This window comes from Nannospalax galili, unplaced genomic scaffold (assembly GCF_000622305.1).
Source record: "Nannospalax galili isolate Female #2095 unplaced genomic scaffold, S.galili_v1.0 scaffold108, whole genome shotgun sequence".
Lineage (NCBI taxonomy): Eukaryota > Metazoa > Chordata > Mammalia > Rodentia > Spalacidae > Nannospalax > Nannospalax galili.
Genome location: NW_008358988.1, coordinates 261859 through 406037, shown reverse-complemented (window position 1 = coordinate 406037; position 144179 = coordinate 261859).

The window sequence follows — 144179 nt, the reverse complement described above, 5'->3', positions numbered from 1 at the left end:
AAAAAAATCAAAACAGTTTCCCAGAGGTCATCTGGAGGGAGTCCAACTCTTTGGTCTAGTCTGAGCTGGGAATTTCCATCTAGAAACCCTTGGAAATGTTATGGGAAAATCAGAGACCAGCAGCCAAAGTCAGGTGAGGAGAGGGATTTAATTTTATGCTAGCGGACTGACCCATGAATCCTTCTGTAAAGGAGCCAGTCCCCCCTCCAGTTTTAGAGGTTTCTATATTCATGTGAGGGAGTACAAGTAAATGAACAGCACATAGGTGGCAATGAAGTAAAACACAGAAGTGATAATTCCCCTCCTCTTCATTTACATAATCCCTTATATTATTCTAGAGGAATCCTGAGATATTCTTGATGAATCATCTGGAGTCTGATGGCCTCTACTCTATTTTTGATGAATTTACTGATTGTATTGATTATACACGGCCCTACCAGGATGATTAATAAAATTTCAACTGTGGGTCTTGTAAATGAGGCCAGTCAGGGACCCCAAGTTTTCCAGGTATTCTTCCAAAAAGACTCACTTTCCACTTCTCCAGACTTTATCTTTTCTAATAGCTGCTTAGCATTAGAGAGACAAAGTGATAGATAAAAAGTAGCCCAATGACAAATAGGTTGATCAGGAGAAAGCAGAGTTTATTAGCAAAGGAACACATGGGACAGATCCCTTCCGGGCAGGGAAAATGTCTGCCTGGGTCATGAGCTGGGGCCTTTTAAAAAGGGAGGCTTCTGCTTCCTGCAGGAGGTGGAAAGATGTGTTTTTTTTTTAAGTTGGGTGGGGGGAAGTGGGAGAGCAGGACTGTTAAAACATGTTCTCTTTAGAGATCAAAGGGGAAGCCTGCTGTGTTGGCCAAACAGTGGAGAAAAGTCTGCTTCTCTTGATTTCAAAGACCAGGGTGCTTATCAGCTTGGTTCCCTTTTCTCAGGAGCTTGAGAAGTCATTGAGACCCTGTTGGTGAGGGAGCAGAGCTATCTGAACCTTAACACAAAGCATGCCCCCTGAGGAGGTCAATTAGTCATATTAGTAGGTATCCAGGACTGGGGGTCCCCTTGGGACAAGGTGGCCTTCCAAACCAGTTCAGTTGTCAGGGCTATGGAGTCTGAGTGGGAGCCAGTCTGGCTGGGCATCCATAGGATCAGCAGGAACATCAGGATATAGGGCAGGCACAGAGCCGTTACTCCCATCTTGAGGTCGCTTGGTTATTGTCAACCTCAGAGGCTGGTCTGGGGCAGCTCTGGCAGTTCACTCCCGTTTCAGATTCACAGCCGCCTTGATGTGGGAGTGATGGATCCAGGGCTTGATGCCTGTGATTTTGAAAGCTGAAGGGGTAGTCAGTATTATTTGATATGGCCCCTCCCATCTTGTGGCTAGGTTTCTCCTGACTGGGACCCTAACCCAAAACCAATCTCCAGGGTTCCAGGAATGCAAGGGGCCTGGAACAGTAGGGGGAGGGGGTAGGTTCCAAGTGCTCAGAGATCTCTTTTATTGTGTTAACTAAGTTTTTCAAAACCTTCAGGAGGTGAACCTGCCCAAACTCTCTGAGATCACCAGCTTCCCTAGCAAGGAGTGGTGGTGGGCGCCCAAATAGAATCTCAAAAGGAGAAAAACCACATTTTCTTGGTGCACAGTACAAGTGGCAAGATCTTTGGCCAGGAGAGACTTGTTTCCTGGCAGTGTTTGGCTGTCACAGTTTTCAGGGTTCTAGCCATCCTCTCAACCCAACTTGAAGACTGTGGGTGATACTGAGTGTGTAGAGTCCAAGTCAGCTCCACTGCCTTAGATACTTGCTGAATAATATTGCTGATGAAGGATGGGCTGTTATCTGACCTGATGCCGGTTGGGACCCCAAAGTGTGAGATGATCTCTCTGACCAAGGCCTGGGACACTTCCATGCAGGCGGGGAAGGCTTCCACCCATCCTGAGAAGGTACAAACTATGACTAGTAGGTACTGGTATCCTTTACTGGGCTGGGTGTCAGTGAAATCTACTTCCAAATGTTCAAATGGGTAGGCTCCCCACTTCTGTGACAACAATGGGGGCTGGGGGCCCTACTTTGGGTTGTTTTGTGCACACCATAGGCAAGCTTTGCAAGCTTGTTTGGCTAGTGTCGTCAGCCTTAGGGTTATCAGATACCTCTGCAACAAGTCTCCTGTCTTTCCTAGGTGGGTCATCTCATGAGCCTGCTGGATCAGACCCGATGCTATGATTTTTCAGAGGTGATCAGCCAGCCCCTCCAATCTTCAGTTGCGCCTTAATCTATGGCCAATTTTCTCTCCTCTGGACAGTACCTGGGCCACTCAGGGAGCATTGGAAGTGCAAACTACACCTTCCAGGAGTGGGTGAGAGGGGGACCTATGTCTACCCTCTCACAGAGGGCTGCCCATTTGGCTGTCTGGTCTGCCAGCTCATTTCCTTGTCTCACTGGGTCCTTGTTCTTCCTGTGAGCCCAGCAATGCACCACAGCTATGGCCTGGGGGACCCAGACTGCTTCTAGGAGTTGGAGGATTTGGTCACTTTTTTATCTCCTTACCCCTGAGGTAAGCAATCCCCTCTCTCGGTATATAGCTCCGTGAATGTGCAGGGTGGCAAAGGCATACTGGGAATCAGTATAGATGGTGGCCCATTTTCCTTCAGAGAGAGCAAGAGCTCTCATGAGGGCATGTAACTCAGCCTTCTGGGAAGACCAGTGATGGGGAGATGGCCCTCCTCCATGACTTTGTCTGTGGTGGTTACCACATATCCACTGCAATACTCTTCATGCTGCAGACTTCAATTCCCATCAGTAAATAGTTCCAATTCTGAATTAGAGAGTGGTTCATCTTTTAAATCTGGGAGGGGGGAGAACACTTCCTCCATAATCTCCTTGTACTTATGGAGTAGCTCACCCTCCTCTTCTGGTAGGTAAATGGCTGGGTTTAAGGTATGAGCAGCCTCTATCTGGATTCTGGGATTCTCCCCCCGAATGGCCTGGTATCGAGCCACTTGCTCTACAGTCATCCAGTGGCTGGCAGTTCCATTTAACAAAGAGGTGACTTGATGTGGTACTCTGTGATGTTTTGTCCTAAAGTCAGCTTCTCCACCTCTTGTACCAGTGCTACAGTGGCAGCGAGTGCCCGGAGATGGGGCACCCTGAAGCCACAGGGTCTGGTCTTTTGGATAAGTATGCCACTTGGTCTAGTCCAATGTCTCAGTTGTTGGGTCAGCACTCCCAGACCGACTCCCCCTTTCTCATGCACATAGAGGGAAAATGGGTGTGACATCTGGGATAGCCAGTTTCTTGGGTAGCCATAGGGCAGCCAGTAAGTCTAGGATTTCTTGTTTATTTTTAATAGTCTTTCCCTCAGCTGTGAACAGCCCCCTCTCCTGGTAGATGGCCCCATGTACATGGGCTGCGGCAAAGGCATACCGGCTGTCTGTATACACATTCAATTGTATGTCCTTGCCTAATTTAAGAGCCTCAGTCAAGGCTATCAGCTTAGCCCTCTGGGCTGAAGTCCCCGCAGGTAGGGCCACTGCCCAGACAGTTTTGGTCTCTGTTACTACTGCTGTCCCCACGTACCTCTGTCCATTCTGCACAAAATTTCTTCCATCAGTAAACCAAGTGGCTTCTGCATCAGGAAGTGGCTGATTGGTCAGGTCTTTTCTGAGTCTGTGTACTTGGCTCAAGATCCCTGCACAATCATGCAAGAGCGTGTCCAGGTCCGAATCAGGTACCATCGAGGGTGGCCGGATTGAGGGCTGTGCTTGGGAGGAAATGAATCCTCTGGGGATTAAGAAGCAAGCTTTGATAGTGAGTCATTCGGGCATTGTTCAACCAGCAGTTGGGTGGCTGCTAAAGAACTCCCTCAATGGCATGAGGGGTTGTGATACATAATTCTTGTCCTAAAGTTAACTTGTCCACATCTTTGGCTAGAAGAGCCATGGCTGCTATAATTCGCAAACATGGCAGCCACCCAGCGGCAACCGGGTCCAGTTGTTTTTGACAGATATGCCACCGGCTTATTCCAGGGCCCCAGAGTCTGAGTTAGGACTCCTTTCACCACCCCCTTCTTTTCATCTATGAACAGATGAAAAGGCTTAGTAACATCCGGAAGTCCCAGGGCTGGGGCAGCTAGGAGGGCCTGTTTGATCTTACTGAAGGCCTCTTCCTGGACCTCCATCCAAAAGAAGGACTTGCTTTCCCATGTGACTTCATAAAGGGGCCTCGCCAATTCAGTGAATCCTGGGATCCACAAGTGGCAGAATCCTGCTGACCCCAGGAACTCCCTCACCACCCTCTGGGAGTGAGGGGTGGGTATTTTCAGCACTGTTTCTTTCCTGGAATCTGTAAGCCACCTTTGTCCTTCTTTTAATATGTATCCCAAATAGGTGACCTCTCTCTGGCATATTTGAGCTTTCTTGGCAGATGCCCGATATCCCAGTCTACCTAGGACTTCCAGATCTCTAGTTCCCTGCTGACACTGCAAGGCATCAGCAGCAGCTATCAAGATGTCATCCACATATTGTAGTAGGGTGAGCTGGGGGTGTTCCAGCCAGTACTCACCCAGGTCTTCAAGGAGAGCCTCATCAAACAGGGTGGGAAAATTTTTGAATCCCTGTGGCAGGCGGGTCCAAGTAAGCTGCCTGTTGAAGCCGATCTCCTGGTCTTGCCATTTGAAAGCAAAGAAGGGCTGGCTCTCTTTAGCCAGAGGCAGGCTAAAGAAGGCATCTTTCAAGTCTAACACCGTGTACCAGCTTCTGGAAGGTGGCAAGGAACTCAGGAGTGTGTAAGGATTAGGTACTGTTGGATGAACATCCATAACTCACTTGTTTACCTCTCTCAAGTCCTGGACTGGCCGATAGTAGAGGGCAGTTTTTGACTTAACCTAAACTCATCTTCTAGTTGTAGGGTGAGTACTTGGATCGGGTGGCCTTCTTGATCAGTCATTTGGGCCCCACTAGGGGTGAAATGAATGTGGGTGCTCATTTCTCTGAGCTCAAAGATTTGTACCCCTCCTCAGGCCTTGCCTCACCCAGCAGGTTTTTCTGGGAAATCTTTTATTTGGTGGCCCATCTTTTTGCAATAGGCACATTGGTTCTTCTGTAACCTTGGTAGCCCTTCCTGGGGTTTCCTACCTGGTTCCTCAGAGAGGTAGTGCAGTTGATGTTCCTGCTCATCAGGTGACCTTGCAGTTGTAGCCAAAAGGATCTTAGCAAAGTCTCAGGTCTGCTTGGCTCTAGTTGTGGCTACGGCTCGAGCTTGTTTGTCCTCCAGACTTTCTCTGTGGTTATAGACCCTCGCTGCCACTGCCAACAGCTCTGGCAGAGTCTTATCTGCCAATCTATCTAGTTTCTGTAATTTGCGCCTAATGTCGGGTGCTGACTGGTTGAAAAAGGCCAATACAACTGCATTCTTGTTTTCTGGTGCCTTTGGATTCATGGATGTATAAGTGCGGAACGCCTCAAGGATCCTTTCTAAAAAGGCTGCTGGGGATTCTGTTTTTTTCTTGCTGCACATCATTAATCTTAGCCAAATTAGTTGGGCACTTTGCAGGGGTCCAGAGACCCCCATTAGGGTCTGGCAGTATACCCGGAGCCTCTCTTTACCTTCTGTCACATTGATATCCCAGTTTGGTTGGGATAACAGGAAGGGTTCATTGATCAGCGCCTGGTTGGTGGTGGGATTCCCATACACCCCAAGGACCAGCTTCTGGGCCTCAGTTTGGATCCAGTCCCTCTCCTCGCTGGTAAATAGAACCTGTAATAGCTGCTGGATGTCGTCCCAAGTGGGCTGATGGGTGAAAAGAACAGATTCTAACAGATCAATAAGGCCCTGTAGTTTCTCAGAGAATTTTTCCATTTGCAATTTCCAACTGTCGAGGTCACTGGTGGAAAATGGCCAATATTGCATCTGTTGGTCTCCTGCCTCATTAAGGGGTCCCACTGCCCTTAAGGGAAGGACGGTGGAGTCTGCCGCTGTTTGTGGCTGTCCTCTCTGGACCTTCCTCCAAGTTTGGGGAGGGCTCTCAGCCCCAGGGGCCTGGGCTGCCTCAGCCTCTCCTGGGGGCTCTGAACACGCCAGTTGTGCTGGTGGTGTGGGCAAGTATGGGGGAGGCTCAAGCAGAAGTTCTTTCTCCGTACTTCCCTGGAGAACAGGATAAAGTGGGGTGGATGGTTTCGTTTCACTTTTCTGCTGCTCGCCATCACGCAGGGTGAGGATGGTTTTATTTGAACCCTGTGGCACCAAAAATGGTTTGAGCCATTCAGTGGGCTCTTCAACCAGGATCTGCCAGGTTGCAATGGCAGGAACCTGGGCGGGGTGTCTTAGCTGCCCCAAAATGATGGTTTTAGCCCTGTAAATAGTGGGGAGGTCAAACGTTCCCTCCTCTGGCAATCCAATGTTGAAGGTTGGCCATTCATTCCTGCAAAAGATAGAGTTTTCCTTTCTTGGCTTCCAATCCTTGTCCTCTAGCCTTCTTTTTGAAGTCAGAAAAATGGTCCTGGAAAAGACTTAAGGGTGTTACTTGACTTTGTCCCATGTTTATAACTAAGTAAGTCACAAATAACATGGACAATACAAAGACATACAATGACAAGACAATACTTCCTGGTGCCTTAAACAAGAACTGAAAGTGGGATGTCAGCCTCTCACCATTCCATGAGCACAACCCGCCTTGCCCCTTCAAAATTACAAGTGGGATCCAATCCCTATCAGGTGGGTCTGGGACATGTCCCAAGTCCCATGGCCTGGGGTCTTCCAGCGTGTCCGCCTAGACTGCCAACAGGCTAACAAGATAACGGGGCCCAAATTCAAGAGTGCACAGCACAAACAAGGAGACAAAGACACTTACCAGCCAGACCAGGTTCAATGCTCCAGAGGTCCTGTGGGGTCTTGGGGATCCCGGACAAGCCCCCAAATGTTACGTCCAGATCTCACAATCCCCAATGACCACCAAGGAGTGAGTGTATGCAACAGCAAAGAGCCTTTACTTGGGCTTAAGCTTGGGCCCTCAGATTTCACCAATGCAGTGGATCCATACTGAGAGCCCTGAACCAGGGTGGGGAAAGCTCTTTATAGGGAGTTTTGCTGAAGCCCGCATGCACCAGATGCACTTTAAAATGATTGGATGGTCTTATGTTCTGAGTAAGGGGAGGATTCTTATTGGTAGGGGCTGTCCTTAGGGCATGGAATGTGCTGTTATCTGTAGGGTCAGAAGTTTCTGTTTCAACCTTATAAGCCATGCCTGGGCTTGCTTAATCTGTGGCTTTCCGGGGTGGGGGGAGGTAGCAGCTGGATATTTACAACATGCCTGGGCTTGTCCGGGCTTGCCTGAAACAGCTAGCCAAAATGGAGTCAGTGTATTCTGATTCTTGCATTTTGACTCTTCAGATACAGCTGCACCAGTGTCCAATATGAAGTCTATGGTTTGGCCCTCTAAATGGACTCTGGCCACAGGCTCACGGAGGGATTTTAGCAGAAGCCTGCACACGACAGATGCACTTTAAAATGATTAGATGGTCCTATGTTCTGAGTAAGGGGAGGATTCTTATTGGTAGGGGCTGTCTTTAGGGCATTGGAATGTGCTGACTGTTATCTGTAGGGCCAGAAGTTTGTTTCTACCTTATAAGGCTTTTACATGCCCGGGCTTGCTTAATCTATGGCTTTCGGGTTGGGGGGGGAGTAGCAACTGGAGATTTACAACATGCCTGGGCTTGTCCGGGCTTGCCTGAAACAGCTAGCCAAAATGGAGTCAGTGTATTCTGATTCTTGCATTTTGACTCTTCAGATACAGCTGCACCAGTGTCCAATATGAAGTCTATGGTTTGGCCCTCTAAATGGACTCTGGCCACAGGCTCACGGAGGCCAATTTTAATTGAGTCTGGTCACCTTCAATCTGATTCAGGGTCCTAAGTAGAGTTCTCAGTGTCAATAGTCTGCTGCTGCTGCTGCTGGAGACAGCTACCACTGCAGGTCTGAATGCCTTTTGCCTATGGTGTTCTCTTTCAGGATCTCTTGTTTCATCTTCCTTCTCAGGACATTCATTTTTCCAGTGTCTTTTCTTTTTGCAATATGCACATTGGTCTTTCTCTAGGAGGTTTGGGTGTTTCCCTGCCTCATGTTTGGACTGGATCCTCCCTGGGTTTCCCACTTCCTGGAGGGCCACAGCCATGATTCTGGCCTTTTTCTTTTGCCATTTTTCCTTTTCTCTTTTAGCAGCTATTTCTTGATTAGCCACTACCTTAGATGCGATGTCAAGAAGCTGACTTATGTTCATTCCACAAATCCCTCCAGTTGCTGCAGCTTCTGGCATGCGTCATAAGATGACTGCTGGACAAAAGCAGTGTGGACCATTGAACAGTTCTCTGGGGTGTCTGGATCAAAGGGAGTAAAGTGGTTATAAGCATCACAGAGTCTCTCATAAAACTGACCAGGAGTTTCCTCTCCTTGGATGACTTCATTCACTTGAGTTAGATTGGTAGCTCCTCCAGCCCCTGCTCAAGCCCCTTCGAGGATAGTGTGGTACATATGATCAAGAGCCTGAGCCCCCTACTGGGTGTTGGGGTTCCAACTGGGTCACTCATCTGGAAAAGTAGTGTCAGCAAAACATTCTGGATTTAATGACCCGTCAGGGGCCTGGCTAACAAGCCTTGTCCTGGCTGCCTGGAGAATGAGCCTCTGTTCTTCTGAGGCAAACAAGGTATTAAGGAGTTGATGGAAACCATCCCAGATGGGTTGGTGTGTTTGCATGATGGAATTCAGCAGATCAATCATGGTTTGGGACTTATAAGTTGGTGTGTGTTGGCACCAGTTGTTGTGAATGGTTGGTATATCAGGCTCAGGGGACCAGCAAGTATGAGCCCATCTTCTGGAAGGATGGATGGCCCTGGAGCCTGTTGGAGAGAGCAAAGAGGTACTGGGCCTGTAGTGAGGTGGACTGAATTAGGAGAACGCCCCTATTTTTCAGGTAGCAGAGGCAGTGCGCCTAATGGTGGTGGTGCTTGTTCCTCATGAAGCAGCTGGGTCTCTGGTGATTAGAGTGCGGAACTGCATCGGTTCTGGCTAACCTGCCTGGTGTTTGTTCATTGAGAGTTGTTTGCATCTCTGGTGGGGCCGCTTTAGCTCCATGGATTCCAGGATGTACAAGGTCGGTGGCTGGAGCATGGCTTTCTGAGTTGGGGTTCACAGGCAGCAAATACAGAAGGAGTTCAGAGTCCTGCTCATGTCCTTGGTGGATGGGAGGGCTGGGGGACCTCTCAATTGACCCAGACTTTTGGGTGGCCAGGACAGCAGGTGCTGGGGACCTCTGGAGGGCATGGTATCTGAGCCAGTCAGGCTGGTGAAGTGCCAGAGTCTATGTAGGGAAACTGATCAGGATGTCCTGGGCTGTTGAGGCAGACTTCTCTCACTCTCTTAATGGTGGACAGGTCTCACGTGCCTCCCACTGGCCAGTCCATGTCAAAAGAAGGCCATTCAACTTCACAGAAGTTTCTTAATCTGGAGGGTTTCATCTTGGTGCCATAATTTCCTACATAGCCTAAAGTTGTCCAGCATCACCTGGAGGACAGTCTGAGTCTGACACTTAGACTGGGAAGAACCCATTTGAAATTTTGTATGTGCCTGGGATGTGTGTAATGTATGCGCAGGAGGGGGTGGAGAGCGCTGGTCTCTCCCTCGTTCAGATGCTTTCCTGGCTAGCCACCTCTCAGTGACGTAAGAGGTCTTACCTTAAGATCACATGTATAATCCCCATGCTCAGTCAGCTGAAGGTGAGTGCTGGTTAGATTACACAACCTCAGCGGAACTGTGGGGTGAGGCCCACTCAGATTCCATAGCTGTGCAGGGCCATGCAACTGTTATTTTCACACTCACATTCATGCACGAGCATTCAGAGTTTAAGACAGTCGTTCCCTAGTTATTCCCACTAAATTCCTGTTCATGTCAAGGTTCAGTCACATCGAGGTTCAGTTGTGGCCCAGTTTCCTGCCTTGTGGGAAGTCAGTGCCACCCTGGTATCACGTCAGGGCTTTGTATGCAACCTCCTACAGGTGATAAGCCTGCACTGGCTCCTGTCTGTCTACCCCGGGTCTTGACATCCACTCTGGTCTCTGTCTGGCTTCACCTGATGAGAGGCTCCAGTTCAGGGCTCCACAGCTCTTTCTGGCCTCCTGAAAGGAGACCCTGGAGAGGGAATTCTTTTGGGGTGTGCACTTCTCTGTTCCAGGGGCCATCTGGGGCTGCAGGGACCTCTGGAAATGTTTACGGGAAAATCAGAGACCAGCAGCCAAAGTCAGGTGAGGAGAGGGATTTAATTTAATGCTAGCAGACTGACTCACAGATACTTCTGTAAAGGAGCCAGTCCCCCCTCCAGTTTTAGGGGTTTTTATATTCATGTGAAGAAATACAAGTAAAAGACGGAACAGCACATAGGTGGCAATGAAGTAAAAGGTACATGTGATAATTAAGGTAACTTATGGCCGCAGAGGTTACAAAGACTTCCTTTCAGGTCGAACATAGGGGGCAGGACGGAGGAAGACTCCTGCTCACCTCCTCCATCTCTCTTATCTCAGAGTTTTCTAAACTTTGGAGAACAAAAGACTTCTATCCTGGGTAACCACAGGAGGTGTTCCTGCTCTGTGTATGACGCATGCGGAACCTCTTTCCTTCTAGCCGTCCTGGTAAAGTGCCTGCTTCCCCCACAGAACCATTCCCAAAGGGCTCCAGAGACAGACACAGATCTGGAAGGGGCAGAGACACAGGTTCCAATCTGCTTACTTCACAGCTCGCTTCACAGTTAACACTAATTTATGAGTTTTAATCGTTATGTCACATAGGGGAAATATGACTGGCAGTCAGTCATTTCAGTGAAGAAATCCATCTGTTTTTATACCCTGGCCTCATGTCTGCAACATCCTTTCTAAATTATCCACTTGTAAAGCTCATGAAGTGTATAAACAGGAGACACCCACTGGCTTCTTCCCTAGCTAGTCCATCTAGGCATCTCCGGAGCTGTGCTCCAGATCACCCACAAGAGCTTTCTGTGCTCAAGTGGGCTAGAGAAGGTCCTATCCGTGCATTAGATGGAGCTAACCCAAGTGTTTGTAAACTCAGTTCACTCACTCACTCCTCACTCACTCTCAGCTAATCTTTGCTTGGTCACCTATGGAGTCACTCATCTGTGCACATCCAAGAAACAAACAGCCTTCACTCTAAGCCTAGCTCTGAAAGAGTGGAGCTGTGTAACCCTTGACTCCTTTACTCACTTACTCCATAAATATACATTGAGCACCGACTGTGTATGAAGTGATAGAATGTGCACATTGCAGGAGAGCCATGAGCTTCTTTAAAGGAAGCCATATGGGCATAGATTCAAGGTGGCCAAAGGCCCAAATTGTTGGCTTGGCCTTTGATCGAGCCTTGTCAGCTGGTCACTTCCCTTGCTGACAGAGACTGTTTACAGAGTCAACTTAACTCCTCCGGTGCCACCTGCTCATCCTGAGGAAATCAGCTCAAGAAGACCCTCGGTTACCCCAAGGACACTGGTACCTAGCAAATTCCCGCAGCTGTGTTCAGCAGAGTTCTTATATAAGTCCAGATTGCTCTGCCTTTCTTTTGCTGATGCCTGGTTTCCTCGGACATCAGGCGCCCTCGCTATGTTCTCCGGAATAAAAGGAACATATTCCTTGCCTGGCACAGGTCTGGCTCTGGTTCCTATTTTTTAACTTTAAACTCCTTCCTTTTTCTGCTCTCCTAAATCTAACATGAAGACCCTATTTGGCATCAGTGACTCAGGAATGAAAAAGATAGAAGATCATTATGGAACGCTTCATCTTCTAATCTAGGGGAAAATGCAAATAGATCATGATAAAGTAAATAAGATCATTGGAGAAATAAGAAGAGAAATAGGACAACAGAGCAGAGAATAGTCAGGGCAATTGGAGAAGGCATCTCTGTGAAGGTGACGGTCAAGAGCCAAGACCCAAACACTAATAACAACAATAAAAGAAAAAGAAAAAGGAAGAGGTGGGAGAAGGAACTGTGTGACGAAGCAAAGGCAGAATGTTCTAGGCAGAGGGAGTAGCAGAGGTGAAGTCCCCAAGGAATACAGGCTGTGGAAGGATGGCAGAGGTTAGAGAATTAGGCCTGTGCAGGAGGGGAAACTTCTGGATATTTTACTGCATGGTAGATTTGTCTGCTTTCCCCAATTTATTTACTTAGCTGTATGTTTATACCAGCACGGGCTTCTGAATTATTTTATGCTTTAAGTTATGTATGGGTTACTTAATTTTTTTCCCCTTAAATCATTCTAGATATGACACTGAGCATTTTTTCCTGACATCACTGTGAGCTGTGTGTATATGGTGTGTCTATATGTGTGTGCATTATTAAGTGTGTGTGGTATCTGTACATGGTGTGGGGGATGTGTGTGTGTGTGTGTGTGTTACAATGTGTGTTTGGGTGTATGTATATGTGTGTGGTGTATTTATGTGATATTCAGTGTGTAGAGTGGGGTGGGGAGTTGTGGGGGTGGGATATATATGCGTATAATGTATACATGTGTGGTATGTGGGTGGTGCATGTGTGTGGTATGTATATTTGTATGATGTATAGGATGGAGGTCTGACCTCATCTGTCTCTGTCTGATGGCCCTACCTGCAAGCCCTGGGGGACTTTGTTCTTACACAACCTTACAGCGTCTATGCAGACATCTCCCTCTGCACTCAGACCGCCCAATCCCACCTCAGCCCTTATGCATCTTCATATGGCAGGCTGTCCTCTCATCTTTCTCTTGAGTAGAATAAAGCATTGTCCAACAAGACTGAAAGTTTCTCCCTCCCCACCCCCTTTTTAAAGAAATCTAAAATGGGTCAATTGGAGCACAGGATAATTGCTCAATAGGTCACCATACTACATTAAATTATTAATATGTCATTTAATACCTTGAGGCCTTGAAATCTAACTGGACTCACTGACTAATTTGTTAGGCACAGACTGAGTTATTTAATCTCTCAGGGAAGGAGTTGACTTACCTTTCATGGATCGTGATGACACATTTTCTGTTTCTTGGTCCTTCAAGGCCCCCAGAGCAGTGAGATTAAAAGTGGTCTGCTGTGCTGTTTGTTGGCCCACAGCCAGCCCTTCCACACCTCTGAAGATTGTATATTGGTTGGTGCATGCCCAGTCCTTCCACACCATTGGGATCCTGTATTGGTTGGTGCACAACCAATCCTTCGCACCTCCAAGTGTGTGCTGATTGAACAAGCTGTTAGAGCCCTGATGAACTAGGTCTCCAATGACAGCGAGGAGGAGAAGAAACAGCAGAGTTTTGCGCTTCTCCCGCAGCACAGGCCCAGCAGAGTTAACAGGAAACAAGTCCATCTCAGCCAGTACCTTCATACTGCCAAGAGACCACCCCAGGCTCAGCAAGTACTTAAAATTTTTTTTGATTATTATTAATAACAATGATAATTGTGTGTGAGAGAGAAAGAGAGATGTATGTTTGTGAGTGCAGACACACATATGCTGGCTGGTTTTTGTCAACTTGATACAAACCTATACATACCTGGGAAAAGGGAATCTCAATTGAACAATGCCTCCATCAGATTGGCCTGTGGATATGTCTGTGGGGCATTTTTCCAGACCATTGTGAGCAGTATCACCCCTAGGCAGGTGAACCTGGGCTATGTAAGAAAGGTAGCCGAGCAAGCCAGAGGAAGCAAGCCAGTAAGCAGTGTTCCTCCATGGTCTCTGCTTCAGTTCCTGCCTCCAGGTCCCTGCCTTGAGCTCCTACCCTGGCTTCCCTCAGTGATGGGACTGCAACCTGTAAGCCAAATAAGCCTTTTCCTCCCCAAATTGCTTTTGGTCAGCATTTTATCACAGCAACAGAGAAACAAACTAAGACAATGCCATGTCGTACATATGGAGGTCAGAGGACAGGATGCAGGGGTCAGTGCTGTTCTTCCACCACGTGGGTTCCAGGGAGTGAACTTAGGTCACCAGGACTTGGCAGCAAGTGCATTTACCTGCTGAGCATCTCAGCCCTCCACCCCAGGCTCTACAGGTCATAAACCTCTCATGAGTATTGCTGGATCTTATTTTACAGTCCTGTGAGATAATTGTGAATAGTCCATTTTACAGAGAGGAAAACTGGGGCCCAGAAAGGCCTTAAACTACATTCTCATAGAATAACCAGGTTTGGAAATAGGCATACCAATTTTATTTCAGGAACATCTGTGAAGACCCAGTAGAGAGAGCTGAGCTGTAAGGATGAGGAGTCTTCACTTAGAATGTGATGGGCACTCTTACTCTGCTTGTCAGCTGACCCTCACAAGATCCCCTGGTGCTCCTGGGCCCTGATGCCCCTGTTTCTGGCCGTGCTAACTATCCAATAAGAAAGTCTACTGGATGTGCATGGTATGGCCAGCACAGTATTCAGTGCTACACAATGTAGTGTGTTGTTCAATCTGCCACCAGGAAGAAGGAAGGGCCTGTTAGCATCGCAGATGCACAGCTGAGGTAACTAAGCCTCAGTACCTTCTGATGGCCACAGGGCTGATCAGTGGCCTGTCTCTATAGCCTGCCTTCTCCCTGGCCACTCTGGCCACCCCAACTCCCCAAGGCAATCTTGCTTCAAGTACAGGGACATGAGGGAACTCTTCATTTGTTCACTTACCTTCTTGCCATTGCATATGGAGCTGTGGCTAAAGTTGGAACTTGTCCCAGGCCTGTATCTCATTGTTCCACAGTGCCAGGAGTCTTGTTTATCTGGGAGAAGGACGCAAGACTAGCTCTGGGAGCCTCTTCCTGAGACTGAAAATTGCCCAGGTGATTAGATCACTCATCTCTGTTGGACCAGCCTTTGCAAATCGCCAAGATCCCCATGCTTTCTTTCTTCTTCTGATATTTCCACTTATATCCTTCATCCACTTTTACCCATGAATAGTCAGGCAGAACTGAGGAAGGAGGTAGCTCCACCTATCTTCCCTGTATTCTTTAAGTCATGATGTACACTTAATCAACATAAATACTTATTTCTTAGGTAGGCTTCACAGTGTTATGTGAGGAGGAGGGGATGACACACATCCCAGCCTCTACTGAACATGAGATGTGCACCGGTATAGGCAAGGTTTATGAGCTAAGGTAGGGGTGCATGGTGAGCCTAGCAGGGACGGGTGGCCTTTGGGAAGAGGGCATCTGGTGTCAGAAGGGCAGTGTATACAATAGCCATGTGACAGAACACAGGTGGTAGAAGCAAGCCTGGAAGGAGGAAGTGATGAGGCAAGCAGCCCCATGAAGTGCCTAGAGGTGGAGCAAAGGAGAATTAAGAGATCTAGTGGTCACGCATGAAGTTCTTAAAGAAACATCCTAGCAGCATCTGCATTGCCAGCCTGTCTTGTGGGTCTTCCTCTGCTACAGAAAAAGAAACCACAGAAGAAGCTGTGTAGAGGAGGGTACACACACACACATGCACACACACACACACACACACACACACACACACACACACGCACATCATTTTGCCTCTAGCAGCCAGGAAACTTCTGAAAGCTATGATGACATCATGCCAGTGACTCACTATGTCTGTTATTAGAAGAAATCCCAACAATACAATTGGAATTAGTTGAGACTGGCCTGGCTGATTGGTCTCTATGAACTCCCAACAGAGCAGTCCAATGATGTGAGTAGAGGAGGATGGCCTGGCGTGCAGTACATGTTTGTAAATTTAAAGTCATACCCTCCATCTTCTGACCTGAATTAGTTCTTCATACCATAGGGTATGAAGGGTACCTATAAGGACACAGGATTCTGCAAATGAGAGAAAAATAAAGCCATATTTTAGCTTAAATGGGGACAAAACTCAATTGAAAGACTTTTTTCCTGACCTGGATTAAGGTAAGGGTTAAATTATCCCCTAAATCAGCAATATATTTCCAGGTTCTCCTTTGGGAAAAGAAACAACTGACCACATGTGGCCACTTCTCTGGATTAGCACCTAAATACTTCCAGTCATTTGGATTGCAATGAAAATAAATCCACAAATTATTTTAATTATTTCCAAATAGTCAGATGTTCAAATTTATACCAATCCTAGAGTTAGCTGCAGAATTTAGATTTTTATTTGTTTATATGACTCTAATTATTAGTAAATAATAAATGGCAAGTATTAAACATTTAGTGGAAAACTAGATACCATGCTAAATGTTATAGCACATTATTTCACTGGGTCTACAAAGAACGCCCTGAGTAGTGGGTAGCACTCCCCTCCATAGCTGTGGAAACTGACATTTGACAAGATTTGGAATGATCTGCACAAGGTCACCCCACTTGTAAAGGGCAGAGTCAGAATTTACCCCCAGATAATCTAAGTCCAGCACTCACCCTCCTAATCACCATATGGCTTTACCCAGGACTCCCTGGACTTCCCTATATAGTCTGAAACATGCACAGGATACATGGAAGGGAATGTGATCTTCATGAAACATTGGAGCTTCCAGGAAATCATTTCCATCCCCACCATGGATAGTCTCCTCATCTTCCCGGTTGCCAGCTCATTTGAGTGATTTCCTCGTGGTCCATCCAAGAAGATTCTCCCTTGATGTTAGTACATCAGGACCACAGTCTTGATGTGAGGCACTTACCATATCAGGCATGATTCTACACACTTTACTTGTATCTAATTATTTAAGCTTTGCAGCAACCATAAAAAGTATAGATTAGGTAGAAGGTGGGGAGATGGTTCAATGGCTAAAGTGCTTACTCATGAGGACTCGAGATCCTCCAACATTCACATAAAAGCCAGATATGATGGCACATGCCTGTAACCCCAGCGTTGGGGGGCAGAGACAGGTATATCTCAGGAGCTCATTGGTCAGCCTGTCTGGCTGAAGTGGAGAGCTCCAAGTTCAGTGAGAGACCCTGTCTTAAAGAATAAGATGAATTAATTGAAGAAAGCACCCTGTCAACAACACATGGCCTCCACACATGGCCCACAAGGACAAACACCTCCCCCCATAAACATAAATTAAAAATTTAAAAATAAATTTTTAGTACAGATTAATATCCTCATTTTACAGATGAGGAATCCAAGGCATGAGACAAATTACATTATTGTCCTATCTTGGTTGAACTGGTTAAGGTAGTTGCTATACTTAATATTCTTCAGTGGCTTCTGAGCTCCTTAGCCCTTTGATCAGGTCCCATATTCCATTCCTTGCCATTCCATACACTTTTTCATCCTTTCCTTCCCCTGACACCATAGTCTAAGAAGCTGCTTGTTCTAATTGCAGTGCTATAGGACAGGAGTGATCTATATCCCTACTACATCATCACATGCGAATAACTACATTTGAGAGCTACCCAGTCTGCACAGGACTGTGTATGTATGAGAAACAAACATTTACTGGAATAAACCACTGAAATCTGAGAGATTACTATTGCAGGATCCAGCATTAACTACTTTGGTTGGTAGATGTAAGATTTCATACCTGTTCACTAAATGAATTCACACATGCATGCAGGTGCATGTGTGCACGCGTGCGCACACACACACACACAAAGGGACATATCAGGTATGCATTTAGCTAAGTAGTTATACTAATACTAGTATTACTTTTGATATCACATTTTACCTCTTCCCACACATGTCCATGAATTGTCATATCAAGGGCAAGGTGCTTTTCTCTAATTACAACTTAGAGTCATTCTTTGCAAACATGTATCTTTCTTCTTTTTAGGAAAATGCACTTTGATTGTAATTAAGGAAGCCAAAATCAAGGCAACAGTAAGAAACTATTAAGTCCACTGAATTGACAAAAGTATATTATGCCGACCGTAATGAAAGCATGCTCTCTCCCCTTACTTTTTAAATACAGAAGATTTCAGGAGTAGGTAACTACCCAGTGGCTTCGTTCTACCTAGGACATGTCTTGGACACATCATCTATAATTGCTTCATTCTTCTGTGTTTTATTGCTTTGCATCTTGCATTTGTTGATAGAGCGAATCCAGATTTGGGGCCTACAAACCAATGTGGGGCAATACAAGCTTGAAAATTCTGTGTTAGGCATTTTCTCTTTGGTTCAGGGGAATGATATTTAATTTAATTTCTTTCCAGGCTACACTAATTTCCAAGAGGAAATCTCTGGGTGATTTTAAATGAGCCTTTCTCCCTGGAACTCCTCCAAGTCTATCTTCAGAGTGGTCATGGCTCATCTTGCCATGACCCATTACACATTCTCCTTATAAGGAAGCAGGTCTTTTTTCAATGTCATATTCATGTGGAAGAGAGATTCCTGGGAATGACTTTATTCTGAACATCTCTTGCCTGATAAGTTCTTAGTACATAAGTAATTGGAGGACAGGGTTCACCCATTAATAAAAAGAGGTAGAAGTGTTTTGCATCTGAACTTCTTGAATAAACCTTCCTCATGTAGACCGACAAGGGAAGGGTAAATGAACAAATGATTAAAATGACGGATGTTCGTTACAATTCTTGTTGTTGTGACCAAATCACCACACACGAACAATGTGTGTGGTGGGGGTTGTTTTCGGTTGTGGTTTCAGATGGTTCATCCCGGGATCACTTCGCCCCCTGTGTTGAGCAGAACATCACAGTGGCAAGGACACGTCATGGAAGATGTTCTTCATCACATGTGGACAGGAAGCAGAGAAAAGGTCATATAGGAAGGGAGTAATGCAAGATATACTATAGACCCAAATGGCATGACCCTAAGTGAACATGAACCTTCCTCTAGCCAGGCACCACCTCCTACTTTTATCACCTCCCAATAACACTTTCATATTATGAATCCACCAAGGATCAGGACATTGACTAAGTCAGAGCCCCAATGCTCTAATAATCTATGGAAAGGCTCTTACAGACACACCGAAGTTGTGCTTAACTAACTTCCTAGGTGTTTCTTAGTTCTTGAAAGCTGTCAATCAAAATCAACAGCTTAATACTTTGTGGTTCACAAACAACTATAGACCCACTATTTAATTCTTAAAGCCACCACAGTAATATTAGAATAAAATCAAAGCTTTTCACCACAGTCCTTGAAATCTCAACAGACCTGCCCTCTTACTGATTTCCCACATTGTTTCCCCCACCCCAGCCCTTTGCAGGCATACCTTCTGGTGTATGTCAAACACACCAGGCAAGTTCTGATCCCAGGCCTCTGCACATGCTCTGTCCTCAGCCTGGGATGTCCCCTCTGAAGTCTTCTACAGAGTTCACACCCCACTTCTGGTACATATCTTGGCCAAAATATAGTTTCTTTAGTAAGGCGTTTTCTGTCTACCCTTCTTAAAGAGCATGCTCTAGTCTTTTATAACCATATCCACTGCAGCCTGTATTTATTCAGCTATACATTAGGGATCTTAATAGTGTTTAATGGTTGTAAGAATTAAATGAAGTAATTGATATAAAATAGTTAACGCAAGGCCAATCTATAATGAGTATTTACTAAATATTTAATAGTGTTGATGTTATTCTATGCTGTGTTCCTCCAGCCACCTCCTTTTGTAGTTTCTGCTCTGACCAAATCCAATTCCAAGATCTTTATGGCATACTTAAGCTGGGGAGTCCCTCCACTCTGGCAGTGTTAGAAAATAAGAATGAGAAGCTAGGGATGCAGCTCAGTTGAAGAGTACCTGCTCAGGATGTATGAGCCTGGGTTTAATTCCAACATTTCAAAAACAAAAGGAAAGGAAAATGTAGGAGGAGGGGTGCTAGACAGAAAGACCATTTTGCAAGAGTCAAGGTCATTAGGATTTCCAAGGCCATTAAAATCTTGTTATTAAGTCTGTACAGCTTTCTTTAGAAAGTGTTTCAAATATTCCCTTCACAGATGATACAAATGAAACTCAGAGAGGCAAACTGCTTGACATAAGACTTCATAGCCCAAGGAAAGGCAGGCAGGGAGCTCAAACACCCAGCAGAAAGAGAGATGATCTCTTAAAGAACATTTTTTCCAAGGAAAAGCCAAGTCTCCCTGGCATGATCTCACCTTGTTTTCCAAGAGCCTGTGCCAGGGCAGAGCCACACTGGAGCATGGGCAGGTACTCTACTCTGGGGCTCTTTCACTGAGGGCCACAGGCATGGATGCATGGACTCACCTTCCCTGGACCAACCTGACTTCCTGTCAATATAAACATATTTAATATTGGCATTTTCTCTTCTTCGAAAAATTGTGTTATTTACTAACCATATTGATTGCATGTTTATTTTGGTGGAAAAGTGATTTATCTCATTGGAGTCATCTGTTTGGAAGTAGCAAGGGCCTAGTGCTTTGCCAGCAGGCCCATCTTTATTTACCACTGATGTTGCTCATCAAAAATTATTTCTGAACAATATTAACTATAAGGTGAATTTTGACTCCCTGTGGCTTGTAGACTGAGGAGAAAAAGTCAGAAAGCTAAGAAGAGAACATAGTCTCAATGTTACCCAGAAGGCACTTGCCCAAGGAGCTCAAGGAGAGAGTGGAGCAGAACCTGATAGGTGAATCAAGTCACAAACAAGAACTCCAGCAGGATAGAGTTTATTAGCAAAGGAAAAAACACATGGGACAATTCCCTTCAGGATAGAGCAGCTGTCCCTCCCCAGGTTGTTGGCTGGGGGTCTTTTATAGGGGACTTCAGGGGATGCAGAAGGCGGGAAAATATTTTTTTAAAAAGTTAGGCAAGCCAGGCATGGTGATGCACACCTTTAATCCCAGCACTTTGGAGACAGAGGCATGCAGATCTTTGTGAGTTCAAGGTCAGCCTGGTCTACATAGTGAGTTCCAGGACAGCTGGGGCTACAGGGAGACCCTGTCTCAAAAAGACAAAAAAAAAAAAAAAAAAAAAAAAAAAAAAAAAAAAAAAGTTAGGCAGGAGAAAGAGAGAGAGCCCAGGGTGTCTCAGGAGAGAGTAGCCTCTGACAAACAACCCCTTTCTGTCCTCTTCCATCAGTCAGGATCTGGGTCAAAGGTATAAAGAGTCTGTTTATCCTTTAAGATCATCAAAGAGGAAGGATAGCACTCCTTGCAGTAATCAGGTCTCTGGCGACAAGGTAGAGTCTGTTCACCTTGTCTTCCCAGATCAGGTGCTCATTAGCTCAGTTCCTGCATTCTCAGGGGCCTGCAGAGCAGTGGAGCCCTGCTGCATTGGGGAGGGAGTTGCTGTAGGTCCAAGCCCTAACAGAACCCACACTTTAGACAAGGTTGTGGATGGGGCCTCATAAGGGCCTGTCCCAGAATGCCACCACTAGAGCTATGCTCAGAAAGAGGAAGGCACAAAGCTGGGTCTCCATTCCATCCCATGAAGTTAAGAATCCATGCTTATGATTTTGTGTTTTACAAATACAGCAAAAGTCCATACAATAGCTCCTTGTGAAAATGTTATAGGTACTAATATAGAAAATCTTATAGAAACCATCTTCAGAATTCCCAGCTGGATCCTAGCCATTCCTTCTTCACTGTTTTGACCTTTTCTTCAAAGTTTATGTGTTGACTACTTAATCCTCAATGTAGCAGTGTTGGAAGATGGAGATCAATGAGAGCTATTTAGGTCATGAAGACTGCACCCTTATGTGTAGATTAGTGGTTAGTAGTGATTATGAAAGTGCTGGAGGGTATGAGTAAAGTTTCCTCTCCTCTCCTCTTCTCACTTCTCTCTTCTTCCCTTCCTCCCCTCTACTTCCATCCCTATTCCCCTTCAGGTCTTTTTCTCTCCTGATATGGGCTGATACAGCAAGGTCTTTGCCATGTAAACCCCTTCATCTTACAATTCCCAGCCTCTGGAATGGCAAGAAATAAATCTCTATAAATTATCCACTGGGGCTGGAGAAACAGCTCAGTGGTTAAGAGCACTACTTACTGCTCTTGCAGAGAATCTGGGTTCTGTTTCCAGAACCCACATGGCAGTTCACAACTGCCTGTAGCTTTAGTTCCAGGGGATCTGATGCCCTCTTCTGGCCTCTGTAGGCTCCTGTATATACATGGTGCATATAAACTCATGGAGGCACACGCACACACACACACACACACACACACACACACACAAATTTCAAACTTTTGTTTAAAGTTACCCACTCTCAGGTATTCTATTGCAGCAGCAGAAAACAGACTGATGGAAAACTGGCACCAAGAAGTGAAGCTGTTGTTATAACAAATACCTGAAAATGCAGAGGGAGCTGTGGACTCGGCAGTGAGTCAAAACTGAGAGTTTGATGGGGCAGGTTAGGAAAAATGTCAAGATTTCCAAGAGTGGAGATTAAGGGAAGTTCCAGAAAGGGGTCACAAGAAAGAAGAAACCCCAGAGAGAATGTAATTCTTCTTGGAGATTACCTCAGTGATTATGATGGGAACAGTGGCAGACTGGGGGACAATGAGGGCCATTGTGATGGACAGTGAGGGCCGTAGTGATGCCAATATGGTCTTTAGTACAAATAAAGAAACCTGCTGCTGGAGCCTAGAGCTCAGCCCGACCTTCCTACAGTTGCAGATGGCTTTGTGAGGTGGTATCTAGAACCCCATGGATTCAGAGCTAAGCAGGATGAACAAGGGAGTCCAGCAGAAGCTGGCATACAGCAAAGAGTCCTCAATGCTGTGGGGGTTCTTTTGTCTGTGAATAACAGCTTAAACGAATAGAGGGATGATTTAGAGATGGATTTACAATGAAAGAGAAGCAGAACACAGAGATTTGGGAAAGTTTTCACCTTGCCATATACAGAATAAGAAAGCATGTTTGAGGATGAACACTAAAGGGCAAGTGATGCTTGCTAAAGAGATTAATACAGACAGAAGAAAATCAGGTTCTACTCATCAAGACAATGGGAGAAACACCCCAAAGCATTTCAGGTATCTTGGAGGCTAGGGTATTGAGGGTGTGGTTTCCAGACAGGCATCAGAGAAACATCAGCATTTGCTGTCCAGAGCTGCCTGGGGACTCTGCCTTCTGAGTGCCAGCACAGCACCCTTTGACCACCATATGACTCAAGTGAGTCCATGTGCTACTCAGCTCCAGAAGGCACAAGCTATAAACTTTGAAGTATCTACATGGTGCCGTATCTGCACCATGGGCCATACAAGCACCATTGGGCAATGATGATGCCCATCTGGGTTTCAAAGGATGCTGTGAACAGCTTTGGGGCCCAGGAAGAGACTTGTCACAGCAGTGGAAACAATGCAGAGCCCCCAGTGGAGCAATGCTCATTGAAGCTGTGGGAACAAAGCCACCACAGAGGTCTTCCTAGGGCAATGCCTAATGGCTACAGAAAGGAGGGAGCAGAGCCAAGTCTATAGAACTATGCAACCACAGGCATTCAGTTCCAGCCTGGGGAAGCTACAGTCCTGAGGCTCCAATGTGTGAGAGCCGATGGTGGATTGAGCCAAGCAAAGACGTGGTGGTAGGGCTGCCTGAAGTGTGGGTCCCAGCGCCTGCCCAGGGCACTAAGGATGTGAATCATGGGGTCAAATGAGATTATTCTTCACCTTTACAACTTATGTTGCTTTCCCTGTTGAGTCTTGAAGTCCCTTGGGACCAGTTACATTCTTCTTGCCCATTTTTTCCTTTGGGATGGGAATATTTATCCTAAGTCTGTTCAACCTCAGGTTGAACTTGAGTCTCTTTCTTGTTTGATTCAGATGAGACTGAGATGATGCTGGAACAATTTTTGGGAAGTATTTGGATGAAATGAATGTATTCTGCATGCAAAAAGCATGTGCATTTGGGGAAGGGAGGGGGTCAAAGGATGAGTGCTATGGTTTCAATATGTTGCCAAAAGTTCATATATTGGAAATGTAATCTCTGTGTTAGTGAGATTTCATTGTTGTGACAAAATACCTTGGAAAAGGAAGAAATGTTTATGGAGACTCACAGTTTCAGAGGTTTTAGTCGAAGGTCACTTGGCCCTATTGTTTTCAGGCCTATGGCAAGACAGAACACCATGGTAGGGAGCACATGGTAGAAAAAAAATCTGCTCATTTCATGGAGGTCAGGAAGGGGAGAGAGAGAGAGAGAGAGAGAGTCAGCAAGCTGAGGACACCCTAATAATCATGGACTCACTTTTTCCCATCCATACATCCAGACACCCATCACCACCAGAGGAAAAGAAACACTCAGCCCCCATCATGGGGGACGGAAACAACATGGGATCATGCTACAGGGATAGGGAAAGCCACAGCCACACAAATACATCGTACACAGGTAGCAGATTATGAAAGAATGAGTAAGAAGAGAGAGAGAGAGAGAGAGAGAGAGAGAGAGAGAGAGAGAGAAGCAGAGTCCCAATATCACTTCAAGAAGTTTCCCAGTGACATAACTTCTTTCCACTGGACTCCACCTCTTAAAGTTTCTACCTCTCAACAGCAGCATTAACCAAAAACCAAGCTCTTCACACACAGATCCAAACCATAACACTCTCCAGTACAGGGGTGGTGTGAGGCAGAGCGTAATGGGGCTATTGAGGGCACAAAGCTTTGACCTCTTGGGTACATTAATATTGATTATGCAAGGGCTTCATAGTCAAAATTCCAGCAAGAATGAGGTAGGCCAAGGAGCTTTTAGCAGTTGATGGCTGCTGAAGGAGGGAGAGTCACTCTCCTTTGGGGACAAAGCCCCTGTTAGGTTGCCCACGCCCCAGTGGCTGGTCTCACACCAATGAACACATGGGCAGCACTAGTTGAGCTCAGGGTTATTAATAACAAAAAGAAGGACATGAAGTCAGAAGAGTGATGGGGTGGGAGGCCACTAAGGGGAGTTACAGGGAAGTAATAGTCTATGCATATGATCAAAGTACATTGTATACATGTATGAAATTTTCAGAGAGTAAATCAAAAGATTAAAAGTAAAAACAGGAAAAGGCTTGAAGCTGTGAGTTTGGACTCTTGTTTCTTACCCTCTTGCCTTTAGCCAGGAGGAGTGGGCACAGCACGAAGACCCTAACCAGGAGGCAGAAGCTCGATACCGCACTGCCCAGCCTCCAGGGAATTACTGGGCAATGAAAGCAGCACAAAATAGACTGAGACTTTTCTTGTGCTGAGTCAATGCCTCCCTCATTGCTTCTGCACCATTATATTGACCTATTCAGTAGGGAAGCAGAAATAGGATAGCCACCTCCTACCAAGACGACCACTCTTAGGATAATGGTGGTAGCTCCCACGCCCATAAGTCCTGAAAGTCCTGCTTCTTTCTGTTGGGACCTAAAAGTTAAAACACTATTGGCTTGTCTACCCTGGTCCTACTCTGTTGTCATCATTTTTGCGTGGTGAGAGATGAATATGAATTTACATAAATGCTAAAATACACAGAGATAAAATACTTACATCACATGTATTGACCCTCATAAAGATTGATCAAGTCTCCAATGTGTGTCAGACACGATGCTAGAGGCTAGGGATCTACTACCAAGCAAATCAGAATCTCTGCTATCATGGGGCTGCCAACACAACCAGGCAAGTGGAAACTAAGAAAATGATCAAAATAAATACATTATTACAAGTTGTGCTAAATGATCTAAAGGAAAGCTCAGGGGTATCTAGTGTGTAATAAGGGGTGCCTGCCTTAGTTGGGCTCAATGTCTGAGCTAAGATATAGAATATGAACAAAAATTATCCAAGCAAAATAAGAGTGCAAGAAAACATTCCCGGTAAAGGTCACTTCAAGAGACAAGACCAGAAGAGTCAGCAAAGGAAACCTGTGGCCAGTGTGGTGGGAGCAAACACAGGGTCTGCTCTGTGCAGCTCAGAGGGGGACTAACAGTGCATTAATGCAGCCTATTTTGGCTGCAAGGAACAGGACCTGATTGAAACTAGCTCACAAAGAAGAGACGGCACTGGCTTAGACAACTGAAAGTCAAGCTGAGGATCTAATTTGAGGCTCAGCTCTATCTGGGTAGTTTAAACTAGGGCAGCAGAGTGTCTGTCTCCCATCTGCCCTTGCTCTTCTCTTTCTGGCTTTATTCTCAGGGAAGCTTTGCCCAGGTGCTACCAATATGGCCACTAATAAGCTCATGGCATCCTTTCTCCAGATGAAGCTCCCCCCACCCCAAAAGAGAGGCACTGCTTTCCCAGAGACTCCATTTCCAATCCCAGGGCCAATCCTCATTGCTTGACTTGGCTGTGTGCCCACTCCAAAGAAGTTAAGATACCCCAGTTCGGTGAGTCAGTTCTGGGAGAGGGGATGGGGTCAACCCCACTCAAGCCACCGCCTTGAGAGTGGTGACTCAAGAGGAAGAGGTGGCTTCTGAGGCCACCCAGAAGATGTAAAACAGGCAAAGCCATCAACTTCACCCACCTCATTACTGTCTGGGCGCTAAATATGCTGCTATTCTGAGAATGGGAATTGTTTGGGCGATGAGACATGGATACCACCCCTGGGAAGGAGGTTGGATAGGAAAGCAGTCTGAGCACAGGCAAGAGGAGGAAGCCAGTAAGCAGCATTCCTCCATAGTCTATGCATCATTCAGTTCCTGCCTCCAGGTTCCTGCCCTAACTTCCCTCGATAATGGATTGGGACCTGAGAGTTGCACACTGAAATAAACCCTTTCCTCCACAGTATTTTTGGTCAGAGCGTATTGTCACAGCAACAGAGAAGCAAACAAAACTGTGCCCAGCACATTCTTCTGTCCACCTCTGCCGGTGGCAGCATGCCTTCTACCCACTGAAAGTGCTCCCTCCTGGAGCACCCATCAGACATTTCGCTAGTAGCACACAACTCATCCACTTTGAGGCAGTCTCAGATCTTGGGGCGTACTCTACTATAGGCAGCCCTGGGCCCAGAAGTTCTGGCTGAGCCTAATAAGATGTCTCTCCCAAGAGAACTTCAGTAAGAGAAAGGGTCAAAGGCAACAGGGATGGCAATAGAGCAAGTTACATCTGGAACCAGTGCAAGTACCAACCCAGGCCACGGCAAAATGAAAGCACGCGCAGCCTTCCTTCCTATATTAAAAGGGAGTTGGGAATAAATTAATGAATGAAGGAGAGGCTGGTATCAGATAAAAACATTCTTTTTGATTTTTTATCTTTTTGAGACAGGATCTCCCTGTAGCCCCAGCTGGCCTGGAACTTACTATGTAGACCAGACTGGCCTTGAACTCAGAAAGATCAGCCTGCCCCTGCCTCCCAAGTGCTGGGATTAAAGGCGTGCCCTACCACACCTGGCTTAATAAAATAATAAAAACTTATTCTTAATAGAAATTGACACACATCAGAAAATGGAGGCCGCATAGCCGGAGAAACATTGAGGACTTCTGAAGTGTTTGTCCTTCTATTCCTTCTAGAATGTCTTCTTCCAGTCCTTCCTTGGGCAGAAGCCAGCAGAGACGCTTTAAGATCATATAAATCAGAAGTCAAGCCCAGAAAATGACACCTGCTAGCTGTGCTGCGCCCAAACTGCTGGAATCTTGAGAGTTCCCATCTTCCTGTCTGTAAAGTTAAGGAGTGTGAATCCTGCTCTTCGTAGCAACAACAGGAGGGACTAAATGAAATCACAGACATCCAAGGTATATCATTTCTTTGCTCATGGAAAGAAGGGGAACGACCTCTGACTGTTCAGTGCTAATCCTGGACAGAATCTCCACTTACTCTTTAAAATACAATGTAGTAATAGAAAATTTGAAGCACGACAAAACCAACACACCAGGAAATGAATACCTTAGAATGACAATTTGTTAGAGTTTCTAAGAGAAGGGGGCCATACCGTGACAGGGGACTACATGGGAGGGGACCCACGTGGATGGGGAAGGAGAAGGAGAAAGGGACCTTGACAAGAGCCTTGAGTGAGGTTTCCACAGCTGGAAGAGGCAAGGCAAGAGAAATAGTTTAGAATGAACTACCTGTGCCAGCAGGCTCTGGGCCGTGGGTCCTTAGTTATCTGGTAGCTAGTCCACAGGTCAGATGTGATCAAAATGGTAAGAGATAGATTTTTAAAAAGCAGATGATTGATCAGAGAGATGGCTCAGTAGGTAAAGGTGCTTGTTGCCATCCCTGAGGACCTGAGTTCAATTCCCAGAAGCCACATGGTTGAAGGAGAGAACCAACTCCCACAAATTGTCCTCTCACCTCCATACATGTTCTGTGGCACATCTTCATGTGCGTATGCACATAGGGAATAAATAAATAAAAATGAAAAAAGTAAAAGAAAGTGATAAGGGTATAGACTCCGAATTAAGAGTATACCCTCTCTCAGCGGTTAAGAGCACTGACTGCTCTTGCAGAGGACCTGGGTTCAATTCCCAGCACCCACATGGAGGCTACGAACCGTCTTTAACTCCAGTTCCAGGGGAATCCGAAGCCCCCTTCTGACCTCCACAGCACTGCATGACACGGGTGCACTCACATACACGCAGGCAATACACTCATAGACATAAAATAAAAATAATAAATAAAATATTTTTTAAAAATTACACTCTCTCCTAGGGTGAGATGCTTATGTTCTCTAGGAATTACTTAATCTATGACCCTAAATATTAAAGTACTACAAAACAGAAAATAAAAGACGTGGTTGATACCCATATATCAATCCACTGAGGGTTTTTTTTTTTTTTTTTGGTCTTTTTGAGACAGTAGACCCAGATGGCCTGAAACTCATTATGTAGACCAGGCTGGCCTTGAACTCACAGAGATCCACCTGCCTCTGCCTCCCAAGTGCTGGGATTAAAGGCCTGTGCCACCATGCCTAGCTAATCCACTAAGTTTTAATCAAAAGGCTGTGAGAGGTTCATTCCTCTTCATGACTTATATTTTATCATCAGTTCTTTTGAGATGGGATCTCACTTTGTAGCCCAGTGTGGTCTCAAAGTCATGATCCTCTAGTTGAGTGTAGTGGTGGCCGCCTTTAACCCAGCAACAGGAGGTAGAGGCAGGTAGATCTCTGTGAGTTTCAGGCAAGTATGGTCTACATAGTTCCAGTCCAGCCAGTGTTATATAGTGAGACCCTATCTCAAAAACTAACAGGGACTGGAGAGATGGCTCAGTGGTTAAGAGCCCTGACTGACAGAGGACCCCAGTTCAGTTCCCAGCACCTAACAGCAGCTCAGAACCATCTGTAACTCCAGTTACAGGGATGTGACACTCTCTTCTGGCCTCTGTAGGCATTGTTCACATGGGTGCACTTAAATACATGCAGCCAAAATACACACAAAAATAAAGAGTTCAAAAATAATCAAAACAAAACAAAATTCATGATCCTCCTGCCTCAGCCTCCTTAATTATTATTAATAATAATCATTTATTATTGCTCTCCCCTGGTAATTACCAAAAAGAGTATTTCTGGATCCAGATGCCTCAGGCTCCCACTAAGTCACTTTATGCCTAATCTGCCTGGGCCTTGGAGTCCCCACTAAGGATAATGGCACAGACCTCCCAGGGTGGCAGTGAAAGGGACTCGCACTCTACAGTGATAGAGGAGTGCTGGGTGGAAGGCTGGCCAGTTATATGCATTTTACAGATGGAAAGGCAGAGTTTGCAAATCCTACTCGCTGTGTGCAGCTCAGTACCCCACTCCAGAACTTTTGTCTCCAGGGTCCACTGTGCAGATGTGAAACCTTCTCATCCCCGGAATGGCCCAGTCTGCCTGTTCAGGAAACCATGGCATAATCAGATGTCCTACATGGCAAGCGGCTGAGCCTCCAGCCCTTAACCCCCTTCTTCCCTGCTTCTGAGAGCCGAGAAGAAAAACAACTTGAGTAACTGAAGCTGTGTCTCTAACCTAAAAGGAAGCTTGTGCTCTTCTCTGAGTCTCAGTTTCCCTGATAGGACTAGCAGCTCTCAAAGGGTCATTTGGTTCTTCACCCTGGGGTGCTGCAAGCCAGCTCTGGACACCATCCCCATTGGTCTGTAGGCTGTGTCTGAGGTCCAAAGCCAGTGGCTGTCTTTCTTGGTCCCAGTCTCTCGCAGGGCTGAGAGCTGCGCCTGCAGTCCATTTTCCTCACAGCCAAAGCCCATTCCTGAGCCTCCAGGCTCTCCAACTTCAGCCAGGGGAAGCTGCACAGACATGCCCCTCAGAGGCCCTGAAAACTTGCGTTGTGTGCTTAACATGGGTTTTCTAGGTGTCAGGGAACAGGGAAGCTTCCACGTTTCCGGTCCCCTCTCTCTTGACCCATTAGGAAACCAAACTGGTGTTTTGGGCACTGATCACACTTGATTTTGTTAGATTTTATTGGTGGTCTTTGTTGTTTCCCCCAAATGGGTCATAAGATCAGTTTTCCAGGAGTTTGCATGTCAGGCAAAAATGGATCTGTGTCAAGTGCAAGAGAGACACCTAATAAATGCTAAGTTCATAAAGGACCTTTCTGTAAACCTTCAGGAAAGGTATCTCGGAGAGTGACTGAGAGGGAACCATCCCAACAGGAAAGCCAGGGCTCCTGGGCTGCCACTCAAACAGCCACTGACAAGACACTAAGGCACTGACAAAGGTGACATTTTGTTGTATTTTATGCTTTTTGCTGCATAAGAGACAAGGGAGGTTAGAACAAAGCCAGGGGAGGATGAGGAGATGGGGAGAGAGATTGAAAATCTTGTCATATGAAGAAGAGCTTGAAAAAAGGAAGTTGCTGTGTCCAGAGAAAAGACAGAAACACGAGGATCATAAATGCTATCTGTCCTCTACTGCCTGTGGGAAAAGCTCGATTTACTCTTTCCATGGGGAGGGAGAGGGGGAATGGATTCACACAAATACATATTTTGGCTCAGTGGATTGCATGAGGTCTGGCTATGACAAACACTTGTTAGATCTGGCTCCAACATACAACCATCCCTACCCTACAAGCCAAAGTAACCCCTTTCTGTCAGTACCCCTCCTTAACTGCCTCTAAACTCCCCACTGTTGTATTTTGGTCTCTGAAGGTGGGCTCATCTGATTTGCTCTGCTTCCCTCATGGGCTATGGTGGAATTGACTGTTCCTCACTCCTGAAGTTCCAAGTGTGTGCCCCTACTGCACACATTTCAGTAATCAGATCTCAGCTCAAATCCTATTCTCCCCATCTCAGGAGACAGTGTCCCTGAGGAGCCATCACCCCCTCCCCCATCAAGAATTCTCTATCCCCTTTCCTGTTATACACAGTATCAAATACTCATTTCATAATGTTTTTGCATTGACTTCATTCTTAATATATAGGTTATTTTTCCTACAAGCGCTGAAGCTCCTGGAAAAGAGGAATCTAGATTTTCTTGTTCACTGCCATGTCCCCAGCACTGAAGGGAATCTCTAAACTCAGATACTTTGTCTTACGAGCATGCCAGTGGATGAGTTCTGCTTCTGTAGTGGTAGACTTCTGAGATGAGTGTGTCACAATGCAGATAGCATGCGCACTCATCAGAGATGGGTTCTGTGCTGAATGGGAGGGGGCGTGGACCCCTCAGCAAATAAACAACAGTCACCTTGGATGCAGCGCCTCGCTCCTACCAGATACTAGATGGAAATTTCTTCCCAGCCTGTGCTGCTGGTACTCAGTATTTTTTAATTAAAGGCACCCTTTGAGGAATTGTGTTAATCCTGCCAGTACCTGACTTTCTCTCCATGAAGGAAAGGGAAGGTTTATGGGCCACTCTGGCCCCAACTGAGTTGTTTTCCAGGAGAAGAGCTTTCAATCCTTCCATGCACAATAATGAAATATGATACAAAACAGGCTCATGTCAATAAATCTACAGGAGAAAGGTCAGGTTTACATGGCTGGACGGGATTGGCAAATACATTTGTTCCTGCAACGTCTGTGTTTTAAATGCCACCCTCCGCTGAACCTGGTGCTGAAACACACTTTGGAGTTTGATGAGATGTCAGTTTTGCTCAGCCCTGATCAAATAAGATGAATGAAAGTGAAACAAGAACAAAAATATCACTTCTGTCATTTTTTATGCATTACAGGAATTGGGTCAGTCGGGGAGATTTTTCTAGACAAATACCAATGCCAACACAATGTCGCCCATTGATCTGCCAACCAGCAGACAAGGAGTACTTTCAAGCAGGAAAGGGCATGCTGCCAGAGAGCAAAGACCAGGGCAGCACCCATGTAATGCCAGCCTCCCTCTGTCTTCAGATCCATTACCTGCCTTCCCGCTCCACTGCAGACATGGGTTCTCTACATTGGGCAAGCATGTTTAAAGAACAGGGTAGGATTTCTCTGCAAGGAGGAAAGTCTTTCACAATGTCCTTTATCCAACTTAAAATATGGAAACTCAGTTCAACAGAGACCCAGGGCCATCCTGACCCAATCCAAGAGCTACTGGGGTTAAATCATTTGTCCAGAGATTCTGAGCACTAGGATGGGAAAGAACAAGATGGTAGCTCTTCAAAGGGAGCCAGGAACAAGGCATTGTATGGAGCAACAGAAGGGAGAAAAGAATTCAAGGCACCGTGGACCATGCCAGTGAGCGTTCCTAGGCCCACCCTTGCCTCCATGTGAGTGAGGTTTGCCTGGGGATGGAGACGGCACAGGGCAAGCCATGCTGAGACAGCGGGGGGAGAGGGAGAGGAGAGGGACAGAAGGGAAAGAGTCCTGACATCACTTGAGTCCCTCGATCTGCCCTCACTCAGCCTGTTTCCAAACTTCCCAATCACTTGGGCATGTTTTCCTTTTCATACTAAAATTTTAAATTAAAACATAAAGGGAAGACATGGTCACTTGCCTATCTGATTATAATAAAACTATCCCAAGGCTCCACACAGGGCCTGTCGACATCTTGCTGGGATGGGAGTCTGATTCTTCATCACTAGTGTCCGTGACTGTGTGGGGCAAAGACAGACACAGGAGCATTGGGCCTCTGCTTCCATAGGTTTTCTGCTTTCCCGGGTTAGACCAAAGTGAGCCCTAGGGGCAGTACTGATACTGTGTCCTCAGGGGACTCTGGTGTCCAAAGGTTAGTGAGTTTATTCAGCATTTCCTAACTTCAGATTCACCAAGAGTCACTGTGGAAAGTACTCTCTGTGTACTGGGAACAGAAATTCCTCAGACCTCAGGACTCAAAGACAGGCAATTCCTTTGTTCAAGCTGACGCTGTGGGCAGCAACATTTCCAACACAAGGCCATTGCTCAAGTCGGTCTCTTTATTTACTACCAGTAGTCCAGTACCTTAGGTCTCCCAGTCTGGCAAAGTAGGGAGCAGGGGATAGGACAATAAATGATAGATGATATATTCATGATAGATTATAGATAGATGATAGATAGATAGATAGATAGATAGACGATAGATAGATAGATATAGATGCTAGATAGCTAGATAGATGATAGATAGATAGATAGATAGATAGACGATAGATAGATAGATATAGATGCTAGATAGCTAGATAGATGATAGATAGATAGATAGATAGATAGACGATAGATAGATAGATATAGATGCTAGATTATAGATAGATGATAGATAGATAGATAGATAGATAGACGATAGATAGATAGATATAGATGCTAGATAGCTAGATAGATGATAGATAGATAGATAGATAGATAGACGATAGATAGATAGATATAGATGCTAGATAGCTAGATAGATGATAGATAGATAGATAGATAGATAGACGATAGATAGATAGATATAGATGCTAGATAGCTAGATAGATGATAGATAGATAGATAGATAGATAGATAGATAGATAGATAGACAGATAGATAGATAGATAGATAGATAGATAGATAGATAGATACAGATGCTAGAGGCTAGATAGATAGATAGTAGATAGATAGATGATGGATTAGATAGATAGATAGATAGATAGATAGATAGATAGATAGATAGACTCTTCTAAGTGATCTTATCTATGCCAAAATTCCCTTCTTACATGGAGAAAAAATGTTTGCCTTAAAATAATTACCTGAGCCATGGAGTTCAAATCAGAACATTTGAAAATAATGTTCTATCAGAATTGGGATGAGGAGTCCAGATTGGGTGGTGAATCAAATCTGGTGTCTAATCTCTTCTTTATTATTTCTGTGGACTCCAGAATTTATTTAATTTTTTTTGCCAGAGTCTGTAAATAATAATATGGTGTTTTTTTCACTTTGAAAATTTGTCTTTCTCTTTTCTCCAGTTGATATATTGGATTTAGGGATTTTCTATTGTTCTTTTAGTTAATGCTAGATCAAGGAAAAAGAGACAAGAGATGCCTTTCATGGCCAGATTTTCAGGAGTGCCTATATCTCTGGGTGAGCTGGTGAAGCCCCACAAGATGCTGCCTTCCCAGAAAGAACACCAGAAGGGCTTGGCACACTGAGAGGAGTGTCCTGGGCAGAGAAGAGTTCATCACACATGGAGGGGAGTGTCATTGGTAGGTGTTCCCTGTGTTGTTACTCAGCCCACCCCTGACAGTGGGTTTCACAGAGTGAATGACACTGGTCAGCAGACTGTGAGACAGAGATGTGCATGCAACAAGTTGACTGGGGTTTCCCTCAGGACCAGCAAGAGGGTAAAGGCTGCAGGTCCATGCTGGGTGAAGTACTGAATTCCTCTACAGAGCTTTGGCACAGGTTAGTTCTTTAGAGTCAACCTGCCCCAGCGTAAGACTGGCCAACCTGCTGAGGACAAATCCTTCTCTTCCCCTGGTTATTTGGTAGTAGTTACTCACCAATAAGCTTTATTTAAGATGAGAGACGATAAACTTCACACTCCATGTTTAAATATTTTCTTTCTTTCTTTCTTTCTTTCTTTCTTTTTTTTTTTTTAAATCTTTTTGAGACAGGGAATTCCTGAAGCCCCAGCTAGCCTGGAACTTACTATGTAGACCAGGCTGGCCTCGATCTCACAGAGATCTACTTGCCTCTGCCTCCCGAGTGCTGGGACTAAAGGCACATGACACCACGCCCGATTCAATATTTGCATTTTTCACCCATATTGCCCTTTCTTGAAATTTTCTTGACCCATTTTTTCTGCTTCCAGATCCACAACCCAGTCATTTGCCAGTCTATGAGTCCCTATAAAATACTGAGGGACATCTCCATTCTTAATTCAAGCCACTTCTCTTTCCACTCAAAGAGAATAATCTGGTGCAATGCACAACATTTTACCTATGGGGAGAATTCCTCTCTCATTTCTGTCTCACGTGAGTACCCCTAAGTGGGCCTAGAGTTCAGTAGAAATCATTTGAACTCATACTGACACACTAAGTAATAATACCCATGAACCAAGCTCACCCTGTCCTCTGCCATCAGCTGGCTGACTATAAGGATCCTTCCATTGACTGAAGGAGAACTATGCCAGTATGAAGTTTGGTGATGTGGGGGTCTGGATGGCACTATGCAGCTTACTGGTGCCTCTGTCCCTGACCATGGCTGGATATACCTCAGCGGTGCTGCAAGAGATTGTGTCTGGGTCTGTTCCACCTCAGTTGGAGGTTGTGACAACCCAGTTCATGGTTATTCATCCTGGCCATATGCTCACTTTATATTGCACAGCCAGGGCAGCTAGGCGCTCCATCCCCACTTGATGCTGGTAGCATGCCCAAAGGACTTTTTTGGATGATGTTTACTTCTCTGCTACAGATATCACAGTTTTGCTCTAAGAACTCTGGAAGTCTAAGAACGTGACATAACCTCCACCTGGAACCCTGGGAGCCACTACCAGTAGCTCAGTACCTTAGGGTTTGGTAGGCCATATGGTCCAAGCAGCAGGACTGCTTCCATGTCAGCCTGGAGCTGCCGAAGAGCCATTTCCTGGTCTTGGCTCCCTTACAAAGTCAGCAGTCCTGGTAGTCACCTGACAGATGAACCATAGCAGCATGCCCAGTAGGGAACAGGCTCTGCTCAGGACCCAAAGGGGCCACCCAGGGTTTGTGCCTTCCTCACAGCTAGAAGTGGAGGATGCAATGTTTTGTTCATTATAGTTGGATGGGTCTCTTAGTCTGCTTCCATCCTCTGGACCCCTCACATTTTCACCATTATTGTAGTTCCTATGTCTTGATGGGATTTATTTCCCACCTTTTTAGTGCATACACCAACACATTTGCCACTTTCTGTTTACCTGTTCATTAATACAGTATCACAGTAGATTGTTCCCTGAAGGTCTGGTTGATCCATAACTATCTGGTGGATATTGTAGCCTTGGGAAAGTTGGTACTGGAAGCTGGTTTTGGTCTGGGAGAATATGAGCTTGGCAATTCTTTTCCTTACTGACCTGGAGAAGAGCGTGCTCACTCACTGACTACACAACCCCATGCCATGGACCTGAGGGAGACCTGGAGTTACCACCTGACTGAGATTCACCCTCCAAGATCTATGTGGCTTTTATAGGAGCCAGACCTGTGGATCAGAATATAAAGGGACCAACATATCTGTATCCTCAGATGCCGAAGATGGAAATAATCCCATCTATTCACCTCATATGTCGTAGTGTTTGAAGTCTTGTGTGTCAGATGGAGACAGTTCCAGAGGCTTCCACTGGCCTTTTCTATTTATTTATTTATTTTATTATTTCTTTATTATTATTTTTTATTTTTTATGTGTATTGCCTGTATGTACAGTGCAATGCTCACAGAGGTCAGAAGAAGGTGTCAGAACCCCCAGAACAGGAGTTATGGACAGTTGTTAGCCACCATGTGGGTGCTGGGAATTGAACCTGGGTCTTCTGCAAGGGCAGTCAATGCTCTTAGCTGTTGACCCATTTCTCTAGCCCCTCCACTGGCCTTTTCACTATTACAAACTCTCACCCACAAGCCTTGGAATAAATGTGGTAGTTTTTCTGATTAGCAAACATCTTGGTTCCTAGGATATATTGGGGACTAAAAAAATGACCCTTGTGTGAGACTGTGGACCCAGTGCACCTAATGTGATCCAACTGTTCTCAGACTTCATTTAATATCTGGTTACCTAGCACTCCCACTTTAATCAGGAGATCATGATGGTGCCTTGAATTACAGCCCCAATATTTGGATTCCTTTTTCCTCAGCATCCTGTTAAGTGGCTATGAGTCCCTTTATAGAAGAATTGGGTGAATTATTTCATATAACTGCCATATGTTACAGGATTCTTTTTTTCTGAGAACCTAGCATCTCTTTACACATCAAGTATAGGTGTAAAAATTGGTCAGATGCAAACCTGTTCTACAGATTGTAGTTTTGTTGGGACAACGGCTCCCAGTCTCCTGACTGCCCATTGTTGATTTCCTTTAGTTTTTCAGGTTAACTATCTTAGTTCTCCTCAGCCATGCTGGAGTCTATTAAGCTTCTCCAGAATTCCCTGAGAGGCAGGCCTCCTTGACTAGCCCTCTGACCTCACCACCTTTTACAGTGATTCTTGCTTCTGTCTGGCTGAGCACTACCATCTTCCTTGATACCAAGGGGTCCACTTTTGAAATAGCTTTTCCTGTCATCATCCTAGATCACAGAAGTTAGCCACAATTCTCAACAATGTCTGTGCCCCTTCACCAGCCGTCCCTCACTTCTTTAATAAATAGTGTCTTCTGGTCCCAACTGCAGAACGTAGTTGACTGAAGGGTTCTGAGCTCTATGTACCATAGCTTCTAAGCTTCGTTCACGGTTGCACTAGAAATTCTGCCATTTTTACTTAACTTGGATCATAATTTTATTCACAGTTTCAAGAGCCACTCTATGGGTATCTTACTGTCTTTTGTGTGCCCATATTGATTTCTCCCTCATCTGATCTGACTGTGCCTTTGATCCAGGACCCTCCCCATATAGCCTCATGCATATTTTCCAGTCTCCTACTGGGACATATCTGTTAGATCCTGCCGGTCCATCAGGATAATATGTGCCTGTCCTCCCTTGGAGGCTTAGGGTTCCCTTCCTCTGTCACGAAACCGTAGTCATTTGTTTGGTGGTGGGGAGATGATAGGGTCGGTGTGTTTCCATGGGGCCTATATATACCCATCAAGCACGGGGGTGCTACGGACTAAATTGTGCCACTCAATTCCCAAGCTGAAGTGCTAACCCTGATTATGACTATATTTGGTGATATAGAATTTAGACGGTTATCAAGATGAAATAAGGCCATAAGTCTGGGACCCTAATCTGATAGTACTGATATCAGTTTAAGGAGAAGAAACTTAATCTTGTGTGTGTGTGGTATGTGTGTGTGTGGTATGTGTGTGTGTGTGTGTGTGTGTGTGTGTGTGTGTGCCCTGCCCTTCTCTCCTTCCCCTCCTCCTCCCTGTTCTCTTTCTTTGCCAAGTGAGGACAGGCCAGCCATCTGCAAGCCAGGAAGAGAGCCCTCACCAGAACCCAATGGTGCTGGCATTGTGACCTTGGAATTCCAGCCTCCACAGCTGAGAAATTTCTGTTATTTCATATATCCAATCTATAGTACTTTGCAGCAAAATTCCAACTGAGACAGATTTTGGTACCAAGAAGCCTGACTAGCCTTTAATGGGAGGGTAGAGTACTCCTTTTAGCCTAGAGTATCCTGAAGGATTGGTGGATTCAAGACTCAAACATAAACCCAGATGTTGCTACATTCCATATCTCAGTGTCCTGTTCCTTCCCAACTCTGACCCTTGTAGAGATTTTCCAAAAGAGAGGATTCTATCACCTCTGGACTTTGGTACATTCATAATTCAATATGAGGCCTGCTCCTTAGTGTTTTTTCTGCCTTTTGGCTGCAAAGAATAAGACACTCATACACAGACAAAGATGCCATATGCCATCCAATTGAATTTTAATGTGTAACTAAACACCCTCAGTCACTCACTTGTCCTTTCCTGGTACGTGGATTATCATTGAGTCTTCTGATTTCACACTCTATCCAATTACCACGTCCCCATACTTCTGAAAGGCCTGGGATAACCCCATCCCCATTCCCTTCCACTGTTACCTGACTCCTGGTCACCACTGGTAAAGGTTAATGATTATACTGCTACCCATCCTGAGGTTCATTCCTTCTCCATGACAACCAGGATGGTATTTGCATTGTCAGCCACTTAGCAGGTGGTCTGGCCTGAAAACCCCACCTTGGAGTCTGCTTCTTTAAACCACTCTTGGCACCAATTACCTTAGGTTGGTTTCCAAGGAAACAGGCTGAGATGGAGTTTGTCCACGGGAAGTTGATTGAGGAGTGTCTTCAGGACCATATCTGTTGAAGAGGAAAGAAATAAGATTGTGCAAAAGGATGGTTTGAACTATGACACAGTCACAAGAAGGCCTCAACAAATCCCACAGATTGTACAAAAGGATGGTGTGAACTATGACACAGTCACAAGAAGGCCTCAACAAATCCCACAGAAGTTCTGTGGCTGGAATCAGCCTCGAGTCAAGGGAGTTGGGACTTTATCCTTGCACATCAAGTCATTGTCTGGTAGCTGTCCCTGTGAAGAGGTTATGACCTTGAGTGAGAGGGCTGTCTTCACAGTTCTGGGAGAACAACTCAGCTGAGAGCTGTCAGCTAATGACACACTAACAGGGGAAGGGATAGGGATGCTTTGGGCCTAAGGATAATCTTATTATGTGATTATCAGGTGTTTAATGGATGAAGAGATGAAGTTACTTCCCCTCTTTCTCATACATCATGCCTTATTCAAAGAATCCATCTGGAGACCTTTATTGCCTTGATTTTCTGGGCTGAAGACAGAATGAATTCAGTTAAACCACCTATTAGTTTCTAGTCAGGAAAGTCTAGTTATTTTCTCTGGACAGTGACTTCTGTGTGTTCAGCAAGGCCATGTTCTTTGAGCACATGGCTGGATCACATTCCGTCCTCATTTGCAGGGATGTGTGGTGTAGCTGAGTTCTGGTCAAGGAACTGTGCCTGAAGTGAGACTGTTTACTACTCTAATTTGTTTTTCTGTTTCTGTGATAAACACCATGAGCAAAAGCAACTTGGGGAGAAAAGGGTTTGTTTGGCGTACCGGTTACAGCCCATGTTTGAGGGAAGCCAGGGCAGGAACTCAAGGCAGAAACCTGGGGGCAGGATCTAAAGCAGAGACCACAGACAAATGCTGCTTGCTGACTTGCTCCCTCTGGCTTCCTCAGCTACCTTTTTCATACAGCACAAGCCCATCTGCCTAGGAATGGCATCACCCACAGTGGGCTGGGCCCTCCTTTATCAGTTTAGCAATCAAAAAAGTGCTCCACAAACAAGCCCACAGGCCAATCTGATGGAGACAATTCTTGAACTGAGATCCCTCTTCCTAGGTGATTAGTTTGTGTCAAGTTGAGCTGAAACTAACTCATTTCTTGTCCTGAACCATAGAAACCTTTCCATGTACAATCCTCTCTCTCTGTGTCTTCCAGTTGAATGTAAAGGAGGCAGCAGGGCACTCCTGGGCCACAGAGGATGGTAACATCACAAGCTAGAACAATCCTAGGTCCCTGGATCACCACAGGAAGGCCACCAAACACCCACAGAATGGGCAATACAATTCTAGTATGTTGAGCGACTGAGATTTCAACGTTGTTTATTAAAAGATCTACCTGCCTTACGTAAGACAGTAAATTATCCCAGGATGCCAAAAGTTCTGAAAAGAGTTTTGAACACCTAGCAAAAAATAGAGCAAGTGAACCCAAAGAGCCCAGCTGCTCTGCATCTCTGGCTCTTGCTCCCTGAATGTTCAAGGCAGTGTTAGAAAACAATATACACAGCCCCAGGTCACTCATTAAGTCCCAATTCTTGGTCTGCCACTCACATGCTATGTGACCTCAAGAAAAATCACTTAACTTCTTTGGGCCATGTTATCTCTTCAACACAAGATACATAATACCACCTAGCTCTCAGGGCCTCTGGGAAACTTTCACAAGGAAAGGTAGGCAGGTGAACATGGGAACATGGATCCTAACACATTAATAAGCAGACTGTCATTTTGTTACTTACTAATCACCTTTGAGTTCTGGAAAGCCCCAAGAAGTAGGAAGGCATAGTTATTCCTATTTCATAGACTGGGGACTTGGATGTATGGAATTTTACAAGGTCCCCATAAGAAAATCATAGTCCAAACTATATCTTACCACTTTTGAATTCTTACAATTGCCTGCATCCCAGCGATATTCCTTCTGTATCTCACTTCCAACACCAACAGCTGTGAAGAGGATGGTAACATTACAAGCTAGAACTTCACAGTGGCTTCACTATGAAGATGCTTTCTCTGATGGTTGCTATGACAGACCTGACACCTGAACTACGGGTTCTCAGTGCTAAGGTCCCATGTCACAAAGGGGCATACAAAGAGGGCTGTTCATTGCCGCCATAGGCACACTCCACCACCAACCCCATCTCCCTTCCTCTTCCCAGAAGCCCAGTTGGCATAGGGCCAGGACACATCAGCAGCATCACCTCCAGACACCATGCTGATTAACATAGAGGATGTTGTTCACTGAGAAGCACTCAGGAACACAGTGATCCATATCCCAGCTTGTTTCCACATGTGACAGCAGCGAAGAGGCAGAGGGATATTGAAGAAAGAACAAACTTTATATTACTTAGGACTCTTTCAGTTGTGACATAAACTCATCTCCAAGCAGCATAAGCTAGCCACCTACTCACCTCTGTGTTAGCGATCTTCATATCTGTATGTCTATCATATACCAATCCTCCTTCTGTATTATCTATTGATTCCTACCTATATCTGCTTCTCCTCATACTTATCATCATACCAGTATCTAAGTGTCTGTCTCTGTTAGTCTGACTACTGTCTGTCTGTCATTCTTCTTTACCATCTATTGTCATCTATCTACTCTTCTCTATATGATCCATTTATCATCTACCTTTCTATCTCTATCATCTTTTTCTTTAGTAGGATAACTGATTTCAAGCTCTGCCAGATGCAGGAATCTCAAATGACAGAATTAGAACCTGTTCTTACACTGACCCAGTTTTCCTTAGGTCTTGACCTAAGCAAGACTCTAAGCAGGATCTCTTCTCCTGGGAGCCTCCAGACAACCCTTAGAAAGAGATGATTTGTGTTCAGCAATTTCAGGAAACATCCCATAACTGAATCTTACTGATTCCACTTGGGTCATGTGCTCACCTGGGCCTTCCAGCAGTCAGTATTGATGAGCAAGCCTGGGTCTCACGCTTCTCCTCTTGGCCTGGGCACCATCAGTTGCATTTGAAACACAGCCTAAAAATGGGGAACACCTGGCTCTAAAAGGAAAATTGGGGAGAATGTTGGGGAGAATGGAAAGAAAGCTGGTTGGACAGAAAAAGAGACGCCACCACAGGTGAGACTAGGAAAGCCTGGCTCTGGTCTCTTGTCCCAGCTTTTCTGGGGACTCAAGCAGGTCGTGTTCTTCCTTCTTGCTATTTCTCTGCTGTGGAAATTTGTCTCTGGCATCTCTAGCCTCAAAAGGTCCACCCAGGTGTTTCCCAGGGTACTCTGTATTGATCATGGCAAAGCTCACCAGTAGTTTGCGCTGTGCTATGACACAGTAGGCATAACGTTTATTGAACAGGAGGAGCAGAAACAAACCCACTTTCAAGTTCTCTCAAATCAGGTGGTCTCCTTGACGTCAGGAAACATCTGCAGCCTTTAGTTTGCTGTGTTGCTGTCCCATCTGTGGAGACTTGGTTCCGGTCTTTTTTTAACAGATAATATTGCTTTAGCAAGTATGATCTTTAGGATAAGCTTCCTGAGTGCTTCTAAAATTCAAGTAAGGGAGCTGGAGAGATAGTTCAGCAGTTAAGAGCACTGGCTACTCTTCCAGAGGATTTGGATTCTGTTCCCAGCACCCACATAACCATCTCTCCAGTTGCAGGGGGATCTGCCATCCTTTTTTGACCTCTGAGGGTACTGCATGTACATGGTGCACTTAAATACATGTAGGTAAAACACTCATACAAATAAAAATGAATACATTTTCAAAATTTAAAATTCAGATAAGCTGTTTAGACAGTGAAAAAGTTACTAAAATATATGCATCATTATTAATATTTCTCATAATATAATGGTATCAATAGCCATCTTTTCATTGATTAAGAGTATTCCCAGCTGGGTGTGGTGGCACACGCCTTTAATCCCAACACTTGGGAGGCAGAGACAGGCAGATCCTCTGTGAGTTCGAGGCCAGCCTGGTCTACAGAGTGAGTTCCAGGACAGCTGGGGCTACAGGGAGACCCTGTCTCAAAAAGACCAAAAAAAAAAAGAGTATTCCCTAAGTATCAGGCACCATGTTAAGTATCTTGCATGCATAGTCTTATTTTACCTTCTCGAAACTTCCCATGTGCTGAGTCTGAGGAGGGCAAGCTCCTGTCTCTCTCCCTCTAGCTCTACCCGTCCAACTGCTCAGTTTGTTTGTTTTTTCCACTGGAGCCCTTGTCTTTTCCAATAGCCACCTGTTTTCTCTGGTTTCTTTGTTCATTTTCCCTTGCAGATGCCTCCACTTCTCCTTCAGTATCACAAATGGCTCTCTCTGCTGATGCCCTCTCCTTCCTTCTGTTTCTCAGGCATCTCACACTGAAAGCTCTGTCCCCAGGCAGAGGCCAGACACAGCAACAGAGACCATGTAACACTGCCAGACTGAGGTGGTAGTGCTTTGCCAGTGCAGGGAGGCTGTGGCGACCTTGTTAAGAAAGCTTCTCTAAGCTTCTCTCTGTCCACAGAACCAGTCAGGGCCAGCCAAGAGCTGAAGACGGTCTGTCTCATGGGAAGGCACACTCTACAGAATGCACAGGGGACCACAGAGCCAAGAACAAACAAAATCACTTTCAGGCAAATTAGTCTTGTGTCCTCAGCGTGTGACATTATCTGTACATCAGCAAGTCCTTAATAAATACATTCTCTCTTGTCTCATGAAAATACCCTGTAAATAGGTAACAGGACACCCACTTCTGCTGACTAATCATTTCTCTCTATCAGAGTTCCAGTTGTACTTTATAAATGACTTTAATTTGCAGTGCATTATGTCTCTCTGTGTTTCTTGCCTCTAACTCCCTATGCAATATTTTGTGTCCATTCCCATGATAGTTTAACTGTCTAACCTTTTCAGGGGAGTGTGTGTGTGTGTAAACATGTAATAGATGTCCTGTGTATGTTTGGTGACACTAGCTACCTATCCCCTTTCCTTATTTCCAAATCAATCAACTGGTCTCTGTCATTTTTTCCCATGAGTTTTGTAAGCATGGTGCTTCATAATATCAGTTACATTTGCTTTGCATAAATCTGGCTCCTGGGTGATGCAGTACAGGAAGCCTGCTCTCTCTGGGTAGGTGAAACAGAAGCAGAGGTGGGTTGGGAAAGTTTGCAGTATGAGCAAGCTAAGGCTACCGGTCAGATTTGTATCCAACACAAGGAAAATTCTCTTTAAACACTCATTCAGATCTTTCCTCCAGAAAGCACCAAGATACTATACTCAACGTCAAGAAAAATGACAATCATTTATTGTTATGTATATGAAGGCCTCTACTTGCACAGCCTCTGTGATATTCACTAGGAATTCTCAGGAGGTAGAGGCTGTAATCATTCCCATTCAACAGATGAGGAAACTGAGATCCAGAGTAGTACCATCTTTTTCCCTAGGACACATTGCCGATGAAGCCTTAGCCGCCTTTTGATGTAACACCGAACTCTGCCTCATGGTCTCTGGCCAGTGTAGTCAGTCTGACTTCTGCATAGTGGGGGATAAGCACTTGTACACAGAGCCAGGCTCCTCTGCACAGGCAGCTCCATCCCAAGTGCCCCAGGAATCTACTCACGATGTCCTGTTATAACTCTCTGTGGCTCCAGATTGTCTCATAGTCCTTTGACTCTCCAGACCAACCAGCAAATGCCACACCCCACTGCAAGGTGGGAGCTCATGTGTTCATTCTTCCATTCACACAGCAGACCCTTCTTACCACACTGGTCAGGGCACTTTACACACGAGAGTGACAGGTGGACAACAGCTCTGCATTCACACTAAGCAGACAAATACAATCTCTACTAGTTAAGGGCCTCTATTTATAGTTCTGCCATAACATGGCCACAACTTTAGACACTTAAAACACCTGACATTCCACAGTCTTGAAGGCAAGAGGTCTAGGTGGCCTCCCCTGGTTCCCTGTTCAGAGCTACATGGACCAAAATCAAGGTATCGGCCGAATGGCTCTTGTAGAGGTTTCAGCTCACTAGGGCCACTGCAGAGCCCAGGTCTTGGCTGGGGGTGGAGGCTCTGTTTCTCTCTAGCTGCCATCTGGGGATTGCTCTCTTCCTTTTGGGGGCTACCTTCACCCTTCCTTATGTGGCCCCCACTCCTCACCAGCTCCTTTTCAAGCTCTGAATTTTCTGCTGCTGCTGTTTCAAGGGCTCCTGTGAGTACACTGTACTTGCTCGGATAATCCCCCAAAATATGACTTAAGCAAGGTCATAACAAACTGAGAAGTCTACTTATTTTTGCTATAACATGATATCCCGCAAGTATACCAGGACATGAAAACCATGGATGCAAAATACTGCCTAGCACAGGCTCTGACAGAGGAAACAGCCTATCGTCATATATTCAGGCATCCTCACTGCGCAGCTGCTTAGTGCTACCAGGCTCTGGTCTAAATTCCGCCTGTACAGCAGCCAACAAAACAGACAGAAGTCCCTGGCCTTGGGAGCTTATATGTTAGTAAGAAACGATACCAATGAACAGGACAAATGAATGGATGAAGGGAGTGTGGCAGACCTACACAGCAGACCTTCAGCCACAAAGAAAAACAATTATATCATTTGTCGGAGAATGGACTGAACTGGAAATCATGACGTTAAATGAAATAAGCCAGTTCCACAAAACGAATGCTGCATATTTTCTCTCCCACGTGAAAGCTAAGGGGGAGAAATGGAAGATATAAAACCGAAAGAGGAAGGACCTGGGAACGTGGTGAGGGGGGAGTCGGGGAGAGTGGGGGAGGCCTGGGAATGTGGGGGGAGTCGGGGGACAAGAGAATGCTTGAGTGTATGAATACAATCAAAGTAACTGTATACACGTGTCTTAGTGAACCCTTTATACAATTAATATCTAATAAAAATAATTTTAAAATGTACTGCATCATGCATTGATAAGTGCTATGCAAATAAAGAAATACATAATACATATATACATACATACATACATACATACATACACACATACACCAGGAATGGGGCTAGGATGCAGCTTGAAAATAAAGTTATAGGGTGATCAGGAAAGGGTTCGTGAGAAACTGACTTGGGACAAGAGATCCGAAGGAAGAGGGAAAGAAAGCCATGCCAATGACTGGAAGAGAGGGTTTTGGGAAGAAAGGACAGTAGGGACAAAGGCACGGAGATAGAGGCATGCCCACATGTCCAAGAAGCAACGGGGAAGCCTATGTGACCAGAGCAGTGAGGAACAGCGTGGGACAAGGGGAGATTGCAGAGGTGACAAGAGTCAGCCTGTGTGGGACTTCGCAGGCCAGGGCTGGGGTGGGGGCATCAGTGGCAGAAAGTGCAGTGTGGAGCAGGCATGCTCCTATAAGTTTTGTGGTCAGGGAGGTGGGTTGTTATCTACTTTACCATAACAAGTTACTGCTTTTCAACCACAGGCATTTGTTTCTTGATTCCCACGGGTCAGAATCTGGAAGACCTGGCTCAGGGACTTCACAGGCTGCAGTCCAGCTGACCGCTGGGACCATCCAAAGCTCCTGAGGCTCTGCTTCACGCTTGTGCATGAGCAATTACCCTGACGCTCCTCCTTTCCAGGAAGGATTCTTCACAAGACATAGCCTTACAACACTTCACTGGGATAGCCTTACAACAGGGCCTCTGTCTTCCCACACAGGGACCAGGCATGTCACAATGCCCTTTCCCATATAGGGGGCAAGCATGTCGCACTGCCCTTTAAAACTGCGACACACATGCACTCGCACCATATTCCATTCTTTAGATCCAAGTTTGTGTGAACTTTTTCTGGGGAGATGAATGAATATTTCTTCACCACAGATAGGGTACCAGAAATAGACCAAAAAACTAAAACTGAATCCACCCATCTAGTTTGTCAAATGAGCTAAACTGAGGTTGCCCATAGGAGCGTATCACCAAAGAAAATCAATAGCTCATCACCAAAGAAAAGTCTTTCTTCTCCAGCAACTGTGAATTATACACCCTCCGTGAGGGCAAGGCCTCATGAACTCGACCCTGCGATGGAACCTTGATAGGCTCAGTCTTGTGAAAGTCTCACAGGGCTAATCACAGTTACCGAGAGTGGTGATGGCATTCTTATGTCCAGAGGACAGCATTCCACAACATCCAGTCACTCTGTTCTCTTCCCCCAGTGGGAAAGAGCTATTCAGGAGTGTGGATGCTAAGAAAGTGGGTGTCACAGGGACCACTGCGGGGAGGGGACTAGCTAGCACTGAAGGCTTTTCCAAAGATGGGATATTTGATGCTTAGGTCATTCATCGCCACTAGCTCTTTGGGGCAGTGGCCCTAAAAGAAGAGGTGATTACATCCTGGACAGACAAGGGGCCTCTGAGCAGACCATGGCTCTATTCACTTTGATCAAGTGCCAGGCTAGCCAGGCTTCCTCCCCCCTTCCAGAGTTCCCTTCTCCCTCCTCCTCTTTACTTTCTTATTGGGTTCAGGGCTGATGTTCCAGGCCCCAGGTGCTGTGAACCTTGGTCCCTGCTTAAGCCTAAATCCTTCTACCTAGCATGCTGCCCCCTCCTCTCTGTTTCTCAAACACTGGCCATACTGAGGCCCAACTCAAACCACTCCCTTTTCTCAGGAGCCTCTTGCTGTGGTTTGGATGTAAAATGTCTAAAATGTCCTCCACCGGCTCATGTGTTTGAACACTTGGTCCCCAGATGGTGTTGCTGTTTTAGGAGGTTGCAGAACATTTGAGACATGGGCATGGCTAGCAGAAAAGAGTTGCTGGCAGCAAGCCTTGAAATTGATGTGTGTTTCTGATTCCCCAGGGGCATTCTGTGTTCCTGGATCCTCTAAGATGTGAGCAAGCTATGCTGCAACCTCCCACTACCACAGGCTGAGCTGCCCCAGCTGCCACAAAGGACTGCGCCTTCTAAACTGAGAGCCAAAACCCACCTCTCCTGTCCTAAAATTGTCTCTGTCAGATACTTGGTTAGAGTGATGAGAACGTAACTGAAAGTCCTCCCTCATGCTCCAGCCCATTTTGTTCCTTTCTCTGGATAAAAGAAACACCTCAGTATGCCTTACAGCACACTTAGCTTAATAGGACAGTCTGTTCCTTTTCTGTTTGTACTTTATAGTCCTACTTCCACTGTCAGCTCCCAGAAGACAGGAGCTCTGTCTTACTCATCTTGACATCTGAAGGACTCTTGCCTCAGTCAGGGTCTGGTAGCTAAGAAATGGTTCCCTCAGGCTGGGCAATTTGGGAAGTATTCACAAAGAGTCTAGTTTATAAGGTTAAAAAAAGCTGTTGAGTTGAACATCCTTGTGTATGACTGTAATCCCAGGACTCTGGAAGCTGAGGCAGGAGGATCATGAATTTCAGGTCAACCTGGAATACAAAGTGAGACCCTGTCTCAAAAAGAAATAAAGGAAAAAAGGAAATGAAAAGAAGTTATTAAAGGATTGAGCAGTGCCCAGGGTCAGCTGTAGCAGGGAGCCAATGCCTCTTCCCTCACAGGAAGAACTAAAGAAACAAAGAGGTACCCCAGGCTGGAGGCAGGAACACAGGAGAGGAACACCTGGAGCTGTGGCCTGCAGGGTCAACCCACAGGGACCTTGTGGGAAAGACAACTGGGAAATAAAAACCCGACTTTGTCTCCTCCTCTCTCACTGGCAGTACCCAGGGGCCAGGTTCAATCAGAGACCAGAGTCGAGGGAGTCTAGGGCACGGGGCAGTGTGGAGTGCTGGAGAATCAGTCTGGAGAGGTCAACGCAAACTCCCACGGAGGTCCAATGAAGGACAGTGGAACCCACAGTGGAAGACCCAGAGCTGGGCCCAGTGCCTGCTGCCTGACTCCAGGGCTTGCCAGCTAATGCCCTGGAAGCCTGCCTAGTTCCCTGGTGTGCCTACTTAAACTTGTGCCCTCCTTCACCCATATCAGGGCATGACCCCACCTAATCCCCTCCTTGCCACAGTTGACATGGCTTTGTGCCTAATAACGCTGTCTGACCCACTGGCTCAGACATAAATCTTTGTGCTGGGGTTGGCCTTTCCCATGTTCATGTTCATGGTGAGCTGATAAGAGAGACATCACACTCAGTCCCCGGGAACAACAGGTACCTCCACAATTAAGGCGCACAGTAGAAAGAGTGGGAACATTGGGCCCCATGTTAATTGCCCCATTGTTCCTTCTCTCTCATCTGGTCCCTTTACAAGGCTTGGAATTTATAAAGCCACTGTTGGAGTTTATGCAAAAGCTTCACTTTTAATTAAGTGGCCTAGTTTCAGTAAATAGTGTGAGAAGAACGAATCTATCAGTGGGGACTGATGCTCTGAGCAAACGTGCTGCCAGACCTGGTGGAAATGCAGCCCCCACAGGGCAGGACTTGGAGGGAGCTGCTCTGACAGGATGCTACCAGTTCCATGACCGACCGCAGACAGACAAGGGCCTCCAGACACCACCCGAGGATGGCCTGGAGCCAGGCCTCACTGGCTTCCAAGAGAATAGCTCCAGACCCTAGCCTGCCAAGTGGATGCTCACACAGAGAACTTGCACAGTTGAAAGGGGCCTGGGGACCTTCTTCCCAGCTGCTGGGCCTGGTTCCAAAGACAAGCCCTAGTGTGTTTTTTCAGTCCACAGTGAGATGAAGGACGTGACAGCAAAGTGAGATTTTCCTTTTTAATGGCTAAAATAATTCAAAGAGTTGTTTTGAATTTTGTGTTATAAATTGTATTCTTCTTTCCTGATGTGAAAAAAAATGTTTTTCTTTAATAAAAGATGGTTACAATACATAGTGTAGCTTTTGAAAGACATGCATTTAGTGTCCGTTGTGATTTAAATATGGTTTGAATGTGTCCCCCAGAGGCTGATGTGCTGGAGGTGTAGTGGCTGGCATGGCAGTGTTAAGGTGGCCGAGACTTTAAGAGGTGGGACCTAGTGGGAGGTAAGGAGATCATGGGTGCAGCACCCTCTGAAGTGATTAGTGCCTTCTGGAATGAGTTAGTTCTCACGAGAATGGGTGGTTATAAAGTGAGTGCATCTCACATAGTCAGCCCCTTCCACAGATGGCCAGTTTCCCTTCAGTTTCTCTACAGGTTAGGATATGACCAGGAGACCCTCATCAGAGCTATGTGGCTTATAGAGCTGCCAGAATCATGACCTATAAATAAACTTCTTTTCTGTATACATTGCCCAGAATGAGGTATTACATTATAACAACACAATATGCACTGAAACATGTATCTTTAGGATACAGTATCCTAACTTGAACTCCACACTTATATACATTAAAAAATATTATTGATTCTTGGACTCTCAAAGAGTGGCAACTCCTGATCTAATTAATGACTTGTTAAAAGGATCATATTCAAATAGGGAAGCTAAGATTCTCTGATTTAAAACAAGTCCAGTAAAGTTGGTTAGAAAGGGGACAATTTGCCTGGGCTGCCTCCTCCAAGCAGGCCTGGTACTCTAGATATAGGGGAGCAGGTCTTCACCCACAAAAGAATCAGACCAGGATATTATTTTCCTTCCAGTTCTCTTTGTCTCTGACTTCCCCAGAATTCAGATATGTTCTCCTCTCTCTCTCTCTCTCTCTCTCTCTCTCTCCTCTCTCTCATTCCTCCCTCCCTCCTTCCCTCCCTCCCTCCCTCCTTTCCTCCCTCCCTCTCTTGTACTAGCTAGGGTTTGAACATGCAGTTTTGCACATGCTAGGCAAGTATTCTACCACTGAGCAACACTTTCAATTTTTTCAGGAGTGTATTTTACTGCCCAAAAAGATGGACCAGAGATTTGAAGTCAGGCAGGCCTGGCCAGGCCACTTAACCAACAGTAACGTCCTTGGAAAGATTCCTAACTTCTCTAATATCTCAGTCTTTGAATATTTACTTGCTTCTCCCTCTACTCAAGCACCATATGGATAGGGACTGTGCCACTCAGGTTGACATTTGTACCTGTAGAACCTTGGCTGGGGTCAGGCATACAGCTTACCCACAGAAAGTATATAGTAAATGAATATCATTCTGTGATGATTTCAAGACCAAGCCCCAGTTTCTTCTTTCTGAAATGAAGGGGACAATGACGTTTCGTTCATCGAATTCCAGAAGGCTTTGAAACACTGTGGGCAGACACATGCTTGCCAACTGTCAGTCCTTCACAGATACCAAGGATGGTGGCAGGGACATTTTCAAACTGGCCAGGGAACAATATTTTACATGATCCAGTCTAGGAGACAGCTGTGTTAAGGGCTTTGAAAATCCAGAAAGACCCAGGGCCTTGCACAGCAGCTCTTCCAGAAAATAAATGAAAGGGCACGCACCGACAACGTCCTTGGCCCCTCCCAGACCCAGGCTGCCTGACTCAGGCATCCATCCTCCCTGAAGACACTTCCACCAAGTTGGTATTTGTGTCACACGGGAAGATTTCAAAATGCTGTATTTGGAAACATGAATGTGTAATGTCTCCCTGGAAATCTACACCTTCTCAGTGAAAGATACAAGTGAGTCCAAGAAAGACACGTTTAATTAGTGAGCAAACTTGACATTTCCAGTGTTTGGACTAGACAGAGGCAAAGCCAAGAGCAAACGCAGATCCTTCTTCACCCCTCCCCCAGCCTGCTGACAGAGAATAATTTACTGGGTTTGAAGAGAATTGAATGTCTTTACAATAACAGGAAGAAAAGGCCAGAGAATGCGAGGGTGGTTATTAAATAATTGTCACCACTAAATATCCATCTAGCCTAGCTCCAAGTCCCCACCCTTCTGCTTTTGGGGTCCCTTCTTGATGGGACTATGTATGCTCACGGGGGCTTTCTTTCCCCCTTTTCTGTTTTTGTTTGCTTCCTTGTCTTTTCGTTTTTGTTTTGAGACAAGGTCTTGTTACATAACCTAGGCTGACCTCAAACTCACAATTTTCCTGCCTTGGCTGTCAGAGCACTAGGATCACAGGTGGGTACCATCACACCCAACTTCATGGCAGTATTTCTCTCCACCCTATTTCCTGGGTGCTGGACCTCATAGGCCTTTCTACGGCACCTTTTCCCTGAAATTCCACTATTCAGATGGCTTACAACTATAAGTCTTCAACTCTCTCAAACCCGCAATGGATTGCAATAGCCTTCTAATTGGTCATTCCTCTGCCCATTCTAAGCCAGTCAGCACAGTTCCACCAGAGCAATGGTACAGCATGGGTTTAGGGTAAACTTTCCCCCTTTACTGCAATTTTCAGGAGTTCACAACATTGAATGAACAGCTTTGCTGTCGTAGGCATGAGGAGTCAGTGGTGAGTAAGGTGGTCTTAAGCCCACATCTTCCGTCTGGCATTCAGTCAATCTCCACTGTACCCTTTTGTTTATTTCTTCTGACTCCTTCCAGTCATGCCGAGTTATGTCCTGTCCTCCAGTCTCCACTATCCCCCACACAGCCTCACCTCTCCGCGTACCTTAACTAAGAAACAGTGTTGAACACATTTCTTCTGATTTTTTTTCATTCATGGCCCATGTGTTACTCACAGACCAGGATTCTTTGTGATCGTGCTTTCTGTACTCAGACCCTCCTATCCTTCCTTCTCCCCCGGAGTTCCCTCGCCCAGTTTCTCCTCTTTTTAAAAAAATGTATTTTTAATTAACATACAGTAATTGTGCATATTTATAGGGCACAGAGCGACATCTCAGTACATGCGAACAATGTTTGATGATCAAATCAGGGCAACTGGGACATCTATAATGCCAGACAGCTATTGATTCATTGTTTCTTTGCATTGAGAACGTTCAAAATCCTATTTACTAGCCATTTTGAGACATTCAATTACTTGTTTTCCATGCTGTGGAACTTGAGAAGTTGCTCCTCTTATCCAGTTGCACCCTGTACATACTGGAGTTCCCTCAGTTTTCGATGACCACGTTGAGGTCATACCTGATGCCTCCAGCTGGGATTGACATCACTCACCTTTATGCTGTCATGGCAACTTCCCAGATGTTTCCTGGTGCTACAGCTCTTCCTCAGGATGCTTCAGAAATTTATAACCAAGGGGACAGAGCTGGCAGAATCCAATCAGGAAAACAATCAGTCTGAGACCAAGCACAGCAATGGAAGAGCAGAGGAAGCCAGCAAAGAATGGCAAGTTAGCCAAAGGTCAGCAACAGCAAGACACTGCTATCACCACCACCAGGTAGGGAGACAACAGAAGTGACATCTCCAGAGTGGGGGAGGGCGCAGGGCACCCAGGTCACCAGGCAGAAGCTGGAAGGGGAACGGAGTGCTGTGAGAGCCTGGGGGATCAGCAGCTGACCATCTGCAGAGACGCTGCTCGCTGCTAAGAGGAGTGTGTGCTGGTTCTCTCTTCCTCCCACCAGCTGATTCCCACTGACTGCTGCCTTTAGCTGAACCTCGTTGGGGTCAGCTGGTGTTAGAACTGGAGCTCCTGCCTAGGGATTCAGAGCAGAGAAGGAGGAAGAAAAGAACTACCCCAATCTAGTGCCACACTTCCAAAACCAGAGCATGCCATGATGGCATGAGTCATCCATGCATCTCTAATATGAAGTTTTACATAACACTTTTAAGGAAATGCAAACACCTAGGTATAGCTTACTTCTCTCATTCCTCCTCTGTTACTAAAGATTCTTCACTGAGCTCCAGGGTCCTGGAATCTGCATGAAGGAAAACAACTTTGAAGTTTCTTTAGGATGGAGCTTGGGACTCTTTTTTTTTTTTTTTTTTTTAAATATGTCTATGTGTGCTCTGCCTGCCTGCATGAATGTAAGGGCACCACATGCATGAAGTGTCTGCAGAGGCCAGAAGAGGGCAACGCATCCCCTGTAACTGGAGTTAAGGATAGTTAGTTGATAGCTTCTATGAGAATGCTGGGAACCAAACCCTGGTCCTCTGCAAGAGCAGCCAGTGCTCTTAATTGCTGAACATCTCTTCAGCCCTGTGACTTATTTTAAACTGAGTAAAGGTCTTGGCTTTTTGAGGGGCTCCATCACCTACGTGGCTCACACTACCATTCTTTACTAATGCTCACTGACTTGAATGCTTCCTTTACCTCCTGGTTTGCTTCAAGGAGGCAGCGCTCTGGGTACGTCAAGGCAGAGGGATGTGTTCCACTAGGGGAGCAGAAAGGAAGATGCAGGCTGCCCCCTAACTCTGGGCTTTGGCTTCCCGTACACACCCTGCTCTCTGGTTACTGACTTTGGCCCTGACTTGACCTCTCTGTAGTCCCAGCTTCCGCATAGGAAAAGTGTAGAAGATGGTGGTGCCTACCCTGGTAGGCTAACCATGAGCATTAAATGCTCCATTGAAACCCAGCCCAGAACCAAGTGTGCAGTGTGTTTAGAAGCTATGAATTATTTTCACATTTTCCTTACAACCCAAACAGCATCATGAAAGACCATGGGCTGTGTGAACACAGCAGCCAGCTCCAGCTTCTCCAGCCATTTTCTGTTGTTTGTTTTTGAGACTGGGTCTTGCTCTGTGACTAGGCTGACCTGGAGCTCACGATCCTCTGCTTCCCAAGGGTTGGGATGACAGGAGTGTGCCACCACATTCAACTGGCTTCTTTATTTTTAACCATGAAAGTGTTCTAATAATCACATTTTATGTCCCTAAATCCAACCCATACCCAGTTCTTCAGCATCATGTCACAGAAGCTTACAACTGATAGAAAGCTGGAAGATTGTCTAGATCTTCTTACTAGATGGTGAGGGCCTAGAACCCAGAGTGAGTAATCTCTTCCCTATGACATATACGTTTATAATCTGTGATATGTATATTATCACGTACATGTATCTCGGCCACCGGAAACAAAAAGGCAATGTAAATATAAACCAACCAGAGATCTCAGTTCTCATTTTCTACATGGGCATTTATTCTTTGCCTTATAAATATTTCATAGGAGAAATGGAGTTACAGCATACTTGCTCTTAAAAGAAGTAACCTTTTCATCCAAGGAACACTATTTTTCTTTTCAATTCTTTCCATAGCATTGCATATCATTTTTAATAGCTGTATTGGCATAAGTACACTGCAGCTTGCTTTATTTAATAATTTTGCTTTAAAAGGTCCTGTTCTGCAGACATTCAGGGTATTTCCAATTTTCACCATTATGCACAGTGCCTCCAAAATGTTTCTCAAAGGGACCAAGCACTACCTTTTCCTCTCAGTGTTTTAAACACTCTGATACAGAGGCATGCTGAGTTTTCCAGGGGACTCTGGGTTCTTGGGAAGGCTGCAGGCACACAGAACAGTGTTCTTGTCACTTGTCATTTTATCCCATCCTCAAAACCCGGCCCTCGGGTTAATCTTTGCTGTGAGCAAATCTGAAGAGGTCAAGGCCTTTCTGGCTGCCCAGCCTTTTACTAGGTAGAACTCATCCAGGTGCTTTCTTCAAGTCTTAGGCCGATGTTAGAAGTGGAGGTACCTTCAACAAAGTACCCCAGGTGTCTTGCTAAGAATGTAAGTGATGTCACACAGCCTGGCTCTGTGATGTAGGAGCCACTTCCCTTGCTTCCTGCCTAAGGGCAGGGTTTGGGTTACACCTGAAGCTTCTGCGAAGTGCTCCTGAACTGAGCATAGCCCTTGAGAGAGTAGTCAGAGGCTCCAGACTCAGAAGAAGGTAGGCACCGTGGCTAAGGCTCTTCAGATATGGCTACTGAGGGGTGGGCTCTCACTTCAGGCCTGCAGTGTATTCATCATAGGGGAGAATTACAGTGTATTGAGAATATTCCCTTGCTCTGAAATGTATTCTCCAGTGACCTGTGTACAGCCTAAATTCCACCAGAATAAGACAGTGTCGTAAAGGTTTTGTGACTTCCTCCGATAAAGTCCACAAGTCCCAGGAGAAGTAACCCTGGGAAGCTGCTGATCCAGCTGTTCTGTCAGGGTCTCCTGGGGAATGGAGCCAAGGTCTTGCTCAGACTACAGTCACCAAGTGCCAAATTGGGCGGATTAAACAAGGGAAACATGAAACGTATTTCTCACAGTTCCAGGGAGTTGGAGGTCTGAGGTGAAGGTGCTGACAGAGCTGGTTTCATCTGGAGCTGAGAGAAGTTGTTGCTGGAGGCTTCTCAGGATTTGTAGCTGGTGCTGCACCCTGCATCTTCATGCCTTCCATTTCGACAGATCTATGTCACAGTTTCCTCTTTTTACAAGGGCACTGCTCATCCCAGGCTAGGCCCTGTGTTAATATTTAGCTTAAGGGTCTCTTTAAGAGTCTGTCTCCAAATATCATCACACTCAGAGGTACTGGGGATGAGGACTTCAACACATGAATTGGGGGAAGGACAATTCAGCCTGCAAAGGGTCTAACTGAACAGGATTTCAGTCTGGAGCTCAAAGAAGCTATAAAAAGGGAAAAGCAAGTTGTAGAGTGAGAGTCCACACACTACTGTTTATGAAAAAGTTTCAAAACATGTGAGTGAGTCCTCTGCCTTTGTTATAGCCATGCAAGAGAGGGACATAGAAGGTACACACAGATATCACGGAAGTTGTTCTGACAAGGAGAAAGATGGGCTTGTGAAGATTTTGAAAGGTAAGCTCTACTTTGCCTACAATGCATTTAAGTCAGGAAATGGATGCCAAAATACTAATATTTGCTCATTCCGAAGGTGACTGAATATATGCTAAATAGAATCTTCTCTGTTCTTTCCAAAATCTGGTATTTTCCATAATTTGTAAGATAAAGACAAGTGCCAGGGGTCATCAAGGAAGGCTTCATTCTTTTGCTTTTTGGATCTCCTGGGGGAACTGCAGGTTTTATGCTATACCCCTTAAGGTGGAGAGATGGACTGTCATGTGAGACCAGAGTTCTAATGCTTCTGGAAGAAGATTCTCATCTCTAAGGGTCAGTGTGAAGTCTTCAAAACATGACATCAGAAGCCACTAGAGCAAAACTGTAAAACCAGCAGTACAGAGCTATCTCCCTGCACCTCCCACAGAGCAAGAGAAGGACCCCCACAGCCCTTCCTTACATGACAACCTCCCCTACACTTCAGCCCTCTAGCTGTACCCCTTTCCTCTCCTTGACAGGGCCAAGTCCCGGGATGGGAAGAAGGTACCCTCTGGTGACCCTGTGGGTGCCAGAAGGGAGTGGCAGACAGAACACCTACATCCAGGTCTCTCTTGTGCTAAGCACAGAGCTGGGCCAGTGAGGAAGACCTCTTAGTTCTGGGAAAGAAAGCATCAGGAGGCATGCCTGCCACCTAGACCCTCCAGAAATTCCTTTTTGATTCATCTAAACTGCCTGCAGCCTTTTTTTTGTATCCATATAGCATTTGATTCTCACAATAAACTATGGGCTGGTCAGCGTGGTTAAAAATGACCCAAGAGGGGTTGGAGAGATGGCTCAGCGGTTAAGAACACTGGTGGTTCTTGCAAAAGACCTGGGTTCGAATCCTAGCACCCACACGGCAGCTAACAACTGTCCGTAACTTAACAGCCTCTTTTGACCTCCATGGGCATTGCATGACACAGGTGTACTTACCTACATGCAGGTAATACACGCATATACATAAAAAAATAAAAATAATAAAAATAATTTTTAAAAATGACCCAAGAAATGGTAGAAATTTCCAGTCATGGAAAGGTCTCATCTATTCAGAGACCTTAAGCTTCCTAGACACATGGACCTCTGACCTCCCAACAAGCTCATCAGCTGCTACAATCATTTGGACCTACCATCTCTGTCATTTTTATCTCATGTCTGACGCACACCACCACCACCACCATTAAGGTGTAAGAACAAATTCTGCTGCTGCCCTTAGATGTGTAAAAACGTATCATGTGGAGGTATTTTGTAGCCACAATTTCCTGTTAGTCCCATCCTAATAGTGGTGATGAGGTGTAAGAATTTAAACTTTCTAATGGATACCTCAGCATCAACGATTCATTAACAGTCAGAGGTAAACATGTAGGAAATTCTGAATTCAGTCTGGCTGTCTCTTCCACATCTTCTCAAAGATGATGCCAAGGTCAAGGGGGATTTCGTGTAGAGAGTTGATGAAGCAGAATTCAGGACCATGTGCTGGTTTAGTTCTGGAGGAGAAATCAGCCTGATTGATTTGGGGGTGGTCACATTTTGACACACATCACTGAAGTCATGGTGGTAAAGAGTATTCCCAGTGAACCAAGTCTTCCCAGTGACACAGTTCCATCCAAGCTCTATGGATCCCCACTGTCCAACCCAACCACTTAACTTCCACCCCTTTGAAGGGTCAGGTCCCTGTGTTTCCTCCATGGCTCACTAGAACCAAGAAGACTTGAGAGACACTAGAACTTGAGAGATGCTCCTCCTGCTTCTTACATAATCCCCTCCCTGATTCAAGTTATAGCCTGTGCAGAACCACATTGTTTCAGTTCATGTTCCATATGAAGATTTTTCCTCAGAAGCTCAATATTTTCCAAACTGCACCCTAAGGAATGAGACACAAGTTCCCTGAGCCAAAAGTTCTCCAGACACAAGGAGTTTTCCTGATTGCCCATGTCTCTACAGCCCTTCACCTGTGGAACTTCTGACCTCTTGCCTCCCTGCTTGAATTGTCTTCCCAGGAAGCCCTCTGTTCCTTCCTTCCTGATGAGTATCTTTGTATCTGCTCCAGAATTTTCTATGCCCATGGTTCCATGTGAATTTTCAGGGTCCCAGAAGCTGACCTGGCTCTTGATGTGTAAATCAGGCAATGCTTGGGCTTTAAAAATATGATTCTTCTTGAAAATCCAACTGTGACTGATTCTTTGAGATTCAAAACTTAGCAGAAGAACAGTATACACAGGGACGTGAATGTACATCCTAAGCTGCTAACCTGGTGCTATGATCATATGTATCCTGGTAGGTGGCGACCCAGCAGGAACTTAAATGAAGTGGTCACTAGTTTAGGGAAGATCTAGAAGGGTAACCCCCTCCCCCCAACACACACACAAACACATCACCCATCTTTTGCTCTCGGTTACACCCAAGTCTCACCAGAGGTGTACCAGGTGGCTGAAGTGCCATTTCTAACATTACTTTACGTTCCTTCAGGTCTTAAGAAATGCACTCAGTTTTTACCCTCATTAATTTCTTCCTTCCCCCTCACTCATCTAATAGAAAACTGGGCTTTGAAATGTCACACCTGAAGTTAGCTCAGCTTGAAAAGTTTAAAAATAGTCAACTCGAGGAACAAAGGTGTTTACCAGAAACAAATGCAGTTAATGGCTCCTCCTAGACACACTTCAAGTTCCCACAGGGTGACACAATTAATGTGTGAACAGAGACCCTGCTGCTTCTTTCCAGCTTTCGCTAGGTACCAGCATCCCAATCCTTTCGCCCTGGGCAAACCCAGGGCTGCCTAGCCCCAGAATCCTAAGCCCAGGAGAGGTGCCTCTTGACTCTCCCCACCACAAATTTTTTACAGTCTGACTAGTCTCTGTCAATAGGAGTGGTGTAAAATACACACATTTCATCTTGTGCTTGTTGTCCTGTAACCGAACATTTTATTTGTTTATAGGAAGGCAGGGTAACATGAGCAGAACTGCAGAGTTCAAATTCCTGGCTCAGTCTCCTGCTAGGTGGGAGATATGAGAGGTCTCTCTGTTCCTTTGTGTCCTCCTCTGCAAACTAAGGTAACAATAGCTCTTTTCTCACAGGGCTGTGGAAAGACTTAATTTAGATAAAGCTTTAGAACAGAAGCTGCCAGGCAATGTACTTCATCAGAGCGTTTGCTCTTACTCGTGTTTATCTGGATCCATTTCCTCAGCTGTACTGTGAGCTTTCCAGTTATGGGTATTCCCCTAGCTGAGGACTTCATGGACAAGGGCCAACACAGTAACGAGGTCTTGGTCCCTTACACTTTTTAAATCTAATTACAGTTGGTAAGACCCTATTGCTGATGATGCCATGCACTTTGGTTGCAGGACATAAATAAATCAGTCTGGAACCGACCAGGAAACTTGCTCCCTGCTGGCTAGCTTTCATAGTGCCAGAAGCTGATATGCAGGCTTTGGGGGACAAAAGACATCAATGGGCTTACTCAGTGCTGAACCCTGCATGCTACAATACCGACCTGGCAAGCAAGATGAGCCTACTTGTGCAATAGTGGCATGACTCTTACGGGAGTAACCAACCACTTTTACATTGAATTTGAGGCCTATTATACACTATCACATCTGATACTAGGGAAAAATCTATTAATGATTTGCTAATGCTCATGAAAATTGCCTTCTACATATCTATGTTTATACTCATAAATTAGTGTTGCTTTCAATTTTGAACAAACTTTTATTGCAGTGGGCAGTGCCTAATGCAGAAACTTATAACTGGTTAAAGAGAACAAAGTGACTCTTGAGTACTCAGTGCCAAATTCAACAACTATAGCAACCTCCCCTCCCCAAGGTCCAGATAACAGCACAGAAGAGGGATAGAACTAATGTAAGAGCCGGAGCATGGGGAAGAATGCTGTGAAATGAATGCTGTCTTCTAGACATGACACATTTATGGACTCACAGCAGCTGGGGTTACCTGCACACAATCAAACCCACCAACATTCCAGCTTGAAAAGCAGGGGCTCACAGGGTCTACCCCGGCTGAAGAACTACTGGAAGTTGATATGTGCTGGAGAAAGGAAAGAATTTTCCGCAAAGACATGTTCATGCTCCAGTGGATGGCCCCACACCCATGGGCATCGCTAATTAGATTCAGTAAGGACATGAAGGTAGGAGGCAGAAATATTGGGATGGAGGGAAGTGGGGGACAGTGGGAGGTGGATATGATCATGATGCATCATAGCATATATTTAAAAATAAATCTTTATAAACAATCTAATTGTATGGTGAATACTTATTAGTAGAAGTAGGCATTTGTTGAACGATTGAATACATGCACGAATGGAGGGATGAACAAGCAGAGTTCCATCCTCCAAGGTCATATCTGCCTTCAGCACTCTCATCACTGTCCAGAGAAGGTGTCCTCTCTGCTGTCCTTTCTCTGGCTATTCTGGGTACTGTTCCCATGCACCTCTGGTCACTGCCTGCGTTTCTTAGCAATGGTAGCAAGGGTAGAGCTTTTTCAGATGGCCATGTATCAGGGCCTCCCTGGGCCGCCCTATCTGACATTTCAGTCTGGCTTGATGGTTCTTAATTCCTCTCAGACGTCAGTCTTTCTCCTTAGCAGTTACTGCTGTCTACTATTTCTTTTCCTTGCTTGAACAGCTTGTGTTTCCCTCTAGATATGAGATCCCTAACCACATAGGTGCTTATCTCTTTCATTTATCGTAGTGTCCTTAGAGTTCGGAACACTGCCTGATGAACAGCAGAGTACTGATAAACACCTGAATGCATGAATAATAAATAAAATAATACACACAGCTCTCCAGGGCTAGAGATTTGAGTCTTTCTTACCACAGAACTGGTTAACTCCCTTCCCCCAAGTTCTCATGTGCAGTCTGAGTTGAGGCTGCCAAATCCTTCTCCCTGGGATCACAGAGAGATGATCTTGGTGAGGTCGAAAAGCCAGAGGAAAACATTCACTTGACATTTAGCAGTTCATTGAAATAACAAACCTGACGCAGAGAACCAGTATGTTTTCGGCAGCTGCTGGCTTCCTTTCCAGCAAATGTCTTACTTGGTTCTGTGTGCTGACACATCTCTGTGGAGAACCTAGCAGATGTTGAGGGGAGGCGATCAGCTGTCTAGAGTCCAGTGCCACCTGCCTCCATTAGGACATCTGAGGGGCAGTTGTGAGGCCACGACTGGCTATCTGCAGGTGCTCTGCCAAGAGCTTTACAGAGCTCACGGTCCTGGGATCCCCTCTGCAGAGAAAATGGTGACTCAAACATGGAAAGTGACCCCAGGAAAGGTGATCAATGAAGCCTGTACTTTAATTGTTCCCACTATACCATATTTTCCTGCTCCATCTCACACTCCTCAATGTGAGGTCTGGACCAAAAATTAGAAAATATTAGATTCCTTTAGGTTGGAGATATAGTTCAATGGAATATTTACTTACTATGCATAGGGCGGTGGGGGGGCGGGGTAGGAAGAGGAGGAAGAGGAGGAAAATCAGATTCCCAGAACCCTTCCTCCAGCTCTGTCACTAGCACGCAAGACTCCTTAACATTTATTGCTGTCTACCTTCCTATTTACTTCCCTTGTCACTCAACCAGAAGGGACTTGGGGATGTGCTGTCACATCCTGGTCCAGAAGAATGAGAGGGCACAAAACATCCAGCATTGTGATACTTCACTGAGCCAAGTGTCTGCAACTCAGTTAACTCTGGAGTATGGGGATATATCCTGCCCGACCTGACACTGAATCCTGTGACCTAGTGGGACAGGAGTTGGGGTTCAAAACAAATAAAAGACAGATAGTTGCTGTACTCAACTACCTGGGGACTGAGTCTAACCACTGTGTGTCTTTGAGTTGTGGCAAATGCATTTGAATTTCACAGCAGGGACTCAAGCTCAGTCAACACTTCTATGGGTAGATAATTATAATCAGTCATAGCCTATGCTGTCAGCCAACAGAAACCACTGTTCCCAGCAGACGTGAGCCTTGATCTACCATTGCTCTTCCCACATGTCCACATTCACTAGCAGCACATTGCCTAAAAGCAGACCGCCATTTGCTTAGGGTGGTAATGACTTCTGCCATGGCTTATGAAAAAAACCACACTGTTTAAGGTCAAGACAATGTCTGTCTCAGTTCTGGGTGCCATAACTGGCTGCCTAAAATAGATGGCGGCGATCTGACGTGGGGCTGAGGAAGGAAAATACTTGGAAATGTGGTTGCCGTGAATCTACTGTCTGGTGCAGAAATTCAGCAAATGGTCACCATAAAGTTGCTTTGTATAAAGTACTAGGAACTCATGGCTGGAGAGCAGGAGAGGGAGGCAGGATGATGGGGAGATCCACAGGGGGCACGAGTGGTATGCATCACAATGTATAAAAATCAGTCACTGCTCATTGACCTATTGCCAGGTGCTGTTGTAATATGATCCCGTTTGGTCCCTCTGACAGTTCTGTGACGTGGGTATCCAATCACTTCTGCATTAAGAGATGTGAAAACTAAGGTTCGGAGAGGTTCAGTGTCTCCTAGTGTCGTGACTGATAAAAGGTAGAACTGGGGCTGGCGTCTAGGTTGCCTTTACTTCAGAGCACCCTTGTAAGCACAGCTCCTCCGCGATGTCCCTCTCAGCTGACAAATCGGCTCCTACTAATGCAATCAGAAACTCTAGACAAGCCTCAGGCTATTCAATTAAGTACAGAGATCAGCCACCAAAATCCAAACAGGATCAGGACCCTGGCCTGACCAGGCTCTAGCCACATTCTTGGGCTCCTAGATAGGGCTACACTCTTCCTCAAGGTTGTGGTCACATCAGCATAATAATTAGCATCCCTGTGCATCTCTGGTTTGGACTCCAAGTAGCAAGGCCATCCTAGCTCTGGGGTGGGCAACCTGCTCCTCAGTTTACATTTGTGCCTTAGCAGCTTGTCTTGCAGAAGCAGCTTTGAAAGTGGGAAACTAGGACCAAGAGAAACAGTGCTGGAGGCTGCCTCACATCCCAGGACCTGTAAGCAACTGATTGTCTGGGGAGTCTGGGAGGCTGAACGAGCCAAGAAGGCAGCAGCAGAAGAGCCCCATTCACCAAGGATGCTCATCACACCAAGCGCTCGGTACCACAGGCTCCTCTCATTCATTTTGAGGGCGGGTCTTTCAGTCTCTCTGACATTTTGCAGGTGAGCTAGGTTCTACTCCAGCAGCCCGTGGCAACCAGCAGTGAGATGAAACTCTCGGTGTCCCCTAGCCCATAAAGCCTGTCCCTGCTGCACAGTGAAAATTACAGGCTTATATTACAGGCCTCATGCAGGGGAAGTAGCCGGAGGTCGCTGATACAATCAAGAATCCGGTAGGTTTATTGAGAATTGTGAAATGAAACTGGGCTACCCATGTGTCTGGCTTGAGTACAAAGAAGTCACACCCCCCACCATGAAAAGAAAAAATAACTGAGGCTTTTCTTCTTCCAGCAAGTGGCAGGCCTGAACCTACAGTACGTTTCCTTTCACAGAGAAAGCAATGGTTCCCAAAATAAGGTGGCTTTCTAAGGGCCAAAGTCAGGAAGGCGATTAATGCCACTGTGGGACTCCAGGGCCACAGCTCCAAGGGGCTTCTCCTGGAGGGCAGGGTGGCAGAGTGACACTGCAGACCCCTCAGAGCCCTGCAAGGCACCTGGCTCTACCCACAGCAACACCCCTCAGTCATTGAAAACTGGGTACATTTCTCAGCTGTGGTGGCACACACCTTTAATCCCAGCACTGGGAGGCAGAGGCAGGTGGATCTCTGTGAGTTCGAGGCCAGCCTGGTCTACATAGTGAGTTCCAGGACAACTGGGGCTACAAGGAGACCCTGTCTTGGAGAAAAAAAAAGCCAAAAAAAAAAAGAAAAGAAAAATGAAATTATGAAATTCGTAGGAAAAAAAAATGGATGGAACTGGAAACGTATTTTATTAAGTGAGGGGATCCAGTCCCAGAAAGACAAAAATCACATGTTCCTTCTCATCTGTAGTGCATAATCTTTGATATTTGTAAATAAGAAGTTGTGAGGGTGGTTATAGACTATGAAACGAGTGTGAGAGAAAAAAATAGGTGTTGAGAAAATATCACATATCACATGTGGCCTAAAAGTGGAAAAGAGGCTACTGAGGGTGGCGGGCAGAGTGGAGGAGAGGGCATGGGAAAGCAGAGGGGCTCCATCACAAACAAGTGTCTGAAAAACGCCATGATGAAACCTAATTGTCAGCGAATAAAAAAAAATCTTTAACAAATAAAATAATGTTGGAGATTTGAGCACTGGTTTTCATCTTGCTGCCTTTCAAAGACTTTTTATTAAAGCAAAATAAAACTATGATGGGAAAATCAGAAAATTACCTCTGAGCAGTGGAGGCAAAGGTAGCCTGGGAAGGGAATGTTCTAGGATATAAAGCTTGGGATCTTGAGAGGGCTTAGGATTATACAAGTGTGTGCACTTGTCAAAACTGTTCCAAAGGCCAAACAAGAGCTATGCCTTTCACTCTATATAAATTTAACCTCTCAAGATAAAAGACCATCAGCAGAGACTGAACTCTAGTGGACAGCACCCCTGCTTAGGGAAAAACGTATTGATGCCCACAGTCTACATTCAAATGCCCCCACAAAACACAGATGGATTCTTGGTGGAAAGACTAGGAAGGCACATGATACACTGCAGTGATGTATCAGTAGCAGGGTCTGGGGGCTGAGTGTCTTCATCATCGCCAAAAAGCCTGAAGCTTCCTGTAGGTTAGAAAATTCTCATAACAAAATATTGAGGGGGAAAAGTTCACATTTATGAGCTCAGTGCTTCCTAGGCTTTGTTGATTACAATCACCTGGATGGATATTTGCTTCAAAAAATGTAAGTTCAAGGACCTTTAAATGGAGACCCAAATTCAGCACACTGGGTGGGTCTCAGACTACACGTGCACACACACACACACACACACACACACACACACACACACACTACAGTTCACATGTGGAGGTCTGAAGACAGCTTCTCCCGAGTTGGTTCTCTCTTTCTGTGCTGTTTTGTGGAAGGTCTGCCACTACCTTGCTGTGTCCTTCAGCTAGCTGGCCTGAGAGATGATTCTCCTGTCTGCCTCCCATCTCGCCGTGGAAGTGCTGTGTGACTGAAAGTTCCCAGAAAAAACAAAACCTCCATCTTCAAATGGAAGCTCTGCAAGACTGATGAACTGACTTAGAACTTCAGTGATTGTGGAGTTTGGAATACTGCAGGTGGGTCCAGAGCCTAGTTACTATTTATCTTGGGCCATCTTTAATCCCAGAAATAGCCATTCCTTGTCCAACTCTGTTTCTGACTTAACATACCGTGACTAACAGATAAAAACCTTTTGGAATGTATTAACTTAGCAGACCACAAGCTTCCACCAGCCAAGGGCAGAGAAGCCTCTCAGATAGCATCTAAGGCCTATAGAAGAATTCTCCCCACTTGGCTATAACCCACCTCTCTGATGTCTCCACCAGTGTATTTGAAAAGTGTCTTGATTTATAGCTTTCTTTGCTCTGTTACTTTAAGAACTTCATGAAACTGTTACCATGTTAGAACATGGCATTTGTGGAAACCTGAATCTGTGTTCCTAGTCTGTGGTCACTCATCTGACTCCATAATAAACTATCTCTTACCCTCTTTGAGAAGGGAGTTGTACCTTTGTGTCAACAATTGGGATTGTAGATATGCACTGCTACGTCCAGCTTTTTACATGGGTTCTTGACTTTTTACCTAGAACTCAGGTGTCAGGTTTGCAAGGCAAGTGCTTTTCCCCTACTAAGAGCCCTTTCCCTAGCTGGGCTATCTGCAGTTCCAATCGGCCCTCCTCCGTGAGGATGAGCACTTTGGAAAACATTGGATTATGTCAGTTTACCTGAACAGAATTTAATGTTGGGTAGAGGGAAGTGGAACACAGTGGACCCCTGAGAGTAGGGAGAGGACAAGCGACCAATCCACAGCCAAGACATGGGTCCAGAAGGTTCAGCTTTAATTAGATCCTCAGGTGATTATGAAGTTGCATAAGGGTCAAGAAACTCCAAGTTTGGAAGCATCTGTCCAAAGAGAACAATGCTTCAGTCAACTCTGACTGGTCTGGTTCCTAAGATTTCCTCAAACATATGAGTAAGCTGTAAGTTACCAAGATAAAAGGCACCAGTTAGCCAGGGTTCTCTTCCCAGGGGACTGAGGCTTGTGGCAGGGAGCCTTAGTTCCTCTTAGGCAATTTACTAAAGCAGTCACAAGGTCTGGTTGTGGTAGATTTGCTTTATATTACTTCACCAGCCACACAACACTGAAAAACACTGGCAGAGACCTGTCCATTCCAATCCTGGTACTTGGGTGGGGTACAGGGGGAGGAGTTACAAAAATGTGGCCGGAAAGATTCTCTTCCATCTGGGGGACTACATTGCCACAACCCAGCCAGGTAATGAGCATAAGAGTACAGCCAGTGCTGACCAGACCCAGAGGAGAGGCAGGTCGGTGAAAGTCTGAGACACAACCTGGGCTCAGAGAAGCCAGCAAGATTTCTTGACAACAGAGCAAAGAGTAGCAAAAAAATCAGTTGACTGGGGTAGATGCTGCTTGATACTGCTGCCCAGAGGAGGCACACACAGAACGGTAACACACATTAGCATTAATAAGTAAAGTATAGAAGAGTGCTAGAGATAACAGTTCAAACAGAAAGCACGGGGTAGGGACAGAGGGGTAGGCCTGTGGTGTGACTCTCCTTCACCAGCTTATCTCCAAAGACAGGAGGAAGAGGTTGAGAGATGGAATAGTGCTCAGTTTTGCTGTTCAGTCTCCAGCTGACATGCAAGGGGGGTGAAGGCAACTCCTCAGAGCTCGTGTTGTAGGAAACACAGCACAACCCTGTAACCCCCACAGCCATACCCATGGCATCATGGCATTGGCATCGATTCCAGCACCCCAGATGAGCCGCTCTCCCTTCCTCTCTGAATGCTCTTACCTCTGTGGCATAAAAGGTGAGATCATCTGTGTCTGCAGGAACTCTGAGTGACAAAGAATGCAAACCCTTAACCCAGCTCCTTCTTTTGGGGTGTAGTTCTCTCCCAAGTTCTGGGTTCTAGAGGTGAAAGTGGAGAATCAGGCAGCCCCAGTGCTTCCGGACACTGCTTTTGCCACCAGCAAAGGCCACTGTGCAGTGTCATGTGGCCACACTCCCAGATTAGCGACTGGCACCCCACAGACTATGCTAAAGACAATTGACTAATCATTTAAAGATGAAATTTGGGGCTGAGGAGCTATCTCAGCCAGTAGTGATTGAGGACCTGAGTTCAGTCTCTGGCATCCAGGTAAAATCTAGGCGTGGTGGCCTGTGCTTGTAATCACAGAAGGGAGGTACAGAAAAGTGAATCCTTGGGACTTGCTGGCCAGCCAGCCTAGTCTAATGAGCAAGTACCAGGTCCCAGTGTGAGACCCTGTCTCAAAAACAAGGTGGGCCACCCGTGAAGAATAACTCCTAAGGTTGGACACATACACACATGCATGCACGCACACAAAAGTTGAAGGTGGAATTCTACTTCCGGTGGCCTGAGGCACTTGGGAAAGCATCTCTCATTTCCTTGTCCCTTAAACAGATTTGACAAAACCACTTAAGTGGTTAAGTTCAGCTTCACTGACCTAGGTGCAAATGACCAGCAGGCTGCAGAAAACCACAAAAACATGCCTTCCTACCCCATGATGACTTGCTTCTAACCTTGGTTTCCAGGTGCATCTAACATTTGCCATGGGGGGTGTGCATGTACTGACTGCCAGTACAGGGGTGACTTCTGGGTGTCCAGCTATTCCCAAAGGTCCTGCTGTGGAAAGGGGAGTGAAAAGTCTCTGCAATCTGAGATATAAGAGGTGATGAGCCTGTGTCGAAGGTAACCTGCCTGGTCCAGATGTGCAGTCAACTCTAAGCAAGGTCAGGAAGTGAATTGGACTTCCAGATTCCTGCCACTTCCTTCCCCCATCATAACCTCACACCAGAGGTTGCAAGCTGATGGCCCCATACACTCTTTTATTTTTCGGAAGTTTGGTTACTTTTATATCAGAACTCACATTTTGATTTTCTCTTGAAATATTAGGAGACCTAACAGCTCTGGGCTGAATCCCTGTAGCAGCAATGCGCTTGGGGCTGTGCCACAGTCACCTCCTTTGGAAGGGGCACTCTCTGATTCCGAGCAAGCCCGGCTGTCCAGATGACTCATCTTTACTAGCAACATGTCCCTTGGACATGGGACCTACTATCACCAAGTTGGTAGACATGTGGGCAGAAAGAAACAGTTCTTAGACATGTGGGCAGAGAGAAACAGTTCTTAGACAACGTACCCTATTTTGTAGCTCTGACTACAAGTAGACAGAGCCTTTTGCTGAGGACAAAAACCAGCCTCATATTCCAGTCCACCACACCACACCAAGCGTCAGTGTTCTTGGTTGTGGGCTTTCACCCTAATGAATTTGAAGATGTGGCAATTCCCATCAGCCGTTTAGCAGAGGCAGACAGACAGGAGAGGGTAAAGGCATCTGCATCCAAAGCAGGGAAAAGAGGCAGTCACCCACTCCTACCCGGCCTTCCTCGAAGGTCCTGGACTCCTTGGGAATGGAGTGCATGGGTATAAGAACTTGGCATCTGTGGTGAACAGAGGAAGGCCTGTGGAAGAGGATTGTTGAATGGAGCCTTGAATAATTAGCAGCAGCCTACCTCCCCTTTGTTCCACATCTACCTGTAATTTTAACTTTCACGGTGCATTAGTAAGTGAGAATTGTTCTGCAAACAGCACAACTCTGAGTTAATCTCTGTAGAGAGATAACCAAGGGAACAGAGAAGTGAAGAGGTGCTTATTTCAGTGAGATTAAGAGTAGGCTGTGTCCTACAGCAAGTTTTCCAAAGCACACATTTCATGTATGTTTCTGACTTGCGGAGATGGCATGCTAGGTAGAGCTGTGGAAACTGAGGACCGGATAAGCTGAGTGACAGTCTGTGTTAGTCACGGAAACGAATACCCTAGACAATTAATTTATAAAAAGAAAAAGTATATTTTAGCTCATGGGTTTAAAGGTTAGCACCTTGGATGAAGTGGCCCCATGGCTTTGGACCTCTAAGACAGTATGTGAGAGTAGGTGAGTGTGACCAAGCAGACCTCCCACCTCATAAACACACCAAGAAACACAGCAAAGGAGAGGCTGGGGTCCCACAGGGCACATCGCCAGTGATCGAAGGACCCTGCAGGGGCCCACCTCCTATGGGCTCTACTTGCCAATAGCCAGTCTGCAGGTGAGCTGCTGGTGACTACGCATACTTATCCGGGTCTTACTAGAAGCCAGCGACTCCACCCACTGACCTGAGTTCCCATAGGCACATGGTGACTCCTTGTGGGTGTCCCTTTTTCCTTGACCTGTACTGCGAGTGACCCCAGGCAGGAAGGAGTTCCAGCCCTGATGGCCCTCTGACCCTCTGGCCCATAGGATGTGAGGAGAGCACCTGAGTGAGCTGTCATCACCACTGCACACTGACAGAGGCTTGTGGCCCCTCCCTCCCGTGGCATTTCTCAGCCTCACAATCTCGCTGGGCCAGGACAGTTTGGAGATCCAAGTCAGCAGCTGTGACGGAGGCCTGACATTTGAGTGTATTGATCAAGGACAGAAGTAAGACACAAGGCAAGAGTGCCGGGAGATCATGCTGTCAGAGCCAAATAGAGGCTTCTCCTCACTGTTTAGAAGGTTTCTGAAAAGCTGAAAAGGAGGGAGGAGGAAACAACCACAAAGCCAGAAGGAAGCGGTGCCTGGAGACTGTTGATGTGTAAAGGTTTGCAGTGTGGGCAGCTAGGACTATACAGATGGAGGCGCCCAGGCCTCTCATGGAAGCACAGGGGGAAGGCAGGTGGGTGAAGTTCTCCATTTTCAGATGGAGAGGGAGTTTGTGCTCAACAGCCCAAGTGCAGTGTGGCTGTCTGTTCTTAAGGTAACACTTTTCTCCTATAAGTGCAAGACAGACCATATACCATTGGGAACTCAGGTCAAGTGACCTAGTTGTGTTTTTCTGTCCCAAAGCTGAGACTGTCTTGCTGTGATGGAGAAGAACACATGGGCCTGGGAAGGACCAGCAGAAGGAAGCAAGGATCCCTCCACATGGGGAGAGAACACAGGGCTGAGATGTACACTCATGGGGTGTCATGTGCCCTGGGTTTAGTTGGCATCTTCTGTGAACCTCAGTCTCCTCCTAACAAACTAGGAGGTGAAGGTCATGCCTTTGAAAATTCTTTCTGATCTCATAAAACGGCATCAGAAACTCAGTAACTTGTCAGTCTGCAGAGCCAAGAGCAGCCAGAGAGGAGTAAAGAGCAGAATCAACAGTCCCAAAGGCAAGAAGGTATGTGGGGGCAGAAGCACCCAGGCACCTGGGAGTCCTTGGACTTAGTGAGCACTGAGGAACCCTGGTGGGTCAGCAAAGGTGGTTTGGCTGTTCTAGCTGGTTCTGATGCAGGAAACACTGTGAGTGATCTGGTGTCATGTTAAGGACATGAACTTTGGACCCAGAGTGGGACCTGGTTTCACCTCTGTGACTTTTCTCTTAGCCTAGTTAACTAAATAAGATACATATGCAAAGTATCCAACTAGGCCAGTGTGCCCCAGTGAAGGCGTGTGTCTGGAAGTGCGATAGTGTGAATATAGGTACCCCTCCTCCGGAATTCATCTGTTCAAACCACAACCCCTATGTTTTGTCATTGGAGATTTGGCCATTGGAAGAGTGGCTGGTGCTGTGATTGTTATTACAGTAATTAGGTGGGCTTGCTATGATGCTGCTATGGGAGAGAGCAGATCACTGGCAGAATTCACACATAGATTCTCTCTAGGGACAACTCCACAGCAGTTATCTGCCTGTTGTCAAAATAAGAACTTCATGATGATGTATGCTTCAATTTCATACATAATAATTGAAGATCATCTTTATCTGCTTTAGCTTACTACTGGCCTATCCTGAAAGCTGTTGTTTAAGGTAGGGAATTCCTCCCGCCAGAGCCAAAAGCTGTCACATTGTCCTTCATCAAGTCTGTTTGTGCTGGTATAACAAAATATCTCTATATGGGCATAAATGTGTAATATATTTGGAAATAAAAGTGTTTTCCACAGTTATAGAAGCAGAGACGTTCAAGAGCACGGCACCAACAGACTTGGTGTCTGGTGAGGGCTGCTCTCTGCTTCTAAGATGGCACCTGCTTGCCTTGTTCTCATGTGATAGTATGGCAGAGGGTAAAAGCGGAAGACATGGAAGGGCCAGGAAACTCACTGATGTCTTTCTATTAGGCTGTTAATCTCTTAAGTGCCTTTGTGCCTAACTGTCTTCCAGTGGCTGCACCTCACCTAGGGGATTCAGTTCAACAGATGAATTTGGGAAAAGTATCCATACTCACATCTTAGCACTTCCAGACACTCTGCCTCAAACATCATCTTCGACCTTCAGCCGGCCGTAATTAACAACTCTTCCCTGAGGCTGAGGGGAGGAGAGAGCGTAAATGAAGTCCTGATGTCCCCACTGTCATTAGGGGGTTCCAAACTCTAAAGGCTAGAGGGGCAAGCTGGGAATTGCCAATGTGTGAAACCTCAAGTGGCAAGCAGAAAAGTGGATACTCTTTCCAAAGTGGGGCAACAAATTGTCAGCGTGTGTGTGTGTGTGTGTGTGTGTGTGTGTTGGTGTGTATGTCTGTGGTGTGTGTGGTGTGGTATGTGTGTGTCTGTAGTATGTGGAGGAGTGGTATGTATGTGGGTGGGTGGGTAATGTATATGTATGATGTGTAGGGTGTATGGGGTGTATGTGTGGTATGTGTGTGGTATATGTGTATGATGTGTATATGTGGGTGTATGTGATGTGTGTTGTGTATGAGGTGGGTGGGGTATCTATGTGGGTGTGTGGTATGTATATGTGTGGTGTGTGTGGTGGTGTTTGTGTCTGTGTGTGTGTGTGTGTGTGTGTGTGCGCGCGGGTGTGTGGATGTGTGAGTGTGTGGGTATGTCTCATGACTGCTATGATTTGAATGCTTGCTTCCTGCCCCAAAACTCATGCTGAAATCCTGACCTCTAGAGCCCTCAGGAATGAGATTAGTGCCTTTTTGAAAGAGGCCACAACAAGCTGCCTGTTCCTTCCCCCTATGTGAGGGCACAGCTTAAAGTCACCATCTCTGAGGCAGGAGGCCTTGGTACATAACCAGCACCTTGATTTTGGACTTCCCAGCCTCCCACACCAACAAATATTGTTTGAGTGACCTAGGCTGATATATTTTGCTATAGCAGCCAGAATGGGCTAAGACATCAGCCCACATATTCTTGATGAATTTTATATGTAAATATTGTCAATTAAGTTCATTCTTTTTCCAAACACATGTCAAAGGTACAGAAATCTCCTCAGAAAGTCTTCTGTTCTCTAGAGCACTCTGGTCTTTCTCTCCTGGTCAGGTGCAGGGGGTACACTCACACACTCACACACATACACACTCACACTCACACACTCTCACACACTCACACACACACACTCACACACTCACACACACACGCACACACACGCTGCCCTGCATCTAATCCACCCTAGATCCTCACAGCACCTGTCTTGGTCTTGTTCCAATTCTTTCTTGTTTCCTGAGAAGCATGAACTTGACCACCAGAGTCCCATTTATGTTAACTGGCCTCTCTGAGCCTCAGTGTCTTCTCCAATAAATGGAACACTGTAGTGTCAAGCCATGGTGCAGACACTGGAGAAAGCACGGGGCCTGAGCAGAGTAAATAAATGCTCCACGAACGGTTGTTGAAAGAGGTTGGCTTTGGCCCTCCTTCATCTCCCTCATGCTGCGTAGCACGAGGCACAAGATAGTGCTTGTTACTTGATTCATTCAAAAAGATGTATGTTAGTCTAAGGTTTTAAAATATTTATACTGTATTTCTGAAGATGGATGTGGTGAGATTCTATCTTGCATATTGTATTTAGCTGGGCAGAGCAGAGAGGTTGGGAAGCTCAGTTCCACCAAGCTGAGGAAGGAGCCCAGAGCATGTCCTCTCAGAGGCAAATGGGGCTCCCACTTCTGATTAGCTGTTCTATGGCCTGTAAATCCAAAGATATTAGATTTAGCCTCTTAAACATGTGCAAGTCAAGCATTCAGAGAAACTTTATTTGTTAGAGAGTGAGAGCAAATATTTGGATAAAACAAACCAGCATAGCCAAACATCCTTGGAATTTTGAATCTTGCAAGACTCCTTCTGTTAATAATCCCACCGATGTCTGGAAAATGAATGGAAGAACTTAACTGGTGATGCTTCTCACTGAGTGACAGAGAATCAAACCAAATAAATATCTAGATAATTCATATGTGCTGTCATAAGACTGGTGTGGCATATGAAAGTGGTAAAGAAATATCTGTAGGGAAACGATAGCTCTGAAATCTGATACTCAAGAATCAGGTCTTTTATCTGATACGCATTGATGCCTTGGACTCTTGAAGGCTAGATTTACATTTCGGTAGACTAAAGCACAGCAGCTCTTACCACAGCAAAGTGCAGCTCCGCCCACAGCCCGAAGTGGTTCAGCCCAGGCCAAATGTAGCCTTTTATGATCACCTGGTGATGACACTTGCTGACACCTGGCTCCCAGCCACAGATCTGCTTCAATAAGAACTGCCAGGCTCCCTGTCTGTAGACCATTTTCTTTGCAGAAAGTGACAGTCTAGTATACTAAACTGATTTTTTTTTTTTTAAGAACTATGCCTTACCCCCTAGGGAATCACCTCTGGTAGATGAGCCCCTAACCCATAACTCTGAATCCAGTGATCAAAACCTGCCAGATTCTCTCCTGACTGATTTTGACTATGAGGTATAGAGCAAGATCGTGCCCGCTGAAGGGACCCAGCTTTCTAGAGGGAGGCCTATGAGGGCTCAGCAAAAGAGACTGACTATGGCTATTTTTTGGAATGGGTATTTATCAGATATGGGTACCATAGGAAGTTGTTAGAAAAAAATTTTAAAAACTTGAGGGGCTGGAGATATGGCTCAGCAGCTAAGAGCACTGGCTGTTGTTGCAGAGGACCTGAATTTGGTTCCCAGCACTCACATGGCAGCTAACAACCATCTGTAACTCCAGTTCCAGGGCATCTAATGCCCTCTTTTGGCCTCTACAGGCACCAAGCATGCACATGGTGCATGTACATATATATAGGCAAACATTCGTACATATAAAATATAAATAAATAACTCGGGCCAGGTGTGGTGGCACACGCCTTTAATCTCAGCACTTGGGAGGCAGAGGCAGGCGGATCTTGAAGGCCTACTATAAAGAAGGTATCATGCTAGCAAAGGCTCAAACTCCCTCTCTTTAAATCTCACCTCCTCAGCAAAAATTCTCCAGACTACTTTAGCCCAGAATGATGCCTCCTTCCTGTGAAACTCAATCTCTACCACATGTTAACTGTCTCAAAAACACCAAACATTTATATATATATATATATACATATATATATATACATATATATATATAACTCTTCTTTTAAAAACCTTGAAAAGTGCAGAATTAACGTAGGCTTGGGGGCTTTAACAAGTGGTGGCTTTAACAAGCCACAAGCTGGTGTAGGAATTGTAATGAGAAATGAATCTCTACTCTCTAAATTTCTGATCAAGACTACAATTCTCGAGAAAAAATGTCATATGTGTCAGGTGATATGACTTTATCTCAGCTAGAGGGTAAAGAGCTGCATCTATAATTCTACCAGGCTATAGCCAAAACAAAATGATACTTTTTAAGGAAGAAATTGTCATGATGCTATAAAGGGCGGTTAATATTGGGCAGACAAAAACAGCAACACTCAGTCACCAGAAATGTCCTGCTACAGCCTTTTCAAAAGACACGTTCTTCTGTCTTTCTAGGATTCCCCGAGAGGCCCCACTATCGTTCCAGCAAATTCTTTCTTCTATTCACACTGACTTGAGTTGGTTTATGTTGTTTTCAGTCAAAAGATTTTTAACTAAGACACCATTCATATGTTTCTATAAGAAATTAATTTCACCTTTGACCCTCATTTGAAATGGGCCTATATCCCATAAGAAATTAGTGACCTGTGAGATCAGAATCTGTACGCACCAAATGAGCTATGTGTGTTGGCCTCAGATTCATTCCATTCACTGAGACTTTTGTGTTCAGCCATGGCCTCTTCTCCAGCTCCCAAGTAGACAATAGAGTACTTCTTAAACGCCAGAGGTCTGAGGTTGGCAATGCTCTCACCCAATACCAAACAATCCGATGGAGCCATGGTAACAGTGCAGACACGAGCGACATGAGCTCTGTTACCTTGAATCGTAGAGGAAAGAAATATACACATATTGGAGCCCAGAGGAGTCAGAGACAAACAGCGTGGGGCAAGGCTTTTCTACAGTGCATTTTTCTTGGATAAAGAGAAGAAATTTCTCTCTTTAAATGAAAGAAGAGCAGGACAGCTCTCTGGATCACAGGAACCATGGAAGGTGTCTGTAGTGACTTCAGACTCTGTGGAATAGTCTCACTTGGTGTGCTGGCACATGTAGTGAATTCCTACCAGTCAGGAGGCTAAGGCTGGAGGACCGTGGCCAGCTTGGGCAACATAGTGAGAGCCCATCTCAATAAAACAAAACCAAACATAACAAAACTCCCTCGAAACCTTTCTTTTAAAAATGGTTTATTTATTTATATTTTATGTGTATGAGTGTTTTGCCTGCATGTGTGTAAACACACCACAGTTACGCAATACCCTCAGAGGCCAGAAAAGAGCATCAGATCTCTCAGAATTGGAGTGGTGGATGGTTGTTAGCTGTCACGTGGGTGCTGAGGACCCAACATGGGGCCTCTGCAAGAGCAGCCAGTGCTCTTAACTACTGAGCCATCCCTCTAGCCCTCAAACCCTTTCTTAAAGGGTAAATATTATTGAAACACTACAAGGGCTATCGAAATGGCTTAGTAAAGTGCTTCCTGTGCAAGCATAGGCACCTGAGTTTGGATCATCAGTACCCACATAAAAAGCTGGGCACAGCAATGTACACCTGTGATCCCAGCATTGGGGGAACAGAGACAGAAGAATCCCAGGGATCACTGACTGGTTAGTCTAGCCACTCAGCAAATTTTAGGTTCAGTGAGAGGTATCTGATTCAAAATTAAGATGGAAAAATGATTGAGGAAGACACCTGCCTTCAACTTCTGGCCTACACAGAGCTATACATGCACCCATGCACAAGCGCAGTATAACAGCAGCAAGAGTGCTAACAATAGATGGCTGCTTTGAGAAGCTGCTGAGTTTCCAGCACTGTACTAAGCACGTGCGAGTCACACCTTCCTTAGTGGTGTGTGTTGTTAAGGACAATGCTTGTGTGACGTGATTGTGTCTCAGACAGTGCCCTTCAAGCACTATTTCTTGTTCTGTAATATTCCAGTTCCATGTGCATTTGCTGGTCTTGTCTTATTGGAAGTCGCAGTAGGAGGTGGTTTGCAGAAGAGAACTAATACCTGTGGCTCTTAAAGGATCCTGAGTATCCTTGAGGATCTCACAGCTGAGTGGAAAAGACAGAAAAGAAAAAGAGGAGAAGTGGGCAAATCGCTACAAACCCAGTGTTCCCATGGGTGTACTTTCCAGTGGATGTCGGGGAGATCAGATGCAAAGTAGGAATGCTTGCCTCTGAGTGGCAACAGGCAGAGACTCCAGGAACTCAGGGGCTCACCCCCAGTGTCAAAACAGAGCCTGCAAGGGGAGGAAGATTCTTCTCACCAACCCCCCCCGACTTCCTTTAATTTGACTTCCTTTCTGCAAGTGTGAAGACACAATGCCATCCATACAATACATTTAGAAAAGCATCTGAGTATATGAACAGAACATGTTCCTCTCCCATGCTTACCAATCTCACATCCCAGGATAAGACACTGCGCCTAGTGGGTGTTCAATAAATGTTCATTGAATGTGCTCAAAGAACATCAAGTCTTCAAGTTAGACTTATCTTCCTGGTTGTTTTAAAAATAAATTCAACAATTGTGTTTTTCTGTGAAAGGTATAGGCTGGCATGTTTAAGATGAAGTGTAAATCATTCTAAGTTTGGACTGTGAGAAAGACACTGAGAGCCCAACCTTTTCTGGGAAGAAGTGGAGATAAATATATATATATATATGCAATTAATGGTGAGATTTCTTTAAACGAGGTTAACTTAAAATAGCACCACAGCCTCCCCCATTCCTCTCTGGCAGTGAGGCACCCAGAGGTGACCTAGTCTTGTCAGCTCAACTCTGCACGGAAGTCTTCTGGGGCCCCGAGAGTTTGGCAAAGGAGCCATGGCCCTGGCAATCCTAGAACTCCAGGGATCATGAGAGGAGGATCTTCATCACTACTCCATCCAGGGCTGGTTGACCATTCTGCATCCTCATCTTTTATTATATGTACCATCAGATGAAGATTTCTTTACAGAAAAGTTCAATAGCAAGAATGCACGAGGAAATCCTTGCACTATTCTAGGTTTCCAGATAGGGAAACAGAGTTCTAGATGGAGAGACTGAGGTCCAAAAAAGAGTGGCATGCTCATGGGTACCCAGCCAGCAAGGGGCAGACACAGCACCAGACCCTGGGAGTTCCTCTCTGTTCTCAGCCTTGGGTCCAAAGTGGGTCTGCTTAGAGTAGAAAAGACCCCCTTACCCTCTGGGGAGTCCTAAGTGTTTCCCTCGAGTCCTACACATTTCTTCTGCTGGGACAGCATCTCCTTCAGATGTGGCTGGCTCTCCATTTCATGCCATCCCAGAGGAGTTTGTCTGCCTGCCCTTGATTAAGTGGGTAACCTCTCCAATACATGGCAGGCACCTCCCTCCATGTTTTGTTTATTTCATAGCCCTTATTAGTAACTAAACTTGTCTTTTATTTATTTGTTAGATTAATAATTAACTATGAAGTCATGAGATCAGAGACCATGTCTGTCCCATCTACTATTTCATTCTCAGAGCCTAGCACCCTGCCTATCACAGAGTTGGCACTTAATAAATCTGCAAATGAATGAGGTTTTACTTCATTTTGTGCACTAGACACAAGACCTTTGGAGTAATAGCAGTGTGTTAATGTTCAGCTGTGTTTGTTACCACAAATTGCCCCGATGACATCTGTTACACCTGCAAAGGAATCTGTATGACTCCGTCATCGACAGGACACTCACTGTTGAGCTGCTCAGGCAACATAAGAGCTGAACATGAGAGCTGGAGAAAAAGCACCCAGACCCACTTGGCCTTGGTTTCCTGGGTAACCAAGGTTGTGTGCTTAGATACACATGACCAAGCAAGACTCTCCCAAGGGACATGAGCATTGAAGACTCAGGCACAACCTGCATATTTTTTACTCTCTGAAATAGCCATGGTCTAAGACAATGGCAAACAGCTCAGTGGCTTCATCTCTGGGTCAGAGTCAGTCTCAGTAGACAAGGAGCCCAGCCCCCAAATTAGATGTTTACATTTAAGTTCAGGGACACTTGGTCTGCATTCTGCAGGTGGTGCCATTGTATATTAATCCATATTTCTTGTATGAATATTCTTGAGATCAAAGAATTGAATGGCCCATTATTCTATGCATAGTGTGAAGCCATAACTGATATGCTGACCTAAATATGTTCTCTATCAGGTCAATTTGTTAATAAAACAATGGGTGTAAGTATTTATGCATCCAACATTAAAGCATTCAAATATATAAAGTACTAACGGTACCGAAAGGAAAACTCAATAAAGCAATACAACAATAGAAAGGGATATTAAAGCCTCTCTCTCAGAAATGATGGATCACACAGACAGAACGTCAATAAGAAAATAGCAGATGCAGACAGCACTATAGACCAATGGGCCTAGCAGGTGTACACAGTGCATTCTAGCCAAAGGCAGAAGACCGTATGTTCTTCTCAAGTACACACAGACCATCCTCCAGGACAGACCATGGGTGAGGCCACAAAATAGCTCTTAACAATCCAAGAAGATTGAAATTATAGCCAGTGTCATTTCTGACAACGGTGCTGTGAAGCTGGCAATCAGAAACAGAAGGACAGTATAAAAAGTCACAAATACATGGAAACTAAGCAACACGCTCAGAAACCAACAGCGCAAAGAAGAAATCAAGACAGAAGTTTATAAGATACATCGAAACAAATAAAAATGGAAAACATCTCAGCAGTAGAAGGAGTGGTATGCTGACGCCTGGCAAAGCTTCTCAGGGGAAAGTGGGCAGTCCTAAATGTTAATTTCGGAAAGAAAGACCTTCAAAGAACAGCCCAGCTTCATGGCTCCAGGAACTAGAAACAGGACAATTAAACCTAAAGGCAGCTAAAAAGGAGCTGTGAAGATTAGAGAAAGAATAAATTAAATAGAGATGAGAAAAGCAATAAAATGCTTAATAAAAACAAGATCTGTTTTTTGGAAAGATAAGTAAAATTGACAAAACTTTAGCTACATAACCAAGAAGGGAGCAATAGCTGAAATAAAATTCTAAACAAAAGAAGAGACATTGCAATCCATTGGAATGCCACAGGGGTGGAATGCCATAAGCAGTTATATAACAATGAATGTTGTTAAGAATGTCAATACCACAGGCTGAAGAGATGGTTCAGTGGTTAAGAGCACTGGCTGCTCTTGCAGAGAACCTGAGTTCAATTCTCAGCACCCACATGGTGGCTAACAATTGTTTGTAACTGCAGTTCCAGGGGATCTAATGCCTTCTTCTGACCTCCCCAGGCATTGCACAACACAGAAGTGCTTACGTATATGCAGGCAATACACTCATACATATAAAATAAAAATAATAAAACATTTGTAAAAGAATTTTAAATGTATGTCCATACCACCCAAAGTGAGCAGTAAGTAATGGGACACATTTCAAAATTTCTATGACATGCTTAAAAAAAATGGAAGGGGATCTTACATTCACACCAAACCGCAAAAGCCCCCAATAGCCAAAGTGATGCTGAGAGAGAACAAAGCTGGAGGTATCACATTCTGTGTTCAGAATATGTTACGGAAGCCATGATAATCGAAACTATGATAGTGGCCTAAAAAGAGTCATGTAGATGGATGGAACAGAACTGTGGAACACAGGAGGACTCCGCTTGCCCTCATAGTCTGTGGCACAGGGGAGGACTGGCGCACACAAAGGCCACTGACACTTGTATTCCTTGAGTCATTTGAACGGCATCTAGACCTGAAGTTAACCCAGAACAAACAAACCACAAGCAGAATGTGCATGCCGGGCTGCTGGCAATGTGTATGCAAATTCCTTCCTATAGAATAGGTACAGATGATGTACAGATGAAGTCACTGTGCCCCATCACACACACCCAGAGGAATATTATTTGGCCATAAAAACAAAAGGGAAAACTTTAAAAAAAAAATGGGTTGATCTAAGTATAGGGTTCTACACTTCCACCTAAAAAAAGGTTTTTTATTTATTTTAAATTATGTTTGTGTATGTGGATATGTGCACATGTGGATGACCACAGAAGCTAGAAGGGGGCATCAGATCCCATGGAGCTAGTCATGAACTGCCTGATATGGGCTGAGAACTGAACTCAGGTCCTCTGCAAGATCAGCACGTGCTCTTAACCATTGAGCCGTCTTTCCAGCCCCTACATACTCACTTATGTGTAGAATCTTTAAAGAGTCAGAGTCATAGAAGCAGAGAGTCCAACAGTGCTTCCCAGAAGCCAGGAGATGGGGATGGGGTGAGGAGACAGGAGTCACCACATACGAACCAGTTATCCGATGAATGGTCTGTCATCCTGTGTGCAACTTGTAGCTATGAAGAGCACTAACAGACGGTGAGCTTGGAACTTGTTAAGAAAATGCTCTACGGTGTTCTCAGCAGAGAATGAGAATGTAAGTACAGGAGGTGACAGGCAGGTTAGTCGGCTGGTGTGCAGCAAACGTCACACAATGCGTACAAGTGCAAAACACCACACTGTCCATAGTGACTAGAACAAATTCCTAGTGTCCACAGAACTCTAAATAACGGAAAATAAAATTTAAAACTGGCAACTTTTGAGTTTTGCTTCATTTTTGCTAGAGTGGAAGGAAGGGTCATGAACACAGTTATTCTCTCCGCCCTGTTCGCTTAATCACTTGTGCAACTAAAGGTTTAGGGCTTGCATAACTTTTTAAGGAGAAAAACTCATACACTGGTGGTTCATGAGAGCAAAAATGAGTAACAGATGCACCACGACTGGCCTGCATTATAGTTTCTATTAATTAATTAATCAGCTACTCCTATTTAAAAATCAGGAGTGATAGAAATACACTTTCCAGGTTCTCTTAAAAACTGGAAAATTCTGCTGTGGTATAGCTCAATGGTAGCATGCTTACCTGGTATGTACAGGGCCTGGGGTCCATCCCTAGTATGATACACCACACACACACACACACACACACACACACACACACACACACAGAAGATCTGCAGCAGCAGGCTTCTATCTTTGTGTGATTTCCTCTAAAAGTTGATACGGAGGCAAGGCAGGCGGTCCATGGGGAAGCTGGTTGTAGAAAGTAGAGAGGAAGGAGAGGAAAGATGGTGCTCCAGAGGAGGTCAAGCTGGAGTAGGGAAAACAGAAGGGAGCAGCAGAGCTCAGGCTGCCCTGAGGTTTCTGGGACGCACGTAGCACGCCTTCCTGAACTGATGCTTCAGAGGGTAGAGGCTGCACGTCTGCACCAGTGCCCCCTCCTGGGAGATACTAGGCTCCCCTCTATTTTGCCTTCATGATGGATTAATTCCCTGGTGGATTCAAACTTGAATAGCCTATTGGGAGATGGCAGAGCCATGGCAGGGGTGCAGAAGGAGGTAGTGGGTAGCTGGAGTATGTCTCTGGGGCCTGTATCTTGCACTGAGTCCTTGGTAGAACTGTTCTCACTGGTTCTCATCTCTCACGAGGTGAGTAGCCTTGGTTGCTTGTTCCTGCTGCTCTGACATTCTATCTCGCCTTGGGCCCAGAAGCAACAGAGCTGATACCTGTGGACTGAACCTTCTGAGCCAATATAAATAATTCTTCCATTTGAGTTGCTTATGTTGGGTTTTCTATGACAGCAACAGAAAGTCTACCTAACATAACACACTCTCCAAATATTCAGGGTTTCTGCCTGACTAGTTTTCTCAGAAAAATCTTATCATGCATCTGTAGACATTAGGCTTTTAAATCCTCAGAAGAATTAGAGAAACATAAAATGTGGAAGGAACAGAGTCTTTATTTGCTGAGTGAGGAAATAAGTCTGAAGTCACAGCTGATGTGGTGTTCATATCCCTAATCTTCAGTGTTTCCTCGTTTGCCTCACTCTACACCAGCAAATTGTCTCCTGAGAGGGAGTAAATAATTCCCCAAAGCCCACAAACGTTTCTGGAGAGAAATCTATATCCATCAACCCGGACGCTTGGCTTGCCTCCAGAGCAAGCTTTACTCACTAAGGTGTCTCCGAAGAAATCCTCCTTTCCGAAGACCTGTATCCCCTTTTCTTCATTCTACATCCTTCCTTTTCTCATAGGACATTGTTCACACCTCTTTGGGGCTAGGAATCTGCTTTTCTGGTCCTCCCTTCAGGCACTGGTCATCTTCCGCTGGCCCTTCTGCCTCTGGCCTCTCTCTCCCTAATCTAGCTCTGTAATGCTGCCAGATCAGATTTAGCACATGCAAAATGGAAACCCACTTCACTTTCTAAAACCCAGGGATTTGCTGAATCTGAAGGGTTCCCCACAAGCTCCTGTTTTGAATGATGATGGCCCCCTGCTGGTAACACTATTTTGAGAGGTTCTGGAAACTTTGGGAGGTGAAACCTAGGCTAGAAGCAGGTCAAGCCGGGAGTCTGTTAGCCCCGCCCACTTCCTGTCGTGCTCTGTTGCCTGGTCCATGGGGAGGTGAACAGCCTCCACCATGGGCTCCTACCACCATGAACTGAGCGGCTTCACCTTGCCGCATTCTTTGCCATGATGGGCTGAATGAAACCTTCTGACTCTAGGCCAAAAATAAATCCTTCCTCCCTTAAATTGCTTCTGTCAGGTAGTATGGTCACGGTGACATGGAAGTAACTAACACACTTGCTAACACAGGCCATAAAATTATTTGGTCAACTAGCAAATAAATGAATACTGGTAGTATATGATTTTCTTACTAAGAGCAGTTGATAGCAATAAAAACCCAAACATGTCTTTGGAGTCATGAGACTTTAAATGTCATGGGCTTTTATGAAGCCTCATCCTCCTAAGTGTGACCCCACATATTTCCTGATTGTGTCCCAAAATTATTTTCAAATGCTTCTACCACTGTCAAGGGACTCCACTCACCTTGACTTGCAGAGCCCTAAAGGAAGGAAGCCCCTTGAGGAGCTGAATTGTTTGATTAGTTGCTAGCCTGTTTACTGAATGAAGAATTGAACACAATGCAGGGTAAAATAGGATAAAGCCAGCAAGACACCTTGGCACAGAATTCCAGGAGACGCTCACTGTCAGGGACATGCCTGAGGCTTTGTCTGCCTCTGCCTTGTCTGAGCTGCTCACAGGCATTATTTGCCAGGGATCAGAAGGAGGGTGTGCTGCCTGTGGTTCTGAAACCACAGGGTCCAGGGTTCTGTTTAGAACAATCACTGGTTTCCTTTGCCTGTGTGCAGCCTTAGCTTTCCATAATCTTTATTTCGAAGTGTCTGAGGAATGCAGCACACCACAGGGTCCAGGCTGTATTCCAAAGTGTGCCAAGAAAACCAGACAGAAAATGTCTCTGCCATTTGGTTTTGGAAAAACAGGTGCTGTGCAGTATTAGGTGCCCAGGGAAGTCTAAAAATACCTTCAACTCAGTGGGCCTATAATAAAAATACGCCCTCCAAATTGTCTCTGTAAATAATATCCAAGATCTCCAAATGTCCCTGGTATGGCTTTCAATCCAGAGAGCTAGCGGCTCCATGAGTTATTTTGGGTCTACCAAAAACTATGTAGACTCATCAAGTCAACACATCATTAAATAATCTGAATGGTCTCCACTCATGCTGCCAAAAATCTAAGCTGGTTAAGACTCTCACACTGAGTTTTTCCCAGCACAACACAACCTTTATCCAGAATACAGACCTGAGTTAACGGGAAGCACGTGGGCCCTTCTGACAGCCTGCATTAAGCAGTTTTCTTCAGTTTTTGTTTGAGTCTGAAATATCCCCCACGGGCTCGTGTTTCGAATGCTTATCCCCCAACTGTTGGCACTATTTTGGGAGGCTGTGGGGCCTTAAGGAGGTGAAGCCGAGCTGGTAGAAGCAGATCACTAGGGGAGTGCCTCCCAGGGCCGTAGCCTGGTCCTGGTTCCAGTCATGCTGGATGCCAGTTCTGCCGGGATAAGAGCAGCCAGCATTACACATTCCCACCACCATGAACTGAGCTCTGCACCATGCCCTCACCACCATGATGGGCCCAAACCAAAGCTGAAGTAAACCTGGCCTCCCTGAAGGTGCTGTTCCAGGCTCTCAGTCACACCTTTGCAGAAGTAACTCTGCTTCTCTTCTCCTTCGCTTGGCTCTGTGGTTCTTTAATGAGGAGTGGGTGTTACCGTGTTGGTTTTAAGTGATCTTTCCATTTGATTCCTGCTGTCTACCTATAGACTCACTTAATGCTATATAAGAGAGGCATTGAACCCTAAAGTCAGGGCTTCCCTAGCTAATTTCTACATTTAAAAATGAAAAACAACAACAACAAAAGATTAAGTAAGAAGCATTTTTTGATTGGGGCATCCAGTGAGCTGGTGGCAGAGCTAGGGTTTGGTTGAGATTTTATGACTGCCAAGCAAACATTCTCTCCTTCCCATAGGGCCTGATTACTTGGGATTGAAACTATTAATAAGGAGGACAAAGAGAAACTGGTCATCATTAAGACATCGTACTAGTTTGTCTCGGGCACTGCTTTGCACGGTGACTGAGGCAGGTGCCACTTTCACTGTGGTTCTGCTGCTGGCCACAGTTCCTCCTTATCGTACCGTCATACTCCTCCCCTTTGCAACAAAGAAATTAGAGATTAGAGAGACTGAGTGTCTTACCCCAGGCCACACGGATAGCAAAACAAGAGTTTGGATTTAGACTTGGCTCCAAACCAGGTTCTCCTTCCCCAACAATACTCTCTTGCCTACCTGCTTCCTTCTCTAGCCTGCGTCCTTTGAAAATATTTGGTACATGCTCATCTACAGGAAACGCAGCAAGTCCCTGGTCGTGATAATGTTTTACCTTTCTAGCAGATTCAGTGAGCAATTCGATCTGAGGTAAATCACAAGTTGAGAGCAGACTAATGGTGAGCTCTGCATTGTCCTATTATCTTAATTATAGCAGCTTAGTAGAATGCATATGAATGGTACCCTCATTGTGATGTTTTGCAACATCTGGCTAAATAGCATCTACATTTTATTATTATTATTAATATTATTATTATTATTACCCAAACTGATAAACACATGTCAAGCATCTATTGTATGCCAGCTAATTTATAGAACAGACTTCCTTAGTCCTCAAGACAGCCTCACAATATGGGTACTATTAATGGCCATTTTACAGACAAGATGCTCAGGTCCAGAGAATTTGAACTCTTATCCATCTTTTAACATCATTTTGACTGACTTTAATGTTTCAGAGACCAGGACTTGGCTGTGTCAGATGACAAATCCCTTCCCATTGGGGCTGTGACCCACATTTTGCTGATCCTGCCAAGGGAGCCAGCAACCTGCCTTTGTTTTCTTTCTGTTCCAAGGTATTTTGGCACAGATTGGGATAGCTGCTCAGTAGAGCTGGGTGGTTCACATACTGCCAAGTTTTTCTCTATTACCCCATGCTGGGCATGTGCATGCTGTTCCCTGTCCTAAGAACCCCTTCTTTTCATCTCCAGATACTCAAACTAAACCATCGTGGCTCAGGTGGCAAATCCTTCACATCATTCTTGACTTTGGTCTCTGAAAAAGAATCCATTTCCTCTTAACTCCCAAAGGCTATCATCCAGATGACGCATTGCTTTCTTCTCTTGTCAATTCCTCACTGAGCCTGAGAACATCTACTCCCTATTGACACTGTACTTAAATTTGAGTTGCCTGTTGAGTCTAATCTGTGCTTTCCAAACGCTCTTGGATGTGTGTCTGTCCCTTGGAGTCTGGTCAATGGAGGGTGGAGTAGTAAAGTGGGGGGTGGAGATAGGGGAGGGGTCTGAATGTGATCAAAACACATTGTATAAAATTCTCAAAGAATCAATTAAAATACTTTAAAATAAAATAAGTTTAAATTTACTTTTAAAGTTGGGTTGCTGGGTTTGGTGGCACATCCTTGTAATCACAACTCTCAGGAGGTAGAGCAGAAAGCTCTGAGCTTGGAGGCCAGCCTGGGCTATTTAGTGAGACCCTGCTTGAAAAATCAACCATGGGCCAGTGAGATGGCTCGCTGCATAAAGGCACCTATCACCAAGCCTGACAGCTCAAGTTCAATCTCCAGGAACCACATGGTGGAGACTCACGCAGATTGTCTTTTGACCTCCATATGTGCACCGTGGCACAAGCACACCACTTCCACACAAATAAATAAATGTGATTTAAAACAAAACTTTTTGGGGGGTTGGGGATTTAGTTAGGTGGTAGAGGGCTTGCCTCTCAAGCACAAGGCCCTAGGTTCAGTCCTCAGCTCCGAACAAAGAAAAAAAAAATTGTTTTTAGGGGCTGAAGAGATGGCTCAGTGGCTAAGAGTTCTGGCTGTTCTTGCAGTTGACCCAAGTTCAGTTCTCAGCACTCACATGGCAGCTAACAACTGTCAGTAACTCCAGTTCCAGAGAATCTGAAACCCTCATCTGGGGCCCACGTCTAACCCCCATGGCCATTGCATGACAGGGGTGCATTTACATACATTCAGGCAATACACTCATATACATAATATAAAAATAATAAATAAAGCCAGGTGTGGTGACACACACCTTTAGTCCCAGCACTCAGGAGGCAGAGGCAGGCAGATCTCTGTGAGTTCGAGGTCAGCCTGGTCTCCATAGTGAGTTCCAGGCCAGCTGAGGCTATAGGGAGACCCTGTCTCAAAAAGACAAAAAAAGTATTAAAAAAAATAAATAAATAAATTTTTTAAACCAATCAAATAGTTGGTTTGGTTGACAGATAGTCACCTGCAAAATGCCCTTGTCATTTGCTGCACTCCACTCAGCGTGTGCATCTCATTGTTCCATCTTCATCTGTGTTAATGTCTTCAGGGAGCAAAGCTACACCTCAAACGTTCAGATTAGGTCACATACTCATAGGTAAAGAGCATGAAGGAGAAATGAGAGTGAGAGTTAATTTTACAACTTGCAGGGCTGCCAAACCATTATTATGAATAGCACTGGGTCACGTTGCACACAGAGCAACTCAGTGATGGTGGCGATGGGAGGAAACGCAGGCACTCTGACGAGTAGTCCACATGTCCTGCTGTTTGGGGTTTCGTTTTGGAAACCTTTGTGTTTATCCATATGATCTGTCCCCAGACTCCAGACAAAGTACCTATGAAGCAAACCAATACTAGGAGCAAATTACAAAACAGAAGTGAATTAGGAACAGTTTGGGGTGAGAGGCGTGACATTCTGCTGATGCTTGGAGCCCGGTCCCGAGAGGAAGCCAACAGTTGGACCTCTTCTTAGCTGGACTCTAGTTCTTGGACCTGGGACATCTGACCTGGTGGGTCTCTTTGCTTTGATATGTGTACACTTCTTTCAATATGACGGTGTAGGTTTCTGGCACCGGGCAGGTTCTCCCCTCAGTGGGTAACTTGGCGCTTTGTGTCTGTGAGCTTATCACCTGCAACCAGAATCTATAAAACTCAGTAGGCCAAAGTGCTGGGTTTTGTAATTGTTGCTGGTGCAACTTTTTTCCTCTTTAAAAAAAAGATCCGTTTTCGAGAGTCCTCAGCCATGTGTAAGGTGAACATCCCTGAGAAAAACTGCTCCAATATTCCTGGTGCCATAGCTGTCTGAGGGAAATACAGAGCTGACCCTTGACAGACATTGGATTTAGGTCCCATTTCCTACCCAAGGAAGCTACAGTCTCAGACTATGAAGGAAAACCTTCTTGACCACATTGAAATGTCACAGGGTGAAAATCCAGTTCTCTCCCAGACTTACACTAATGATCTCAGAACTTGCTTTACAGAATTCTGAGCACTCTCTCTTGCACACGTGGCAGGAGGGGAAGGTAAGCATGCCGCCAGCCCTGCTCTTCTTCGGGGCAGATACTAAATTGGTTATGTACATCCAAATATCCTGTTTTCACTAAATTAAAATCGCCAAGGAAAGCAATAAAAAGAAGTGCTTGGGAGGAGGCGGAACATTCCTAGGACATCAAGGAAGTCTGGCAAAGAGCTCAGTTTCAGCAAAGTGTGCTTTGTTTAGGTGGTATGTGTCTCTCTGTTTTGTTTTGACAAAAGAGTTTGAGAATCAACTGGTTAAAAAATGATTTCCAAAGATTGACCAGTTCAGTGAATTTATCTTTTGTCAATGACTTAAGAAAATGCATCTGAAGGAAACCCTCCCCTCTCCTGACACTGAAGAATCCACATAGAAAGGAAGCATCTGTAACTCTCTCCTGGATGCCTTGCCCTGCTGGAACCACAAAGCTGCGTTGTTATGGAAATGCAGGAAGATGGAGGTCACAATGCACTCTCTGTCTTTATTATAATCTCTGCTATAGAAAGCTCTCTGGTGCAAGGCCACTATATTTGCTCTCATTTCAATCAGTCATTATAGTACAGTACCTGCTTCATTCCACCTGAAGGACTCAAAGACCATGGTGAATGAGTTCCCACCCAGGGGAGGACTAGCTTCCTTGAAAGCAGAGTTTGCTGAGTCCCAGATGTGATTACCCACCCTGTTCTTAGGAGAGCTGCCACGGGCTGACTCTGTCCTTGGGAAACAATAGTCCTTCCTTGTGCATGGACAAGCGACTCTCCGAGCTCCTTCTCTTGTTTATGCATGGGAAATTCAGAGTATTCAGGACAACAACCGGATGGTAATTTGGCTGCCCTAGCTGTAAACACCTAGGAAAACAAAAAGCTGGTGTGTTATAATCAACAAAACAAGAAGCGGAAACACATGTGGAAAAAGATGGAGCATGTATTGGTTATCAAGAAAAAGAGCTGGGATTCCCCCTTTTTACATAGCAGCCATTTTAAATTCCTGTGGAATCACTGCAAGAAACTTAGCTTTTAATTCTGTGGCTTGGATCCCGACTTGTGCCATATGTGCGAGTCCTTCTCTTTCTTGACTGTGAGGAAGTAAAAGTAATGCCACACTTGAGCACTATGGTGTGAAGGTGTCCTGAGCCAGGCAAAAGTGCCCACAGACCTAAGCGAGAACCCTCACCCATGGGCTCGTGGTTTCACCTTGAATAATTACTTGTTCGAGACATTTCTGGGACTGTAAAGTGGAAGTCATAACACCCCCTCTGAAGGCTGTGTAGGGAGGACATTACATGTGTGCCAAGCTCACATCCTGCAGTGCAGCACATAGCTTACACTGCAGAAAAAGTGATGCTAATGAGTGGAGACCAAGTTCTGGGTCAAGAGGAATGATGCATGGGCCACCTTCTATTGTTCACTAGGTACGGCTGTGAACCTGGACAGAACTCCTGGAGCCGCTGTCCAAGAACTGGAAAGTATACTGTAGCATGTGCGCTAGAGAAGGAAAGGGAGCTTGTAGAATCAGGTAATGAAAAGATAGATTGCCCAAGGCTGATCAGCTTAGTGAACTTATTTCCCTTTGGTTTCAGCCAGTTTCCAGGGCTGGACCTTATGAGGTGTGAAAAGAAGGCACTTCTTGAAATCCTAACAAAATTATCCTAAGGCTTCCATTTGAGTCCGTTATAAAGTCTTTTATAAATGAGAACAAGAACTCCGAAAGGGACCCTGTTTCCCCTGTACCCCTGTAATCCTGTGGCAGCTGGTGACAACCAGGGAAGAGCAAGCAGAAGCGGAGGTTGTTCCTAGCAGACACCTACACTCTGAGAGAGGGAACATCCTCTTTGTAGCCAGAGTGGTTGTCATCCAGACAAGACATGGGAATCTCTATTGCTTTTAGTCTCTCTAGCTTCCTGGCACTTGATCACAGGGGCAGATCCTCACAGGATTGTGCAGCACTGCAGGGAGCCTGAAACCTTAGCTTTCTAGATAAAGGACATGGAAGGAAATTTGGGGAGCCAGGGTGTTTAAAAAGGTGAAAAGAAGAGGCAGCTGGAGAGTATGGGTTTGGGGACTGTCCCCAAACTGTTCCTGACTGTGTAGTAACAGCACAGCTGAAGGATTCAGAGCTGACCACAGCAGTACACAGGGCAAATGAATCTGGGCTGCACTGCAAAAGCACTGAAAGTAAACTCACAGGGCAACCACAGCCCATTAAACATTGGTTGTGGTCCAAATGTAGCTGAACTGCTTGCTTTGGTGTTTTGTTTTGTTTTGTTTTGTGTTGTGTTTTGTTTTCTGTTGTTCTTTTAAATCTGTTGTATAAAAACAAGATCCAATGTCTTATAGTGTGGTATTCGAAATACTTAGTATATATTATTCCAAACTCATTTCGCATAGGCAAAAAAATTCAGCAACTTGCAAAGGAAAAGACAATCCGTGGACAATAACCAAAATAGCAAAGACGTTGACATTATCAGGCAAAACCTGTAAAGCAGCTATTGCAATCCTACTGCAAGAAATAAAGGAAAAGTGCATGAAAGGAGCAAAAGGTAGCTATTGTCAGCAAAGAAACAGAAGCTTCAGGAAACAAGAAAGATTAGAAGTAAAAACTACAATAACCAAAATAAAAATTTCACTTGATGGGCTCAATGAAGTTTATACGAGTCCAAAGTCAACAGACCTGAGACAGTTCAGTAAGTTTCCAATTTAAGCAATAAAGAAAGAAAACAAAGAAAAACAAAAACACAACCAAGGGAACTGGAACAACACCCAAAGTTTCAAAGTCTGTGCCACAGAGTATCAAAGAAAAGGTACATGTGCAGAGAGAATATTTGAAGCAAGACTGTCTGAATTTTATCTAAACCAGCAAAAGCACTTATGAATTTTTTTTTTTAAGCAAACCTCAATGAACCTGATCTAGTCGTTTCTCTACTGCTGTGATAAAACAGTGATCAAAAGTAACTTGGGAGGGAAAGGGTTTATTTTTCAGCTTTCGGTTCATCTGGAAGGGAGCCAGGGCAGGAAGTCGGCAGGAACTAGAGAAAGGAACCGAAGCAGAGACCATGGAAGAATGTTACTTACTGGCGTGTTCTTTGGACCTGTGCCCAGCTTGTTCTCTGACATTGCCCAGGACCACCTGCCCAGGAGTGACACTACCCACAGTGGGCTGGACCCTCCCATATGACTCAACAATCAAGAAAATGCTTCACACACATGCCCAGCCCAGGGGCCAATCCAATAGAGAGAATTCCGCAGTTGATAGTCCCTCTTACCAAGCATGCTAAATTGACAACCAAAGCCCAAAACAGAAGGAAAAAAAAAATCAAATCACACAAAGACTCATAACCAAATTGATGAAAACCAGAGACAAAGGAGAAAACTTTGAAAACAGCCCAGAGAAGCAGAGGGTCACATACAAGACTCAGTAGAATGACGACTGACCTCTCTTGGGAAGTCATGGCGGCTTAAGGAGGGGGCAGTTTTTCATGGTGGACAGCAAAGCAGAAGCCACAATATGGCTGTGCAGCAGGAACCCAAGATTTCAGTTCTGTGTACAGCAGACCACTCACAGCAATGAGTCAGAAATGAAAATAGCCTCAGGTAAAAGAAAACAGAATCCAAGCCAGCAAGACTAAATTGCAGCAGATGCAAACTAAAGTTCTTAATGTAGAACCAAAATCACACTGACGAAAACAGAATTTGAGGAGCAGAGGAAGAGCAACAGAAATGGTAACTACCTCAGTAATTTACATACCAGTTCCCTCACCTTAAATTCCTTAAACTATACAGACTAGTGTCACTTTCTTGTTTTGCTGGTTTGCGACATGAGGGAACTTGATCCATTTTATCTAAAATATCACATTTATGTCCATAAATATCCAGTTAATATCTGTGGGCCCGTGACTCTTTTTTCTTTTTAGTTACTGGTAAGTAGTACATTTGGAGGGTTGTTTATATTTAAATTTGTTAGAGGTCTTGCAATAAAAAATGATAGAACAATTGGACATTTCTAAGGCCTTTCATCTCTACCTCATGCCTTAGCCAACGTTTATCTAAATGCAAAACTATGACCCTTCTAGAAAAATAAGGGAATCTTTATGCTATGGTTAGGAAAACAGCTCTTAGATATGGCAGCAAATACATGATTCATAGGAAAGTACAAAACAAAGACAGTTAAGAGAATAAAAGATCCAGCTGCAGAGTGAGAGGAAGTATTTGCAAACCACATATGGAAAGACAAGAGAGTGCAGAGCTACCTAGCCTAGGTAGCAGCTTTCCTACAGAACTCAGCACTGCCTTACCTTGACCTACACATCCCTCTACACTCTGAGAAATGCAGACACATGTCAACAACGAGACCACACACAAATGTAGACGGCAGGTCTATTTATAACGGCAAAAAACTAGAAGCAACCAAAGACCATTCACAGAAGAGTAGATCCACCAATCTTGGCACATTTATAGGACAGGTTATTACTCAGCAACAGAAAGAAACAAGCCATGGCGATGTGGCCAAGCCTCAAGGGCGTCTGCTCAATGGAAACCTGGTCTCAAAGGTTACACGCTGTGTGACTCCATTGATATAATGTTCTGGAAAGGAATATTTGGGGGCTTTGACTCAAAGGGACAGTATACAGACATTTTTTGAGTCATTAATGCTGTTCTGTATCCTAATTATAGATGCACAAATTTGCACATGTTTAATACATGGAACTATGCACCAAAATAATATCTATTGTTTGTAAATGTTTGAAAATATAAACAAATTTGAAAACAAAATTTTAAAAGAGAAACAACTATCATCTAGGTTGGAGGAAGAATGTCTGGCTTCCTCTCTAGGAATGATTTGTCCATGCAGTAAGAATGATTGGATTGTGATAGACGAAGAGCTTCTGATTAGATGACTGGCACAAAAGTTGGTAAAACTAAGCCTATAGGCTCACAGAATGGGAACCAAAATGTTTTGATTACTATAATAATCCCCTGTAGTAAAGTAGTTCCCCTTTAGGAACAAGGGCCATATTCCGAGATCCCAAGCAGACCCCTGAAAGTGAAGGTGCCTGTCCACTGAAACTGAGAGTGCCTGACCACCGTTGCTGTGTTGTGGCTGAAATGAAATGCACAGAGCTGAGTAGCTCTGTAAAGAAATGAGGTTTATTTTGGCTCACAGCTCTGGAAGTTCAAGGTTGAAGGCCTGCACCTGGCAGAGTCCCATGGAAGATAACATAGGACATCATTGGTAAGAGACAGTATGCATATGTATCTTCTTGGGATTCACTCTCTTTTTCACTAAGTCATAAGGATCAAGCCATAAAGGGCTTCACTCTGCTGGCCCTTCTCTAATGTTCGTCACCCCCAAGAATCCCCCCATGCCTCATGACTGGGACTGAATTGCAACACATGATCTCTTACAGGACACTCAAACTGCATCCAAACCCTGTCAATGCTGACTCCTGTGGATACTGTATTTCTTCTTACACATCTGCACTATGACTGGCTTCCACATTTTCACTTACAGGAAGCCCTCTGTGGCTGCTCTTTGGCACACCTCTATTGCCAGACTCTCTGTCTTGTTCTCTGAGGCCACCATTAAGTACAAGGGTTTCTTGAATAGACTCGAGGTGGTACATGACAGTAGAGCTGGGAAAAGGGACAGCTGCTTCATGACTAACAGGCAGGCAGCTAGGCATGCTGGACAAAGGGATGATCCCCATCCTGGGCTGGACGGAGCGGGGCTATGCTAGATTTCACCATGCTCTGCAGAACAGCATATAGTTTAAAACTTATGCTTACTTCTGGAATTTTCCATTTAGTATTTTTAAAGTGTGGTAGACTCTAAGTAACTGAAAACAGAGAGAGCCTTTAGAACTGCAGATAAAGGGCAACTACAGCATAGGAGATCATTAGCTGGGAAAGAAAGTTGAGAATAAGAATTTGGAACCAATTCAGGGGCCAGATTGAGGAATGAAACACAAGGTGTGGGTTAGGTCTGGATCGTCAAGGTTCCCCCCAAGCCTCGAGACCCCAAGGTAGATAACAAGTATGTAATGTTCTCCAGTTTACATAATTATGCTTTATGAAATCACTAAAACAATTCATCATTTTCACAAATACACAATGCCGCTCAGTAATGGATCCTTACTGTGGTTTGGGAGTAGTTTGGGAGTCTGAGGGTTATTCAGGATGCTCTGCCCACAGGAACATCTAGAGTTTCAGGATACTTCAGGGATAACAGAAAGAGAAATAGTTCACAACCTTTTGGCTAATTTGACTTTTTTGTTCTACGTCACTCAGAATCCTACACTAGGTAGTGAACCCACGGCATGAAGCAGCCCCATCACTTTTAGGTCCTCATGTGCTGCTAGAGTTCACGTTGTTGGTATTAAATGGACAAAGCAGATGAGGAGCTCTGAGTTTAGTGAATTTGAAAATGAGATATGTGTGTGAGACATCCATCTTGCCAGAAGCTAGTTTGTATGAAGAGGAAGAAAATGGTTAAGAGGCTTTTTGCTGGTAATTTTCAGAAAGGCCACTCATCTTGGCTTGTACACAGAGGGCCTTCACTGAGTATAACTGCAAGCCCAGGGCTGGAAGGGGAACACCAGTAACCTAGATCCACCCTACACATTGCCTTCTTCTGTATGGTAGATCTCAAACTGTCCCTTCCTACGTAGGCACATGAGAGCCAACGGCAGCCACATGCTCGTCCCACCAGCTTAGAATCCTGGAGACAGCTGATTCAGATTCAGATGAATCAAAACCACTTGAGTTTCTCCTCTGGCCCATCATTACAAATGCGCAGTTGGCATGAGACTCAAATGAGGCCTGCGTTTCCTGCAAGATTCTCATGAAAAGCATTAATGCTGTGGGCTTATAAACTGAGCTTGTAGATCCGTGCCGTGGCATTCCTCCTGAGGGGAGAGAGTGACTGTCCACCCTGTTTGGCATCCCAAAAGGCCTGGCCCAAGCTTGGACAAACAGTGGGCTCTTCATTTCTTCTTCCGTGTGTGAGTAGGAGAAAGGAGAAATCTCTTTGGGCCACTTTCCAATGCAGAGTCTTCAGGGTGATTCATTTTAGCATGAGCAAATTTTTAACATCAATGGGCAAAGATAAAAGGCTGATTCTCTGATCTCTGGAAATATTGTGTGTAGTTCTGGGCATGCCTTTAAAAGACATAAAGAAGCTGGGGAAGTGAAGAGGAGGACATGGAGAATGATCAAGGAGGTGGGGGACAAGGATGCCATTCAAGGGGAGATCAAAATGGGCCACTTTGTTCTGGAAATATAAAAGCTGAGAGAGAAATGATCAAAGTCTCTGAAATCCTGGAGGGGATGGACAGGGTGGGGAAGGTTCCCCTGCTCGTAATGCCCCTCATTGCCCACATCGCAGATGCAATTGGGGGCCATTCCAATGCACAATTTCTCATTCTTTTCTCCTTTAAATCAAGAGCCATTTTCGAAAGAGCCATTTTCAAACTTGCCTGAGGGACAAGCCATGTAAGGTACTGAGCACCAGAATTCAGGGAAAGCAAGCAGAGCAGGAGCTCCTACAGCAGCTCCCCTAAAACACTGAAGTTTCCACAGACAATTTCATGGAGAAGGCTAAGCTCTGAAGACTCTGAAGACAGTGTCTTAAAACCAGAGGTTCCAAGTGAGAAGGGAGTTCAAAGGCAAGAACCAGAGAGACGTCCTCATAGAGCCCTCCCTGCTCACCTGCAGACCCAAGTTCACTGGCAAGCCACCTGCTCGCATCTAACTTGGTGCCTTGTCCCTTAATCGTACTCCTTAGTGGTATGAGCAGGACGTTTTACATCAGATTAGAGTTTAAATGTTGGTTTCACATTAGTTAGGTAACCTTTGCTGCAAGTGATAGATCACCTAAATGAAACTGGCTCAAGCATTAAACAAAATTTTGACAGAAGTTCATGCAATGGCAAACACCAGACAGGGCTCAAATATATCATCAACTTGAAATCAATCAACCCCCCCACCCCAGCCAAGCTCAGCTTTCCTGCGTTTAGTGCAGAGAAGTGTATGGATTGCTGCCATACAGCTTAGAAACTCCAACAAAAATAGATGTCCTTCCAGTAATTCTAGTAAAAGTCCTGTGACTCTGTCAGGGAAGCAGTTAAATGACATATCCATCCATCCCTCTGACCTACTGGAAGAAAAAGCTGATGGGCCAGAGCTGAGTCACGGTTTGAGTCTTGAGGTTGAGGGAGTATGCCATCCTACTTTAAACACATGACTAACTTCATGGGAAATTCAAAGAACTGTTAAAAGAAAATGAAATTAGTCTGTTAAAATCAGCAGAGAAATGATTCAGCTAATGACCATACCCAGCATGGTCCTTTGAAATACACTTTGCCAGGTCCCTGCACAAACTCTACACATCTTGGTGAGCCTTACTCAAGACACACTCCTCCTCCAAGAAGCCCTTCCCTGCCCTTTCAACGCCCTCTCCTTTCTCTGCATTCCAGTGGCACATATTCTTGGCAGTGAATCTTCTCTGTCCCAGGTCCTCAGGGATACGACTGTGTTGCATGCCCTTGTATAAGATCAAAAGCACTGTCAGCCAGAGGAATCAGAGCACAGGATGTACACTTAGCAAATGAGCCTCTTTTCAATGGGAGGTAATTTCAACTTGGATTAGGGGTAGGCGTTCCAATATGCAAGTTCTTAGCAAGGTGATACAGTGAAGGAGCTTATGTGTTAGGAGAAGAACTGAGCCACATCAACCATAGATGGTGTCTTAACTTGGTCTCATTTAAACAGAGTAAGATGAGGACTGTGAACAGAAGGTGTATTGGAGCGTCATCTTGGGAGACCCCTGCAAGAAAGTAAGGAAGACTGGGTGGAACAGAGGGGAAAGCCGGCCCACAGAGTCAGTTGAGGATCAAGTCAGTTTTAAAGGGAATTCTGGAATTGGGGTCATTTCAGAGTTGCTCTAAACCAAGCTAAAGTATTTTGTGCCAGTCACACACAGTCATGAACTACCCCCTGGGAAAGCTCCCTACCCCAAGGATAGCTTCCAGGGCAAAGGACATTCCTAGCAATAGAAGTTTAGACCAGTTGGATTTGAAGAGGGGATGTGGATGGAGCGTCCAGATTCGTAAGATGTTCCATCTAGCTGGAGACATGGCCAGACAGCCACTTGTTTCTAGGCCTTAATGAAGATTGTGTGACATCCTTTATCTCTGCCTTGTTCATGTCCAATCTTAGTGCCAGATGCAGGGAAGGCTGGTTGTGAGTTAGTTGCTCAGATCACAGCAAGGAAAATTAAGAAAATAAATGAAAAAACTGGACTTAATGATTTTCCTTAGAAGAGTCATTTCTTAATAAATAACTTCTTCCCATGAGACTTAAATTCCTGCTAATGGCTGTCCCAGCCTTTCTAACATTCTGTCACCCCTTGAGCTGGCAAGCTATGACCATCAGAACAGCTTTGCAAATACTGAAAGGCTTTGATGCCAACAATAGCATGATATCACTGCCTAGCCAAAGATCCCAGGATGCCCTCTGAGGCCCACTTGGTGGGGTGCTGCTAAATGGTCAACAGCAGACTGGTGGGCAGGGCTAATGGGTAATCTTTGCCTCTCTCTCTCTCTCTCTCTCTCTCTCTCTCTCTCTCTCTCTCTCTGTTGTAAATAACAGCAGCATGACCAATTTCAAGCTAAAACATGACATCCCTGAACACAAAGCTAGGAAAATTTGCACATAGCTATCTCTAGCAAGTCCTGGTAAATCCATGACAGACAAATGGCCAAAACACTGTGGCATGAATTTGAAGGCCACCCAGATCACAGCTGGGAAAGACGTCGGAAAGATAGAAACGATCTGCACTGGGTGAAGAGGGGGTGGTATTTTGAGAGTTCCCTGCAGAAGCTGCATCTGTAAGCATTACAGGGATGGGTATATGAGCAGATTAACGTCCTGAAAACACAAGTCTATGCTAATTTATTGCCCCAGGGGTATCAATCTCAACTCCAGAGCCTATAGGGAGCCCCGCATAGTTCCTGCTCTCCTCTCTGAACCTCAGTTCTCCCTGATTCTATCCTGTTACCTCACAGACTTTCAGCATTTCCGTGCTGATGCTCAAACTTGACTCTATTTGATTCTGTCACATCATTTCCCCTGGGTCTTTTAGATCTTTTGTGGCTCCACATCCTGCCTGCTATTCTTAGGACTAGGCAGTGGCTTGGTCCTTCATTTATTCATTGAAAAGACCATTAAAGACCATCAGGAGACATCAGCCTAGAGGCATGTTTGAAGAGCAAATGTGCTCTGTGATGTCATTTTGAGGAGGATTAGATTTTTCATGAAGATATCCCCTCCACCCCTTTCAAATTCCTAAGAAACCACTTCAACTCTCCAGTCCAGGTAGTCTCCCCTTCCACAAGCCCCTGGGAACAGACTGGAACGTATGTGCCTCTGCTCACTTGCCTCTTCTGGTGTACCTTTCCTCACCTCACATGGCCAGCAACCACAGCATGGTAGACATTCTCCATATGCTAACCACAGGGACGAAAGTAGTCGAGGAGCCCCTTAGAATGAAGTGGCCTTGTCCACTGTCTGCTTAGCCACTGTGCTGGTTAGTCTCGTCAACTTAACCCCAACCAGAGTCGCTTGGGAATGAGGAGCCTGAACTGAGGAATTACCTCCATCAGACTGGCCTGTGGATATGTCTGTGGGATAGCTTCTTGATTGCTGGTTGATGTGCGGGGGGGGGGCAGCCCACTGTGGGCAGTGCCATCTCTGGGCAGGTGAGCCTGGGCTATATAAGAAAAGTAGCCAGGGGAAGCAAGTCAGTAAACAGTATTCTTCTGTGGTCTCTGCTTCAGTTCCTGCCTCCAGGTTCCTGTCTTGACTTCCCTTTATGATGGATTGTGAACTACAAGCCAAATAAACCCTATTTTCCTCAAGTTGCTTTTGGTAAGTATTTTAATTCAGCAACAGAGATACAAATAAGGACAGCTGCCTAGGGAGGCTCCAGTTAGAAGGCACACCTGTCCACAACATGTTCGAAGATGAAGAGCCTCCACAGAAGTAACATAGGCTCCAAGAGAAAGTCTGTTCTCACCATCCCCAAGCCTGGCTTGTGATCAGCAGCAGCTAGACAGTAACCAGGTTCTCTGTCTCAAATGTCTTAGGATTTCTCATTGTCATTTTTGTTTCTAGCCTAGCCAGAAATCCCCACCTCTGGGTATTGTCAGAGCTCTTTTGGAGAGCCAGGAGAACGGCCAGGGTCCCTAGTGGGCGCTTTTCCCTTTTCTTCCCTCATTATCTTGAGACAGAGCCAGACTTTTCTTTCGTCGTCAGATGTTTTGGGTGGTTGAGTGTGTGTTTCTTCTTGCCTGTTTATTGTGACTTGAATGAAGACCATGCCAGCCCCTTCTCATGTCAGCCCTGGCTTCCTGGGCACACAGCTGAGCTAGCACATTGGAGGAGGGGCTTGGGATGACACTGGGAGGACCTCAAAGGAGCAATTTAGGAGGGAATGGAGAGAGACCACCTATAAAGTTACGAATTTATGTGGCTTCTGAAGTGAGAGCCTCTGGAGTGGAGGATGCTTGTTGGACTTAGTGGTGGTTTGAATGAGAAGCATGCCCATAGGCTCAGGTGAACACTTGATCCCCGGCTGGTGGCATTGATTGGAGGTATAACCTTGCTGAAGGAAGTATGTCACTGGAGGAAGGCTTTGGGAGTTTCCAGTTCTTTCTCTCTGCTTCACATTTGCTGTTGAGGATGTCAGCTCCCACTTTCTGCTCCAACCACCATGCCTGCTGCTGCTTTGCCCACCTGCCATTATGGACTCTCTCTCTCTGGTACCATCGTCAAAACAAACTTTCGCCGGGCATGGTGGCACACACCTGTAGTCCCAGCACTTGGGAGGCAGAGGCAGGTGGATCTCTGTGAGTTCAGAGCCAACCTGGTCTACATAGCAAGTTCCAGGCCACCTGGGTCTACAGGGACCCTGTTTCAAAAAGACCAAAAAAAAAAAAAAAACCTGTTTCTTCCATGAGTCACTTTTGATCATGGTGTTTTATCACAGCAACAGAAAAGAAACTAATACAGACTTCTTTGGTATTTCTCTTATAACTGAATTTCTTGATAATATTTAAATATCAAAAGACTGCTCAGAGATACCCAGCGTACTCTTCTCTTCAGAAGTCCTCTCTGGCAACACTGTGCAAATCCTCATGGCAGCAATAGTTAAAACATAGGCTGCCTGTTTGAGATGGGCCTCAGCAGCTCCCTCCCCGTGCTATGCCTGCCCTCTCTAACCATCCACAGTTCCGTGTCCTATAAGTTAGCCATCCTTGCCCATGACTGACAGAGCTCTCCCTCCCCAGGTCCTGTCCCCTTCCCCTCACAGACCGACTTTCCTGCTCTGTGCTTTCAGAGATCTTCCCGTCTCTGCCCTGCTGTCCACGTTCTAAGCAGTGGGCTGGACGGTCAGCTAGAGTCTGTCCTGGGGACCTGTCCTCCCTCCAGACAGCAGAGGAGGTACTCAGCATCTTCCCTCACCAGACCTGTGCCTTTCACTGCTGTGATACTACATTAGTAGCCCTTAATTTCATTTTTTCTGTCCCCACAATGCCTCCAAACTCCCCAAAGCCTCCACCCTCAGGCAAGTACTGATCCAGATCCAAGCCTGGCCTCCTGACCATTCTAATAAACATGGCTGCCCTCTTTTCCCCAGCTGCCCTCGGTGCCATCACCGACACACTCGTCATATATAACCTTGGCTTCGATCAAAGCATTTTCCTAGTCCTAGCTTGAGCTGATAGGCCACCAGGTAAGAGTGACATGGGGCTCCTTAGCAGGGTACCCAGGCCTTGTCATCTAGTCGTTTCCGAAGACTACAAGGAGAGTGTCAGAAAGAGCAGGATTCAGAAGCTTAGTCAGGCTTGGCTTAAAAATCCAGCTCAGTTACAGGAAAAGGGGTGGAACTGGAGATCATCATGCCCGACTCACAAAGGCAAGCACTGCATGTTTTATCATTAAAAGGATATGAACGTAGTGGAAGACTATTCCAGAACAGGAAGGGAAACAGTGGGGGAGTATGGGTAATAGGGGCATAGGAAGGGAAACAGTGGGGGAGTATGGGTAATAGGGGCATATAAAGGTCAGAGTATCTTACACCTCTGTACAAAAATGTCATACTGAAGCCCTCTGTGAAATTAATATATATTAATAAGAACATTTTTAAAGGATTTAACCCGAAAATTGGAAAAGTCCCAGCCCCTGTGCTCAGGTTGTCAGTCCTCATCTGCAAACCTGAAAACCTAGGCCCTCACCTAGTCTCTGACCTCCATCAAATGATGATCTTTGACTAAAACCTGTAGACTTCACTCATGCCACTTCCTTTATGGGACAAATGTTCATCCCCGAATCAAGGTTCAGAAAACTTCCTGAAACTGTTCCAGGTTTTGTGAGCTCTGCAGCTTCTAGCCCAGCTGCCCAGTTCTGCTGCTGAACACAAGCACAGCCACTGACACCTTGTAAACAGGGGAGCAGGCTGTGTGCCAGCACAGCTTTGTTTATAGAAGGAAACTCGAATCGTTTGCACTTTTCACCTGTTACAAAGTTGTGTTCTTCGTTAGATTTCTGTCAACAATTAAAAAATATGAGCCATCCTTAGTTTGTGGAATACAACAAAACAAGCAGTCGGTACACCCAATTTGACGCTTGGGACTCAGTTTGTCAGCCTTTATTCTAGAAGTAACTATAGCTTTCATTCTCTGCATCCTTCATCCCTCCCTCTGCCCTCCCTCCCTCCCCACTTCCAGCCCTCCCTCAGCTTTAGAGTACTGCCCCCAAATTGAGGTGCTCAAGTCTTGCCATTGCTTTCAGGGTTTAAGCAAACCCATAGGAAACCTGAATGCCAGTAGAAAGACCATGTCTTCAGCAGATTTAATTTTCCTATTAGCACTAGACACAAGAGACAACATTGCCAAGTGTCTGGAGTGCTTGAAGGAACATTGTCTAGCTTCAACCGCTCTGGTGATGGAACTGCACAAACCCCCAAAGTCCTAATGACACAGTTCTGAAAGGCACCTGGCCATACCCAGGAAGCTCTTTCTTACAGATCCTGCCATAGGGCTCTACCTGCAGCTTGGCGTGGGCAAAGACTGTCATCCCATTTTCACAGCTGGGAATCACTGCTGAGAGAGGTTAAATAACTTTCTCTGAGGCTCAGCAGTCCAAGGAAAGAAAGCAAGTTGTCTCTGCAATTTTTCGTCTCCTAGGGCTAAAGAGTTAGAAGTTCGTCCAAGGCTGCAAGCAATTAAGTTGGGTTTCATTTGCTGAGTGCAGGGCAGACAGCCTGCTCTGCCTGGTGGTGCATCTATCCTAACTTCTCCTCCCTGGAGTTCTGTTTGGCATTCCCTTTGGCCTTCAGAACGCAACTGCACATCCTCCCCATGCCAGCTAAGAGTTTCAAACTGTTACCAAGCCATCAGCAGTGCTGTGACTGGGTGCCATGATAGAGGCAGATGGCTTTGCCTTTCTTTATTGGTAATGAAACCTACCAGATTTCCTTAGGAGGAATAGCACTTTCTTGCTCAGCCTATTGGTTCATGAGACCCATGGCTCAGTCCTGGCCAGTCAGAGCACTTCATCCTCCTTGGGTCTGGGGATGTGCTCCAGAAGAAATGACGTGAGGCGGGTAAATGAGATTAGTTCAGAGATGGCAACGGCTGGCAAAGAAAAAGGTCTATAATTTGCTTACTTAGCCAGGAGGACATGAGGCTGGTGTAGTCTGGGGACACCTTGCGAAAAGAGCCTGCTGGGAGGAAGACTAGTACAAAGAGACCAGAGCTAAAGGCTGGAAAGAGGGGAGCCAGGCTCAGGACATCAGACCTTCACACAGGAATTTCACCTCTTGAGCAGTTCCTTGGGACTCTGTGTCCAGGTTAAACAGGACTTGGATGCTTCATGCTTTCCGTCACCTAACATTGCTCTCTCTCCACATCTTGCTCATGTGACTTCTGTGCCCTAAAGTCCCCCAAGAACACCTCTAAATCCAGCCTAGATATCGGACCAGATCAGTTCCCTCGAAGTTTTCCCAAGCTCCTTATGACACAGATCCCATGAAGATTTCTCTCCAAGTCACCTGCCATCCTACCCCATGTCTAGGGTGATCACGCTGAGACAAACAGGGGTGACAGATTCAGGCTGTCTTGGAAATTGAGCTAGCAAGCTCTAATTGATGGTTTTGATGACTGTGCAAATGTGGCAGTGAGTTTTTGGCCAGAAGTTTGGGGGCTTGTCATGGTCCATTGTGCCATCTGCCACTGTGACTTTCCACTACAGAAATACTACAGTCAGTTTTGGGGTGCATGCTCTTTCATTGCGACACCTTAATTCTGTTCTCACCAGGCTCTGACAATGTCACACATTCTATTATCTTATTTATATACTAATGCTTCCCTTTCACCCTCTGTCATAACAATGGAAAGACTAAATCACTTCTTAAAAAGTTAATATTAAATGACTTAAGTGACATTATGTGCTTGGGATAGAGACGAGTACATTCTAAGCATCTGAGGCATGCTACCTATCCCTTCTGCTCATATTCCTGTTGGTAGCACTCCTGCCCTCTATCCTCAGATGATCATAAGCACAAATGCAAATACAGATGTGGAACCACCAGCCCCATGATCCAGAATAGCATCCCATTACATTTTTAAGATTGTCTTCAAAATAAGAACAGAAAATTAAAATAAGCCAAGTCCCTGACACCTGGGAGCGAAAGCCAGATTTACCAAGCACTGTGTGGTCCGGGGCATGTTGACCCAAGGGGACCAGTGGGAAGGGAGTGGTTAGACAACTCTAGAGGGAACAGGAAGTCAGCAGAGGTGCCTGGGAGACGGTCTGGGGTGGTAGGAGAGTGAGGCGGGATAAATCGTGCCTTTTCTTGATTTCAGACTGACCTGATCACCGTCTAAGGCTCGAGAAATGTCATGAGAGCTGCAGCACCAGTGGAGCTCCAATGCATTTTTAATATCTTCTAAATGCGTAATTTGGTTTTGCTAGAGATGTATTTCATCATTCCCTTCTGCCCCTTAATTAAGCTAATGACTTTATTTCTTTGCTCCTTTCTGATCAGCTCATAACACATTTCCCAGGCTGGCCTCCCTCCTCAAGCCTGTTGTTTTGGATCTGGTTATTAGCCGTGAAGCACACATGGTTTTCCATGTGTTGGGATATTACCGAATGAGCCTGATCCACTCAGGAGGCTGTGGGGCTCTGGGACCCCAGCTGGCGCCATCCTCCCACTTTTACAAAGAACAAAATCCCTTACATGTGCATACCACCTAACAATTTACTAAGCACATGCACACATATTATCTCAATTGATGCTCATGAGAAATCACAGAAGCAGACGTTATTAACCTTCTTATAGAGCAGGAGTCTGAAAGCAGAGACACCGGGACTAACCCAGTCCAAACAGCAGGATGTTATTAAAGCTGAGGTTTGCCACCCCTCTGCCTATTTTCTGTTCCTCTTTCCACACCTCTCTGCTCACCCAAAATCAAAAGAGAGAGGTTGAGCCCACTGCACTCTTCTGGCCACAGTATGTGTGTGCACAGTGTATTCCTAGGAGCAAGTGTGGTGTGCACCAAACATCTCACAAGAACCAGAGGAGAGCCATGCTCAGGGTAGGGTACCATCACTTCCTTGTTCTTGGTGGGGCAGGGGCACTTCAGAGGGCTCCAAAGCTGCCAGACCTACCCTCAGAGGGTATGTCAACCAAAGAGAGTCCCCAGGGCCCTTACCCTGGAGAATAGCTTCATAGGACTGTGTGCCAATCCAGCATGCTCAGAAGCCCCATTTAAGAAAGATGAGTTGGAGGTGCTTAATGCCCCTGTGAAAGTCAGCCATTCCCTATAAAGAATCTTTGGAAGCAAGAGCAAGTCAACTTTCATTGCAACAAAGCAATTACAGCTCTGACAGGACAAGTGACTTGTCCAGGATCACTCCAAGGTAGATAGTTATCTGGCAAGGGAATGTATTGGTCAGGAGTAAGCAACTCCACATGCTAGGAGACAGATTGTGCAGAATCAAACCTCCACAGATGATGTATATTATCAGAAATGCCCTTTATCTTCATGGGTACTAATCAGACAATATGAGCTTATGAGAGAGAACTACTCTGAGATACTTGGTGCCCATCAAAATGGGATCATTTATCAAAGCAAGGCTTTTGGTACCCCAGAGACCTATCTATAGCATTCCCAGGATGCACTAACTATAGAAAGTCTTGGGAGCAATCCTATCACTTGAAGGACGGGCCTAAGAACACATCTGTATGTTGGCCCAAACAAAACTCCTGGCAGCCCAGTCAGCCCTGTTAGCCACTACTAACGGGCTTTCCCTTGGTAAGAGCAAGAGCCTTCTGCACAGAGGGCTAGCACTAAGCTGACGCTGTCTCGTTAGCATGGTGAGAAAAATTAGAGAAAGATGTACACAGGCCGTGTGGCCAAGTACCACCCAAGTCATGGTCTTCCCTGTGTTCCAGTGAACTAGAATCAAGCAGTGCTTCTCCTATGAAGCCTTTTCAGATGGCTGACCTGGCTCCAGAGGAGCTGTGCTCCCCTCCTTGAACAATAGAAAGGAAATTGAAACAGGTTTGATAACAGGCAGCTCATGAGACACAAGAACAGGCTCTGCTTCTGTGCTGGGAAGCCAAGAGGCCAAACCGAAGAAAGGCAGTTTCTTCCAGAATGTCCATAGTTCAGCTGTCCATGAACACGCTGAGTGACTACGGGTCACAGGGATGAAGAGCCTCGGCCAGGAATTTTGCCATGGAACCACCCTGGAAGGTCAGTGTTTCTGAGCTGTGCAGGAGGCTGAGTGACTTCTTTCACCAATAGACTAATCACTATGCCCAAGCTAATTACAGTCTTAATAACCTACACGTGCCAAACCAGGCATACAGAGGCAAGTGTCTGGCCCCAAACTGAAGACTGAGTCAGAGGCTGGGGTGGGAATAAGGCTGAATAACTGGTGGCCCCTTCCGTTTGTTACCTTAGCCAAGAAGCCAAGTCTTCCTGAGAAGCTGCTGACTCCCCTGGGTGCTGAGATGGGCAGAGCTGACACAGTCGGGCCCTGCACTGCCCTTCACTACCCAGCAGTCCAGGTGAGCTGTGGCCTGCAGATCTGCTGTGCTCAGGAGAACCTGCTCGAGCAGGATAATATTAGCTCACTTTTATTGCCATGTGCTGGGCGCCCTCTGGCAGCTTGGCCGTAAACCTTTGATCTGCTGGGCTGTGTTTGCTGCAGAGTCCAACCTCTGTCCGGCTGTAGCTTGCCCACACTCCAGTGAAGAAAGAAGGGTCTGGCCCAAGGCAGACATTTGGCGCCTCTTGGCAGCCAGCACCAACTCCCGCAGCATTATGAGAAGGTTAGAAGAGAGGACCACTATTTCACCATCAAATTCTCCAAGGTCCCATGTGCTTCCCAGGCACCTGGCTACCACAGTCCCAACTGTCACATGGTACCTGTATTCATTTCTACATAGGTCTTTTTCTCCAAATTAATTCAATGTTTTCAAGTTGCCAAATCTTAGATTTTGTTTGCTGCTAGCTCTGAGCTTGAAGTCTAGCTTTACATGGCAAAATGTTAGGCTAGATTAGCACCATGACACTTCTTGGTATGCTGAGACGGGTGTCAAAGAACTACACAGACCATGAGACCACACAGCCCCCAGAGCCAGAACTATCTCCCCGAGCTGCCGGGAACTGAAATGAAACAGCATTTTGTTGTGCGGCCTTCCTGCACTACTCCCAGGAAAGCCCTTTTCTTGTGGCTTCCTCCAGCCCCAGGCCCTGGAACTATCAGTACTTTCTGTCCTGTATTACATGTGTGTATGGACATGTACTCCGTTCTTCACGGTATTGAAAACTTTTAGTCAACCTCTAATACCTATTCAAGATTAAGAGTTTGTATCTATACATCCAGTCAGCCTGGCAGGAAGTAGGCAGAAAACAAGCACTGAACTTGGTTTGGTTCATCGCAAAGCTCCCCTGAGAACAAAAGCACAAGGTTTGGGATAAAAGCAAGTCTGTGGCTGTGGTCTCCGAGTCAAGGATGGAACTGTGACTGGGGAAGAGTGAGCTCCCGGCCATTGAAGGCATTCAGGTAGAGGCTGGGAGGCCTCTTGCATAGGGGTTTGGATGTGATTGTTCACAAGTGCATTCTGGCCCTCAAAGGCCTCAAATTTGAAACTCTGGACTTGAGGCCAATTAGCACCTCCCATCTAATGTTAGGTAAGAGCCACACATGGCCAGGTTTGGCATATAGTGGTCACATGTGTACACATATGTGCTGTGTGAGCAGTCACTAGCATTTTTAGCTCTGCTATCTCCTCATCCTGCAGACTTAACCCTTGGGTGCCCAGCAGTGGGATCCCACACTGTTCATTTTTCTGACAAGCTTTCCCGCAAAGACCCCAAGGGGTTAATTAAGTTTTATTGAGCCAGGGTTTATTGCAGCTGGCTCTTGTCTCGCTCCTTAAACACCTCTGCTTCCTATGAAGCCAGAGTCCTCTGGGACAATATTTTTAATGCTGTTTAGTTTGCCTGTAACCTATATTTTATTTTGTTTTTCAAGATCCTCTAAGGGGGAGGGTAGATGTGGTTGCTCCCTCCCTGCCCTGCTCAATATCTCTTGGTGACCCCATTAAATCAGGGTGGTTAAATGGTACACAGATGTTGCCAATTTTCATATAAAGGAATGCATATTCATTTACATAAATTTCAGTGAATTATGGATGGCAGCTTGGGTTTACAACTGCATGTGTGTTTGTGTGTGTTACACGAGCTGCCTGGCTCCCTAAGTGAAGGGTTATTAGGATGCTTGGAGAGAAACCCTCCAGGTTCGTGCACGATGTGTTTGTTTTCTTTGTTTTCTTTTTGAGGCTAGCGGTCCTTTCTCAGTTATCTCTAATAGCTTAATACAATTAGAGACTTCCTCTAATCACTGCCCGATGTGTTTCTGCTCTATTAAAGATTTATATGAAAGCTTTATGGAACATACCTTTTTAGAATTCAGAAGGATTTTGCAGGTTATTATTCATAACATCTGCCACTTACTGCAAAGATTCTTAAAACACCCCTTTAATGTGTATTTAATGCTTCTGATACAATATAATATCAAATAAGACGTGCTTTATTATGGCAGCAGTGTTTGTGTAACCGCACTAAAGATCTGCCACTGTTGTAAGCCTGAGGTACAGGGTTTATAACAGCCATAAAAACATGCACAAAGCTAAACTTGGCATTTAAGGACACACAGAGAGATTTTTTTTTCTTTTACTTGACTTGGTACAATGTGGAAAAAAAGCAGTTTGGCAATTTAAAGAGCTACTGAACATAATCTAGAAATAAAACAGTGATCCTTGGAGAAGAATTAAGGTCAACCATTTTCGAAAGGAGGCCTTGCCAGCCCGCACAAGTGGAGCTGAACTATCACCGCTCTTGGCCAACAGAAGCTGTGGAGAGAAGCCAGTGTGTCCAGTGGCCTCTGACTGGGAAAACTTGCTCCGTACATATATGCCTTGGTTTAATTCTCCCAATATTTTTGCCAAGGAGCATCTGATAGCCATTCATTTTCACATTTTAGTTGGTAGAAGATGTCCACGGCCTAAATGTCTTGAACTGCAGTGGTATGAGGTGCTTGTCAGGATGCTAAGAGTGGCCGTGTTGGGGTGCTAGGCTTGATTTTGTTTCACTGATAGCAAGGTTGCAAAGGAGAAGCACACGGGCTTGTGCTCAGTTCCATAACAGCTTGTGTGGCCAAGACACAGGACCAGCCCCTGTGAAATGAGGTGTCAGTGGAATGAAATGTTGCCTTTATTCCAAATATTCAGCAGAGTCTAGCACACTTTGGGCATTTGTAGCAGGTGCTCCATTTTGTAAGGTGTTGTTGACCGTATGAAAGAACGGTTTCCAAAAAGCCATCTATAACTGCGTACTGGAACTTGGGCTCTGTGGATGCGGATCAGCCTTAGCACCCAGAACAGGCCCAGTTCCAGGCACCCTGATTCCAGCAGGAGGGCACTGACCTCACTGCCCCTTGATGAAAACACCCAACAGCTCTCAGAGCTGCAGGGTCTGCTTTGCCCTGCATTTCTGCCTCTACGCTCAGTCTTGGTGCTGCATACTCAGTGCCCAGAAGAGAGGCTCTGGAGGAGGAGGCCTTCTCCACGGCCTAGGTGCTGCTGAGGCCCTTGCTGATGCTGAGCGGGCTCTTCTGGCACAGGAGCGCCTGCACCCGTAATTCTGAGGGTGAAACTCCCTAAGTTCCCACTGGTCAGATTTGCTGAACACTTGACTCTCAAACAGCCCTCATTACAGACCCGCGGCCGTCTACTTTCTGACACGTAGGAGTAAATATGTAATTGGGGAGTTTTTAAGCCGTGTTCTGTAAAGTGCCGCCTGCGTGTGCTGTTTGGTTATTTTATGTGGTCATCAAAGCTGTTCTGGGAGCTCGGGGGTGGAGGAGGAGCGGGCGCTGCTGTAGGCTGCAGGCGCTGCACTGCAGAGCACCATGACCAGCACCCTGGAACTCCAGGGGTCTGCACACTGCAGAGCACCATGACCAGCACCCTGGAACTCCAGGGGTCTGCACACTGCTCTCTCTCTCTCTCTCTCTCTCTCTCTCTCTCTCACACACACACACACACACACACACACACACACACACACTGGCTCCACAGCCTTCAGGTCCCTCAGGACCCAGATGTGAACAGATCTAGAACTTTTATCCTCTTTAAAAAATCTTTTATTCGAGTTCTTTTGTTACTAATATTTTATTGTGAACATATTCAAACATATAAAGAAACTTTACCGTGAACTTGATATGAGATTTTACCATCAGCATTTAACTATGTTTTGCAGATATCTATTAATCTATCCATGCTTTTTTCCACTTATTAATCCAGATTATTTATTTGGGGAATAAGTCAAATTAAATTTCCCCTTAAATTGTTCTGCATGGATTTCAGCAGCAGCTCAATATGTGTCCACATTTTGTTGGATTTGATGTAAATGTATACATAACGGAATGAATCCACCACTCAAATAGCTATGGTGTGTTATCAACCTGGGTTTCCATCCATGGGTGAGTGGACAGAGGGTATGTGGTATATATAGAAATGGAGTATTATTCTTGTCATTTGCAACAAGACGAAAGGAGCTGGAGGCACAGACCAATGCCACACTTCACATGGAGACACTAGAAAGTTATCCTGAATTGGACAGGTGGAGGCTGGGGTGCATCAGAAGGGGATAAAGGAAAGATGGATGTGAACGGTGCATGCTGGATCATGTGATAAATATCACACTGGACCCCATTCTTCTGTGCAGTTAATATATGTGAAACACAACTAAAATACAGTGCAATGTACAAATCTCAAGTGCATTCTTCATTTTAACAAATGTGTTAACACCAAATCCTCAAGATACAGAGAACTCTGACTATCACCAGCAGAAAGCCCTTTGCATTTGCCAGTCCAGTTCTTCCCCCGTTCCCCAGGGGTAACTGCTCTTTCCAGCTTGTTTACACATGCCCAACAGTCTTGCCTATTGTGCATTAAGCTGCTAGGATCACTCTCGTACAAGACTTTCTGCGGCTCATGCTTTCATTTCCTTCGGATAACACTTCAAAGTGAAATCACAGGGTCACGTCATCTTAGTAATTTAGAAATCACCAGACTTTTCATAAATGGTTAGGTTATTTTGCCTTCCCATCAACAGTATATGAGGGTTCAAGTTGCTGCACAACTTTGCCATGTTTGTGTCTGTTTTTCCAGTTTCCGCTATTCTGACTGAAGTTATAACTTATCATGGTTTCGGTTTGCATTTCCCTAATGACTGATGATGCTGTCTGTCTTTCACGTGCTTATTGGCCATTCATATATCTTCTTTTGTGAAATGTGTATTCAGTCGTTTTGTGCACTTTTAATTGGGTTGTCTTTTTATTGTTGAGAAATAGGAATGATTTGCACATCCTGAAAACCAGTCCTTTTCCAGACATATGTTTAGACAATGTTCTCTTCCAATTGGTGACTTGCAGTTCATTGTAAACAGAAGCTTTATGATGAAGTCAAATGATCTTTTTTCTTTTGTGGCCATTATTTTCTGTGGCCTGTTGATAAAATCTGTGGTTGTGCCTCGAAAATCTCTGTGGCTTTAGTTGTTGCGTTTACACCTAGATACATCTTGAATTGATTTTTGTCTATATGATGTGAAGCAGAAACTTCATGACTTTTTGAAGGAATAATGCAGATATACAGTTCTTGTAGTTCAGCTGATGGGAGAGGTTTTCACTTGTTCGTTCGCCTGTCTCTGTTGTTGGGCTCAGTCTACTGCATTGATGTGAGCCCTCTCTTCCATCTCACTGGTCTGTTTGCCAACCCTTATCCCAATACCATACCAGCGTCCTTATGACAGCTTTGTAGTATGTCTTGAAATCAAATAGAAATACTGTACATTTGTTCTTTTCCAAGATAATTTTGAATATTTTAGGTCTTTGCATTTCATGTAAGCTTTCTGATCAACCTATAGAACTCACCGATTCATTTCTCTGGAAGTTCTGGAATTTCTTTCAGTGTTTGCTAGTTTATAGAGTAGAATTCTTGCATATATTCATGAAATGTACTTCTAAATATTTTATGCTTTTGACACTCTCTTAAGAGGAATTTCAAGTTTTTCATTTTGTAATTGTTTGCAACTAGTCTGGTGACTCTCAGCATTCACCAGGTTGATTCTGGGCCCCTGCAGAAGCCAAAGTCTCAGGCACTCAAACCTCTTAGAATATGGCAGTGTTTACAGATAACCTGCACACATCCTCCTGTGTGCATTAGCTCATCTCTACGTTGTGTAAATGGTTTTATGCTGTGTTATCTGAGAATGACAGAAAGGAAACCTGTTCATACAGGTTTTTGATCAGTAGCTGCCTGAATCTGCAGATGTGCTTTGCAGAGGCAGAGGACATTCAGTATTGTATCTTTATGTGTAATCTTAATTGAGGAGTTTGTTTTATTTTCAACTTAAGTCAGAATAACACTTTATTTGCTTAAAATGAGAATTAAACATGTGACACACACTGAACAGTTTTGATTTTACCCCTGACAAAGAAATTCTACATATAAAACCAGATTATAATCAGAACATTTTTTTGCTGCACATACAGACTAGAAATGTAACCCTGAAATTTGAGAGAACATAGAGCCTGTGAAAAGTTGAGATTATAGACCCTCAAAATGAAATGTACATGTATACATTTATGATTCAGTACTGCACTGGAATTCTGCTGTCTACAAAGGTCCTTTGGATTTTTCCCAGCCACGATGGTGGAATGACTGCTGTTTCCATCACCTACATTTGCCAGCATTTTTGCGTGCAGGAAGGACTCAAGATCCTTTCTTTTTGCAAATTTCGAGTACCCTGTGCCTTTCCATAATTGCAGTCACTGTGCTGCCCAGTAGGTCTCCAGTACTTCCCCAACTTACAGCTGAAGGTGTATGTCCTATAAGGCATGTCTTCCTTCCCCAGCCACCAGTCCTTAGACAAACACCGCGCGGCCTCCCTTATGTGTAGAATCCTTAGAGATGTAAATCTCATACCTGGGGGGGTCTTTGAAGGTATTCTTTACAAGAAGGTTCTATTTGTAGTCAAGTAAAAACTTTTAGCAGAAATTAATTTATAATTTCCAAATGACAATTTCATTCCCTCTGCAGTGATTATATTTGGGATTGTTTGCTTGTTTGATTGATTGAGTCTGTTCAACCAGCTCTGCATTCCTATGGTATGCAGCTTTTGCACACTGCAAAAACAGTTTTCTTACCACCTAGAAATTTTGTTTTATAATCATTAGAAGCACATTTTATGAATATTTTGATATTAAAATAAAATATCACTCTTGGACAGATATAATAAACTACATAAGTAGGTTCAAGTATGCATAAAGTATCAAGAAGTTTGAAGTTCTAATCTTGTTCATAATGTTCCACTTTCAGGACTTTCTTCCAGGCTAGAAGCTTTGGCGCCATGTACAAACACTCACAATTCCATAATGACTGCTGTCTGCCAGAAACAGTTGTGAGATGCATGGCTTAGGGAATGTTAAATGTAAATAGCACATATCTCAGAGGACAGCTGAGAACAATAGGAGCCTTCACCACTCCCTAGGTTGCTAAAGATATCTGTTTTAGATATTTTTTTCATTTATTTATTTTTTTTATGTGTATGAGTGTTATGCCTGTACATAACATTTAAGTACACCTGTCTTCTGCAGTGACCACAGAGGACAGAAGAGGGTGTCAGATCCCCTGGAACTGGAGTTATGGATGGTTGTTAGCTGCCATGTGGGTGCTGGAATTCGAACCAGGATCTTCTGCAAGAATAAACAGTGTTCTCAACCACTGAGCCAGCTCTCCAGCCCCTGCTAAAGGTATTTATAATGGGGATTTTATTTACTTCATGGTGCATTTTGGTGAGGTTTAAAGTTTATAGGAGAAAATATTGCCAGAAAAAAATCATAGAAATTTTAAAGAAAATTAGTTAAAAGCCTTTACGAATAATTTATAAAATTTTAATGCCTACACTTAGCTTTAGGAAGTTTATGAATAAAAGGGCTCTGGAAGATCATCTAGTTAGTTGACAAAGCTCATTGAAAGACTGAAAATTTGAGTGAGCTGGTGGGTCATTAGACTCAGTCTGGGGGGGAGGGGGCGCAGAACCAAGGGATATCATGGTTGCCTGAACATAACCTACATGCCCTGATATGCAGGTGGCCCTCAATATATGTTTCCCGAGAGAGTGGGGGATGAATGAGCGAGAGGAGGCAAGGCATCAAGTTGTCCCATGTCAAGTGGAAGAGATATACTGTCTGAAAAGAGAATTAGGGAATCCTGACCCCTCTTGTTTTCAATCATTTGCCACATCCAGCTAGGAGTTGAATGTGTGTGTGTGTGTGTGTGTGTGTGTGTGTGTGTGTGTAATAATTTTGTAGAACAATTTTGGTATGTACATACGATGGATCTTGCCAAGGATACCATCAAGTCCTAAAGTCTAGACCTTGCTGTCACAGCACAGAGAGACAGAAACTGTCTCCTCCTTTGCTGTGCCATCAGAGAATGAGTTGCAGCTGCAGTATGTGGCTATTAATCACTCCTGTTAGCCAGCCTGCATCTCAGTGGCATGTTGTGCATTGTTAAATCATACCATTGCTCACTTTTGGGCTGCTGTGTTTAACTGCATGGAAAGAATTACTGATCAAATCTCCTCCAATACTTTGTCCCTTGAACAGATCAAGCCCTGCTTGTCTGAGCAGAGTTCACATGGCTTGAACCCTTTCAGGTCTGGCCCGTCATCTCCAAGGACACAGCAATGCCAGCTGCCCCTCTGCTCTGCTCTATGCAGGTGTCTCCACACTTCCCCACCCCACTTTTTGCTCCTCAAGGCCTACACCAAATCCTCCAGCTTTAGTTGTTCTGGCCCTGGCTTCTCACCAGTCCTCCCCCATCACAGGAAGTGGAGCTGTATCTGCCAAGACGCTGGACACAGAACTGAGGAGCACCTCACTTCATCTTTTTCCTCAAACCCTCATCCACACGTTGTGTTTACTCTACTTCCAAAAGGATGGTGACTGTGTACCCTTCTCCTCATTCACTGTGGAGCATCATCTTCCACTTGACAGTTTCTTGCCTGACCTCTGGCAACCTGCTCTTCTCCCTATGGCCTGTTCTCTCTGCATCACCAGAATAATCTAAAAGCACAAATCATACTTTGCTATTTATGGCTTCTCACCTCCCATCAGTACCTTCCCAGGGTTCATGGCTAAAAGTCAGAGCTTTTCATGATTAACAAGGCGGTGTGCTGCTTAGTCTCTGCCTATCACCACCACAACCTGTGGGACTCTGTCACTGACCGAGTGCTGTTCCAACAGCCAAAACTCGTGCATGCTCCAGGACCCTCTGCCTCACTCTCTTTTAGGCAGAATCCTCATAGTATTGGATCGGTCATAATTTGCATATGGTTTTAAATGCCATGTCCTCAAATAGGGTTTTTGGAGCTCTTTATACAAGATAAGGCCTTGTCATGGTTCTTTGTTTCTCTGCTAGCACTTATTACAGTCTGACAGTTGTTTTATCCATCCGGTTATTTATAACTGATCTGTTTCTGCCCATTGAACTATAAGTTCTTTGAAGGCAAACCTTTGTGTTGGTCAATGCCAGCACGTAGCCTGGTACATATACTCAAGATATGAATATGTACACATGCATACATGAAGGTATACCCATGTACATGTGTACATTACATATACATACACACATATGCAGAGAAAAATGAAAAGAAACCTACTTTGTAAAGTCCTCTCAGCTTGCCCCACCTACACCACTACTCTCTCCCTCTCATTTGCCCTCACTGGGTAGAGCACAAGCTCCAGGACTTGCCTAGATCACCATCTCTACTCCCCTGTAGGCTTCTGACCTACCCCACATGATTACAGTTTCTCTTGTGATGGGATTCTTTTTTATTTATTTATTTATTTATTTATTTATTTATTTATTTATTTATTTATTTTGGTCTTTTTGAGACATGGTCTCCCTGTAGCTCCAGCTGACCTGGAACTTGCTATGTAGACCAGGTTGGCCTCAAACTCACAGAGATCTCCCTGTGTCTCCCTCCCGAGTGCTGGAATTTAAAGGCATGTGCCACCATGCCAGCCTGTGATGGGATTCTAAATCCTCTGAATACAAATGCTGTTCACATACACCTATTCATACACTCTTCTTTGTATTTTAGGGATTTCTGTATGTTTTATGTTCCTTATTAACCAGAGTGTGAGAAAAGAAAGATATTTATTGTCCCTGATTAATGTAACTAAAAAGATTGACAGGGTATGGACTTTGGTATAGAGTCAGGTGCTCCAGTGATGAAACCAGGTCTGTCTCTCCTTTCTGACTCTCATCCTCTCTGAACTAGCATCTTTGCCTGGCAGCAGGACTGTGTCAGGTTTTCTAGAAGCTTTGAAGTTTACTCCAGTTGGATGGAGCAATCACGTGCTGTTCTTAAAGTCACTGCCAAGGCTGGGGGAAGATAATTTCCCTGATTCCCTTGACCTGGCTTCTACCATCATGATATGGGGGAAGGATAGATGTGCAGATCAAAACCAGGCACTGAGCTGGGTGAAAGGAGAAAGACAATTGTTTCACTCAGTGAACACTTAAGGGGACCCTCTTATGACCAGTTTCTAGACCTACAAAAGTAAGAAAGTTCTGCCTTCCACATTGAAGGAACAGACAAGTGATGACTGTGTGAAAGGTTGATAAACGCTGGGATAGAAGCACAAGCCAAGGAATTGAGCTTATGGAAAAAGGGAGGAGGGTGTGGGGAGACTTGGGGGTTTGAACTAAGTCTTCTCTCAAGGGATAGAAGCCACTTCTAGCTGAAGAAGAGGGATTGATCTCCTCCCAAGAATGGGATGCAGGTCCTTAGACTTATCACAATTTTAATCTCAAATATCCCTCACAGGTCCAGGTGGTTACACTTGGTTCCCAACTGGTAGTGCTATTTTAATAGGTCTAGACTTTAGGAGGTGGAGCATAATTTGTGGAAGTAGGTCGCTAGGGGTGGGCTTTGAAGGGTACACCAACCTCTAATTCCAGTGTAGCTTTTTCTGCCTCTTGCCCACCCCTTGGTAGACTGCCATGGATGGAGCCACTCCAGTCACTGTGCCTTCCCTGCCATGGTGGACTGAAATCCCCCTGAAACTATGAGCCAAGATAAATCCTGCCTCAAGTGGCTTCTGTCAGGCATTTTGTCTCTAATAATAATAATAACAACAATAATAATAATAATAAACTAATACAGGTGTAAGAAAAAAGAGCCTTGTGTCTGTGCTGAGCTTGGAGGGGGTCATCCACACAGAGACATAGAGACAGAGGGTCATAGGGAGAATGTTGGGATGAAAGTTCACTCAGTTCACAGTTTGCAAACGGCAGTCTCTACCCAAATCTAATCAGCACCTGTATTTCATTCCATTAAGATGTGTTTTAACTTTTAAAATGCTTTTCAACTTTAGAAATCTAGAATTTTTTTTTTTTGGTCTTTTTGAGACAGGGTCTCCCTGTAGCCCCAGCTGGCCTGGAACTCACTATGTAGTCCAGGCTGGCCTTGAACTCTCAGAGATCCGCCTGCCTCTGCCTCTCAAGTGCTGGGATTAAAGGCGTGTGCTACCACGCCCGGCCCTACCTAGAAATTTTTATATCAAACTCAGATGCCTAGCTTCTCTGAAAATACTAGATGTGGAATTATGAGCCCATAATCCTCATGTCAGTCATCAACAGGAAGTCTGTAGGAGGGACAGCGTGATAGCCTGACTGAGCACATGCCCTAACCCACTTCCCCTTTTGCCAACCTGTATCCTGCCTTGGAGCCTGGAGATGGATGATGCTGCAACATCAGATGCTGAGGGCCAATGCGGAGAAGACACAATACCGGAAGAAACCATCAGGGACCAATGGGACACAGGGAGGAGGTATATAGGTACACCCTGTGTTCCACAATATATGAGTCTGCAGCTGCTCACACTGCCTGCTTCTCACCTGACTCCCGGTGTCTGTGTCATGACTCTGTGCCAACTCTCCCAAACCCAAGGGGTGCTCAAGCATCCCTGCGACATCTGGCGCCCAACGTGGGGCTCAAGAAATCCGTGCTGGCATGGTCCTTGAGTTCCCGTGGGTCCTAGCTTGCTGGGTGATAGTCGTCTTTCCTTTTTGGATCGCGGTTTTTGCTCTTTCTTGCCTGCTGCACTAACCGTTCCTGATTTCGGCTTACTTTCGCTTTCTCCATCGGAGGTCCCTGTCATCTCCTTCCCTCCGGTGTGGCGAGGCGCCCCCCCCATTGTGTTTTCAGTGAGTTGGCCCCTTTCCGTGTTCAGTGTGCCTTCGGTCCTCATAAGGGTGAGCGTGGAGACCCCCTCCTCTTCCCTTCTTTCTTGGTGCCGTTTGCATTCCTTGTCAGTTAGGGAGGAACATTTACTTATTTTCGGTTCTCCCAGCGCCTCCACATAAAGGCTGACCCCCTGGGAGGTGGAACCCAAGAGCGGCTCCTGACCACCACTCCCCGTCTGGAGACACCGTGTGGGCAAAAGGCCCATGGCCTAATGAACCACGGAAGTCCCCCACTAAGCACAGCACACTTGGGTCTGATACACTCTCTCCTTTACCTTCTAATGTTTGCCTCCACCAGCGGTTCTTCCGCTGTGCTCTGGGGAGTCCTCTGTATCCTTGCCTTTCTCCTTACCCTTTCCCTCTTTTGTCTAGAATACTTCTAACCCTTTGTTAACACCACAGGGTCTCCCTAGTGTCCAGTCATGGGCAACCTGCCCCCCCACTATAGGGAGCCTCCAATATGAGCCCTTAAGACCCTTTTAGTTGCCCGTGGGCTTAAAGTTAAATCCCATCAACCAGATGCAGTTTGGAATAAGGCCACTATACTGGCACCTTGGGTCACTCCCAAGAACATGTGGGACCTGGAATCATGGATGTGCATCCTCTTCCTGGCCCGGAAGTGTGAGGTTGGCTCTGGGATTCTCCCACCCACTTCCTTTGTCCCAATCCTACTAGCCATTATTGCTAGCCTTAAATCCTCCTCTCCGGAGGAGGTGATCAAAGCCCACAACAAACTGTCAGGAACAAGCCAATGTCAATTTTTCCATCGCCTCGCCTCCCCCAGCAGCGAAGGATACCTCTTTGTCTTCTAACGAGGAGGGGGAAGAACAGGACTGTCCCTTAGCTCCCCCAAACCACCACACCCTAAACCTTCTGCCCAAGCTCCGTCTCCGGAGCAGCCTGATCCCATCTCCCTGCCTCCTCACTACCCTTGGCGGGAGCTTTACTCCACTTACTGCCTGGCCCCTACCCCTCCGGAGCCCAGAGACCCTGTTCCCGCTCCTGACCCACCCATTCCCCAGACTCCTTTCCCACAGTCCCCCTCCCTTCCTGCCATGAGGCCTGTTCAGGGCCCGGCACCCCCCTGGGGTCGTCCCCTGATGGCCTTTCTAGTAAATGTCAGTCCTAATGCCATCAATCAGCCTTAGATTCCCACCCCACTGGCAGACCTCTTCCTCATTCGCAAGGCTGCCAGTGAGTCTGGACCTGACTCCCCCTATTTTGAGCAGGTCCTTCATCAATGGGCCATGCAACTCCAGACTCACTACCATTGGTACAATCTCCTTAAGGCTGTGCTGGATCCCTCATTTTTTCTAAGCTGGTGTTCAGCATATGATGACCAGGCAGAAACCCAAGCATGCCTCAATTTACAATATGGTCTTAACATCACCCTAGATATGCTTACAGGCCATGGACACTACATAGATCCTGTGTCCCAATCCACCACTGGCCTGCATGCATATTACCAGCAAGTCTCTGACCTTGCCTTTAAAGCTTTTAAGGTATGCACCCCTCATGACCCGTCTGCTTACTTTCTCAATCTGGTCCAACAGTCCAGTGAGTCTTTCACTGACTTCCTTACTCAGGTCACAGATGTGGTAGAACGGAGGGTCAAGTCTGGCCCTACTCAGGACCTGCTCGTTAAGCAACTGACTTGAGAAGGCCTTAATGCATCCACCCGTAATGCCGTGGCTGCAGTCCATAATGATGACATCCACAAATGGGTACTTGCCACTAAAGATCTAGACCGTCCTGCTGGCCCTATTGAGCTGTTGACTGCCTCTCTAGATGCATTGCTGGCAGGCCGACAGCGGCCGTCAGTACCTGCCTCCCCCTCCAATAAAACTTGCTGGGGTTGTGGCAAACCTGGCCACTTGCACCAAGACTGTCCTGGGGCTCATCCTAAGACCTGCTGTCCCAAGTGCAAAAAAGGATTTCATTGGGCCAAAGACTGCCGCTCCCAGCCGCAGGGTGACTCTGCCCCTTTAAACTCCTGGCGGGGTGCCCCTCAGCTCCGTCAGTAAGAGGGGATGCTACTAGTTCACAGGTGTTTTAGACCCTCCCTGTTTTTAATCACTTCCCGATGATGACCGTCTATCTTGACAGCTTGCCTGTTAAAGGCCTTGTAGATACTGGAGCAGATGTTACTATTGTTACAACGACTGAATCTCTCCACTTCCCCATTGGAAATTCAGACCTGGACACCCCCCATTACTGGTGTGGGAGGCCACCAGGAGACTAAGACAACTGTATGACCTGTCCATTGGAAGGATCTTGATGGACACCAGGGCTCATTCTCCCCCATAATAGCCAATGAGTCACGCACCTTGTGGAGGAGGGACATCTTGGAAGACATGGGGGTGGTCTTGACTACCGACGATTGTGCCTTTTATGATGATATCATTACCCATGACAAAATAGGCCTGTCAGGATGCACTTCTCCGGATAGTCTGCACCCCCAATTCTAAAGGCCACTGCCCTCCCACAGAGCCTGTCTGATGGCCCCCTGGTCCCATCTCATTAACTTGGTTCTCTGACAATGACATCTGGGTGGAGCAGTGACCTATAATTGAACCTAAATTATCTGCTCTTAAAGAGTTGGTCCAGGAACAACTTGACCTTGGACACCTAGAACCCTCTACCAGTAGACATAATACTCCCATTTTTGTGATAAAGAAAAAGTCGGGCCGCTATAGACTCCTACAAGATTTATAGGCTGTTAATGACCAGATGGAAAAAAATGGGCTCAACCCAGCCTGGCCTGCCTCACCCCAGTGCCCTCCCGCCCTCTCATCACGTTATTGTCATAGATATCAAGGATTGTTTTTTCCAAATTCCCTTGGCTCCTCAAGATAGATGCCATTTCACATTCACAGTCTGGGAGCCCAACATTCACAAGCCGGCCCAGAGATTCCACTGGAAAGTACTGCCACAAGAAATGAAAAATAGCCCAACTATCTGTCAGCTATATGTTGCTCGGGCCATAAGACTACTTCCAACAGACATTCTCCTTGTCCATTATGTGGACAATATTCTTATGGCTCATCCTGACCCTGTCTATCTGAGGAAGACTACCAAGTCTCTCCTCCACAATTTGGCTAAATTAAATCTGAGAGTCGCTACTGATAAAAATCCAATTTGCCCCTCCCTATGCATTCCTGGGTCACTCCATTGCCAAAACTATTCCATATTAGGGTTCAACTGATGTGTGCACTGGCTGAAGTTCAACAGCCCTGCGGTACTGTTAATTGATTTAAGCCTTTCCTTCCTATCCCTTCAAATGACATGTGCGCTTTGTTCTCTCTCCTGGAGGGCCCCAATAGTCCCTCTCATAGGGTCTCCCTAACACCTGAGGCCAGGGTACTCCTGGATAAAGTTAGTGACCTTCTTTCCTCTGCCTCTCTTGAGAGGCATGACCCAGAGACTCCTTTGCTTGCCGTAATTCTTTGGACAGCCACTGGATTTCTCAGAGTCCTCTGGCAAAAGGGGCCCTTGATGTGGGTCCATCAGGCCTTTTCGGACCTTCATAAGTTGACCTCCAAATTTGAACAGACCTTCTGCCTAGGCTTAAAGGCTCGCACCCTGGCTTGCAGAACCTTTAATTGGGACCCTGATGTGCTTATACTCCCCTTCTCCATACGGCACTCCCAAGCGCTCTGGGTGGACTCCATTAGCTTCCAAGATATGGTGACCCGGTTCCCAGGGGCCATTGATAATCATCCACCCCAAGACAAAAGGCTTGCTGCCCTTGTCTCTCTCCCTATTGAAGTCAAACCTTACTCCTTCCCCTCCTCAATCCCTATTCCAGGAGCAGCAATGGCCTTTCAGATGCCAATAACACAGGTATGGTGTTCTGATTCAACGCTCTGGAAGTAATGATGTGACTCACATTATCTCCACTCCTGGCTCTGTGCAACTGGGGCAACTGTTAGCCCTGCTTAAAGATCTCACTGAATGTCAAAACAAACCTGTCAATATTTTCTCAGACAGCCTGTATGCTGTCCAAGCAGTCCATGTCCTATCCTTCTTCTCCATAAAATGGACATCTGATCCATTACATCTGACTATGCAGATGCTACAAGACTGTCTAGAACAGAGGTCGCACCCCTGGTATATCCTTCACATACAATCTCATTCTAACCTCCCTGGGATTCTATCCAAAGGCAATGGAAAAACCGATGCCATGATTATGCTTGTAAATACCAGCTTATTGGAACAGGTGCACACTCTACACCAGCAGCTCCACTTAACCCCTCCAAGTATTCATAACTTACTCCCAGATTTGCCGATGTCCCAATTCAAACACTTAGCATGGACATGCTCCACATGTGCTCTTTTGGCCCCTATAGGCCCCCTGAATAGGGGTGGGGTTAATCCCCGTGGTCTATTGCCCAATGCCATCTGGAAGATGGATGTCACCCATCATCCTCCCTTTGGCAATCTGCGGTATGTACATGTAATAATAGACACTTGCTCCTCTTTTACGTATGCTCTAGCTCTAGCCCTTACTGGAGAAAGGGCCTCCCATGTTATTAAAACAATGAAGTTGGCCATGGGAGTGCCCTGGGCAGTAAAACCAGACAATGGCCCAGCATACACATCTCAACACCTCAATGCTTTCATGGCCTCCTGGAATATTAAACATACTCATGGCAGTCCTCAAGGCCAAGCTATTGTTGAGAGAACTAAACGAATTCTCAAGTCTCCTCTGGCTAAGGTCACTTCCCCTGAAGCCAAGCGTGAGCCACACCTGGCCCTCACTGAGGCGTTATTCCACCTCAATGAGGTGTAATTTCCTCATGTTTGATGAACAAGGCCTCAGCCCAGCTTACAAACATTGGGCCTTCTTGCCTCACAGTACACCCTTGCCCCTTGTTCACTGGCATGACCCAGTCACACTCCTATGGCAAAAACCCGCCCCCATCTTGACCCTGGGGCGAGGATATGTTTGTGTTTTCCCGCAGGATTCCACCTCTTCCATATAGATCCAGGCTGGCAACATGAGATCCGCTACCAACAGGCCTGTAAAGTAAGAAGAGACCTCCCCGTCCAATTTGACTGCAGATGGGTGCCTTTTACGACATATATGACACCAACAAGCTGTCAACAAGATCACTCTCCAGGTTCTGATGGCCTTAGAGAACCCAAGGCAAGGTCCCCCTCATAAAGTGGTGTAAGCCTGGCTCATGGAGATTCGTGAAGCTGTGATATAATTGGCCTTCCTCTCACCCTGGTGACCTCTCCAGAGGTGTCACCCTTCGAGGGCCGGTAGTCAATGACATGTAATAACTTGCTTGGCAAGTCAACCTAAGACAGGCATGGTCCATCATGCTGGGGGCCCTCTGAGGTAGGGTCAACAATGTCAAGGCAAAAAATCTCAGCTCCTACTGAGGTCACCAAAAAACAAAACAGGGTGGATATGTAGGAGGAAGTGCGTGATAGCCTGACTGCGCATGTGCCGTAGCCCACTTCCCCTTTTGCCAACCTGTATCCTGCCTTGGATCCTGGAGATGGATGGTGCTGCAACATCAGATGCTGAGGGCCAATGAGGAGAAGACACAGTACCGGAAGAAACCACCAGGGACCAATGGGATACAGGGAGGAGGCATATAGGCACACCCTGTTTCTACAATAAACGAGTCTGCAGCTGCTCGCACTGCCTACTTCTCACCTGACTCCTGGTGTCTGTGTCATGACTGCCCACTGTAGGTGGATAAGTGGTTTTCCCCTGTCAGCTCCCCACTTGCCTTTCTGCCTCCACTCACGCTGCCTCCATAACCATGGAAATCATGTAAGCCCAGACCTTTGTCCTGGTGAACAGCTTGACTCTAGGTGAGTGAGTGGTTTTCCTACAGGCAGTGAGTATCCATTGATAGTTTCAAAATCAGTGAATGCCTTACCTAGTTACTGCCCATCTTTGTGTTTTCTCCATCAGTTAGCAATGGCTTGCACAGAACAGGTGTTAGGTTATTATCAGATGAATCAATTAAGAAAGAATAAATATTTAAAAAATGAATGAGTAACAAGCACTTTGGAAAACTTACTGGCAGTATGCACTAAAGCTGAATATACACGAATCCATGCCCCTATAATTCCACTTCTGGGAGGCTATCCAACAGAAACACACATGTTTTCACTGTATGAGGTGGACTAGAATGTTCATGGCAGCCAAAAACTGGAGTGGCAGGATTCAACCCACATATTCATCAAGAATAGCTTGGGTAGACTAATAACACACAGCATAACATTAGCATACAGCATGAAAATCAAAGACCTGTAAGTGCAACATACAAGCACATCCACAAATCTTATAAAAACAGTTCTGAATGAGAGAAAAGAAAGAAGGCAGACTGGGGTTCCTCTTACGTGAACCACGGGGAAAATCACTCCTGCCATTGAAGAGGTTCATGCGGTGGTTAGTGAAGGAAACCTCACTGACCAGAAGGGTCATTCAGGGGACTCTGGAATGTCATGTTGTCAGGCTCTTAACCTTGACCTGGGTGCTGATGAACAGGTGTGTGAAAGTTTACTGGACTATACCCTTAGATTGTGCCATTTTCCATATGTGGCATAAATACATGGGTGCCTTTCTGAAATATTTTAATACTCAGGGGTGTTCCATAGATTCTGAGCAATCGAGTCCTGCCATATCTGGTCCCTTCTCATAAGCAATTCCAATAACCTGGCAGACATGCTTTACATTAAATAGAGTCATTGGGAAGATGGAAGATGCTCCAGCAATATGGGGACCTGTGAAACAGCCAGTCTGGAAGACAGCAGCCACATTAGAGGGAGAAATGAGTGGATGACCTTAAAGCTCCTATGGTTGGCAGGCCCTGGGCAGGACCACTAGACCTAATTTAAGCACTTGGTGAGAATTAATGCTCTTCCAAAACATTATCAAAGTCTGGGAACTCAATTAAAAAATCACACACTGTATGAGGAAGATGAAATTAGTCTGGTGCCAAGCTAATCCACCCTGTGGAACTCTATTGTGTTCTCACTGAGAGCAGAGCTACTGGACCCTGCAGGGTGGCATCGGGTAAGAAAGAGACACCCTCTGAATGCTCATGGTGTGCTGGGGCAAGGGAAACCTGGAGACAGGCCTGGGGATAATTAACAGACAAGGAAGAGGGGTCAGCAAGACTCTGAAGGGCCATGATGATTAAAGAGTGTGTCCTGAGGGGCACATGTTCCTCTGAGGGGCAGGGCCTGCTGCAGAGAATTGGCTGCAGAGAGTTAGCCATGGAGGGAGGAAGGAGTGTTGGCACCATTTTGGAAGTGAGTGGCACAGAAAAAATGGCCCCAGTGTCTCACCCGTGTGGATGCAAGAGAGGGCATTTACCAACCTGGGGCGAGACTGTGGGCCCAAGAGGCATGAGCAAAAGCTAACGGAGACTGTGGGTGGGACGCAGAAGCAATCTGGAATGGCAGGCCACTGAGCCACAGAGAAGAACGGGGCACTGAGTGTTCACCTTTGTAGGTTACTCTATTTTCCAGACCCGGGATATAAACTATGAAAAATTCAGATAAAGATGTGTTATATGGATTGTCTAGTAGTGCCAGGAGCAAGGGACCCTAAGAGAACTCAGACAACAAACTGGCACAGCCAGCAGGATGAGGGTGCTAGGAATGACAAACCATGGGAGTTTGGAAAAAGCTAGGGAGCTAATGGTGGTGCTGATATGGATCTTACAATGGATTATAAAATATGTAACTAAAAAGGAGCCAGCCATGCAAAAGTGTGGCCCACAGCTGTGTTGTAAATGTGGGAAATAACCCAGTTGCGGGTATATGAAAATTTGTTAAAGGTTGTAGAAAGGCTAGAAAAACTTTTACAGGCCTGGGACACAAGCAGAGAACCCAGAGAGGGGGCGTGGCCTATTTGCATAATTAAAGATTGCCCAAAGCAGGGGAAGCTGAAAAGGCTAGAGAGATACTGGCAGATTCAGTTGCAGAACTTGAGAGGGAAAAAAAACAGGACATTTTAACTTGTGTAAGGTCCAAGGACTCCAGAAAAAAAGACATATAATAATGAAAAAGGAAACGACCTAAAAATGAAAGTGGCTAAGGCTGCCCCTCAGATCCAGCCTTTGATACAGAAAGGAAAGAAAGCTAACAGTGCTGTAGCTAGGAAATACTCCACACTGGAACTGTTAAAACTAGGAAAAACGTACAAGCAAGCAATCAAAGAGCCCCTAGCCACATGGCTAGTGAGGGTATGGGACATGGGAGCAAATAACATCAGTCTAAGTCCTTCATGAGGCTTCACAGCTGAGTTATATAACCTAGGCTATTCAACCTAGGCCAATGCAGGGGTGAACAGTCCTTAATGGGATGGCTGGTGGAAGGCATTAAAGATACATGGTCATCACCAAAGGAAACTTCCATAATTAACAGAGGCTGGAGGACTATAAAGGAGGGACAGGCATTACTGAGAGAACTAGGTATAAGAAAAGCAATATATGATACCCAGTTCACTTGGTCAGAGAAGACTGTGTTCACCAGAGATATAAAGGAAAGCTTAATTCAACTGGGACCTTGAGAATGGTATGGAACTTTAATGGTTTTGCTAAGCCCTTTAATAGGACAGGATCTTTGTAAAGTGAGAGAGGCTTTAGCAGATCTAAGTGACTCTGACCAATGTGTAAAATGTATCTGTAGAATAACCCTACAAGAGATATAAAAAAGACCAGACAGAAGAAATGGTCCATTTGGGTTACTCGAAGACAAATGTGACAAGACTTATGTCAAGCCCAAATTCCCCCCTCAAAAAATTGATAGAAAACCAAATTTGGTACTAAGGAGTTTCTGGAAGGCTTCAAAACCAGAACAGTTTACTAAAGGCATTCAAAGGATAAAATCTGTCCCAGGAGTAGTTAAGAATCCCCAGAAATTAAATAAAGTACATTTCTGTCCTAATAAAGGCTATACTAGGGGTGGAGGCAGTTTTTCACACCAAGGCCTCCCCCAGCAGCCAGGTAAGGTCAATGGAGAGATGACAAATATGGCTACAGTCAGGAGGAAGACCCAGGGCCTGCCTGACTCAGGGAACCAACAGGTGATGCGGGGACAAGAGAAATCCCCTGCCTCCTTAGCCCAGTGCAGGGTCAGGCAACTGGAGCCAATATCTGTAAGTATATCAAGGATAAAAGAATACAAAGAGACTTCATGTAAAATCCCCCAGAATGTGGAATGACTCCAAAGGGATAACTAAAGATAGTAAAGAACTAACCAAATTAATTCCCCTTACCCATGCTATGGTACCTAACAAGGATCTATGGAGAAAATAGTTAATACGAATGTACAAAACCTTTCCATGCGTGAAACCCATTTGAAAGATACCTGAAGAAACAAAGGCCACCTATAGCTGTAAGATTCTTGGGAGTTTTATGGTTGGGTTGGGTAAGATAAGAACAGAGGCTCCCAAACTATACAACTGTTAAGAAAATCTACAGTACCAGGGTGGGTTGCCTCCCTATGAGCTGTTGGTCAGGGAGATCCTAGAGGTCCTCAAATTCACCAAGACTATTGCCACTACTGTCAATTGTACACTAAAAAGGTTGGTAAGGCCATGTTGCTCAAGACACTGCATGATCTGAGCACAAGAGGAAAAGAAAAGATGGAACTGAGACTAAGCCAAAAGCTCCATGCCACTGGATGGATGATGTTCATAGTACCAGAAGGAGCTATGCAGATGGTTGGGGAAGAAAGAATCCCCTATGAGTCTCTTCAACAATGGACCCCGAGTGCTGCACTCTATGGACATACCAAACAATGCCTGCAAGTGCAATAATGGCCTGACTAACATACATACAACTGACAAATTTCTAATTGGGTAAGGCCTGCTCCTAGGGGTGGAACACATATCTGGTGCTGTAGACCAGGTCAACCCCCTGTGTCAAGAAAGGCTACAGGCCCTAGCAGGGAAGCCATCACAAGTATACTGTTTAATGAATATAGCACACCTACTGGGATATCTTCTAGGCATTTGTATTTACATTCATGTTTGTTTAAATGTGTCTACTTCCTTCCATTTGTCTTTATAGTAGAAGAAACACCACTGAGATAGATCAACAGCCACAGCTTGAAGACAAATAATGGGGAGGCCCAAGAAATCACAATCTTGCCATGATACAAGAGAGATCGTCCTACATCTGTCACCCCCTCCAAAGCTCAGGGACCTTAGTGGAAGATTGGTGGAAAGATTGTAAGAGCTGGAGGAAAGGGTGGAGTGTGTCCTGAGGGGTACATGTTCCTCTGAAGGGCAGGGCCTGCTGTAGAGAATTGGCTGCAGAGAGTTAGCCATGGAGGGAGGAGAGTTGGTGCCATCTTGGAAGCAAGTGGCGTGGAGAAGGGGCATTTACCAACCTGAGGCAAGACCGTGGACCCACAAGGCATGAGCAAAAGCTAATGGAGACTGTGGGCAGGGTGCAGAAGCAATCTGGAACAGCGAGCTATTGAGCCACAGAGAGGAACAGGGCACTGGGTGTTCACCTTTGTAAGTTACTCTATTTCCCCTACCCAGGATATAAACTATGAAAATATCAGATAAAGATGTGTTATGTGGTTTATCTAATAGCACCAGGAGCAAGGGACCCTAAGAGAACTCAGGCTACAAAGAGCCAGAGTAAGGGGTGAGAGATGAGAGACAACTCTGAAAGAGAGTCAGCATCCATTCAGAAATGACAAGGGACAAATTTTTTCAGGATAAAAGAATTGCTGTGAAGCCTGAGTGGGGCCTTGGTATGTCTCCATGTGGGGTGGGGGTAGTCCAGGTTGGCTAAAGATCCAATTTTATGGACACTGTAAGAGATGAAGGTTAGCACATTGGGCTTTGGATGGTCACTGGACCCTTGATTCTACAGATGTGTGGGCACGGCATGACATAATGGGGGAAGGACTCTAAGGATTTCAAGGAAATGAAGAACACAGCACAACCCACATTTCAAGAAACCTCAGTCTTTTTGTCTTACAAAAAAGGTTAATCCTGAACAGAGAAAACAATACCTATTGCCCCCAGATTTAGGCACTGAATAGAAGAGGCCTAGGGATATTGTGCTTTCTGTAGCAAATGGGAACACTACTCTAGGATACTGCTGGGTAATGACAGAGAGTGTGGGGTGGGGGCTGTGGCACCTCTAAGTGGACAGCTGACCCTCAGCTCAACACACTGTCAGATGGAACTGCGTGGCCAGTGTTATGTTACATCTGGTTTTTCTGGAGAAGAGGCTAGGATGCTCAGTGGCAGGGGCACACTGCCTAGCTATTCCAATTTATTGTTTTTGCAGAAGCATTAGGCAATCTAAACAAATTGCATCTGAAGGTGAATTAGACTGGTAGCTTGTGACCTCTGACAAATAAAGATCCACATAACTCAGACATTCTGCTCCCCACATGTCCTGGGGAGCTTGGTAAACACTGGAGAGAAGGAGAATATGGCAGGTCTTCCAAGTGCTTTTTTGCAGCAGCTGCTAACTTGCTTTGGAGCTGTCTGGGGTACAGTCGGGACAACATTGATCATCCCCACAGTGCTTTGTGTTTCTAAGTCTTATTCATTTGTTATCTGCACGGCTGGGTTTTTGGCCGTCAATATTTTGGGTGAAGAGAGACATCTTCCTCTAATGACGCCTAATCGTTCCTAATTTCCTCTGCATGGATCGTGCGCCATCAGGTATAATGAGCACATTTGCTTTAATGCTCCTGCTGCACAGAGTTCCTGGGAAATGGTTTGAAGGCACGTGTGCAAGTCCACCGCAGGGAGCTAGGGAACAGCACTGACACGGGAGTGACTAAGAGGTCAGCAGGTGTCAGGAGGACCCTTCAGTCAGGGGTGGGACATAAACCAGCTGAGCTTGAGCCCTCCAAGCCCAAAGCTTCCACTCACATTAATAATCTCAACTCCCTGATTTGCAATTAACCCAAAAGCTCTGTAATGATAATGGGATACGTGTGTAATTTGGTGCCAGAAGATGATAGATCGGCAAGGCTGAGATCTTTATTAATCTCTCTGCTTTGTCACTCTGAGTGAGAGCCGTCTCATTCCAGGCTTGCTGCAGAGGAGACAGGAGGGACGCCTCTAGGTGTGCAGCTTGGGACAACTCAGAGCCAGCTGGGCTCCATTCCGCATGGTGATGTGTCATAGCCTGCCTCTCCCAGTGGCTGAATGCTGCTGTGGTCTTGCTTTGTGTGGCCCATGTGACATTCTTGGGGAAATATGAAAAAATTATTAATATTTACAAAGCATATTTTTATAAACATCTGAATTTCTGGCATTGTTAGAAAACATGGAAATATCTGGGCATCCTATGCTCACATTCTCAGAGGACAAAGCAGGCTGAGGGCAGGTGCTTCCTGTGTGCTCTGCCACCACCTGGCCTACTCCACCTCTATCCATGCCTGGACCCAAAGGCAGATGTGTGGAACCACATGGAGTCAGGAGGCTCATTTTGACCTCCCTTGTCCATCTCAGATCTGAACCTGCTTCTTATTCACTGGCTCAACTTTTGCTTGGAGAGTGTATAAAGATACTTTATCCTCCAGAAGTCCCAGGTCCTGTGCATATTTGTCTGGCAAACTGTACTTGCATCTATCCTGGGGTCCAGGTACATGGGCTCAGACATATACAAAAACCACAGAAGAAGCTTGGGAAGGCAGGGACTGACATTCCATCGAACTCCGAGAAACACAATGGCACTGTCTATTGCCAAGACTGCCAATGGACCTCAGAGTCCTTAGACCTGAGAGGGCTGGATAGGAAAGGACTCCATGATTGATTAATATAGTCTGCCCTCATGCAGGAGGAAGGGAGTGGGAGCACACAGACCCTTGTGTTTGTTGCTCTTGGTCCTGAGGGAAGAGCAGCAGACTAAGATGCAGGATACTTGGGTCCTAGTCTGCAGGGGGTTTGAGCCTGTGACCCCTGTGTAAGGATGACTGGGGATGAGTAAGCATGCCATTCACCAGCCCTTGCCACCCCCAGCACTGGGAACAATCAGGTGCAACAGGGAGTCTAGTCAAGCAGGATCTCATTTATTGCCGGCATTACAGAGCTTACAAAGACACCTGGAAATCCCCCTCCCCCTGAGGGTGTATCTTAAGGATGATCACGCGCTGATCACGCACTCCTCAGCAGTGCGGAAGTATCCGTCAGACTTTCAAAAAGTCAGGCCACACCCCAATAACTTACTCTCAGCACCACCTTGGCAAGATGGGGCCTTTAGGTCCCCACATCTACCCCTTTTATTTTTATTTTATGAAGCCGGACTGACTTTATTTCACAGGTTACCCATCTCATAGACAGCTCCCTGAGGAGAGATGGCTATCTCCTTCCTCTAATCTTATGCATTTCTGCCTGTCTTAGGTTGTGTCACCCCTGACCAAGCCTTGCCCATCATTGGACCATGCACCTGGCCATGTGCATGTCCTGTCTTAGGAGTGCTTGTCATGGGACATCTTACCCATCCTTGGCTAAAAATGTGTCATGATTAAGGGCAGCCGCGTAGGTAATGCCAGCCCATCATGGTCTTAGTCTCTGCCTAACTCAGCCAAGCATGGACAACCAGAGGGGGTATATTCCTGGGGGAGTCCGTAATCATGAGGAGGTGGGCTGTGGAAGTTCCAAGTGTCCTCTGTTGCTGAATTATCTGGTAAAGACACTTAAAGATAAGCATTATCAAGAGTAACAAAGCAAGTCATGGCATAGGACAAGTTGAAATACTTCTGAGACCATGTACCTTTCAGCCAATCAGTCAGTTGTCAAAGAGGCTGACTGGCAATTAAGCCAAGGAACTGGGTCCTTCACCTCAGATGGATATAAATAAAGAGAGGAATTCTGTCTCATGAGCTATTGTCCATGGACCGTCATGCTAGTCAGTCGGATCCTGGCCTACCCACTTAAGGTTTTTTGCAAGCACCCATATGAGGTTTGAATCTCCTGTAGGGTAGACAAAGGCAAACCTCAACCCATGGTTAGCAATGGATCTGGGCTTCTCCATTGCCCCGTAATGGGGTCCTTCCATCTTACCCATACCTCAGGTCTCTGCTCCTGTTGTCCCCAATGCTTCTGAAGCCGGTATTCCAACTGATTTTTTTTGAAAATTAAGAATACTATTAGTGAATAAGGCCATACCCAACTGTTGGTGGGGGCTTATTCCCCCTTTTTGTTTTTGTAACTGAATTTTTAGGTTTTGATGGTTGCATTCTATAATGGCCTGACCTTGGGGATTGTAGGGAATTCCTGTATTGTGTTGAATTCCCCAAAGCGGGTACCTGTAGAAAGGGTTGACAAGACTTACAGGTATGTACAATCTTCTTTAGGGAACTTGAGGAAACCTCTTATGAAGTCCCTGCCAATTTACATGAGTGAGGTTATGTAACCCCTGAGCTTCATTCAGGCCTGCTGACAGGACCTGGGTGGAAGCCACCTTTTCTGCCTCTGCCTTGACTTGAGATAAAAGCTCAGGCAATCCTTGGTGCTCCCTAAGATGCTGTAAGAAAATAGGGGCTTCTCTCTCTTTAAGGCGCGTACGAGTCTGAATCATCAAGGGAGTAATGGGGTTCTCATTCAACCAGATATGAGAACCTAATAGCCCTGGAAGAAGATTGACTACATACAGACAGTCAGAAAAAAAAATTCATGGGCTCACTTATCTTTGTTAATGCTAAAGCAATGGCCATGAGTTCCTTGAACTGAGCTGAGCCATCACAAGTGTGGACATATCTTCTTGGTTTCTCATCTGCCCCGAGGTATACTATCACTACAGCTCCAAATCTGCCCCCGTCAGTGAAAACATTGAAGGCTTTTACTAAGGGCTCCCTAGGCCCTGGGATTAGGCGACCCCTGCTGTGGGCGGGGCTGTAGCCCTCGGGGGTGGGGTGGATCCCTGGCAGCTGAAGGACCAGATGGGATGGGACCCCCCCCAGCCACCTTCCTCGAACTGGGCCTACCCAGCTGTCCCAGATCCAGTTGCGGTGCAGAGCCACTGGTGGGATCTTTTTTTTTAAATGTGCCCCATGGCTTCCATCCATCGCCAGCCTGAGGGCAGTCCCCCGCCCAGCTTTCACGTGGGCCCCTGAGTTGCTCACACCTTAGTTCAAGGCAGGTCGGGTGGGTGGCTTTTGCCACGGACCCCATGCGCTCCACTCCACCCCACCCTTCTGATAAAGGTACCCATGGGTCCTGTTTTCATGGATCCCAGGAGGCCCTGAAGCTGGCCAGGCCATGCCCAAGGCATCGCTTTTTACTTTGGCTGCTTTTGGTTTCACTTCTCCTGCATTTCTGCATTCTTCCTCAAACTCTTCCCATGATTCCCCTGTATCCCCAATAAAAACATTAGCCCCAAGTAGCCAGGGAGCCAAATGAACAGGCTCTGCCCAAACCTTTTGAGCTACCAGATTTACAGATACAATCCCCTGTTTTTAAGCATATCTCTCAGTGCTTTAAGCGGTGGGTCCTCAGGCTTATTGATTGCGTTACCCATCTTTCCTGGTCTCGCTTACTCCTAACTGCCCGATAGGCCCCAATCCGTTTTTCTTCTTTCTTTCATTTCTTCTTTTCACCTAACTCTTCTAATTGTTGGGGACTTGGAGCTCCCAAGATTATATCATCCATATAAACATACACAGTGATGTGTGGCAGCAAGTGAGCAGGCCCCAAAAGGGTCTTCACATAGCTTTAACAGAATGCTGGGCTATTGGCCATACCTTGGGGTAAAACAGTCCATTCATATCTCTCATCAGGCGTTTTAAAGTTGGTGGAAGGCACAGAGAAAGCAAATTTTTCAAGAAAAAAGAAATCTTTAATGTCTATAACTATAAGAAATAAATCTGAGGGAATATAAGGGATCCAAGGCAGTCCCCTTAAAGGTTTAGCCACTAGGGTCATCCTAGCATTGACTTTACGCAAGCCTTGCAACATTCTCCATTTGCCAGAGGGTTTCTTGATAACAAAAACAGGTGTGTTCCATGGACTTATAGACGACCAGATGTGGCCCAACCATAATTGTTCCTGCACAATTTCCTTTAAAGCTTGTAGCTTTGTCTTAGGCAATGGCCACTGCTCCACCCATACTGGCGCCCCAGGGGACCACTGGATAGCCATAACCTGAGGGGCAGTGGCCCCTAGAATTGGGGGTGAACCCAATGCTCTTTCTTTGGGTCCCCCACTGTAATTGAGATGGCGAGCCAACCCCTGAGTTGCTGACTTGGGAAACTTATCAGACTCTTCAAGGTCCAAAATGTCATCATAAAAGGCCTTGTTATCAGTGATTATAAGGCCTGTGCATCTCCCAAAATATCTTGTCCTATGAGGTTGGAGGATAACCCTGCCGCCACCAGGGGTCACACCTCCCTTTATCTCCATCTACATGAGAATGGGGATGGTTTTCATGGGTCCCAGGAGGCCCTGAAGGTGGCCAGGGCACGCTCGAGGTGCCGCTTGTTACTTTGGCTGCTTTTGGTTTTACTTCTGTTGCATTTCTGCATTCTTCCGCAAACTGTCCCCATGATTCCCATGCCATGGTTTCTGAAGGCTTGTCAGGAGGTGGTGCCAAGGGTTTAGGGCTCTTGGGCTGAAAGCATGCCTTTAAGACTGAGATAGTAGGGTAGAACTCCAGCGGTGGATCAATTCCCAATTGAACCTCCCTTTGTCGAGCTAGACGTTCCACATGTTCACATGTATCCCCAGTAAAAACATTAGCCCCAAGTAGCCAGGGAGCCAAATGAGTGGCCTCTGCCCAAACCTTTTGAGCTGCAGGATCTGACAGATCCAACCCCCTACTTTTAAGCATATCTCTCAGCACCTCAAGTGCCAGGTCCTCAGGCTTATTAATTGTGTTACCCATCTTTCAGGTCTCGCTTACCCCGGGCTCTCAATTGGACCCAACCCTTTTCTTTTCACCTTCCTTCAAGCGCCACCCTGGGTGCCAGTTGCGGGGGTTTCGAGCCTGTAACCCCACGCAAGGATGACTGGGGATGAGAAAGCACGCTGTTCGCCAGCCCTTGCCACCCCCAGCACCAGGAACAATCAGACGCAACGGGGAGTCTAGTCAGGCAGGAACTCATTTATTGCAGGTGTTACAGAGCTTATAAAGGCATCTGGAAATCCCCCTCCCCCCTGAGGGTATATCTTAGGGATCATCACGTGCTGATCATGCACTCCTCAGCAGTGCGGAAGTATCCATCAGACTTTCAAAACAAGTCAGGCTGCGCCCCAGTAACTTCCTCTTGGTGCCACCTTGGCAAGATGAGGCCTTTAGGTCCCCACACTAGTCTGTCTTTGGAACCTACTTGTCATGTGACCTGGAAGTAAGATTGCAAGAGAGAACACAGAATCTGAGTAAACAAGTATGCCTCAGGGCTGGAGAGGTGGCTCAGAGGTGAAGAGCACTGACTGCTCTTACAGAGGACCCGGGTTCAATTCCCAGCACCCACATGGTGGTTAACAACCATCTGTAGCTCCAGTTCCAGGTGATCCGATGCCTTCTTCTGACCTCCATGGGCATTCCACAACACAGGTGCACTTACACACATAGGCAATACACTCATACACATGAAATAAAAATAATAAATAAAATATTTTAAAAAACAAGTATGCCTCATGTCCCATTCGAGATTTAATAAAATGATTTGTCCAGGCATTCAAATTCACTTGGTGTCCTGTATGCTTATAGCTAAACCTGGCATTCCTGCTTAGGGAACATAAGTCCCTTTTCTTCTCAATACATCCTGTTCCTCATCTATAAAAGAGTCAAGCCAAAATAATAGTTGTCCAAGAACTTCAGCTAAAGAAGCATCCTTCAGAATTAAAGTGGCAGCACAGACCAAAAGTATAAACAGATAAACCTGAGGTGGCTCGTAGAAGGGGCAACGGCACTGCTGGTTTTCATGGAAGAGGCTCAGCAGAGCTCTCCATAAGGATAAGAATAATATCACACAGACCATCGCTGGCATTGTGCAGGAGTTGTCTCATTGAGCATATACAAGTGCCACAATGATCTCCATTTCACAGATGGGAAAACAAAAGCACTGAGATGTTTAAGAACAAATTCAAATCAATGGCAGAACTGGAATTTGGATCCAGAGCCTGAGTCTACATCTAGCCAAAATGCCTCCTAAAGATAGTAAGTAAGTCTACAATTCCTGGCATGAGCCTCTCAGTGCTCGAGCTGGGCAGCAGGCCTAGGTGACTGACCATCTTTTATGTCTTGTTTGGGATGTTTTGTGGATCTGTCCTTGGGCAGGGTTTATACTGAACTAATTTGAACAATCCTTTTCTACTTTGAGGGTCCATATATTTGTAGCTTTCCAGGTCTTCGTTGATGAGACCTAGATCTTCATTTTCAAAGTTTTTTAAAATAATAAAATCCAGCTGGCCTTATGGTTGATGCTTTAAAAAAAGGAAATCTCTGCTGCTCACAAGACCGCAGGGCAGATCTGGTCCTGAATCCCAGACCTAGCACCAGCACTAGAAAGAGGAAGAGCAAAAAACCAAGATTCTGGAAGAATGAGAAGACCTTCATCTCTACTACAAGCCTTACCACATGATGTGGCTCCAGCACACAAGCCCAGGGCCCTCTGGTGAGGCAGACATGTGTGAGCTCTGGTGTCCTCTACTTCCTCTCATGTGCATACACAGACATGCACACACAGCTCCTGCCCAGAAAGTACAGGAGAGAATGTGGGAGAGATGGGATGAATGACTGGTTTGGAAAGATCTACCTACAATCCATTACCAACTCAAAGAGGCTTAAACAGTAAGGGGGAAAAATTATTCTAGAATCATAGACTTTCTTTAAGTTGACTTGGTTCTTGGCTTATGTGGCCATCAGCATTTCCAAGCTCACGTGTTATCAGCCTAGAATCCCCAGCATGAAAAGCATGCTTCTTTTTTAATGATTCAACAAAAGTTCTGTTTGGCCACATGGGGCACCAGCCCACCAAAAGCTTATGGACAAGAGTAGGAAGGAGTTAGGACAGGAAAAGTGGAAGTGAACGAGGCTCATGCTGAAGCAGCTGATGTCCCCACCGCACCCCACCTCCAAAATGGCAGCATTTGTCCCAATCCAGCGGGAGGTGAGGGGAAGTGTGGACAAGCTGCCCACTGCTAGATGACCCTGGGGTTCCTGCTGGCCTCTTTTGTACTGACCCCTGATAGAATTTCCCTGCCTGTCCCCTGCTTCTGCTGTTTCTAGATCATCCCCTCCCATCCTCCCCACTAATCTCATGCTAACTCTAAGGGCATCCAGAGGCTATGGCTGAGCATGTGCAAGTCCTACATCCAGGTTCTGATGCTGACTTACATATTCACCGATGCGTGACCTGGGCTCTGTTTCTACATCTGCAAAATGGAGATGTGATAGTGAGTACCTTACAAGATTGCCGAAGGAATCGAGTCTGCTATGTGAAATGCTTGGCTTGGTTCCTGCCACTGAAAACTCACACGAGCTGCAGTGGTGACAACGCTGACATGAGAACATTCCTTCCCTCCACCTCATCTCCTCCATGTCCTGGGCTTTCAAAGTAGGTTGGGCAGGAGACCAGGCATCAGGCCTCTCTCTACCTCCTGCAGCTCAACTCAGTTTCTTGTCATATCTCATGGCTATAAAATGGCCAAGAAAAATTCAGGACACTAAAGGGCATTGCAGGTTGGTTCTCAGCAGGGCCCAGGAACCCAAGTCAGCAGTGCAGGTTGTTGTGGGCTCCAAAACCTGCCTTCCTCCATGGAAGGATTCCTGTCCTTTGTCGCCACCCAGAAAATAGCTAGAGGTGTACCACTGACCTCTAGGTGACCTAGAAACGCCTAGCACAAGAAGCCCCACTAGAGGCTCTTTGCTGCCATGCCCAGGCCTCCCTTGTCCCACCCACATCCCTACATAGCACTAGCCACACCTCTGGCTAGCACCCAGTGCAGGACCCCCAGAAAGCAGCTTTTGTGTGGGTAGCTCAGTCACTTTTGTCCCAGCACCTGCCCTGGGACTGCAGCACTGCCCTAGCCACCCCAGCTTCTACTCTTGCCTCCCTACAATCCATTTGTCTCACCCTGGCAGCCCACATGATCTGCTGAAAGCTGAAGGTGGAGCTTATCTCAGTCTTCTTACAACCTTCCAAGGCACCTCAGCATGCCTCCCCATCCTCCTCTCCTATCATCGCCTCACTCCAGGCCTGGCCTAACTTGAGGGATGTTGTCCTTGCCCAGTCTGGAATATTCTCACACGATTCTCTAGTAGCCGATTGAAGCATCTCAGCACACTCTTCACCACTTCCTCCTGCTTTGATCCCTTTCAAACTCTTTCTCACCATCTGTCTTCACTTGTTTACTTCCTATCTTCCATACTAGAACGTAAACCTCGTGAGGAGAGCCCATGTCTACCTTAGAAACTGCAGCATCTCCTGGGCAAGCAGCCAATGCCCAATGAATGGCAAGCATGTGACGAGGACCGTTTGCTATCCTCCACCCTTGCTGCACACCCTCCATCTGACCTCTTATGCTGCCTTCACTTTCTTCTCTAAGTTCTTCAGAATACGCCTCTGGTTCTGAGGTGATGCTCCTCAGATCCTGTGGCAGCTCCTGCTACCTTCCCACCAAGTCTCTTCCCACTTCCCTTCCTGGATCATTCCTCTGGTCACCCTCAGCCCAAGAGCCAGACCAGGCAGCAGAAAGTACAGGTGAAGAGGAGAGCTGATCACTCTCAGATGAGGCAGGCCTGTTCCTTAGCTAGCCAATGCCCTACAAAGAACTTGGATCCTCTGTCATATATGGAGCAAGGGATAGCTTGGCCTTAAGCATTTGCTGCTGGTTCCCAGCAAGCCCTGTCTTCACCCAGGCAAGGGGACTGTGCATCATTTACAGCAAGAGGTCTTGAAGTGTCACAGCTCAGCACATGAGATTAGTTGTGCTGACGCTAAAGCAGCAGGAGACAGAACAGCGTGTCATCAGGTGCATTCTTAACCTCAGCAAAGACAGCAACATTGTTATAGATACACAGCATTCAGAGGTAGACATCGTGGGTTCAAACCCCAAGCCTACCAATTAATGACTGGGTATTCTTGGGCAAGCCATTTAACCTCTCTGTGCTTCAGGTTTGTCATACACAACATATACAAAAAGAGAATAACTGTCACTATTTTATTAGGATCTCTACAAGGAGTAAGCGAATTGTTAGAACACACAAACGCAGTGACATTTAGTACCTATTAAACCTAACCAAAGGAAGTTCATGGCAGCTGGGAATCAAAGAGAGAGGGGGGGAAGGGGCAAAGATCCAGGGACCCAGGGCTGAAGAAATGTCGCAGCAGTTAAGAGCACTGTCTGCTCTTGCAGAGGACCTGGGTTCAATTCCCAGCACCCACATAGTGGCTAACAACCATCTGTAAACTCCAGTTCCAGGGGATCTGACGCTCTCTTCTGACCTCCGCGGCCATTGCACATCACAGATGCACCTACCTACAGGCAGGCAATACACTCATACACATAAAATAAAGATAATAAATAAAATATTTTTTCAAAAATATCCAGGGACCTAACTTCCTCCCCCTAGATTCCACCACTTGAAGTTCCCTCCAATAGAAACAGACTGGGAATAAGTCTGCAGCAGGTGGTTCTGGGAGAGATTCAGCTATGTCTTATATACTAACTGGCCCTCGGTAGATGCTCCCTGTTGCACAATGAATAAATCTGATTTCACCAGTGCCCAGGACAGGGTGTGGCACCATGCTTGCTGAGGGTTTCTAAAGCTAAACAGAATACAGTAAAGTTGGGTATTCTCCTCCAAAAAGGCAGATTCTTCCATGCCCAGGTCAGACCCCAGCCTTCCCCACAGAGAAGTAAATTGTCACCTTGCCTCACAACTGTCACTATGCTCTTGGGCTTCACACCTCTCCATTTGTTATCTCAAGATTAACAGTCTGGCGGGTTTTGCTGGAGCAGCCTTAGCTTACACTGTGCTGGGTGTGTGTCCCTGAAAGCAAGGCAGGCAGGCTTCTTCCCAAGAAGCCCTCCTGTTCTGGACCAAATTCAGTTCCAGAGACAGCATTCATGTAAGCAAGAGCACATGATGGCAGGGGATCTTCTCCCATGCATTTCGACCAGATCCAGAAGTATGCTGCAGTAGCCACACTCCTGGTGGATGAACTAGAAGTCAGGGATGGTCAAAAGGACTTACTTGAGGGTCAACTCCGCTCACTAAATTAGGCCTCAGAAAAGGTTCTGGGGATAACCCAATCAGATGAATTCTGTCATCCAAGAGTAACATCTGCCATGGTCATGGTAGTGATGGAGGGAAGGAGAAGCATTCTGTAGTTCACATTGGATGTACTAAATGTGGGCAGAGGTCCTTAAAGCACAGCCACCAAGTTTCCCCCAAACATTGAACATTAGCTGTTTGCAAAGATAGACCAGGAGCCTGATGTCCACCCTCAAGGTGCTTGAGTCTTGCTCAGAATGTGATAAAGGAGGAAGAAAGGAGGGAATGAGGGAGAAAATCGAGAGAGAGAGAGAGAGAGAGAGAGAGAGAGAGAGAGAGAGAGAGAGAACAGGGTCAATTCCTTTACAGCCATGGAAACAAAAGGCACTGGCAGAACTGGAGAGATGGCTTCATCATTAAGATCACTGGTTAATCTTGCAGAAGACCTGGGTTCAGGTCCCAGCACTGACATGGTAGCTCACACCATCTGTAACTCCAGTTTCAGGGGATCCAACATCCACTCTCTTCTGGCCTCCACAGGCATTGCATACACATGATATACTTACATACATACAGACCAAACACTCATAAAAATATTCAAAATCCATTGGAGGTCTCTGGGGTGGAGTGGGGGGATGAGCAGACACCCTCACAAATGAGCTTCAGGAGTGCTTCCCCCACACAGCTGAGACCTAAAACCCCCCTTCCCATAAGGTACTGCTTAACCACATAGCAGATGGCATAGAGAGATGCAACATCCAAAACTCATGGACACTAACATGCCACACGCATGATTTTGGTTGTAAGCCTATACCACATCTTTTATCATGTGCTTAATTTTGCATGTAAGTCAACTGTTTTTTTACTTTAAATAAATTTATTTATAAAATAAATCTGGTGGAAGCCTCAGTATAACCTCTCAAAGCCATGGTCATGAGAATGTAGGGGACTGCCTGAGAGTGCTGGGAACCTGCCACCACATGGTGGTGAGCTTCCCCTAATTGCACCATACCCATCCCCTTACTTGGGATTTCATGAGTACCCTGCCAAGGCCCCAGGGCAGATCTGGCTTTGGTAGACTAAGGCTGAGATCCTAGCAGACAGCCTGAGAGGGTGGGTTCCAATCTCCATTGGTGTAGCTGCTCTGATCTCAGCAGACCACCAGAGAGTACCAAGTTCTGGACTCCCTCTGGCCTCTCTCTGGCAAAAGGCCTGAGAACACAGGGGACTGACTGAGAGCCCCTAGATCCTGCCTCCACATGGTGAAGGAAGCCTGAGTGTACCTGACTGGAACCTGAATTGGGCTTCTGTGGGTACTCCTGAATAGTTGATCTGAAGCCATCAGGTTTCCCCCAAAAAAAAAACACAAAAAAAAAAAAAAATAATAAACAAAAAACATTTTAAAAAGTAATTTCATTTGGCAGCACCAGGTAATACAAACAGAAGCACACTTCAACTTAATTCTCATATCAGAATCATAAACAACAAAAGACATTCACATGCCAAAATCACAATGAAAGAATAATAAAATGGAAAGCCAAAACACTACATCCCCACCAAACTCCACCAATCCTGTAGAAGAGTTTTTTCTATAAGGAAAACCCCCTAGAAATAACCTGGGACACTGAATTTAAAAGAACAATCATAAATATGATCAAGGAATCCAACAAATTTAAAGAACACATGAAGAAAAAAAATCAGAGAACTAAAAAACTCAATTAAACCAACTTGAAACAACAGGGGAAAGCCTCACCACTAGAATGAATGAAATGGAAAACGGAATATCAACACTGGAGGATAAAGTTGAAGAATTGGACCACTCAAGCAAAGATTATGGAAAAAATTTAAAAACACAGGAATGGAATATGCAAGAGATGTGGGATGCCATGAAAAGACCACATCTATGCATCATAGGAATAGAGGAAGGAGAAGAATTTCAGGTTAATGGTATGGACCAGATATTAAACAGGATTGTAGAAGAGAATGTCCCGAAATTAAGGAAAGACATCCCCATACAAATACAGGAAGTACATAGAACACCAAATAGGATCAAAAAAGGAACTCCCATGACATATCATCGTAAAAACACTAAATGTACAGAACAAAGAGAGAATACTGAAAGCAGCAAAAGAAAAACAAGTCACATACAAAGGAAAGCCCATCAGAATTACAGCTGATTTATCAATGCAAACTATGAAAGCCAGAAGAGCTTAGACCAAGGTATTTCCAGCTCTACATGACAATAGAGAGAGCAGAGAGAGAAACAACTGTACCCCAGGGGCAACGAAAGAAAATGAGTAAAGGTATAATCGAGGAAACACAAAATTAGACAGAGAACACAAACAGCAATCAAAATGACAGCAACCAGTACACATCTTTCAATAATAATCTTAAAAATCAATGGACTGAACTACCCAGTCAAAAGACATAGGCTAAGTGAGCGGATTAAGAAACAAAATTCATCTCTTTGCTGTCTGCAAGAAACCCATCTCACCTTCAAGGACAAGCACTACCTTAAGGTAAAAGGATGGAAAAGAATATTCCAAGCAAATGGCACTAAGAAACAAGCAGGGGTTGCAATTCTAATTCCTGACAAAATAGACTTCAAAGTCAATAGACTTCTTATTAGTCAATACTAATGAGAAGAGATAATTCATTCTGATCAAAAAACAGTTAACCGAAAAGATACTACAATCCTTAACATATATGCACCAAACTCTAGTGCACCCAAATTCATAAAACACTACAGGACTTTAAGACACAGATTAACCCCAACTCAGTAATAGTAGGGGATATCAATACCCACTGTCTCCATTAGACAGGTCAACTGGATAAAGAATAAATAGATGTCTGAATTAAATGATAAACATCAAATAGACCTAACAGATGTCTTTTGAATATTCCATCTAAGCACCAAAGAATACACTTTCTACTCAGGACCCCATGGAGCTTTTTCAAAAATTGACCACATACTGGGCTACAAAACAAACCTCAACAAATACGAAAAAAAAAAAAAAAGAAGAATTCCATGCATTCAATCAGACCACAATGCAATAAAGCTAAAAATCAACACTGGACAAAGCCATAGTCACTTAAACTCGTGGTGATTGAACAACACACACCTGAACAATGAATGGGTCAAAAGAGAAATTAAGAAAGAAATATAAGAATTCCTGGAATTCCTTGGAAAGGACAATACAACATAACACAACCTCTGGGACACTTTAAAAGCAGTCCTAAGAGGGAAGTTTATAGTTCTAAGTGCCTACATTAAAAAATTAAGAAGAGCCCAAATAAATGACCTAACATTGCAACTCAAGATGCTGGAAGAGCAAGAACAAATGAAACCCACCAGCAGAAGAAAAGAAATAACAAAAATCAG